The sequence below is a fragment of the Thalia democratica genome, chromosome 6 (assembly GCF_965202585.1).
Source record: "Thalia democratica chromosome 6, ktThaDemo2.hap1.1, whole genome shotgun sequence".
Lineage (NCBI taxonomy): Eukaryota > Metazoa > Chordata > Thaliacea > Salpida > Salpidae > Thalia > Thalia democratica.
Window position 1 is genome coordinate 66,276,036 of NC_139170.1, and position 144,179 is coordinate 66,420,214.

Here is a 144,179-nt window from a genome sequence, read left to right on the forward strand (position 1 = left end):
CTTTGTAAAATAAAAAAAATCAAAGCTGGAAAGATTAAAAACAATATATATTTAAAAGAATGTGATAAGCTAAAAGATGTGCTAGAATTTGTTTTATTAGAACTCAATTTTTAATTATCAAATAATAACGTTTGTTGTAGAAGAAGTTTTTTATTTTAATTTATAATTATTGAATAACGCTTTTAACTCAGTTATAAGAATTATAGCAACTATGTATAGTTCAGGTAAAAATCATATTTTCCTTAAAAGTTTCCTTTTACAAACGGGCTATTAATAGTTATAAACTTTAAATGCCATCAAAAACAAATTTAAAATTTAGTAACGACTGCACTAGAGAATCTATTAAATTTATTGGAAATATCTGATTAAAAATCGTTTTTGTTAAAAAAAAATTTCTTTATATTTTTTAGGGACACTAGAAACAAGCCTAAACACGTCTGAACACGCCTCTGTCTTCGATATAAACGTTTATTTCCTAAACGATCAATTTTCTGCAAAACTATTATTCGACTTTCAACATTCCGTTTGAACAATCTGTTGCTCTATTACAACTGAAAAATACTTAAAAAAGTCCCTAACTAGATAAATAATAACAAAAACCATTGTTTTACTATATCTTATTCCAAAATTAATAATGGCTTTTTAACATATATTAAATATACAACTTAGCAACTAACACATATGAGGGTTACTCTTTACTAGTTTGTTATAGTTTTAAAATAGTTCGGTTATAAGTGTTATGACGATATACAATTATGACGATATATTTCAGCTTTATTTTGAACAATTATATTTTTTTAAGAATAAAGTTTTTGTAAAACTTTTAGACTTATTAACTAAAGTATTCAATTTATTTAGCTTTAATCTAGGATGTTTTAAAAACTTAGATGAATATTTCCATAATACGCGTTTTTTTTTTATTAAACGGTTTAAAAATTAAAAGTTATTATTAATCAATCATTTTTTTTAAACTTCGTTAAATACATCAATCTCTATTATTTTTTAACAAACTATTGAACATAATTTTGGCACTAATGTTTGAATTATGAGTGATTCTGGTCAAATCAAAAGTAATATGATTGTTAAAAGTATTACTTGTGAGATTTGCAAGAATACTTTTAAAAGTAAATCCTATTTGAATTTTCACATAAGAATACATACAGGAGAAAAACTATACAAATGTGATGTTTGTGACAAAAAATTTATCATCAAAGGTAGTTTAAGAAAACACTTGTTGATACATAGTGGTAAGAAAGAGTTTCAATGTTTTGTTTGTCATAAATATTTTGCTCGAAAAGGTGATATGAAACGTCACTTAGTTACTCATACCAAAGATAAACTTTTCAAATGTGATATATGTGACAAAACTTTTGCTCGAAAAAGTCATATAAAGACACATATGTTAGTTCATACTGGTGTAAAAGAACATCAGTGTGTAGTTTGTGAGAAGAATTTTTCTCAAAAAAGTCATTTAAAACAACACATGTTGACTCACACTGAAATACAAGCTCATGAATGTGATATTTGCAATAAGAAGTTTTCACAGAAAAGTGTGTTTAGTTAGACATTTTAGAATTCATTTAGGAGAAAAACCTTATGGATGTGCAGAATGTGGAAAATGGTTTAATCAAAGTTCTGCTTGAACTAGACATATACAAACTCATCATAAGGAACTAAGTAAAGAGCAACAATCTAAGCTAAAGTGTAAAATACAAAAAACCATTGTTCATGATTACCTTGCGACAATAGCTGAATACAATGCTAAGGAGACCTATTAAATGCAGTTAGTTTGTTTTAAAACTAAATTTAAAACATTATGAATATCTCAATTTATAATCTTACACTGAAATATGACAATCTAGTACAATTTTTTTATATATGATTGAGTTGTTTAAATTTATAAATATCATTTAAAATATATATATATATAAACATAGTCAATTTTATAATTTCAAGCCTGTTCATCGTTTTTTTTTATAAATAAAGGTACGTGAACTACAAAATTTAATAGTGATATATCTTATGAAAAACTTAAATAAAAAGTTATAAATATCGAAGTTGTCTAATTAATACATTTTTTTTATATAGCTTTAAAATATTAAGTGTAATCTGAAGGATAGTAAGTAATTATATAAAAAAAATTCTGAATTGATTTAAATGCTTATTTTAACATTCTATTCAAAATTTTATAATTATTAAGGTTGATGACTTAATGTTGACTTACGAAACGATTTTAGTTTAATAAAACTAAATAATTTAAATTGATTTTTTTATATATATTTGATTTTTATAGCTTTTTGTCTCTAAGATAAACAAATAAGTATTTGCTTGTTTAATGGTTTGATTTGATTTTTTATATACCCAATCAGTATTAAAAAAGAAGTTATGTGAAATTTAAATATTTCCTCAAATTTTAATGCCTACCAGTGTTAATTCTTTCACATATTTTCGGTTGCATTGGTTTAAAAAAGAATAAGAACTATGTTTCAAATAAAATTAAAAATAAAAATTTATATGACCGGTTTAGAAAAACAAAAACTAAAAAACGTTTTTGAAACAATATTCTCGAATAGTTACATTATTTGAACTACGTTAGCAAAAGTTCATATAATCATTTTTTTACTGAACAGAAGTATAATTGAAAAAAGCATTATAAAAGTAAGTTTAATGACCACTAAACAAACACGTTAACAGTTTTTTATAAAAGTACGTGGTGTAACGATTATTTTGTCTTAAACTAGTCAGTCTTTTTGTTAAAATAAGATTTATCTTTGATACAAAACTATACCTTTATTCGGGAATTTCTCAGACAAATCCCAGTCGATAAAATCTGAGAACTGCTTACCAACCAAGGGTAAGGGTTAGAAATGACGGTTAGATTAAAAACATATAAGTCGAAAATAAATAAAAACATTTTGGTTAGGATTTCACTAGATGATAATTATTAGTCAACCCGAATATTTATAATATAAGAATTTTCAGAGGTAGTGACTTACTGTTTTGTATCATATTTGGTTAGCAAGAAACTTTCATTCAGCGTCATATAAGGTTTATAGTTGTTTGACAAATTTATTTTATTTCTAAATAGTTTGATAATGTATTTATTTAAATTTAACGATTGTTACTTAGCTGACACTGTTTCTCACAAAGAATCTTCAGAGCTTTTTAAGCAACAATAAGACAACACAAAGCACATAAATATATATAGTAAGATCAAGTAATGAGTAAGCAGTTAATCAGTAATTAGTTAGTTATTGTAATTATGTATTTTCGTAAATATAAGGGAAGTTAATTAATTGAAAGAAAAACAAAGTAAAAATGATCTGCAAAATAATACTTATAAATAAAATGAAAATAACAATTTATAACAATATTAGCCTAATTTAAAAACGAGAACGCAACAAAAACATAAACGCTTAAAATATCGATTTTAAACTATATTATCGTAAATATGATTTACCAGATGTAAAAAAAATCTTTTAAAATCTTTTTAATTAAAGATAATAGTTGTAAAACTTTTAAATTCATAAAAAATAGTAACAGTTAAATGTTAAGTCATCGTTTTAGAAAATCTTTCATAATTAGATTTTAAAAAATCAGTATTTCTTAGTGACCATTCTCAAACTTAATATATTTTTAGATACTTTTAATTTTTTACATTAGTTTTTATGATTTTTCACACTTTATAAGGTTTTAAGATCTGCCTTGTTTTAGGTTTGTATAACATTAAAAAGAAAACATTTACTTAGCAAAAACTAACAAAATATTTTTAAATTTTTTAATGTTTTAAATTTTGAACCATAATAACATTTTAACTTTTATCTAGTTATTTGTTTAGATTTTTTATTGTTTACACTTATGATTGAAAACTAGAGACTTTTTTTTTTGATTATAAAAATAAAACTATTTTAGAGAGTTTTAAATTTAAATTAACAATAAAATTAACTAATAATAATAAGTTGAAACATATGATTTTTCAAACCATTTTAATTGGTTCTATAGAAAAACTTAGTACTACATAATAGTCTAAGTAAAATTGTTAATAATATTAGAGCTAAATAACAAATTTTAAACATAAAATAATGTTGAGTTTAGTTTTATTCTTTGCATTATTTATCATCGATACCAGTCTTAACGATTTTTAAAGAATTAACTAAACTTGTTTAAAGCTTAGTATTGTTTCTACTTTATCTAACAGGTATAAAAGTAAGTTTAATGACCACTAAACAAACACGCTAACAGTTTTTTATAAGTATCTGGTGTACAAAAAAGACCTCATGATCATTTAATCGTACAACACATGTTTATATCAACTATCTAAAGCTACATAACAATTTTCAACAGTAAAAATTTAATTTTCTCAAGCTTATAAAAATAACTGTATAGTTTATAGTAAGTAATCATCGTATACTATAACGCTGCTATTTTTAACATAAACTATACATAAACTTTATTTTTTTATCTTTTATCTTTAAGTAAGCGACAAACTGATTTGCTTTCCTGAAAAATACATTAAAGTAAAAAAGTTCATTCATAAAAGAACTTTAGCCATATTTTTAACGTTGCATAAATTTGAAAACTCAAATTAAAGTGCTCCATACATAAACTCAAATATTAAAGTTTTGTTAAAGGATTTTTACTTTAGCATGTTACTTAAAAAGTCTTTTTAGTAGAAAAAGTAATAACTAAAGTAACAATCATTGACTAATAAAAATGAAGTAAAATTAAGATTTGTTTGCTTTCTAACCTACTTGGTACTTTTATTTACACTTAAATTGTAATAAAAAAAATGTTGGCAATAAATAAGTGCTTTCTGTCTAGTTTATTATCTCATACATTAGCAAATTTGTACAAATATTAGTTTGACTGTGTCAGATATAAAAAAAAAATCTGAACACAAAAACAAAATAGTTTACAAAAACAAAAGTTTACTCTAGATTAAAATCAAAAATTTATATATTGCTTATTTAAGAATTTTTAAACTTAAAATTTTTGAATATATGTATCTTAGTACACTATTAAATAGAAAGTAGATAAATGATAAACTATTTTAAGAACAAAAGTTTAATTGTTAAAACAGCTTTGATCTTGTAAAATAAAATGTTTTCCAGTAAGTTTGAGAGTTATAACTGTTTCTCAGCAACTTTATATAAGTTTTGAGTTTAAAAGTACTATAAAAATTAAAAATGTAAGTTTTGTTAATAGTAATTTCATCTGATTAAAATTTGATGTGAACTACTTTGGTTATAAATTATTGTTTATTGTATAATATAGTTTTTTTTTAATTTTTAAATTTTTCAAATGATTTTTACTAAGTAGAGTAACTTTTAGTCATAAAGAAATCTAATAAATAATATTACAAAAAAAGTTGTTACTTAAAACCAGTGTTTTAAAGTTGTAAACCAAGTTTTTATTTTATAAATAAATAAAATATTTATTTAGACCATCTTATAATAAAATACAATGTTTCGGTTTGTTTTTGGCTTCAATTTGTGAAGTTTAACAAACTGTTTTAAAAATTTTTAAATTAAGCATTTTTTTTTATTAAACAGTTTTTACTATTTAAAAGCTATTATTAAACGATATTTCTTTCGTAATTTAAATTAAGTAAATCAATTTAAGTTTTTACACACTATTGAACATACTTTTTAGCACTTAAGTTTATACTATGAGTGATTTTGGTCAAAACAAAAGTGATATGGTTGTTAAAAGTGTTTCTTGTAATGTCTGCAATAAGACTTTCAAAACTAAATCTTACCTAAAACTTCACAAAAGAATACATACAGGAGAAACACCATACAAATGTAATTTTTGTGACATCTTAACAAATCATATGCTGGTACATAGTGGTAAGAAAGAGTTTCAATGTTTTGTTTGTTTAAAAGAATTTGCTAATAAACAGATTTTGAAACGGCACATGGTTACTCACACTAAAGAAAAGAACTTCACGTGTGAAGTTTGTGACAAAAGCTTTACCCGAAAAAGAGCATGTAAAGACACATATGTTAGTTCATACGGGTAGAAAAGAATTTCAGTGTGAAGTTTGTGAGAAGAAGTGTGCACAAAAAGGCAGTTTAAAACAACACATGTTGACTCACACTAAAGTAAAAGATCATGAATGTGATATTTGCATGAAGAAGTTTTCAATGAAATGTAGTTTAATCGATCACTTTAGAATTCACTTAGGAGAAAAACATTACGGTTGTGCAGATTGTGGAAAGTGGTTTACTGCTCGTTCAAGTCGTAGTTATCATATACGAACTTATCATAAGGAGCTAAGTAAAGAACAACAATCAGAACTGAAATGTAAAATGCGAAGAACCATTGTTCATGACTACCTTAAGACAATTTCTGAATATAATTCTAAGGTGATCAATTGTTAGCACTTAAATTACTTTTAAATTCAGTTAATCTAAACACTTAAAACATCATAATATATAAATTCACACTGATCTATGACACTCTAGCATAGTTTTATTAAATGCTGTTTAGTTAATTGAATTTTAACAAAACTGCTTTAAAAGCTATATAAATCAGCCTTTTTATACTTTCAACTTAGTTTATCGATATTTTTATTAATAAAAATACGTAAGCTATGGAATTAATTTGTAATATACAGTGTATTAAACTTAAATAAACAGTTAAAATAACTTAAATAATTTAGTAACTTAATATGTTTTTATATAATTAAAAAATGAGTTTTATATAAAGGATAATAAGTACTTTAAAATCAGATTATTTTCAAAGTATATTTAGTGCTCAGGTTGATGATTTAATGTTGACTTAGGAAACGATTACAGTTAGCAAAATGTAAAGATAATAAACTTGTCTTCTAATATAATGTTATATTTTTATAAAGTTTATTGGTCTCTTTAAAATTAACAAATAAGTAGAAGCTAGTTTAATGGTTAGATAGCTTTTATATACCCAATCAATAGCTAAATAAAATTATCTATTCGAAAAAAGATCAAAAGTAAAATTAAGAATCACGGTTTACTTACAAAAATAAAGAGCTACATTTTTAAAAAGAGATTAGTAATAGTAGGCGATAGAATATTATAAAAAAAAACTGATTTGTTAAAGAAATAAGATAAAAAATTTTGGTGTTACTACAAATGAAGTGGAGATGGCAAAAATTTTTAAATAAAAGTGTATTGTAAGCGTAGTAGAAAGACTTTAATATTATTTAATTAAATTAACGATGTGAAACTACTGCTACAAAAAAAAGGTAACAGTCTTATTAAAACAATTCTTTTTGTTTACTGTAACTAAAAAACGTTTTTTTTTCGTAGTTATCTAAATCATTTATTTTTTGTAAAATGACTTAAAGTACACATTTAAGTTAGTAACTAAAATAAACTAGTTATCTTAAAGGTAATGGTTGTTTATGTTTTTTATCAATGATTACAGTGATTTTTTACTTATATAACAAGTATTAAATGGTCTAATAAACAATAAAAAAATATTTTCTAAATTAATTTATTTTTGAATTATTTATGAAAGTTAATGTACTTATTTTTTATATTTTCATATAATTTTTAAAGAAAGTATAAATTACCTTTTTAGCACCAAATACTGATAAACTTTTTACCAAAAATTTTTCAGTGTATAAAATTTAACTTTTTTAAAAAAGTTATAACCTACAGTTTAAGTAATCACATGTTTGTTTTTAGTGTTGCTTATCTTCTTTAAAAAGTTAATTTAAAGTTATGTAAACTATTTTAGTTCTTATGTTACTAAACAAGATTCATATCACATCATTGAATACAAAATTCAGTTAATTTTCGTTTAGTTTTTTTTTTCTTTTCGTTTAACTGATTGTTTAATACTAAAGATTAAATATTTAAGTGATTAAAAATCTGTTTGTAGTAGCTGGTATGAATATCTGCCAGCTAGTAGGAAAATCTACCAGCATGTAGTGTGTGACTCAATAACCGAAAGGTTCCTTTGTACTCGAAGTCTATAGACCAAACTTTTTGAGCGCTGTTTTTTATCGTTCAATAAACAATATTGATTTATCTTTAACTTAGAGGTTTCAACTTATTCTAACTCAAAGTTTTTTTCTGTATATATTTCTGTTCATTTTTTTGAGTTCTTTACGTGATTTATGTCATTCTAGCTGAATATTAAAGTATATGTTTTAGTTTTCAGTTAAATAAATTAAAGAGGCTAAAGTATTTCAAAAAACATTGTATTTCCTGAGGCTCATGTATCTTAACCTTAAGTATGTTAAGTAATTATAATACTTTAAACAATTAAAACAGCAAAACTTATATTTTCAAACAAAAGTTTGTTCTTTAATTTTTTTTCACATGTTTAGTTTTTCTATAGTATATGTCATATTTTTTTTGTTCATTAATGTCGGCTGAATTTGTAAAAGTATTAGTGCTAAATGTTTAAAGTTATGTTGTTTTCTTATTTTATATGTAAAAATATTAAAAGTAAAGAAATGGAGTAAATAAAATAATTTTATTTCTAATTTTAAGTTTGTTTTTAAGATATCCTTGACTAAAAAGCTTATACATTAATTGTATTACAAAATACTGACATAGATTAATATAAAAAGTATAAATTATAAACACACTTTTAAAATTAAAAAAAAAAAAAGAAGATTTCAAAAATACAAGAATTTAATTTATAAAATTACTTTGTAACATTATCGAAAAAAAAATTTCAATTTATGAATAGATCTTAACTACATTCTCAAATGTTATGTTTTCTTTGTAAATTAATTAATACTTAGTGTTAGTATTTAAATTGATATAAATGTTTTATAAGCCAGATTAGGATTCATTATATTAAAAACAAGATGTATAACTGAATTTTATCTTTTAGCTTATACTAGCTAAATAATGAGCATTTTAGGAAGTAATAAAAAAATTCATAATAACAAATATCATAATACCTAAACTATCACTAAGAAAACAACTTCAAAATTAATTACATGTTTTTTAAGTACAAAAAACAAATGGTTATCAAAACACTTTATTTTATTTTGAAAACAGTTATATTAGTAAATATTGTATAATAATCAATTTATAAAATATATTTTTTTACTTGATATTTAATAAAAATTTATCTAATAAAACAAACTAAAGTAAAAGCCATTTTCGATTAACTTTACAGTGTACTTTTAACATAACATATTAAAAAAAAACCTCTAAACATATAAAGCATAAACATATTGGCAGAAAATATAACATTTTTTTTAGTTTTAATATTACTAATTAAAGTTTTATAACAATTTAAGTTTGTATCATCAAAAAATTGATAAACACATTCTAACGAAGACATAAAAAGTTCTAAATCATTTGATTGCGGTGTTTGTAACAAAATCTTTAAGTATAGGTTGCAACTGACTATTCACAAAAGAACTCATACAGGAGAAAAGCCGTACAAATGTGAAGATTGTGATAAAAGTTTGACTCGGAAAAGTAGTTTAACAAGACACATGATGTTGCATAGCGGAATAAAGAATTTAAAATGTCATGTCTGTTTTAAAACATTGTTCAAAAAACGCTTTAAACAGACACATGCTAACTCACACTAAAGAGAAATCATTCAAATGTAATCAGTGTGACATATGTTTTACTCAAAAAGATAGTGTTTGTTCATAAAGGTAAGAAAGATTTTAAATGTGAAGTTTGTGAAAAAGATTATTTAAAAACTCATATGTTTACTCATACAAAAATAAAAGTTCGTGAATGTAATATTTGCAAGAAGAAGTTTTTACAGAAAAGTCAGTTAATTAATCACTTAAGAATTTACTTAAGAGAAAAACCTTATGGTTGTGCAGAATGTGGAAAATAGTTTACGAAATCTTCAGGTCGAAATCAGCATATAAGTAATTGTCATAAAAAATTAAGTAAGGAACAGCAATCAAAGCTATAGTGTAAAATACAAAGAAGTATTGTTCATAACTATCTTAAGTCAATATCTGAGTACAATTCAAATTACAACTAATGGTTTCTTGCAGCTAGTTTGCGGTATATAAAATCTTTAAATACAGTTTATAGTGGATTGTTTTGTATATTACTGTTTACAGGTTTGCATCAGCCTACTCTGCACTAGCTTTGTTTATTTTTTAAGTGTTTAATGAACTAGTTGTATCTAAACAATTCCATGTATAAATATAAAAACTTTAAAATTTTGTTATATATACTTTTTTGATAACATATTTTGTTAAATAGAAGTACTTAAAGTTACAAAGTCTCCTATATAGAACATTTTTATGTATTGTATTTTTTTTTGGTGTTAAAGTTTGTTCCTGTAAGTTATTAATACTATTTTGTAAATTATGATAATTTTGTTTGGTGTGATTTATACGAACTCATCATAAGGAGTTAATAAAAAACAGCAATCGATACTTAAGTGCAAAATTGGAAAAAGAAATCTTTATGACTATTTTAAGACAATATCTGAACACAAATCTAAAGATCTTTGTTGTAAGAGGTTTGTTTTTCGTCTAATATTAGATGTTATAAAATATTAGAAAACTTTTAATTTTTTTTAAGTGATGTATAAATGAGTATCAAAATATATATATACTACACTGATCTACAATGCTATACTTTTGTGTGTAAATTTATATGTTCCGTGTAGTAGTTTCACATTCTAAAAACGATCTTTAAAATCGATAAAAATAATAAATTTATATACTTGTTGTTTTTTCTTTTATTATTTAATTTAAAAGGTACGTAAGCACTAGTGACGGTATCGATATCGTTTATAGAACATTTAATTCTTATTAATTACTTTCGTTTAGTTATTTGAATTTATATACTTGTGATATTAACAAAAATTACAAGAATTTAATTTAATTTTTAGTAATAAATAAAACTCAAAGTTCGGAATTTTTAAAACACTAGTTAAAATTTAATTCAAAAAAGTAAAACTTAATTAGTGTTTTAGTTTGTTAGGTTTGTATAACTATAAGAACTTATAAAACTAATAAAGTAAAACAAAAAATAAGTAGAGATGTTATAGTTAAATATATAAAGGAAACTTATTTGCTTAAATTGAAATGTTTAAACACTTTAAACTTTTCTTTTTTAATATTTTTTTTCTTAGTTTAAGAGAAAAGTAAGTTATTAGTGTAGATCAATTTTGTTTGTTTTTGGTTATTCTGCACAAAATTTTCCAATGAAGATAATTTCTAACAAATTATACTTAATGTTTTCATATCTTGAATCAAACGTTTTAAAATGGTAGAGCACTAGTCTTTAATGCTTATCTAATAAAATACTTATTAAATGATGTAAATATTTCATTAATGCTTGATTATTATAAGTAAATTTAGTGTTTATGAAAATGTTATAATTTACCAATTTGATAAAAAAAAAACATTAAGCTCTTATAGCTAAGAAATATCGTTAGTGTTTATTAGTTTTTAACAAAACCTAATAGACAAAACATACAAGTTTGAAAAAAGAACAAAAAACAAATTAAGTTATCGTTTGTAAATAGATACTAAGTAAATAGAAACTTTAACTTTGTTTACCTTAAGTGATGTACAAATAGGTAACAATTCATAAATTTTTTGTGACAATTTAATATTTTTTATTACTTGTCGTCAGTAATTTATACTGTGAGGTAACCGAAATTAAATAAAAATTTTTCTTCAAAAACAAAAGAGTAAATAAACTTATTAAGTGATTAATGAGAATACGAATAAATATAAAGTAATCAAAAAAAAATTAAATTTAATTTAAAGGAAACAAAATGTTTAGTTTAACTAAATAGAGTATATAAAATATAATTTTTCTTTAATTTTGATATAGTTTCTAACTTGACAAGGTCAAAAAAAATATATAGCAAGAAATAATTGTTTTAAATCTAAATACTATTAATTTTTTGCTTAATGTTTATTATTTATTTATTTTTAGAATTTTTAACTATTGTTTGTCTTCACTTGAGTTTTTACTTTAAAAAAATTCAACACTATTTAGGTAAAAATAATCGATCCTAATTTAAAATTATTTAGAAGTTTGTCTGATATATATTCTTTTATAGAAGCAGCTTATTTTGTAAATTATACAAAATTTAATTAATTCTTGTATTAGGCCTTTTAGCTGCACTTCTAATACAAATTTCGAAAAAATATAATTCTCAGAACTCTTCATTGTACGATGACTTCGAAAAGATTTTTATTTTGTTCTCAAAAACACGTGATATGTCTGCAATATATGGTAGTTTCAAAACTATCGTGAACTTTTCAGGTCTATATGTCTTAGTCTTGTTTAGATTATTATCATGTAAAGTTTAATTTGATCATCAAGTTTGAAATTATTCTATAAAAAACTCATTAGTTTTAGTATTAATACTTACAAGTTATCTTTGAAAACTAGTAATAATAACTAGTCTAATATGCTCATAAGTATAAATTTGTTTAAAAAATGTTTAGTTCATATTATTTAGAAAATTTGTAAACTTGAATATACGACTGAAGTTATTTTAAGTTTAAAGATCTAAACAATACAGTTTTTGTTATTACTATAAAATTAATAAAAAACTATAAATGAAAACTGAAAAAACATCGAATTTTTTATGGGTACAAAGTAGTAACAATTTTTAATTTTTTAGTGAAAAAATATATATTTGACTAGTTTTCGTCAGTTATTTATATTAGAAGCTAAACATTAAATTATAAACAGTTTTAAGTAAAAAAGAAAAAATAAACTAATTAAGTCATCAATGAGAGTAATAACCAATGTAAATTAACCATTTAATAAAATTTTAATACAGTTAAAAAAACAGAAGCAATTTAATTGTACACTACAGAAGTTTTGTTTTAATTTTTTATTCGACGTTCAACTGAAATTTAACTACTGATTTCGAAACAAATATAATTTTCAGAATTCTTCATTGTATGTTTATTTCGTTAATAATTTTATTTTTTTATCAAATACACGTGATATACCTGCAATATATGGTAGTTTTAAAACTAATAGGAATTTCTTAGGTCTGTATACCTTAGTCTTGTTAAGGTTATTGCCTTGTATAATTCAATTTTATTGTCAAGTTTGAAATATTTCATTGATAAAATCATTAGTTTTAAAATTAATTACTAACAAATTAGATTTTAACCCTACAATAACATGAAATTATTTAGTTTTAATACCAATTTTTAGAAAATGTTTAAGTATAATTATTTTTTTAAATCCGTTATGAGTAGCTAAACTGATATGGTCAGTCTTTGTAAAATTAAAAAATCAAAGCCAAAAAGTTTAAACACAACAAATATCTAAAATATTTGCTAGAATCTGTTTTAATAGAGTTCAACTTTTAATTATCAAAAAATAATGTTTGTTATAGATGAAGTTTTTTCTTTTAATTAAAAAAGATAATGATTTTAACTAAGTAATAACAAATAAAGCAACTATGTATAATCCAGATATGAAGCATAGATTTTTTTAATAGTTTCTTATTAAAAACAGGCTATTAATAGTTATAAAATTTTATGCCATCAAAATAAAATTTAAATTTTTTTGAATATTTCATAAGCAAATTTTAGCGAAAAAAGTGATAATATCTTACTAATCATCGTTTTTTGTTGAAACTAATTTTCTTAATATTTTACAAGGGTTGCTCGAGTCTAAACAGTTTCTTGTCTTACATATAAATGTATTTTTTTCCTTAACAAACAATTTTCTGCAAAAATTATACTCGGTTATCAACGTTCTATTTAAACAGTTTGTTGCTTTGCTTTTAGCCAAAAAACTTAAAAATGTCATCCCTAGATTAATCAACCCTAGATTAATAGTAATAAAAAGAAGTGTCTATGTTTTTTTCCAAAATTAAACCACAAAATTAATAAAGTTTTTGAAACATCTTTATACAATTTAATAACTAAAACACATGAGGGTTACTATTTACTAGTTTGTAGTGATTTTAAAATAATTTGGTTATCTTTAGTTTTATGATGATATACATAATTTTTTAGCTTGATTTTAAACAATAAATAACTTTAATTCGAGAATAAAATTTTAGCAAAGCTTCACACTGCTAACAGATTGGCTACTAAACCTGAATCTTTGAATTTGAGAAATCTAAAAGAAAGTTTAAAACCTGGAATTATGAGAAATATTACTAAAATACCTAAAATTTTATACTATTTTAGATCTTAAGTAATAGAATTTCAATTTAACACGATATATGTCTATAATATCGACAAAAACTTTTTATCTTTATCAAAACTTTTTATATCTAAAAGCATATTTAAAGTAGCTTTACAGTATCTTTTAAATGTTGCGTTACCAATTAACACGGTCTTTTACTTTGAATTTAAAATTACACTAAAAGTAGACCTAATAACGTGTACTTTAAAAAACTTTAAATAAATTCTGAAATAAATTTATCAAAAACCGGTGGCCACCTTGGTTATATCAATGTATATTAAGTTTTAAAAAAATATATAAAGTTTATAATAAACCTTACTAAAATTAAACTTAAATTAGAATACTAAAAAAAACTTAGCCTATAGTTGACAAACAAATGATAGACAAAACTATATCCAGGTTTTTTATTTTTATTAAAATTCTTTGATTAAATAATGTTTTTGTTTAATTCATAACTATAATTAGTATTGAAAGGCACTTATAAAAATTTAACATAATTATTAACTTTTTGTGTAAAAAAATATTATTACATCTATGTTAGTTTAATTGTTTAAAAAATTTTATAAAGATTTTTATTAAGTCATTTTTGAAAAATAAGAGAACAAATTTTATTTTAATTACTTAACTTGTTATGTTTAGAAGCTATAAAATAAATTCATCATATAAAAAACAAGCATACAGCAATATCTATAAAATATTTTCCATTAGCCTGTTGCTTCTAAAAAAACAACAGATATTAATTTATTACAAACTTTATATTTCACAATTTAAGTTTTAAGGTTAATTAATTTAACAAAAGTTCAGCTAGATTACTTAAATCTATGGACAATTTTGGTCAACTGAATAGTAAAGGGTGGCTAAAAGTATTAGTTATGGTATTTTCAAATGAATTTCCAAAGTAAATACTTTTTGAATAGTCACAAAAGAATTCATAGTGAAGATATTCAATACAACTGTGATGTTTGTAATAAAACTTTAATTACAAAAGTAATTTAATAAGATACATGTTGGTACATAGTGATAAGAAAGAATTTAAATGTATGGTTTGTTAGAAAGAATTTGCATATAAGCAAGTATTGAAACAGCACATTGTCACTCATACTAAAAATAAAAACTTTAAATGTGACATTTTTGACAGAAGTTTTACTCAAAAAGGATATGTTAATACACATATGTTAGTTCATACTGGTAAAAAATATTTTCAAAGTGGAGTTTGTATGAAGTGAATATAGTTACAGAATTATTGATTTTAAAATTAGATAAATGACATGTTTATAAATCATCAACAGATATTCATAGATCATAATTAGAGCAAAAAATATAAAATAGTTATATAAAAAATAAAACATCAAACATAAAACAATGCTCAATTCTAAAAGGTTACAAAGTTAAAATGTAATTAGATTAATCTTTATGTTGACATTATCATATGATATCAACTAAAAGTAAATATCAATAAATAAATAAAAATATTTACCTTTAGTTCTTATAAGGATTTGATTACCAACTATGATTAATAATGGATCGTCTGGAAGTAACTTTAATGCTAAATGTTTCAATTGTGATGTTTGCAAGAAAAATTTTAAATGTAAGTCAAACTTTACAGTTCACCAAAGAGTTCATACGGGAGAAAAGCCCTATAAGTGTGAAAAATGTGAGAAAAGTTTTGCTCAGAAAGGCAGTTTAACAAGACATATGCTGGTACATAGTGGTAGTAAAGAATTTCAATGTCATGTTTGTTTAAAAGAATTTGCATATAAACATCATTTGAAAAAGCACATGGTTACTCATACTAAAGAAAAAGCATTCAAATGTGATTTGTGTGACAAAAGTTTTACACTAAGAAGTAATGTAAAGACACACATGTTACTTCATACTGGAATAAAAGAACATTAGTGTGAAGTCTGTCAGAAGAAATTTTCAAAAAAATGTAATTTGAATCGTCATATGTTGACCCATACTAAAGTAAAAGCTTATGAATGTGACATTTGCAAGAAAAAGTTCAGTCAGAAAAGTGATTTAGTCAAACACTTTAGAATTCACTTAGGAGAAAAACCTTATGGTTGTGCAGAATGTGGAAAATGGTTTACTTATCCTGCTAGTCGTAATCATCACGTACGTACTCATCATAAAGAGTTAAGTAAAGAACAACAATCAGAACTGAAGTGTAAAATACAAAGAACCATTTTTAATGACTATCTTAAAACAATATCCGAATACAATTCTAAATACTATTGTTATTAGCATTTTGTACTCTAATAATGACTCATTGTTCCTAAAAGCTAGATTGCGGTTTATAAAATCTTTAAATACAGTCTATAGTGTTATGTACTGTTTACAGATTTGCATCAGCCTACGTTGCACTAGCTTTTTGTATTCCTTTTTAATGTTTAAAGAGTCAGTTATATAAAAAGAAATCCATGTAAAAGTATAAAAACTTAAAACTTTGTCTATATATACTTTTTTATAACCTTTTTTGTTAAATAGAAGTATTTAAGTTAATACAAGCCATGAAGTCTCATAAATAGAAACTTTTTTTTTAGATGTTTATATATTGTATATGTTTTAGTGTTGAAGTTTGTTCCTTTTAGGTTAATAATAACTTTTATGGTTTAACATATACGAACTAATCGTAAGGAGTTAAATAAAGAAACAGCAATCAAAACTCAAGCTCAAAATTCAAAGAACAATTGTTTATAAGTATCTTACAACAATATCTGAACACAATTCTAAATATTTTTTGAAAGCGGTTTTTTTCATCTAAAAATTAAATATAAGAAAACTTAAAATTTTTGTTAAGTGATGTATAAATAAGTATCAAAATATATATATCATACTGATCTACAATGCTATACTTTTGTGTGTAAATTTATATGTTCCATGTTGTAGGTTCATATTCTAAAAAGAATCTTGGGAATCGATAAAAATCATTAATTTATGTATTTGTTGTTTTTTTTTAATTAAATTCAAAATGTACGTAAGCACTAATGACAGTAACTTTGACACGTTTGTAAAATTTTTAGTTCTCGTTAGTTATTGTTTGTTTAGTTATTTGAATTTATATACTTATAATGTTTATAAAAAATTGATGAAACTAAAAATAAGGTAATTTTAAAACACTTGTTACAAAATTTACGAGAGTAATTCATAACTAGTTTTTTATTTGACTATTGTAAATATAAGAACTTATATATCTAATAAATTAATAATAAAAAGTACATCGAGATTTTATAATTGAATATAGCAAGGATGTTTTTTGCTTAAATTAAAATGTTTAAATAATTTATAGTTTGATATTTTATTTTCTTGGTTTTAGAAAATAAGTTAGTTATTAGTGTAGATCAATTATTTTTCTTTCGGTAATTTTGCACAAAATTTTGCGAATAAAATAATTCTTAACTAAGTTTAGTGATGTACCGGACCCGGATCCGGACTTTTTTTTCAAATTAGAATCCGGCCGGAACCGGATCCGGACTTTTTTTTCAAATTAAAGTCCGGCCGGAACCGGATCCGGACTTTTTTTTTCAAATTAGAATCCGGCCGGATCCGGACATTAGACAAAAATGGCAATATCCGGCCGGACCCGGACCCGGATAGTGAGTCCGGTACATCACTAGTATAAACTAGCCTGAGTTAGAATGAGGTTTTTAAAAACTAAAAAAAAAGAACTTAAATCTAATAATAAGTAGAACAGCTAGCCACAAGGTTTACAAATTTAGGTGTTATTGAAAATATAATTTTAATGAAAATTGAAAATCTGAAATCAAGTTCTTGAACAAAATACAGTACAAAATTACAAAATATTGAAAACTGGATCAGCTCAAACCCATTCAAAATTTGAAAGAAAACTAGCCTGAGTTTTTATAAAAAACTAAACTAGCCTGAGGTAGTCCAAGATTTTCTAAAATTCCTAAAAATTTTCAAACTAGCAGGGTTGCCACTGTTTACGTCATTAAAACTATCTAGAGTGAGTATAAACAAGCCTGAGTCAGAATGAGGTTTTTAGAAACTGGAAAAATTACTTTAATCTAATAATCAGTTAAACAGCTAGCAAAGTTTGACAATTTGGTAGTAAAGTTGTGAACTGATTGTGGTACACTTAACTTATTAGTACTACCCTTCATATTCAAATCCTACCTTATTTAATTAATATCTAACAAATACTAAATTCTAACTGAGACTACTTTCTATAATCAGACACGACAGTTTTGAGTGATGAATCTTTTATATAAAACACAACAAGAAATACTAGCATATACAAAATTATTAATACTTTGGTAACACTTTAAAAACTGGAAGCTCTTTAAATCTATATCAAAAGACTTAAAACAATAAACTAAAAATTAAATAAAACTTTCAGTAACAGAAAACTGTAAAATTTTTAAAAAACTATTAAACTATAAACCTGGCTTAAATATTTCAACAATTAAACACCAGTTGAAATATTCACTTTTAAAACAAAACACTACTTACAATAACCATTCACAAAAAAGTTCAAGATATTTTGTTGCATCAAGCTGCACACCAAACTAACTAACTGCTTACATATAAACTGCCTGTCATGCTCTGATGTTTTGTTGCATCAGTATTTAGTTTGAAACATTTCGTCATATGACTCTCATTGGCTCGTACATTCAACCGTATTAACTCTAAATATTCTCTGAGCTCAACTTTAAACAATAAATAATGCAAGTGTTCATTTCAAAGTTTCCAATTTTACAACATATGTAAAAAGTTGCATTTCTGAAATGTTTATTTCATAGTTTAAATCTAAACAAATGCAAATTAGTCACGTGTACAAAATGAGCCAATCACGGTAGGTGTTTAGTTTTAACTGACGAAAATGACTCTTATTAATTTACACAGGGTTTGATTTTGAAAGATACTTTTCAGTATGCTCTTTTTTACTAAAAAGATCCGGGTCCGGCCGGATCTCTGTTAGGATCCGGCCGGAACCGGATCCGGACTTTTTTTTTTCAAATTAGAATCCGGCCGGAACCGGATCCGGACTTTTTTTTCAAATTAAAGTCCGGCCGGAACCGGATCCAGACTTTTTTTTCAAATTAGAATCCGGCCGGATCCGGATATCAGACAAAAATGGCAATATCCGGCCGGACCCGGACCCGGATAGTGAGTCCGGTACATCACTAACTAAGTTATACTAAATGTTTTCATATCTTTAATCAAACGTTTTAAAACGAAGGAGCACTACTTTTTATAATTATTTATTAAAATATTTATTAAATAAAGTAAGTATCTACGATAATGCTTGATTTTTGTAAGTATAAGTAGGCTTATATTAAAATAATAATTAACAAATTTGTATAAATGTAAAAAAAAAAAACATTCAGCTATTTTAACTAGGAAATATTAAATATATAAAACGTTAGTTTCAATTATTTTTTAGCCAAAACGTATAGACAAAACATACAAGTTTGAAACAGGAACAAAAAACAATTCAAGTTATCGTTAATAAATAGATACTAAATTAAGAAAATAGAAACTAAACAATATTGACTTTAAGTGATGTACAAATAAGTAACAATTCATAAATTTGTTTGTGAAATATTAATATATTATATTACTTGGTGTCAATAATTTATACTAGAAGCTAAACAAAACATTATAAATATTTATCTTCCAAAACAAAAAAAAATAAATAAACTAATTAAGTGATAAATGAGAATAATAAAAAATAAAAAGTAAACAATAAATAAAATTGAAATAAAATTAAAGAAAACAAAATGGTTAGTTTAACTAAATAAAGAACTATGATATATATTTATAATTTTGATAAAGCTTTTAACTTGACAAGGTCAAAAAAATATTGTAAGAAGTATTAATTTCAAATCTAAATATTACTAATTATTTGCTTAATGTTTATTATATATTTATTTTAAAGCAATAAGAAGCGTTTGTCTTAATTTGAGGTTTCACTTTTAATAATTTCAACACTTAGGTAAAGAAAATTCGATCCCAGTTTTAAATTATTTGAAAGTTTGTCTGACATAGCTTCTTTTATAGGACCAGTTTAATTTGTATACTATACAACTTTTATTTAATTCTAGTTTTAGGCCTTTTTAATGCACTTTTAATACTGATTTCAAAACATATATAATTTTTTGAATTCTTCATTGTACGTTTATTTTGTTAAGACTTTTATTTTTTCCTAAAACACACGTGATATGTCTGCAATATATATTAGTTTCAAAACTACCGTGAACTTATCAGGTCTATATACCTTAGTATTGTTTAGGTTATTTCCATGCAGGAGTAAACTTGATTATCAAAATTGAAATAATTATTTTCAAAAATTGTTAGTTTTATAATTATTACTAACAATTTAGATTTAAAACCAAGTATAAAATAAATTAATTTAAGTTTAATACCAGTTTTAAATTATTTTTTAAATATAACTGTTTTTATTAATGTCTTTATAAGTAGATGGACTGAGCTAGTCAGTCTTTTTAAATAAAATTAAGATCACAAAAACTAAGAACATTATATATTTAAAAGAATGTTAATAATTTAACCTTTTTTTTCAAATTTCAATACTTTGACCTATTTATGACATCATATCATAATCAAGTTGAAAGTTTTGTATAGACTATAGAAGCGAATTTTCTAATAAAAGTGACAATACCTGATTAAACATCGTTTTCGTTAAAATTTTTTTTATCATATTTTTACAGGGTTCGCACTAGAAATTAGTCTAAACACGCCCTTCTTCAATATAAATATAGATTTTTCTTAAATGATTTTCTGCAAAACTTATATTCGCTTCCGAACACTCAGTTTAATTATTTTTTTGGTTTGCTGTCAGCAAAACATCTTTTTAAAGTCCCTAACTAGAACATTAATACTAATAAAAGCAAGTGTCTTTATTTTATTCTAAAATTGTATTATTAGTCATAGTTTTGAATCATCTGTTATACTAGCTAACAACTAAGACACATGAAGGTTATGCCCGTTCATATTTTACCTTTTTGTTTGAACTACGTGAGCACAATTTCATATTATCATTTTACACAAAACAGAAGTATAAGTTAAAAAAAGCGTTATAAAAGTAAATTCAATGACCACTAAAGAAAAACCCTAACAGTTTTTTATAAGTATCTGGTTTACAAAAAGTATCTTGATCATCTAAACATACAACTAGTGATGTACCGGACTCACAATTTCGGGTCCGGCCGGACCCGGATCTGAACTTTTTTCTCAAATTAGAATCCGGTCGGTACCGAACTCGGACTTTTTTTACAAATCAGAATCCGGCCGGAACCGGATCAAGACTTTTTTTTTCAAATTAGAATCCGGCCGGATCCGGGTATCAGGCAAAAATGGCAATATCCGGCCGGACCGGGACCCGGATAGTGAGTCCGGTACATCACTAATATAAACTAGCCTGAGTCAGAATGAGGTTTTAAAAAACTGAAAAAAAAAAGAACTTTAATCTAATAATAAGTAGAACAGCTAGCCAAAAGGTTTATAATTATAGGTGTTACTTACAATTATAAATATGTAATCAAGTTCTTGAACAAAATACACTAGAAAATTACAAAATATTAAAAACTGGATCAGCTCAAACTCAGTCAAAATCTAGAAGAAAACTAGCCTGAGTTTTTATAAAAAACTAAAATAGCCTGAGGCAGTCCAAGATTTTCTAAAATTCCCTAAAAATTTTAAACTAGCAGGGTTGCCACTGTTTATGTCAACAAAACTAGCTAGAGTGAGTATAAACTAGCCTGAGTCAGAATGAGGTTTTTAAAAACTGAAAAAATTACTTAATCTAACAATCAGTAGAACAGCTAGCAAAGGTTGACAATTTGGTAGTAAAGTTGTAGACTGATTGTTGTACACTTAACTTATTAGTACTACCCATCATAATTTAATTCTACCTCATTTAATTAATATCTAACAAATACTAAATTTCAACTGAGACTACTTTCTATAATCAGACACGACAGTTTTGAGTGATGAATCTTTTATATAAAACACAACAAGAAATACTAGCATATACAAAATTATTAATTACTTTGGTAACACTTTAAAAACTTGAAGCTATTTAAATCTAAATCAAAAGACTTAAAACAATAAACTAAAAATTAAATAAAACTTTCAGTAAAGAAGAAACTGTGAAATTTTTAATAAACTATAAACCTGGCTTAAATATTTAAACATTTAAACACCTGTTGAAATATTCACTTTTAAAACAAAACACTACTTACAATAAGCATTCACAAAAAAGTTCAAGATATTTTGTTGCTTCAAGCTTCACACCAAACTAACTAACTGCTTACATATAAACTGCCTGTCATGTTCTGATGTTTTGTTGCATCCGTATTTAGTTTGAAACATTTCGTCATGTGATTCTCATTGGCTCGTACATTTAACCGTTTTAATTCTTAATATTCTCTGAGCTCAACTTTAAAAAATAAATAATGCAAGTATTCATTCCAAAGTTTTCAATTTTACAACATATGTAAAGAGTTGCATTTCTGAAATGTTTATTTTATAGTTTAAATGTAAACAAATGTAAACTAGTCACGTGTACAAAATGAGCCAATCACGGTAGGTGCTTAATTTTAAGTGACGAAAATGACTCTCATTAATTTACACTGGGTTGGTTTTTGAAAAAATATTTTTCAGTATGCTTTTTTTTACTAACTAGATCCGGGTCCAACCGGATCTCTGTTAGGATCCGGCCGGAACCGAATCTGGACTTTTATTTTAAAATTAGAATTCGGCCGGAACCGGATCCGGACTTTTTTTTCAAATTAGTATCCGGCCGGAACCGGATCCGGACTTTTTTCTCAAATTAGAATCCGGCCAGATCCGGATATCAGACAAAAATGGCAATATCCGGCCGGACCCGGACCCGGATAGTGAGTCCGGTACATCACTACATACAACACATGCTTATATCAACAGCTGAAACTTTTGAAGCTTATTGAAAACAACTGTTTCTTATTATCTGGTGTGCAAAAAGTATCTTGATCATCTAAAGATGCAACTCATACTTGTAACAGCAGCTTAAAATTCTAAAGCTTATTTAAAATATTTTTTTATAGTAAGTAATCTTTATATAAATATAACTTAACTACTTTTAACCTAAACTATACATGAAATTTATTATTAAAAACAAATTTATTTTTAATTTCAAGTACAATACAAACTGATTAGTCCTCACTAAAACTTTTATTTTACATAAAAAAAAACAAATCGATTATATAAGAAATTTAGTCATACTTTTAACATTGCTAAAAGCAGACTAGGCTATCTTTAAATTCAGGATAAGTACTGAAAGATACATTACAACTTACAACAATTTCATTTCATTTCAAATAATAACAAAACTATTGAAATTTAATCTGATATTAAATTATTTTTAAATCATTCATCTACATTTTAACTTGTTTTCCTAGTAAAAGTTTTTAAGTAAATGGCTAAAATATCAGTTTATTTAGATGTTTTATTTTTATGTTTTATTTAAAACTTTAATTTAAAGTATTACTTAATGTCTTGAAATAAACGTTAACAATCTCTCAAGTTAAACAAATTTAAATTTCAAACAATTTTTTAATTAGGATAAAAATGTTTGCTTTATAAGATACTTGTCTTTTTTAATCACACTTAAGGTGTAACAAAAAAAAGCCAGCAATTAAAAAGTACTTTTTGTCTATTTTATTATATCATACCAATATTCAAATATTAGTTGGCCTACGTAATATATACTAAATACTTTATAAATAAAAAAAATAAATAAAAAGGTATGAAAAAAAGTATTTTTAAAATTATTATACATATAAAAATGAAATTATAAATATCGATTGTTTTAAGATATTTATATATATGAATCTTAGTATAACCATTAAATAGAAGGTAATTAAGTGGTAAACTTTTTTGAGAACAAAACAGTTTTACTCTTGTAAAATAATTTTTTTAAACAAGTTAGAGATTTACAACTGTTTAACTTAACAAACTTAAATGTAAACTTTAACATTTAGCAATACTTTTTTACTAAGTAGTTTTTATTAATTGAAAGTTATCATTAAAAACTTAACTATTTTAAATTAAGTACATCAATCTTTGATTTAATACACACAATTAAACATAAGTTTTAGCATTTAATTTTAAACTATGGGTGATTTTGGTCAAAACAAAAGTAATATGGTTGTTAAACGTGTTTCTTGTGATGTTTGCACTAGGACTTTCAAAACTAAATCCTACTTGAAAGTTCACAAAAGAATACATACAGGAGAAAAACCATATGAATGTAATATTTGTGAAAAAAAATTCACATTTAAAGTTAGCTTAACAAGTCATATGGTGGTACATAGTGGTATAAAAGAGTTTCAATGTCATGTTTGTCATAGATCTTTTGTTCGCTTAAGTGATATGAAACGTCACTTAGTTACTCACACTAAAGAGAAACTTTTCAAATGTGATGTTTGTGACAAAAGTTTCACTCGACAAAGTAGTGTTAAAACACATATCCTGGTTCATACTGGTTTAAAAGAACATCAATGTGAAGTTTGTAAGAACAAGTTTTCTCGAAAAACTGATTTGAAATCACATATGCTGACTCACACAAAATTGAAATCTTATGAATGTGATATTTGCAAGAAGAAGTTTTCTCAGAAAAGTCATTTAATTGATCACTTTAGAATTCACTTAGGAGAGAAGCCTTATGATGTGCAGAATGTGGGAAATGGTTTACTCAGTCTTCCAATCGAAATTATCATATACGTACTTGTCATAAAGAACTATGTAAAGAAAAGCAATCAGAACTGAAGTGTAAAATTCAAAGAACCCTAGTTCATGACTATCTTAAAACAATTTCTGAATACAATTCTATTTATGGCTAGCAGTTTACCGGTACACTTTAAATAACTCCTTTTTTTCTATTTATAATTTAAATTAATATTATTTGTAAACACACTAATTTTTGATGCTCTATTTTTGATTGTTATTTTATATGATGGAGCTACTTGAATATTAGAAAAAAAAAATATTTTAAAGCTATGAGTATATAAATTTTTGATTTTATATCTCTGATCAAAAATTTATATTATAAAAATGATTTTTTAAATAAGCGCTAACTATATAGAATGTAACTTTGTATATATTGTACATTTATGATATTTTTTACTGATATAAATTTAATAAATTAGAAATTTGTTAAAAAGATTTTTTGCAATACCGAAATATAATTTAAATTAAAATTAGTCATTTTTTTATAATATTTTAAAACACAAAAGTACTATCTAAATTTATTTAAAATATTTTTTTTGTGAATATTTAATGACCAACATTATGTAAATTTAAGAACCAAGTATTTTTTATGATTAATTTATAACATAATCATCTTTTTCAAATAGTTATGTTTGCTCCATTTAATTTTAGAAATCAAATATAAAAGTTTTTGTTATATTTATATATATATATATATATATATAACGCAAGCAAAAGAAAAACATTAATAATGATATTGATAAAAATGGTATTTATCAATATTTCAAAAATGGTTTGATGTTAATTTGGAAAAAAAAGTGTTAATAGTTTTTTTTTATTTCTAATAGCTAACAGCTCTGCTTAAAAAGTTTAATTGTCAAAAAAAAAGTTATTTGCAGCTCTTAAAATCTTTTTATTAGAACATAATACAGTTAACCTCTTAAAAGTATTGTTTAAAACACAATTTTAATAAAAGCAAGATATAAAACCAATATGTGAAAGCAATTAAAATTCCCACTTTGGCGAAGTTAATAGTTTTAATCTCCATGCATAATTCAACATAGTCAATTTATATTTTTTCTTAAATCGCAAATATTTTCATGTTTTCCGTAAATATTTGCTACTAATTAAATCTAATACCTGAGGTTAAAAAACGTGATTAGCCAACTGTAAAACTTTTACGTCGCCCCAGTTCGCTAAGCAACGAATCAATTAGCTTAAAAGTTATTTTTAATGCAACACTTAACGAAACAATTTAGAGCAAGTTCGTAGCAACCAAATTTGAATTTGTTTTAAATTATTTTAAGTTTTATAGGTCAAAAAGGTATTCGTTAAAGAGTACAGACTAACTTAGTGTTTAAAATAAATCTACACAGGATTTTTGTTAAAAGTTTTAAAAATTGCCCTAAAAAATTAAAATGTCAAAGTTTATTTAAGTTGAATATGTATTTTTTAAAGAAAAACTCACTATTGAACTTAATTTGATTCTTAAAATAGCTTAAAAAAGGCTTTTATCTATGTTCGTAAAGTTTGACCTAAACTACACTTTAAAACAAATTTTCACAAGCCGTATTACTGTTAAAACCAGGGTTTCCCAAAGTGGGCGATTTCGCCCCCCTGGGGGCAATTTAAGTATGTCAGGGGGCGAATGGGGGGCGATTTTAGAATTTTTGACAATCATAAAGTTTTTAATTTCTATCTTGTTATTTTACTATTTTTAGCTTGCGATTCAATATTAGACCCTGAGGTAAAACTTAAAGAAAAAAGTTCAATTTCATTATGTAAAATATAGATTTTATTCAGAACATGTAGATAAGAATGTAGAGTTTTTCAGAAAACATCGAGATGAGAAAACAAAACAGTGAAAATCACAAACATGTTCAAAAATCTACACAAAGTTTTGAAGATGGAAAATTAGCTTCTTATTATCTGTCTCTCATAGTTGCTAGACAAGGACTGCCTCACACCATTTTGGAAAACAACACGTTTATTTCTGTCTTAAAATCAGTTCTGGAAAAAAGTCAATATTATAAAAATACCAGTAATGTTTTATGTTCGATTCCTTTAATTTAAGCAACAACACTGTGAAAAGACGTATATATGAAATATCAGAATGTGTTAAACAAAATTTAGTTCGAATGATGTGCAATAATTTTTTTTCGATGCAGGTTGACGAATCTTTCTTTGCCGGAGGATAAATGTCTTTTTCTTGTTTGCGTGCGTTTAATAGTTGATGATACAACATACGAAGAACTAGCGTTCTCCCAACTAATGGAAACGCATGTCACATGAAGGCTTGTGTTGGAATAATTAAAATATATTTTTAAGTAAACAAAGTACCTTTAAAACATCTTATAGGAGTTGCAACAGATAGTTCTCCGTCTATGTTAGGAAAGTATCGTGGATTGGTCACATATTACGTAGAATTAAACCCTGATATACTTACTGTTCATTTCGTTATATATCGCCAACATTTAGTTGCAAAAAATATGAGCGTCCGTTTAAATGACTCATTGAACTTAGTGGTAAAAGCTGTCAACAAAATAAAAGGGTCTACAAAGTCTTCTGTTTAAACAGCTGTGCAATGACAATGATGAGGTTTTTGATAAGTTGATAATGCATACAAAATTGAAATAGTTATCAAAGAAAACTGTCTAGAAAGTTTTTGGCTATTTTTAGTTTAGTTATTGATTTTTTTTGAAAAGGATAAGGCATTGGCAGACAATCTTGTCAAAAAAAAAAACATTGCTTACATGTTACACTTTAAGGTAAGATCAAAAATCTGAACAAAACTTTACAAGGAAAAAACTTTAATCTTGCAAAAGTCAAAAGTAGATAACCAGTTTTAGAAACCAACTTGAACTGTTTAGAAAAAAAAATTAAAATAATCATGTTTTACAATTTGCAAGTTTGGAAAGCTTAAAATTTCAAATAATCGAAGGTGAAGTAGAAGTATTTTCATCTCAACAGGAACAGCTTAAATGTGATATTGATAAACGGTTTACTAAAGTTTTTCAATTAAACGTCCCGAAGTGGATTACGGATCCCTTCTAAGCAGATATTTTTTAAGTAAACGTAGACTTACAAACTGATCTCGAATATAAAGTAAATTTTTCTAAAAAACAATATAAAAGTTTTTGGACTCAAAAAAAACAAGGTAAAATTATTCAATCATTTGGGAGGAAGTTAGACTGTTGTTTATAGCTTTCCCTACCAGCTATGTTGTTGAGAAAGCTTTCAATTCAGTTATCAACATCTTGAGCAAAAGATCTAATTTTGATACTTGTAAAGGAGGTGACTTGAAGCTTTATTTGAGTGATTTAGAACCGATATAGAAAAACTTTCAGGCAGTTATGAAGCTTATCCTTAAATCAGACTAGACTTCAATAGCAGAAATTTTCTTATGTAATTTTTTTTTTTGGTTAATTTTTTAAATATTTCATATTCAACCTGGTTTGTATTGTATTTAAGTACTTTTATCATAAGAACAATTTTATTAAGTTATTTATTCCACAAAAGGTTTGCTTAAAGCCTCATGAATATTAATAACGGTAGACTTCCACTTGAGTTCGCACTTTTTACCCAAAAGAAAAGTGCAACTTATATCTTCTAAACTTAACTTAAACAAAGTGTATAACTAACTAAGTATTTATAAAAATAAATATACTACCAGCTTATGTAGATCTACGTTTTTTAAAGACTGTTTATTTTTTGTTTTAGTAGATTTTACGTTTATTTATAACATTATTGTATTATAACATATCTTAATTTGACGTTTTAAAAAAAATTATAATACATTTTTGAGTTTGCAGTTTTCGATTTTGTTCAAAGTGCAAAGTCAAGCGGAACTCAAGCGTATTTTTTGAGTGATTTATGTTTTGAAGTTATTGGTAATTATGTTTTGACTTGGTTAATTTTGTAGTTTATTCTTGTCGTTTTACATTGCACTAAATGGTTTTATAGCATAGGGAACAAAATATTTGTATAAAAGATATTTATCTGACAGATTTTTATTATTACTTGTTTAATCTGTAAAAATAAAAAAGTCGTGATAACCATTAAAGTTTTTGTTTCAAAAAATATTTTTTGACTTAGAAAGAGTAGAGATTTGAGGTCTCTATTTGATATGACTATATTTTTTAAATATGTATATACTAACGAACTTTAAACTATTAGTACAACTGTTTTTTATTTTATCTTAATTTAAAATATTTTGACAATTAAAGTGTGTTGTCTATTTTAATAGTTCAACCCTAGCTTTTAATTTTTCACTATTTTCCTTTGTTAAATTATTATAGATTGATAGCTAGAAAACAAGTTCATTTTTGAACAGAATTACATAAGCCATCGAAAAGACTGCTATAGTTACAAAACAAAATAATGATCTAATGTTTACTTTCTGTTCACAAATTAACTGTAAGACCTTTAATGTTTATTTTTTTAACTTAAATGAAGAAAAAAATTATCGTAGGATTAAGGTTTAGTTTTTTATTGGTAATCCAAGTCAAATACTATTTTATGGTATTCTACTACGAAACATATAGTTTAAAAAGTATGCCTATTTATAAAAAAAAATTCAAGTATGTTGTGCGGCTTAAATACTTTACTTAGTATTAACTTCTAAATGTCCTAAAATCGTTATATGAGAGATTATTATAATGTCAGATTTCAGTTAAGGTTTCAGATGGGTAACGTACGGTTAAGATCCAGTCAAACTTCGACCCGCTAAGTAGCTTGAAAACTACTTATGCAAAATAAATAAAATTTAGTTTTTTGATACTCAATATTTTGAAATACACTTTCAATATTGTTTTCAGTTCACAATAGTTTTCCCTAAATCACAATAATACTAGATCATTTTATTACAATTGTGCTGGAGTTTTTTAATTTTCATATTTTTTATTTTTTAAGTTACGCAGCCTGCAATTACATTTTTTACGAGTTGAAACTAGAAAAGATTATTTAGTAAATATGAATTGCTGACAACAAAAGTTGTCCACCACTACCCTAAAAGTTTCAATAATTTCAAAACAATTCATATCTAAACAGGATTTATTACAGATTACTAAAGGCTTTTCAATGATTAAGTATTTTAATAAGTGATGTACCGGACTCACTATCCGGGTCCGGGTCCGGCCGGATATTGCCATTTTTGTCTGATATCCGGATCCGGCCGGACTCTAATTTGAAAAAAAGTCCGGATCCGGTTCCGGCCGGATTCGAATTTGTAAGAAAAGTCCGGATCCGGGTCCGGCCGGATCCTAACAGAGATCCGGCCGGACCCGGATCTAGTTAGTAAAAAAGAGCATACTGAAAAGTATTTTTTCACAAACAAACCCTGTGTAAATTAATAAGAGTCATTTTCGTCACTTAAAATTAAGCACCTACCGTGATTGACTCATTTTGTACACGTGACTAATTTACATTTGTTTACATTTAAACTATGAAATAAACATTTCAGAAATGCAACTCTTTACATATGTTGTAAAATTGAAAAGTTTGAAAAGAATACTTGCATTATTTATTGTTTAAAGTTGAGCTCAGAGAATATTTATTGTTAATACGGTTGAATGTACGAGCCAATGAGAATCACATGACGAAATGTTTCAAACTAAATACTGATGCAACAAAACATCAGAACATGACAGGCAGTTTATATGTAAGCAGTCAGTTAGTTTGGTGTGCAGCTTGAAGCAACAAAATATCTTGAACTTTTTTGTGAATGCTTATTGTAAGTAGTGTTTTGTTTTAAAAGTGAATATTTCAACTGGTGTTTAATTGTTTAAATATTCAATTCAGGTTTATATTTTAATAGTTTATTAAAAATTTTACAGTTTCTTCTTTACTAAAAGTTTTATTTAATTTTTAGTTTATTGTTTTAAGTCTTTTGATATAGATTTAAATAGCTTCCAGTTTTTAAAGTGTTACCAAAGTAATTAATAATTTTTTATATACAAGTATTTCTTGTTTTGTTTATATAAAAGATTCATCACTCAAAACTGTCGTGTCTGATTATTGAAAGTAGTCTCAGCTAGAATTTATTATTTGTTAGATATTAATTAAATAAGGTAGGATTTAATTATGATGGGTAGTACTAATAATTTAAGTGTACCACAATCAGTTCACAACTTTACTACCAAATTGTCAACCTTTGCTAGCTGTTCTACTGATTATTACATTAAAGTTTTTTTTTTCAGTTTTTAAAAACCTCATTCTGACTCAGGCTTGTTTATACTCACTTTAGCTAGTTTTATTGACTTAAACAGTGGCAACCCTGCTAGATTGAAAATTTTTGGGAATTTTAGAAAATCTTGGACTGCCTAAAGCTAGTTTAGTTTTTTATAAAAACTCAGGCTAGTTTTCTTTTAGATTTTGACTGAGTTTGAGCTGATCCAGTTTTCAATATTTGGTAATTTTCTAGTGTATTTTGTTCAAAAACTTTTTAATTGTAAATAACACCTAAACTTGTAAACCTTGTGGCTAGCTGTTCTACTTATTATTAGATTAAAGTTCTTTTTTTTTTCAGTTTTTAAAAACCTCATTCTGACTCAGGCTAGTTTATACTAGTGATGTACCGGACTCACTATCCGGGTCCGGCCGGATATTGCCATTTTTGTCTGATATCCGGATCCGGCCGGATTCTAAATTGAAAAAAAAGTCCGGATTCGGTTCCGGCCGGATTCTGATTTGAAAAAAAAAGGTCCGGGTCCGGTTCCGGCCGGATTCTAATTTGAAAAATAAGTCCGGATCCGGGTCCGGTACATCACTAATTTTAATACACTTTACTGGGCTTATAAGAAAGCAAATGTAACTTATTTTCTCAAGCCCTGTAAACTACTTTGGACACAGCCCAAAAGTGCGTGCATAAGAAGTACCAGACTAAGTTACATTTCGAACACAACTTTTTCGGCTCAAAAGTTTGTACTCAAGAGAAAAACTACTTTGTAAAATCTCGGGGGGCTATTATTTTTTAAATTGCTGAAAAGGGGACGATTTAGAAAATGAGTTTGGGAAACCCTGATCTAGAACGTGTTAAGGCTTTTTAAAGTGAAGTAGCACATGACTTTTTTCCCGATAAAAGGAATAATTTTTGTAAGTGTCTAGAAATAAAATAGTGTTTTAAATGTTGTAAGTGTCTCAAAAATGTTAATTTTTTTTTAATTATAAGAAAAGGTAGTGGTATAAAAATAACACGTTACTATAATACTTTTTTTATTAATTTCATAAACAGTGTCCTACTTAAAAATTTCGTTAGAATTACAAAAAAAATCGTTTAGTGAGAAAATGTTAGAACTCCTCAGCTATTGACTTAAAGTTGAATATTTTAAGAATCGATTATAAGTTTGAAAAATACAGCTTAAACTTGTTATTTGAAACTCAAAAAAGATACCCAAAACACTGTGAACTTTAAAAAAAATAATTTTATTATTAAATTTGAAACACTATTATTTAAAAATCATTAATTAAAGTATCAACAAAATAACATGAAATAAGTTTTAGGTTAGTGGCAATTTAGAAATATTTAAAATGTTTATGTCTGTCGTAATAAAGTAGTTGAATACATCAGGTTTTGCAAAATATGATAATCAAAACCGCAATAAATAAGAGAAAATATAATTAAAAGAAAGTTTTATGCAATATGATGTGCTAGAATCTATTCAATAAAACTCAGTTTTTTATTATCTAAAATTATATAAGTGTTAGTGTTAGATGAACTTTGTTTTCCTCCAAAAGAAAGAAATAATTTAGTAGTTATAGTTAAAGCTGTATTATAAAGCTCAAATATAAAGTACAGTTTCCTTAAAGGTTTTCTTTGTCAGTTAGGCTCTCAATGCTTATAACATTTTATAATGATATCATAATAAAGTTTAGTATCTTTTAAAAATTGCAAATAATTTGCTACATAAGTGAGAATATCTTATCAAACAACGTTTTCGTTGAATAGTTTAAACTTATTTATTTGTTCTTCATATTTTACAGGAATTGCTTTAGAAACCAGTCTAAAAACACCCTTCTCTTTTGCTTAAACGTTTACTTGAAAACGTTCGATTTTCCTTAAAACTTTCAACGATTATCAACATTCCGTTCAAAAAATTTGTTGCTCTGCTTGAAAAGAAACATATTCATACTATTTTCTAACTAGAATAGTAACAAAAACTAGCTCTTCATCAAATTTACAATTTATTACATAATGTAAACAATTTTTTAGAATTACGATATATATAAAATAATAATTAAAAGTTACTTTACATAAAACAATTAAACAATGTCGAATTTAGAACTACATATTAGCTTTATCTTGTGGCTAGAATATTTTGCTGCTGACTATAGTTAATTTTGTAAATTTAACTTAAATAACAATAAATGGGCTAATGAAAAATTTTATTTATCAACGGCTTCGATGAGATAAGAGTTCTGATCTTAAGTATATAACATATTACATAATATATGTATTATAATAATATATGCTATTATAACTATAATATAAATAAATTACATAATATAAATAATATAAATTAATATTTTTTTATGCGTGAAAACAAAAAAACTAAGGTGTAGCTGTTCAAACATTTTCAAATTCATAAATACGTTTTTTGCTACCTTGAAAAGTCCAAATGTGGGCTGAACCATAAGTTAATATAACAAAAATAATCTTATTTTGTTTTTACGAAATACTTATATTGTTTATTTGTAAGTAAATTTATAAGCACTTTTACAAACTTCAAATTTTAAAGTTTAACTTTTACCTAAATGCTTTTATCAATATAACTATGTAATTGCTTATTAACTGTTAACATTAGCTGATATAATACTTATAATATGAAATTGTATACGTTCATGTTGGTTAATTGAAAGCTTATACTTTAGACAAAACTTTATTTATTTTAATGTATAATTTTAATTTACGTAGAAAATGTACTAAAAGAGCAATTTTCTAAGAAGAAAAATATCAAATTTATTGTTATAATATGTAAAATAAACTTATAAATTGTAGTTATTGAAATAAACTCTGTAAAAATGGTAGTATATGTTTAACTTTAAAAGGCAAATTAAATGATAATTTTTCCAAAATATACTTTAAACCATAAAGTTAAAATAAAAAGTATTACAAACTATGTAACAATTTCTTTTGCACATATGTAAATATTTTTTTTTTATAAAATATATTGTCTATGAAAATTTAAAGCTTTGAAGTAAAAAAGATTAAGACGCATAGAAACATTTCGAATACTTAAAAAAAATTGAAAGCTGCAAATATATTAGTAAAAAAAAATGTATTGAATTTTATTCAGGTACTAAAAACATAGAACTGGTATTCTTTTCGTATATTCATTAAATAAACTTTAATTTCAACACTAGTTTATAAAATTTGTTTAAATTTGAATATTAAAAAATACCTAGCTGTAAAATAATGAAAATAAACTAACAAATATGATGTTTGTCAATAAAAGACTCTACACACTTTAATTTTTTCTAAGAATGTTGTATAGATGTTTTCACATAAATATATTTTACTTATTAAAGCAATAAAGGTACTTATAAAAAGATAAGGTTACAGGGAACTATACATCGTAAATGGAGTAATGATTTTAGAACAAGCTGAAAAAAAGTTTTAATTTAAAGGCAACTTATGGGTTAATAAATAAATTCGAAACTAAACTTGAATAAAACTGAAAATAGTGTTTGATATAAAACACTTAGTAATAAATTAAAAATATGTTATTTATTTGCTTGCATTTTTTATTAATATTAGTTTGCTTGTCTGTAGTTTGTGTAAACTAAGTGTTTTTGTGGCAATGTTTGATTGTTTTTTTTTATCAGTTAAAAATATTTTACAAACTTTTTCGATGGAGAAAAAAAATATTTCTCAAATTTCTTTATTTTTATCAACTTGAATTTCTTTATTTAAAGTTGTAGCAATAATTTTAATATTTTTTTAATTTACAGCTTTTTTCATTTAAAATGTATTAAATAAATTAAAAGTAAGTAAAAATAAAGGAAATTGAAGGTTTATTTAAAAGTTATCTTGGAAGTTAGTTGTGTGCCTAATTTCTCTTATACAGTATGTTATAACTTATCTCTAACTAATATATTAATTAGTTCAAGATAACTTTATGCACTATGATTATAACTTTATTTATAACTTTGTTTATCACAAAACAAGTAGGTATGGAGCTAATAACACAAGAATATAGTCAAATAAAGTATGATATAGTATGAGAAAAAAAAACTTAAAGATTTACTTTTGCATTCACATAGTTATTTTCAGATAGTTGTATTAGATATGGTAAATGATAAGAGAAACATATCTAATTCGATAATAAAAAGTTTCCAATGCAAAGTGTGTGAAAAGAGTTTCAAAACAAAGCATAGTCTGAATGTTCATCTAAGAATTCATACAGGAGCAAAACCATACAAATGTGGTGTTTGTGACAAAAAATTTAAGATTAAAGGTAATTTAACAACTCACATGTTGGTACATAGTGGTAAAAAAGATTTTCAATGTCATGTTTGTCATAAGAATTTTGCACTTAAACACAACTTAAAACAACATAGAGTTACTCACACCAAAGAAAAACTTTTCAAATGTGGTATTTGTGACAAAAGTTTTGCTCTAAAACACTATGTAAAAGCACATATGTTAGTTCATAATCAAATAAAAGGACATCAGTGTGAAGTTTGTGAAAAGAAGTTTTCTCTAAAAGGTAATTTAAAACAACATATGTTGACTCATAGAAAAGTAAAAGCTCATGAATGTGATATTTGCAAAAAGAAATTTTCTCGGAAAAGCCATTTAGTTGAACATTTCAGAATTCACTTAGGAGAAAAACCTTATGGATGTGCAGAATGTGGAAATTGGTTTACTCAAGCTTCTACTCGAAATAATCATATACGTAATCATCATAAAAAATTAAGTAAAGAAGAACAATCAGAACTGAAATGTCAAATACAGAGAAGCATTGTTCATGATTATCTTGAGACAATTTCTGAATACAATTCTAAATATCTTTAGTGTTAGCAGATTTTATTTTTTATCAAATTAGTTAATGTTAGAAAACTTTGAATATTTGTTGAGTTATGTATTACTTAAGTGATTTACTTTTGTATATAACTTTTTATGTACTTCTTTTATAAATGATTATTTAAACAAAAATAACAAGTATCAGATTTATTCAAATTTGATATAAGATATATTTTATGATTAAACTTACAAGGTACGTAAGCTCTAGAGTCAGTAATTATGTCGTTTATAAGACTTATTTTGTTTTATTTTTTCATTGTAAGTCTAATTATTTGAATTTATATATTTTTGAATAATAAAACAAATTTTGACAACAAGTTTTGTTTATTTTTAATCGGAAAACTCCTTACAGCTTGAATTTAAGAACATTTTATAAGTAGAATCTTAGTTTCTTAGATAATTGTAACTATAACAACTGACAAAATTATTTAAAGATAATAACGAATTATTCTAAATATTATAATCAAATAGAGAAAAGAAACTTTCTAATTTTAAAAACTTTTCTTCTATAATGAATCATGTTCTTTAATTTTAGAAAAAAGTAAGTTAATAATATAGATCAACTATTTTTTCGGAAATTACGCACAAACATTTCTCCAACACTTTTCGATAAAACTATACAACAATCTTCTTCATAACTTTAATCAGGCGTTTAAAAATGGTGTAGCACTACTTTTTAAAGTGTTATTAATAAGATATTTTTTAAATGACGTAAATATCGACAATAATGTTTACTTGTTACAATGGGAGTAATAAATATAGAGAAATTATTAAACAATTTTAGAACAACCTGAATTAAAAAACTTAGACTACAAAAAAGTTTATGGACAAAGAGTTTAAATGCAATAATTAACTTCAATAAAACAATTTATGAAGATTTAATATTTAAGAACTTGGTATTTTAGGTCTTTTAGGAAAAGAGGATTTTTGTACATTGTGTTTTGGCTTGTTTACTTGTATGCATATATGAGTTGTTAGTTAGTAGAATCTTAGTTTTAAAAATGATAATTAATTGTTTGATAGAATGAATTGTTTATAAATTCATATATCCTAAAAGTTTAAGTTTAAATATTTATCTAATTTTGTTTGCTTTAAAAATTAGTTACTATTAAGTGTGTTTTTATAATTTCAGCCGTTTATCGCTTGAAAATGTTTTAATAAACTAAAGTACTAGTGAATCGAAAGCATGTTATATGTTTATATTTAAGACAGTATAAGCAATATTGTATTTTTTACAATAATTTAGTTATACTTATTAATTATAATTTACTGTCTGAATAAAAAAAAGTTCTCATTGTCTTGGACACTGAAAAAAACGGTTTAAAATATCTGGTTAAACAAGATTTTAATATAATGGTTTAAACTTTTTTTTTCTTTTTTGTTTTTCAGCGTTCGCACTAGTAATTAGTCATAAACACTTCCCTGTCTTTAGCATAAACTTATACTTTTTTCTAAATGATCTGTTTTTTTTTTTGCAAAACTAACATTCATTACACTGTTTAAAAATTTTGTTGCTCTCCTATAAACCAAACATATCTTAAAAAGTCCCTAACTAGAATAAGAAAAACTAACTCTTCATCTTATTTGAAATTTATAACAGAAGTTTATATTTTTGAAAACTTGTTTCATGATAGACAATAACTAAAAACATGTTGGTTTAAAATTACTATTTTAATGTAGTTGGAAATAGTTCAAAGATTAATTAAATGATGAAGTCTAATTTAATTATTAAGGTCATTTGAAAAATATTTATATATGCTTTGCAAAGGGTAGGGTTTAGAATGTTTTTATAACCTTAAGAAATCTTTAACATGGCAGGACTTCTCAAAGTGTAATAATTTCAAAATTTTATGTTTTCTCCTAAGGGGCAATTTTTGTTATCAGTTGGAGTTTATTATTGAAGCTTGGTAATAATAATTAATTAGTGTTGTATGGAAAGTAGAGGTCCTAATTGAGATCTTAATTGGCTAAGATTTTTTCTGGCTAAGATTCATTAAAAGACTGAAAACGTTCTGCTTGAATAACTTCATCGCGGCTAATGTTGGCTAAAGTAAAAATTATCTAAAGTAAAAACTTGGCTAAGATTTTTTTCTGGCTAAGATTCAAAAAAATTAATAAAAAGCTAAAGTAACAATAAAAAGGCTTACAAACTGATGAAAAATAAAAGCAAAAAACATAAATAAAAAAAATCAGTTTTAACTAATTTAAAACTCGAACTAAAAAAATTAAATCATAACAATTTAAAAAAAATCTAAACAAAAAAACTTAAGTTTTTAAACCTTTTTAAATATAAATACTGTTGATGGTTATTATTTATTAAACTAAAAAAATCTTTGAGAAAAGTCATATCACTATTGACGATTTTAAAAATAGTAATAATAAAAGTAAAGTATTTTACGAAGTACCTTTTATACATTAAATATCTTTTATTAAAACTTCGCGAGTAATTGTTTTAAGAACCTTGTATATTAGGCAATCGAGTCATACACTATTGATGAATTTGAAAATAGTATTAAAAAAAGTAAAGTACTTTACAAAGTACCTCTTATACAGGAAAAATCTAATATTAAAACTTCGCGATATCTGTAAAAGTATATGTTTTAGAGCATAAAACTGTTCTTGCATGTAGAGTTTAAAAAGTAAGAACTTTATACAAATTACTATTTTAAGATAATAGAGTTTTTTTTTCTAAATTTTAAGAGGTTAATTATATCAAAGTAAAAATAATAAAAATAATTTGTTTCCATACGCCATTTTTTATAAATTAAGCTACATATACTTGTATCCTTTGTTTGATATAAACGTTTATTACCTAACTTTTATAAATTTAGGTTTTAAATCTCTTTATATCTTGTATAAGTGAACACATAATTTAGTTTCTAAACAACTTAACAACTATTTTAAGTAAACATTAAAACTTTTGAAAAAATATATATAACTGTTACATAAATTTAAATTACATTATTTAATCAGTACAGCCGTTGACATCCTTAAATTTAAATTCGACGAATTTAATTAAAATTTTATCGCAAGCATATTTTATTTAAAGTATTTTAAAACATTTATAAAGCGATTTTGTAAAATATGTTATTAAAACTACTTTTGTTACATAAATAATCTGCGTTTAAAACTTAGTGCTGTATTAAAAAGAATTTGTTCAAGAACTAAACACTGTCCTTGCCATTATCATAACTTCCACAGTTATACTTGAAATCTTGTTAAACTATGTAAAATCATTCTTAAGTGTTACCTAACTTTACCAAAAAAACAAAATGTTTTCATATGTTGTACTTAAATATAGTTATAGTCTTTTTAAAATTACCTTTTTTACGTGAATGATCTACTATTAAACTTAGCGCTGTAACAAAAAGCATATATTTGAGAACTTAACACTTTGTTTCTAGGGCTCATAACTTCTATGTTTTTATTTGAAATCTTGTCAAACTTTGTAAAATTGTGTTTAAATGTTAACAAAACGACCCATTTAAACAAAATTTGTATATATATTGTACTTAAAAAGTTATAGTCTTTTTAAAATTAACCTTCTTACATGAATGATCTGCTATTAAACTTAGCGCTGTAACAAAAAGCATATATTTAAGAACTTAACACTTTGTTTCTAGGGCTCATAACTTCTATGTTTTTACTTGAAATTTTGTCAAACTTTGTAAAATTGTTTTTAAATGTTAACACAACGACCCATTTAAACAAAATTTGTATATATATGGTACTTAAAAAGTTATAGTCTTTTTAAAATTACCTTTTTTACATGAATGATCTGCTATTAAACTTAGCGCTGTAACAAAAAGCATATATTTAAGAACTTAACACTTTGTTTCTAGGGCTCATAACTTCTATGTTTTTACTTGAAATCTTGTCAAACTTTGTAAAATTAATTTTAAATGTTAACAAAACGACCCATTTAAACAAAATTTGTATATATATGGTACTTAAAAAGTTATAGTCTTTTTAAAATTACCTTTTTTACGTGAATGATCTGCTATTAAACTTAGCGCTGTAACAAAAAGCATATATTTAAGAACTTAACACTTTGTTTCTAGGGTTCAACTCCCTCTCTACAACGATAAATTTTAAAATCACATAACTTTTTAAAAAGCAAATAAAATTTACAAACTTAAGTGCTAAGAATCTCAATTAATAATGAAACATATATTGTAACCTATTTTCTGCCACGAATCCAAGCACTTTCATAGCATTTTTAAATTGGGTCGTTTTGTTAACATTTAAAAACAATTTTACAAAGTTTGACAAAATTTCAAGTAAAAACATAGAAGTTATGAGCCCTAGAAAAAAGTGTTTAGTTCTTAAATATATGCTTTTTGTTACAGCGCTAAGTTTAATAGCAGATCATTCATGTAAGAAGGTTAATTTTAAAAAGACTATAACTTTTTAAGTACAACATATATACAAATTTTGTTTAAATGGGTCGTTTTGTTAACATTTAAAAACAATTTTACAAAGTTTGACAAGATTTCAAGTAAAAACATAGAAGTTATGAGCCCTAGAAACAAAGTGTTAAGTTCTTAAATATATGCTTTTTGTTACAGGGCTAAGTTTAATAGTAGATCATTCACGTAAAAAAGGTAATTTTAAAAAGACTATAACTTTTTAAGTACAATATATATACAAATTTTTTTTAAATGGGTCGTTTTGTTAACATCTAAACACAATTTTACAAAGTTTGACAAGATTTCAAGTAAAAACATAGAAGTTATGAGCCCTAGAAACAAAGTGTTAAGTTCTTAAATATATGCTTTTTGTTACAGCGCTAAGTTTAATAGCAGATCATTCATGTAAAAAAGGTAATTTTAAAAAGACTATAACTTTTTAAGTACAATATATATACAAATTTTGTTTAAATGGGTCGTTTTGTTAACATTTAAACACAATTTTACAAAGTTTGACAAGATTTCAAGTAAAAACATAGAAGTTATGAGCCCTAGAAACAAAGTGTTAAGTTCTTAAATATATGCTTTTTGTTACAGCGCTAAGTTTAATAGTAGATCATTCATGTAAAAAAGGTAATTTTAAAAAGACTATAACTTTTTAAGTACAATATATATACAAATTATGTTTAAATGGGTCGTTTTGTTAACATTTAAAAACAATTTTACAAAGTTTAACAAAATTTCAAGTAAAAACATAAAAGTTATGAGCCCTAGAAACAAAGTGTTAAGTTCTTAAATATATGCTTTTTGTTACAGCGCTAAGTTTAATAGCAGATCATTCATGTAAGAAGGTTAATTTTAAAAAGACTATAACTTTTTAAGTACAACATATATACAAATTTTGTTTAAATGGGATGTTTTGTTAACATTTAAAAACAATTTTACAAAGTTTGACAAGATTTCAAGTAAAAACATAGAAGTTATGAGCCCTAGAAACAAAGTGTTAAGTTCTTAAATATATGCTTTTTGTTACAGGGCTAAGTTTAATAGTAGATCATTCACGTAAAAAAGGTAATTTTAAAAAGACTATAACTTTTTAAGTACAATATATATACAAATTTTTTTTAAATGGGTCGTTTTGTTAACATCTAAACACAATTTTACAAAGTTTGACAAGATTTCAAGTAAAAACATAGAAGTTATGAGCCCTAGAAACAAAGTGTTAAGTTCTTAAATATATGCTTTTTGTTACAGCGCTAAGTTTAATAGCAGATCATTCATGTAAAAAAGGTAATTTTAAAAAGACTATAACTTTTTAAGTACAATAAATATACAAATTTTGTTTAAATGGGTCGTTTTGTTAACATTTAAACACAATTTTACAAAGTTTGACAAGATTTCAAGTAAAAACATAGAAGTTATGAGCCCTAGAAACAAAGTGTTAAGTTCTTAAATATATGCTTTTTGTTACAGCGCTAAGTTTAATAGTAGATCATTCATGTAAAAAAGGTAATTTTAAAAAGACTATAACTTTTTAAGTACAATATATATACAAATTTTGTTTAAATGGGTCGTTTTGTTAACATTTAAAAACAATTTTACAAAGTTTAACAAAATTTCAAGTAAAAACATAAAAGTTATGAGCCCTAGAAAAAAAGTGTTAAGTTCTTAAATATATGCTTTTTGTTACAGCGCTAAGTTTAATAGCAGATCATTCATGTAAGAAGGTTAATTTTAAAAAGACTATAACTTTTTAAGTACAACATATATACAAATTTTGTTTAAATGGGATGTTTTGTTAACATTTAAAAACAATTTTACAAAGTTTGACAAGATTTCAAGTAAAAATATAGAAGTTATGAACCCTAGAAAAAAAGTGTTAAGTTCTTAAATATATGCTTTTTGTTACAGCGCTAAGTTTAATAGCAGATCATGCACGTAAAAAAGGTAATTTTAAAAAGACTATAACTATATTTAAGTACAACATATGAAAACATTTTGTTTTTTTGGTAAAGTTAGGTAACACTTAAGAATGATTTTACATAGTTTAACAAGATTTCAAGTATAACTGTGGAAGTTATGATAATGGCAAGGACAGTGTTTAGTTCTTGAACAAATTCTTTTTAATACAGCACTAAGTTTTAAACGCAGATTATTCATGTAACAAAAGTAATTTTAATAACATATTTTACAAAATCGCTTTATAAATGTTTTAAAATACTTTAAATAAAATATGCTTGCGATAAAATTTTAATTAAATTCGTCGAATTTAAATTTAAGGATGTCAACGGCTGTACTGATTAAATAATGTAATTTAAATTTATGTAACAGTTATATATATTTTTTCAAAAGTTTTAATGTTTACTTAAAATAGTTGTTAAGTTGTTTAGAAACTAAATTATGTGTTCACTTATACAAGATATAAAGAGATTTAAAACCTAAACTTATAAAAGTTAGGTAATAAACGTTTATATCAAACAAAGGATACAAGTATATGTAGCTTAATTTATAAAAAATGGCGTATGGAAACAAATTATTTTTATTATTTTTACTTTGATATAATTAACCTCTTAAAATTTAGAAAAAAAAACTCTATTATCTTAAAATAGTAATTTGTATAAAGTTCTTACTTTTTAAACTCTACATGCAAGAACAGTTTTATGCTCTAAAACATATACTTTTACAGATATCGCGAAGTTTTAATATTAGATTTTTCCTGTATAAGAGGTACTTTGTAAAGTACTTTACTTTTTTTAATACTATTTTCAAATTCATCAATAGTGTATGACTCGATTGCCTAATATACAAGGTTCTTAAAACAATTACTCGCGAAGTTTTAATAATAGATATTTAATGTATAAAAGGTACTTCGTAAAATACTTTACTTTTATTATTACTATTTTTAAAATCGTCAATAGTGATATGACTTTTCTCAAAGCTTTTTTTAGTTTAATAAATAATAACCATCAACAGTATTTATATTTAATAAGGTTTAAAAACTTAAGTTTTTTTGTTTAGATTTTTTTTAAATTGTTATGATTTAATTTTTTTAGTTCGAGTTTTAAATTAGTTAAAACTGATTTTTTTTATTTATGTTTTTTGCTTTTATTTTTTCATCAGTTTGTAAGCCTTTTTATTGTTACTTTAGCTTTTTATTAATTTTTTTGAATCTTAGCCAGAAAAAAATCTTAGCCAAGTTTTTACTTTAGATAATTTTTACTTTAGCCAACATTAGCCGCGATGAAGTTATTCAAGCAGAACGTTTTCAGTCTTTTTTTGAATCTTAGCCAGAAAAAATCTTAGCCAATTAAGATCTCAATCACTTTACCTGGAAACATGGAAAAACCTTGAATTTGACATTTTAGGCAAAAAAAAACCTCGAATTTTACATTTTAGGCAAAAAAAACCTGGAATTTGAGAAATTATGAAAAAAACTTGAAATTTTAAACAAATTTTACCTGTTAAGTAAAAAATTTTTGATTTGACTCAAAAAAGCTACCATATAGATAAAAAAATATGTTATTATCAAAAATTTTTCTGGTAAAAAAACTTATTTGAAGTAGCTTTACAGTATTTTTTTGATGTTTTTAATACTATATAACACAGTTTTTTACTTTTAACTAGAGTTAGACCTAAAAACATGTACTTTTAAAAACCTGGAACAAATACAGGAAACCTGTAAGAAGTTTATCAAAAACCAGTGGCAGCGCTGAATAGAGTAAGACATAGATAAAATAATAGTAATAATGTATTGTTTAAGTCTATCAAAAAACAATTTTTTAAAATAAAGATTATTTTACTACTAGAAATGGTCAAAAAAAGATGTACTTTGAATGACCTGGAAGAAATTATAAATAACCTGGAAGAAAGTTGGAAAACTTTAAAGACACTATGGAGAAAATCTGCCATAAACCAGTGGCTACCCTGTAGTAATAGGATACTTCATTATTTATGGCCTTTATTTCAATATGCCATAGAGTGGTCAGACAATTTTTTAGAAAAATAAAGACATAACAAATAAAACATTTTTTTAGTTTTGAAACTTAAAAAAAAAATCCGGTATTGAATCTTCTCAAGTATTAGTAATATTTTTTGAAATTTTGAAAAAGGCTGCTTAAAAAGTAAAGGAGAAGAAAGATTTTTAGTGAAATAGTTTTTTCTTTGTTTTTTGTCTATTGAGGTAACCAATATTGATTGCTTGTAACTTAAAAGCTGAATTTTATTAAGCATTTAAAACTATCTCATAGCTCAGTTAAAACTCAAGAAAATAAGACCAACTTGTAAAAATCAACGTTGACCCCTCCCTCCCCCTATAGCCTTAACTCATAAATAGAATTATTTTGTTTAAAATTCAACTTATTGATTGGTTGTTATAATTTTACTGTTTGATTAGATTAACGCTATTTTTATTTCAGTGTCGTATTCAAGCCCCTTTATTTTCAATAAACAATCAGTGTCTTATTTAGCCTTTTAAAATAAATATTGTTAGTGCAAAAGTACATGTTAAAGTTTTCAAATAATTTAACAAGTGTTCAATGAAATAATAATTTAAGTAATTGATAAATTCAAAAGTAATGTTAAGAAAGTGTTTTGTTATGTTTTTCAGATAAATAGCCTGTAAAGTTTAATTCAACCAGCTCATTGAAGTCTGATGATTGGGAGGGTTTTGCTAACCTTAATTTTCTAGATGTTTACACATGAAATGTAAGTCTTGTATACTTGTATAGAGGTATTTAACTTTAATGAAAGTTAATTTATTAAATTATAATAATAGTAGGAAATACAAATCTTAAATTAAATAAAGCAAAAGCTACTTTGTAAAAACAAAATACAAAAGTTGAATTTTAGTTAAAAAAAGTATGAGTAAAAATTAGTGAGATATATATGAAAGTATAACTTGATATTTAAAAATAAACCATTTACATTAAAATTGAAGTAGTCATAAATTATTGAAACAAATTTAAACAAGAGGTTATTGAACACAATTTTTATAAACTTTAAGAGTTGCCACACACTAAAACTAGTTTAAGGTTTTTTTTTAAAGACACCAGTATTTCTTTTATTTTAAATGATTTTGATTTAATTTTAAAAAATTAATATTATTTAGTTAACTTATCATGCTATACTATTGCTTTTTCGCTTATTTTACAGTTTAGATTTCATATAAGTATAATTTTTGCATTGCATCTAGTTCTACTTGAGTTATTTTTCATAATCTTTTGTGAGCATAATATATGTACAGTAGACTACCGCTTAAGTACGCACTTTTTTTGGTACACACCCCGCCTTAAATACGCACTTATCCAGAAAGACAAATCGAGAATCAATTCTCATTTCAGCATTGAAAATCTTAAGAAGTTCCCTCATATTATCACAATGTTGGCTTTGGTGGTGCAACTTTACCTTTATCCTTAGACTTCTTCCATAGAGTCCTTTTCTGACGCTTTCCATCCATTTTTCTAAATTTTTCTACAGTTTCTAATTTTTTTTTTATTCAAAAACTTTCAGAATATCTGCAAAAAAAAAGGCTAATCTTGATGTGACATAATATAAAACTAGTTAACCACAAAAACTAGTTACAAATTTTATAAAGTCAAAATAAACATATAAAAAGAAACAACAACAAAAAACTAAAGTTAAGAAAAATTAATGAGCATCTTGTCATTGTGCACTTATACTATAAATGTTTCTACTTATAAAAACTTTCTTACAAAAACAGTCCTGAAACGTTTTTATTTCAATAAAAAAAATCAAAAACTTTTTAGCTAATGGAAAATTATAATAAATGTATTACTTTCTAAATTAAATGTTTAATAAAAATCTCAGCAATTAAAAACAAAACTACTTTTATTCTAAACTGAAACAATTTAGCAAATAACAGAAAAATGGTTTTACGTAATAAATAAAACTAAACTTAGCTGGACTAGCAATCTAATCAGAATATAAAAAAATCTTGGCTCTATTTCATCATGTCAGAAAGTATGAGCTGCTTGGTTTTCTTTTCTGCAACTAAATTTCATATTATACTATGTCATCAAAAAGTACGCACTACCCGTGCTAAGTACGCACTTTTTTGTCGGGTTCAATTGTAGTCTACTGTAATCAAAAGTTTACAGTCCTACTTTTATGGATTTAAAAACAAGCATAAAGCAGTAGCTCTCAACATTTCCACAGTATATTAAAATTTAATTTTTATTAAACCTAAATTAAAAGTTTTAGGTGTTATTTACAATCTTTACATATTTAAATATTATTAACAATTATAAATGAAAAAGGAATAAGACTTATTTGCATACAATTTAGCAAATGCTTTTTGAACTGAAAGATTTTCTGTGCAAGCTAATATGTACTGTTTAGACTTAATTTAAAACAATTGCATCAAATGCTTAAAACTTTTTGAGATTTTAAAACTAATTCAGGCTAGTTCTTATATGTTGGGCTATTTTTAGACTTATAGAGTAGTAACCCTGAGCTTTGTAATTAGAAAAAACTTAATAAAATAAAAAAAACAAACTTAATTCTGTTAGATAAGTATAAAAAAATTAAGTTTCAAAATTAAGATAATATTTATTTAAAAATTGTTTTATCATCAAGATGGCCATTTAACCTAAAATTGTCAGGAACTTAAAAAATTAAATTCTTATTTGAAATTCAGCCAAAAAATACGTAGAAAAATCTGGCATTTAGTAATTATTGAAAAAATAAAACTGAAAAAACCTGAAATTGATAACTAAAGTCATAAAAAATCATGGAATTTTCAACAATTCTACATGTAGAATATGAAATTTTAGATAAGATCAGGGTTGCCACACACTCAGGGAACTCAGGGAATCTCAGGGAATTTTCAAACTGTGGAAAATCTCAGGGAAACTCAGGGAATTTTGGCATTTTTCTTTTAACTCAGGGAAACTCAGGGAAGTTTTGATTTTTTCTCTAAATTTCAGGGAAGTTTTTGAAAATCTCAGGGAAATTTTTTTCTAGATCTAGAATGAGGTTTAGTTAATCCAGTTTCAATATTTTGTTCAAAAGTAGTAATTTTTATTATTTAAGTGGTCATTTAGAATTTTTTTAGCCTTGTGGCTATTCTTCAATATTCTTAGTATTAACATTGTAGTTTTTTTAAGTTTTAAATTTATATTTACTTAAGTAAAATCAAACAGTTTAGAGAAATGAAAGTTGTTGTTAACTATTCATTGAAAAATTCTAATAAACTTTTTATTTTTAGTTACTTATGTAGTTTAAAAACACTATGTTGTACTATTAGTTCTTATTTTTTAAATAATAAGTTTATTTGTTATTTGTTTACAACTACTTGTTTTCAGTAAAAAAATTAAAATGAATACAGATTAGTGTTGTATTACTTTTGTTAAAAAAATAGAGGTTAAATTTTTGTTTGTAAATAATAATTTCAAAAGTAGTAGCAGTAAAGGTAATTAATTTTTTAGTGTGAATGTTTTAATATACTTTACAACTTTTTTGCAGATTTAATTTAAAAGCTTTTTTAAGTATTATGAGTAAAGTACAGTTTAAAACCTTGTTTAAAAAAAGTTGGCTTAACCATGAAGACTTCAAAGATTGGTTACTTGAGAATGTAGAAAAAGAGAAGTTTAAATGTAAGTGGTGTGGTGATGATACACCAATGGCCTTATCCAACATGGGTATAAGGGCATTGAAATCGCACAGTATGTCGAAAAAACATCTTAAATTGAAAGCCTCTAACAGTAAAAATAATGCAATTACTTCTTATTTTGGTGGGGCTAATAGTTCAACTAGTATATCAGCTGCAACTTCTTCAACAGCTGCTGAAATTTATTGGGCTCTCAAGTGTACCAAAGAAAACTGGTCAGGAAACTCTTGCGATAATAATAACACTTTATTCACTACCATGTTTCCTGATAGTGAAATTGCAAAAAAGTTCTGCATGAATAAAACCAAATATTCATATATAACAAACTTTGGTATAGCCCCTTTTTTTAAAGATGTCTTAAAAAAAACAGTTTTGTGCTCGTCTTTTTGTTCCATTTCATTTGATGAGTGTTTCAATAAAGTCTTGCAAAAAACTCAACTAGATTTGGTGGTGAGATGCATGAAGAAAAAAAACTGTCAATTAAAATGTCAAACAAATTAAACTTTATTCTTTTATGTAGAAAGTTAACTAACAAGTTTACACAAAGTTTTGCAAAAATTTAGTTTTAAATTTTTAATTGGTTTAAACCTTTTAAGATTGAGTTTTTGAAAACAGTTTTTTTTTCATAAATTTAATGCAGAAGCATACACATACAACCTTCCTTTTATTATTAAAGAAGAAAAATGAGAATGAGGTATTAATAATTTGTGTTAGAAGAGAATTTTTTTTTTTTAAGATTTGAAAAATACTCAGGGAAATTTAAGGTTACTCAGGGAAATTTTTGGTCACTCAGGGAAGATTTTTTGGCTCAAAGAGTGGCAACCCTGTAAGATATAAAAAAAAGTAAACAATTACTAGTTTATTGAAAAAATGCGCTCGAAATGTTTGGTCTTAGGACCTAGTGCACAATTATCGAGTCGCACTTTTCTTAAATACCTTTCAACGTCTTTTTAAGGAGATTAATTTATTTTGAATTTATTTTATAAGTTGTAAGGAGCATTACCATATCTTATTGGTAATTGTAAACATTTTTTTAAATTCAAATTTAATTTTCTACTGAAATGAAACAATAAAACTTGTACTTTTAAAAAACCAGAAGAAAATCAGAAAAGACCAGTTACAAGACAAAACCAGTTACTTTCCACCTTGACTATTTTTGTTTGGTTTTTTGTTTACTTAGTGATTGAAAATTATATAAACATCTTAATTATTATGATAGCTTCCTATGTATGGAAATTTTAATACATCTGTCTGTAAAGGTTATGTAATATAGATTTACATTTTAAAAGTAGCTTTTAATAAGTTGAAAAATTTAAATTTTAAGCACAATGGAGTTTTAAAATGAGGATTTGGTGACACAAAATGCTTTATTCAAATCTTTCTTCACTTTAAATGAAGATCTACACAATTGATCTAAATTGCACTAAAACAATGGCCAGTTAAATAAAGGTAAAGTTTGTTTTTATTTTGTAATTTTAAAGTTGAAATTTATTTACATATGTCTTTAAACATTTATTCAAATTAAAGTAAGTGTTTTATTGTTGTGAACAACTTAAAAAACTATTGATACATTGTAGTATCATAACATTTTTATACATATTTAGCATCTGATAACTTATTTTTGTAAATATACAATAGTTTGGACTTTATCTAATTATATACTCATACAGGGACCTTATCAACAAAATGAATTGATTCAATTTGTTCAACACTCTATAAAAGGTGAGAATGTATTCTTTAATCACATTTTTCTAACCTAAGAGTTTAAAACTAAAAATTGTTTTGTATATATTTGTTCTTTGAAACAAAAATATTACTATGTTTTGAATTTTTGAAAAACTAATAATTTAAAATTTTTGTGTAAACTTCTATCTGTATAAGTTTCATAATTTGATGGTTTTTATTTTTTTGTTTATTCACAATAGTTTTTCTAAACAATAATGTATTACACTTTTAATCTTGTATTTTTATAATTTTAAGGTAGTATTTATTTTAATAAAACTTTAATAGTGGCAAATTTAATTCTTTAGTAATTTTTATTTGTTTTTACTGTTTTACCATTAGTTTTTTTCAAAAAATATTAATTTTACAAACAGAAATCTGCAAATGAAGTTCAATGAAAATGAATGTTTATTTCTTTTTTTATTTTTCAAAAATTTGAGTTATTAAGAATGATCTTTTTTTTTAAACATATTACAAGTAAAAATTCTTCATAAAAAACTACAATAATATTTTAAAATCTATTTAAGTATAATTTTTTTTTTTACTTTTCATAAAGATTTTTTAATTGATTTATATATGAATAGTTATAATGGTCATGTAATTCTTTGTTATCCGTTATTTTTTTGTATTTTTTTGCTTACAAGTTTTAAAGATTTGTTTATTAAAATTAAAATGAATTTTTAGTTTCATAGAAATACGTTAAAAAATTTGTGGTGTTCTAACCTTAAAAGTTATATATATCAAAATTTAAGTTTGAATGTTTATACTTGTTATTAGATTTTATATTGTTAACCTAATAGCTATTGTTACTAGCTTCAGATTTATAATGTTTATTTCATTAATAGCGTTTTTGTATAATAATTACTTGATATAAGAAACTTGAAAAAACTTTTTTTTGTTTTAAAGCATCATTACTGCATTTTACAAAAAAACTTTTTGATTTTTTTAATTATCAATCAAAATGACGACTATTTAACCCCTTATAGACCTATAGTTGTAAAGGTTGCAATTCAAATTCTATCAATTCAACTTTTAATAACATAAGTTATAGTGAATTATCTCTTTTTATATTTTTTTTTCGAAGTTTTACTTATTAGACCTCCTTGAACAACTAATTAGTTATATTTTAATGATTCATATAACTATTTTTATAACAATGCTTTACTCAATTGTTAATATTAATGAAAAACTCACAAAACTTATTACTCAAGTAGAACAATAATGAGTATAAGTAGTAGAAAATTTTTAGTTACTATTGTTTCTTTCTTTAAGTTTGTTTATTTTTTACTGATATATCAATCTTGACACTAAGGCCTGCATGAACTTTTGTTTAATACTAAACTGTTTTTTAAGATACCTTAAGTTTTTTTTAATAAGAGTTTGAACTGTCATATACAAGTTTAAATATATAAACAATTATTTCTTTAAATTCGGGCTGTTATATTTTGAACCAGGTTTTCCCAAGTGGGTATGAGCAGTAAATGGGCCATGAGGTCATAGTTTGAAAATTAAACTAGTTTTTAGGAGTTTATGATGAAAAGCAAAAAAAAAATCTTGGGCGTTTTTAACAATAGTTTTCTTAAAAATGTTGTTGGAGAGGGCCATAGCGTTTTTTTTTTTTAAGGGCAACTTTTCAAAATAAAAGTTGGGAAACCCTGCCCTAAAATATATTGCAGTCAAAACTTATAAAAATGTTATTATAACAAACGTTGCGAAAAAACCTGAAATTTGACAATTTAGGCTAAAAAAACCTGGAATTTTTAATATGTTCAGTATTTAATTTTGATTAGACTCAAAAAATCTATCATATAAATGAAATTTTTTTGTCATCATCAAAGAATTTTTTTATTAAAATAACACGTTTAATGTAGCTTTACAATATAGTTTCAATTTTTTTTATACTATTTAGCACAGTTTCTTAACTTAACTTTTTACTAAAATTAGATCCAAAATTGTGTGCTTTTGAAAACCTGGAGAAACCCTGTATAACTCAAAATGCTATCTAATTTTAAATTTAATAATAGTAGTAGGTACATTTATAAGGTACGCACCCGAGTAAAATAAAAATCACAAAATTATAGGAAAAAAATTAAACTAGCTAAGACATGGTCTTGTAATAATTAACGCCAATATAACAAAACATTTTTTCTTGAAATTATATAGAAACTCTAAAATAAACCAAAGTTGATACTTTGTTCATAAAATAACTTTTTATGATACTAACGGTTTTTTGTTTCTAAAAACTTTAAGGTACGCACTGGCTTCGAAGTGCATACCTAATGTGTGCAACTTTAACATTTTTACACGGATTTTTCTTGTACACATTTTCTTAGAAAAAACCTCTGTAGAAAGAGTTTGTAGTTAATAATCATTGATATCAAAACATTTTGGTTTTTAAAAGTTTACTCTAAAATGTTTTTAAAACTAACGATATTAAAATTGAAAAAAAAAGTTAATTTGTATTCTGAAAGTTTTTATTGTATATGCAAAATAGTTTTCCATAATAGTCATACAATACTTTAAAGTTAATTTTTTTTTTATCATATCTTGTTTATCAAAAAAAAATTATAAAAGTTATCATTTTCAAAAGTTTTTTTTGTTCTAAAGTTTATTGTTCAAAAAGATAAGTCTAAATTTTTTACAGCAATTGTGTTTTGAAAAATATTTTGTTATAAGCTCCATTGTAAACAGGTTTTCTTCAATAGAAGTTTTATTAAGTTTATTTTTGACACAATACTATTTTTAAATCAATAGCTTTCTTGTAGAAATCTTTAGTTGCTTAAAAATTTTTATGAACACATTTTGCTTTACAGATTTTTTTTTCAATTTTCTTGTAGAAACGTTTTCTTCTGTTGAAGAAATATTGTATAATTTTTTTTTTGTGGAAATCTCTGTTTAAAGAAAAAGACAGCTTTCAAGTTTTTTTTTCTTTTAATCACTTGTTTTAAAAAAATTTTGTTTTAAATAGGTTTATCTTAAAAGCTTTTTTTTATAAAAATTTTTAGATCTACAAAAGATTTTTTATTTTAGCTTAGTTGAACAAATAACATTTTTACTTATTTAAGTACTTTTTACTTTTGTACTAATGTTTTGTTCTCTATACAGATTTAATACAACAAATTAATATTCCAATAAGTTTTCTTGTTGAATTTTTATTTAGTTTAAGTTTCTTGTTCATTAAACATCGTATAAAAGTTATTTTCTACAAAAGTTTCTCTTACAACAGAGCTATATTTTGAAAAAAAGCTCTGCTGTAAAGATTTATATGCAAAATTTTTCTATACAAAAACTATCTACTAAACATTTTTTTACAAAAGTTTTTTTTCGTAAACAAAATTGAATAAACTTTAAGTTCTGTAAAAACTCTTATTGTTGAAAGTTTTTTATTCGAAAGATTCTTGTTTAAAAATATTCATACACAAGTTTTGTTCTACTTTTTTATTGAAAGCACTAATAAAGTCATGTTTTTTCATTTAAAACCTGGACTTAAAATCTTAAAAAAAACTTATATAATAAAGCAATACTTCTTAGGACTTCTGGTATCTAACAGTCTAACTTAAAAGTCCTCAAACATAACTTCTTGTTCAACTTGCAAAGTATTTTGTATTATAAACGTTTTCTCTAACAAAAGTTTTTTTATATAAGTTATTTCTCTACAACGTTTTCTTCAATAAAAGTTTGTTCTTTAACTGATATAAAATTAAGTCAAAAAGTTTTATGTTATAAAACTTAAGCTTCTACTGCTAGTACAATTTAGAAAATACACTGTTATTAAGCTATCTTGCATAAATATCTATAAAAGTTTTTTTTATAGTTTATTATCCTAACAACTTTATTTTTAAAGGTTTTCCTGTGTAAAAGTCTTGTTCGTAAGGATTCATAGTTTTTTTCTTATGTTATTTTTTATTTCTAATTCAAAAAGTAGTTTTTTCAAATGTTTTTTTGTTCTCTTGCAAAATACTTTTTCCACGATATATTCAAGAACAAAATACTTTTTATCACAAAAGTTATGTTCTACAAAATGTGTTTTTTGCATAGAAATTTTACTGTATATTGAAAAGTTTTATTGTTGAAAAAGACTTGTATAAACTTTTTTTCTACAAAAGTTTCTTTTGCAACAGTTGTAATCTAAAAAGTGTCCTATCTAAAATTTGTTCAGTAAAATTATTTTTTCAACCTTGATTTTGCCTTATAAAAACATTTTCGACAAAAAGAAAAAGCTTTCTACGAAAATTTCTCTTAAGTAAGTCTTTTTGTACATGAAAATTCTTTTACAAAAAAAATTTTTCAACAATTTTTTTTTACATAAGTTGAAGTTCAAAATGTATTTTGTTGTAAAGTTATCTCATACAAAAATTTACTCAACAAAATTTTTATTCTAAAAGTTTTCATTTACAAAATTTTTTGCATAAACATTTTTTTGTAGAAAAGATTTGTCAGTAAAAGTTTTACTATACCAGTGTATTATTTAATACATTAATTTTTTGAAAATTTTCAGTTATATACATTTCTAGTAGAAAAGTTTTCTTGCGTGTAAAATTTTATTGAGAAGTTTAATTTTAGAATAATTAATTTGTTAAAAGTTTTCTTGTTTAAAAAGATTCGAACAAACATTTTGTTCTACAAAATATTTTTATACAGTAGTTGTATTTTAAACAGTGTTATAAAAAAATTGATCTTGTATTAAAGAATAGTTCTACAAAATATGTTTTCAACCAAAGTCATTATGTCTAAGTTTTTCTTATTAAAAAGTATATTTTTTAGTTAAAACTGTATTCAAAAAAATTCCCAAAAACATTACATTAAATTATCTTCCAAAGTGTTTACTGTATAAGTATTCTTAAAAAGATATTTCTTCTTTAAATTTTTTTTTCTATATAAAGTTTCATTCTTTAAACTTTTATTATATAAAAGTTATTTTACGTTAAAATGTATTTATGGTGTTCGACTTAATAACCATAAGGTGCTTCGTGCAGCAGGTCTTAGGATCAAATATATTAAGCATCTTTTTACTCATTCAATAAACTATGAGAATTAAAAAAATTATGTAAAACATTGGTATTATATAAGTGTGAATAATAAAAGTTTTCGAACAAAAGCGTAGTGCAAAGTTTTTTATAAAAATAGGTACTTATTTATTTAATAGGTATCAAAAGGTAAAGCTAACTAGAGTAATTAAATTAAGAATAGCTTACAATTTCAATAAACAAAAATTCATATCCCCAAATCTCGTAATATATTTTAGATTATCAAGAAAGATAAAAAAAACTTAGTTTTAAGCTTTTTAAAAGAGAACAATTCTTTCAAATTTAGCAAAAACTTAAATGTTCTTAGAGAAAGTTTGAGCTAAAAAGTAAAGAAAAATCAATTTTGTAAAAAATATAATATTTAGCTTGAAAATAAAATAGTCTTTATAATTATGGATATGAAAATTTATTCCTATCAGTAAGTGCAAAAAAATGTTTTTATTTTGATAAGGGGGTTTTTTTTTAACTTTTGGTTTACGACAACCCTATAATACTTAATTTTTACAATGTTTGTGTTTTAAGAGTTTTTTCTACCATGACAGATTGAAGTACACATTAAACTTATATGTATAAGCTTTTCTATTAATGATTATATGTAAACGTTTAAAATTAAATAGTTGTTTTATAGAGGCTAAGCGAGGTTTTTTATTGTTAAAATAGTTTTAGATATCATAGTATAAATATGAATTTACTTAGTTTTGAAGTGTTTAAACTTTGTAAAGAAAGGTTTTCAGTCAACACTAACATTATAGGTTTTGTAAGTCAAAAACAAGTTTTAGGTTTAAAAAACCTAAACAGGTTAATTTTGTTTTTAGTTTTACCTAGTAACTTTGTTATAGTATCAAGTTTTGTTATGTACTTAGAATTTAACAGATACTAAAGTAAGAAAATTTTAACTTGATAATAGATTAATGTTTTTTGAACAAAAACGAAAAAATTCTAAAAATATTTTGGTACAAAGACCTGGGTACGAAAAAATACCTCTCGGTAATCGAGTCTTATACCGAAATTTGATCAAAATTATAATGTGCTAAAAAATGAAAAAAATCTTAACAATAAAACTTAAACTTTAAAACAAAAAACTCTATGAAAAATGAGACTTTCTAAACAAAAATTTTCAATAAAAAAATATATATTATAGTATCTAACATTAAACACACAAATTGAAAGTTTTTATAACATGAAATAGAGTAAAAAGCTTGACAGCTTATATAACTTAAAAATAATGTATACTTATGAAGATAGAATTTAATATTTATTAAAACACAAAAGCTTCAATTAAAGGTTGGAACATGTATCTGTAATCTGTATCTTACTTAGCAGACAATATTTAATTTATATGTAGGAAGGGCAACAAATTTTGGATAAGCTTATGAAACTTAACTAAGATAATTCATTTAGTTTTAACTGTAAGATTGCTAATGCTTACGGGCATTTTACTCAATTCATGTTCTTGTAATTTTTGTTGGTCCAAAACTGAGATCAGCATACTGCGACCCTTAAAACAAAAGATTGCGATATACTTTTCAGCTAAATAAATAAGTTGATCAAACATAAAAACAAAAATTTTCAAAATAATACCTTAGTAACTTATGTACAAAAGACCTCTTAGTCATCGAGTCATACACAAATAAAAGTAAATTTTTATTAACAATTAAAATATATGGTAAAAATTACCAACTAAGCTTTTAAACCAATTTGTATAAATCTATTATGCTTTTTTCATTGCTTATTGTAGCACATTTTTAAAGGTCTTTTACAAATAACTAAAACTTTTTTACAACTCCAACCTACAGGCAGCTTTCTCTACTAAAATTTTTACACGTTACTTAAAAAAAAAATGTTTACCCCTAGTACAAAAAATACTTAATCAATATTTCCATGTGCTGTATGACCCGATAACTGAAGTTCTTTTTCCTACACCAGGTTTTAATAATAAATTGTTTTGAGCGTTTTTCTGTCGTTCAACAAATAGTATACTATATAATCAAAAGATAACTGCTTAGAGATGATTTTGGAAAAATCTTTACTCCATAATTTATAGATATTTAAAAGTAGCGTTGACCTATTTTTTTTCTTTTGTAGATAACGCTTTGTAAAAGACACTTTGTAGATAAGTTTAGAAAAGCAGAAACAGAAAATAAGCTTTATCAGTTGTTACAAAAAAAATATCAGATGAGAAGGGCAGCTAAAAACATTAAATATTTTTCTTACATTTTAAATGAAGTTTTTATAGTGGGTGGCAGTCTTATATTACTTATTTTACGATAAAAAAAAGCGCTCAGAAAAGTTTGGCTCAAGGACCTGTTGTGCAATAAAACCTTTCAGTTATCGAGTCGTACACCACATGCTAAAAAAATTTTTTAGGAGCTAAAAACAATAAAAAAATTAATATAAAATTAAACCTAAAAGAGATACAGCAACTAATAAAATGAAAGAATGGAAATAAAAATTAAATGAAAATTAACTAAGTTATGTGTTTACTTAAAACAATTTTATTCATAATGAACTTAAAACTTGTGAAACAAGATAAAAAATTAAAAACAGTCTAAGCCTAAAACTAAAAAAAATAAACCTAGATGTAAACAACATTTTTAATCTTAAAAAACTAACTAATACTTTATTTATGAAACGAGCAAATGATACATAAAGCAGACATGAAAATACTTGAAAATCAGGTCACAACTTTCTTAAACAATGTAAAATTAATAAAAGCTAAACTATTTTTACGTTATTTTTATTAGATTGCTGTTTTTATTAAGTTTTGTTTCATGTATACCTATGACATCTGGAAAATAATACATGAATAATAATAGCTCCTCAAGAAGTGGTTTATTTTTGCTAAGACTTCTTATATTTATATGGAGAAAAGTTAAGCTTTTGTAACTATAATTTCTTATTTCCTGAGGTCCAAAATTCTCAGTGTAGATGTATTGGAACTAAAAACAGTTGGTTCAATGTTTAAATTAAATTCTCTACTTAGGATGTTATTGTTCATCAAGAAAAGTTCAGTATTATTAACTTTACTAAATGAAAAATATCTTTATTTAAAAAAATTATACCAGGGAAAATATATTAAAAATATAAGCTAAACTGTTTTTTAAACTTTAATTAACAGACATAAGAATGTGTTTGGTTTTCATATGTACTTTTACTTGAAAAATAATTGATTTTAATTTCTATAGTTACAATATATTCTTTCTTTTTTATTGTATTTTAGACTTTTAATTTTTTCTCAATTGAATAACTTTCTTTTTGGTCCAAATGAATTACCAGTTTTTTTTTTCTTTTTTGAACTGGTTTGCTAGACTAAATTCTTTCATGTTTGTTTGTGTAGTGGTTTATTGAACTAAAACAAAAAATTACCCAAAATGTTTTGGTTCAAAGACCTGGATACACAAAAAGATCTCTCGGTCATCGAGTTGCGTACCCAACTTAATCGAAATTATAATGAGCTAATAAAAACAAGGTTTGTTTGAGGTTTTCATAAATGTAAATATTTTTTGGTTCCCATTGTAGGTTTTAATTCTACACTTTCCAACTTTTTTTTATTTTTATAGATTTCATTTCTATTTTTACTAGATACAAACTTAACTACTATTGGAAAATTAGTACTTCCATTCCTGTCATTATTTTTTATTTTTCAATCTAGAAACAGACATTTTTATTTCATCTTTTTTAGTTTCTAGATCTACTTTTTTGAGTACTTCCAAAGCTACTTCAGTAGTTTTTCCACTATCTTTCTCTTCAACCCTACTTAAAATTATTCTGCTGGCTTTCTGGTCTCTTTCAATAAAATCAAGGTGTAGAGTATTCTTCATTGACTCCTCATTAACTTGTTTTCAAAATTTTGTTCAACTCTTTTTTTCATTTTCCTATAAAGATATTTTCTTTTTTACTCAGTACTTTCTATCAACATTTCTTAAAAATTAATGCTCATGAACCAAAGTGACTCTTCCACTGAGCTCTTTATATTCTTTATGGTGTCATTAAGGTTTTTTTTTTTCCATATTTCTGGTTTCTTCCCTAGATAAAGATAACATCTCTGTTATCTCCCTTATCTAATCCCTCAAATCATTTTTTTACCCTGCTTGTTCGTGCGAGTTGCCATCTAAATTTAGATTGATTTTTATATTTAAACAGCTGTCTTATTCAAATATAAATCATCAAAGGCTTTGTGAAAAGTTTAAAAAAGTACAAATTGCAAATTAAGGAATTGTAATGGTCATTTGATGTGCTCAAACTAGCAGATTTTTTCATACATATCAAAAAATTAGTAGGTTTTCTAATTGAAAGATAAAAAGTCCTTTGTTTAGTTTTTTTCATAGAAAATACTAACCCTAACTTAAAATGAAATTAAATAACAACAACCAAAATCGTCAGTATAAATCTTACTGATAAGGATCGGATCTTAGCATGTGAAACTGTATAATAAGTTCCAAAAGGAAGTATCACTAACAACCATTAAATCTACAAATTTAAATTTTTAGTAACAGGGTTGCCACTGGTTTTTGGTAATTTATCCAAAGGTTTTAAAACTTTTTTCCAGGTTTTTGAAAGTACGCGTTTTTGGGTCTACTTATAGTTTAAAGTTAAGTTCATGAATAAAAACTGTGTAAAACATTGAAAGTAAAATAACATTGAAAATTTATTGTAAAGCTACTTTGAATTCGATTAAAAAAATTTGATGATGATAGAACAGAAATATCCATATGATAGATTTTTGTGTCAAACTGAAATAATCATTACATAGCATGTAAAAAAAATGCTTAAAATTTGAGGTTTTCTTCTTTAATTTTTCAAATATTTAGTTTTTCAGCCTAAATAGTCAAATCCTAGGATTCAGGTTTTGTGTCAACCTCATAGTAGAGTTTTTTTTTTATTTTTTCGTTGTTGTGAAATGTACAAACTTTTAAATTGATATTGAGGGTGATCTTAAATAAGAAAGAGTTCTAATTTAAAGTCAAACTTCACTTTTACAAGAATTTAAGAAAGAGGTGGTATTTTTAGGTAACCGAAAGAAATATTGGCAGAGGTAAATTTTTGGGGTGGGTCAAAAAATCCCTGAAACAAAAAACAATAATTTCTGATAGCAACGTCATTAAACTAGGTATCTTAAAAATTCAAGTTAACTTACACAACAATTATTTCTGTAAGAAATGTTTTACAGTTGTTTGTGTTAAACAAGAAAATCAATAAAATAACAATAATTGTTGCCACGTTCAACAGTCATAGAGTTTATGAAACACAAGAGTCTCTTTTGAGATTTCAGTTTAAAAACGTACAAGAACTGAATAGTGGTTCAAATAACTTATATAATTTATATTAGCATAAAAATTAAGCTTTAGAACGGCTAAATTTGAATAATATCTTCGATAGATATAAACGTTCAAATATCATAAAACGTAGTTTTAATATTTATGAGCTTATTTTGATAAAGAGTAACATTTTTAAAGTTTTTATTTTATGTGAAGTAGAAAATATTAAACTAAATACTACTGGTTTTTACAGTAAAACGTTCAATAAGCTTGCTTACTTTTAAACAAATCTTGTAAAGTTTATGGATTAAATATATTTCGGATGTTATTAATTGGTAAACGTTTTTTTATACACGAGAATAACTTTTGCAGTGTTGTAACAGTTAGCTTTATTTTATTTTTTCCAAACCTATAAAAGATAATGTTATGAAATATTCAAACTATTTTGTTTAAAATGTGGCCAAAGAAGTATATAGGTTTTGGGAGCAAATAATGTAAATGGCGAAACTTTTATTTTTATTAGGAGATGTGGTCATTTAGTAAGCATGGTAACAATTTGAGATTAAAAAAATATAATTATGTGTTTAAAAAAAATATCTGACTTGTTAAAAATATTATTCTTTTATAGTTATAAACATAGTTAGATTATAGACACAGTTACATTAACTTTTAACTTTTTGAGGTTCTGTTGGTAAAAAAATTAATATGAGTTAAATATATTTCCTTTCAAATGAAGATCTAATTTTGATAAACCAATTATTATTTTTTTTAACAGTTTAGAGATATTGTTTTAGCTGTTTATCATTTTAAACTAGCCTGTTATTTAATACGAGTTTAGACAGTGTCTAAATTCTCAATTTTTTACTATTATTTACTTTTATAGTTAATATTTTATTTGTATATAGCAAAATTTTAATTTTATTTATAAAATCAACATGTCTTATTTATACTTTAGTTAAAAATAAATATAAAATATTTAAATATAAAATAATCCTCAAGTTAATATTAAAACTTTAAAATTGTAAATAAATAGAGTGAAAATTTATTAAAATTAAAACAATTAAAAAATTGCAAGTATAACTCCTAAAACTTCGTTTGGATGCGGCTCAGTTTGTGACGTAATAATTCAAAACACGTCACTGTTCGCAACAATATTGATGACGCAACAGGTTGATGACGTAACAATTATTCGGGGAACTTGTATTTTGAGAGGTCGAAAGATGAGTGGACTTCCTCTCTGTCTTGTGCATACATTGGGCTGAATTGTGTGAAGCTGAAAAATAATAAAATATATTAAAATATAAAAAAATTGAAAATTTGAAATAATAAAAATTTAATATCACTTTTTTTTGAAAGGTTGAGCTAATAAAAATAAACTAATATAAAAATACAAATCTTAATGTTAAATAGTGCTAAAATAAAAATAGCTCGTAAGCCTTCGTTTAACATTCCAACTTGATCAAAGTAAATTAAGAGATGTTATTGCTTAAATTTTTTTTACAACTTAGTTAGTTATACTACTGCAATTTTTTTAAAAATATGCCAAAAACCAACAATTTGAAACCCTCCACAATCTTATCTTCCTCAGACATGTCTTCCCTGGATTCAGGATCCAGGAATAGATTACTGGGCTCGAATACGGCTAACGCTTCCTCCAATGACATCTCCTCGTTTGCTGCCTTCTTGCCTTTCTTCTTCTTACTACTGCTAATTAAGTTACATTAAATTTAAAAAAATGTAGTTATTTTATGTTTTTTTTGTAATTTATGGTGCTTAATACTTCTTACTACTACTAAAATGTGATATTAGATTAATGAAAATGTTTTGACTTTGTGTTGCTACTTATCAGTAAATAGAGCTTAATAATAATAGTTTAAGGTTATGATATTTCTTAATTTAATACTAATGACATATTTTAAATAAAAAATGTATTGATTCTATGCTGATTTTTTCGAACTTATGGTGCTTAATGCTGATTTTTTTTGAGTATTATCTTAAAAATAACAAATATTTGTTGAAAACCAAAAGGTTAATAAAAATATCTAATAGCTGTTAAATTAAGTAGTGCAAAATATTATTTTTTAATTTTAGACCTTATACTTAATTACCATTCTAACATTTTAGCTGTAGTTTGAAATTAATTAACATTTTTAACTCTTTTAAACTATCAAAAATAAATTAACGTTTACACATAACACTACAAATTATTTAAAATTAGTCAATCCTATACATTTCAACTAATTTCGACTGTAAATTAAGTTTTAAATACCCCTTAAACTACTAATCAACAAACAAAAACCTTGGACTGTCATTTACAGAATCTTTTTGAGCAACACCTTCGTCAATTTTCAAGTCTTGAATTTTTTCTGTCAACAAATCATCAACCTTGGAAGATCCATCTGTGTTTTTGTTTACAGATTTCTTTTGATCTTTTTTGTTGGTTGATGATATGTTGCTTGATGAAGACTTATTGGAGACTTTGCTAGATGATGGCTTGTTGTCAGTATTCATATTGATATCCTTCAAGCTGTTTTAAACAATAACTAGTTTATTATCAAGAAAAAATATACTATTTTTAGTTAAATAACTAGCAAATGAAATTTTATTAACTATACTAAAGCTTTACATTACTGCAAAATAAAAATTGAAAAAATAATTGTGTTATAAAACCAATACAAAACAACTATAAAACAGTATTTTTCAAAATTTGAAATAATAAATAAATATAACAAACACTTTCTAAATATTCGAAACAAATTTCGTTAAATAATAGCTTTTCTACAACAAAAATGAAGTTTTGATGCTTAATACTTATCATAACTTATAAAAATTAGTAGCCTTAAGAATATACGCTGCTTTTATACTAGATATTTAGTTAATTATGTAGTTTTGTACCACTATCAGAAAGTTAATTTAAGTAATTATTTGTCTAAAACTAAAGCTTTAAGTTTATTGCTTAATTTTGTATTAAATCGTACACAAAAAAATTAACTCAAAAGTTAATTAAGTATTAAAAATAAAATTATGTTAAACCTTTTTTAAGAAGTAACCTTCAAAATGATACCAAAAGTCAAGTATACACAAAAAGAGCAAAATAGTGGAATAATGTTTAGCGAAAATGAACTTGTTTATATACGAATTTAACAATAAAACTTAATTTGTTATTTTGAAAAGATTAGTGTATTTCTATAATCTTTTATACTGTTTTAAAATAACAAAAACTAACTTTAAGCACTTTATTTGTGTAGTTCATTGCAAATTAAATGAACAAAACTTAACAAAAATTAAAGTAGATTAAAAACTTTTGTTTTAAAATACTTGTTCATTGTATACAAAGATTAAAAACAAATTTTCTTTATTCTATGCATTGCTTAACTTAAAACAAGTATAAGTTTACTCTAGATTATGTAATGTAACTAAAGTTCAACCAAAAACTTTTTTAATAAAACAAGTACAGAAAAAATAAAACTATCTAATATATTATAACTTTAATTAGTTTAAGTGTTGTTATAATATAAACTTATTGACTATGTTGTATAAAATGTGCTACATTATTTTCAACGTATTTTTTCTTAATCAATGTCATATGATTTAATAATTTTATTATAACACATAAAGTATAAACACTTAAATTACAAAAATATTCTATTAAAGAAAAATAAATTAAACTTATTCATGTTGTTTTCAATATATATTTTTTTTGTTCTTTTTTTTACTGAATAAAAAATATAGCTAACTTTTATGGTTTTTATTATGTTAATAAAAACTTGTTTAAAGTTTGGTTTAATACAAATCTCTCATATATATTTTTAAAAATGTTGCAAACTCTATATCTATTGAAGTTTATAAGTTGAACTTTTTAACATGTTTATGGGTATATTAAATTATAAAAACAATTATTTTGACCAACTATGTAGTTCTAAATTTTGTATAAATAATATTAAATATTCCACCATCCTATTTAATGTTTTACTATATCTAAAAATTTAAATTAATAAACTTTTAAAATTTATAAAACAATTAATTAACTACACTAACTAGGCTTTCAACCATTCGATATTCAATTTTTACATGATTATTATAATAAATATTTACTTTTTATTCAATTAATCCACCATCCTATCTTTTATTTTATTATTACAATTAAAAACAAATATTTACTTTTTATTAAGCTTTTCCACCATTCTTTTCTGTCCTGCCTCCATTCTTCGAAGCTTCTCCGCTTTGATCTTCGCTTCGGCTCTGTCGCGAGCTGCTTTCTTCTCCGCCTCTAATTCCGCCTTAAAGTTGTTAAAATATTTAATAAACTATTTTGTGAAGAAATATTTAAGTTTGAAAAACACAAAAAAATAATGCTGATTGCATGTATTTGTTTAACTTGTATTTATATTTAAAAGTATAAATTTGTATATGTATTAATATAAAAATATTCTTTGAAGCTATAAAATCAAACTCATAAGTGTTTATTATTTAAAAACTTTTAAAAACTAAAATGTAATATTTTAAATCTTTTAATAGTTTTTTATTTTCTTAAGTCTATAGTCAATATTAATCGTTTAAATAAAATGAAACACTAGACTATGCTATATATCAAGCAAGCTATAATAAGTTTATTTAGTTTGTTTATTAATATTTAAATTTATATTTTGTTATAACGTAACATTTAGTATAAGTATTATAACGTATTGGTTGGGAATTAAGTAAAAAATTGTAATTAAAAATAAGGTTTTAAATTGAAAAAACAGAAAAACACAAAACGGTATCGCAAATATTTAAACTATTAAACGAAACATTAAAGTTTAATTAGTTTACAAGTATTATTATTTTAGGAAATTGTAGCTGATTTATAAGTTATTTTACAGTTTTTTCAAACTGCTTTAAAATTTATTCTATTTTGAATAACAAAAATTATTGAAGCATTTTCAAAAATGCAACAAAAAAATTGTCATAATGCAATTTCTACCGAGAACAACTTTAGCAATGAGTTGTGGAGTTGAGAAAAAAATGTGCTTTTTCGGTTGTTACGTCACAATACGTTTCAGGCTACCTCCCTAAAATGAGAGAAGTTGTAGAAGATAAGTGATTCTCTCATTTTTTATCTTTTACAGTATTGGTCTTAAAAAAAATCTGATTTCAAAATTGCAGTTTTTTTGTAGTTGACTAATTCAAAAAAACAAACAATCTATAAATGATTGAAAATATTAGAATCTGTTTATAATTTCTACCCTTAATTTCAGTAACACTCCAATAGTTAATAGTACTAAAATTATCTGGACAAAAAGGTTACTTTATGAAATTTCTACACAAGTTCTATGCCTTTTTATATATAGTTATACTTTGCTAAATTTCAAAAAAAGTTCAAGGTTCAAGTTTGAAAAACTCAAGAGCTATAAAACCTTTTTCTTTGAAAAAATTAGCGATCATTATATATTGTGGAATTCTACTTTAATTAGCAAAAACAATTATATTTGTAAAAAAATGTATAAACATTTCTAAAAAGTGGTAGCTCATGAAATTGTTTCAATATATTCAAATTTCTTAAAACATTTGGTTTCGATTAGCTAAGATCGGCAGCCTTTCGTAAGCCTTTTCGAGCCATTTTTTTTTCAACAAGTGATAGCGGGCCTTAGTTATTTAAAATAATTAAATAAAACCATTGTAAATTTGAATCATTTGAAAAATTTGCTAAAAAAATTTGATTTGCGGACCTCTGTAATAAAATATCTTTAAATACTTAAATAATCCAGTGAATTGTTATTTGTTAAAAATATCAAGTAATGCAGATGAAGCAAGTTTAATCTTTTTTATGTTAAAGTTTACAAAATGCTTATTTTTTGCTTGTAAGTAAAGTGTACTTTGTATATTATAATAATCTTATTGCATGTTCGTTCTCAATCTACGTTATTAAATAAAAATCAGAATAATTTCAACCCGCAAAGAACTTATATCGGTGAACGTTGCTAATTGGTGGTTTTATATAGTTTTGTATACAGACGAAATTTTCGACCATGTTATTCAATTAGGTAGTATATGACTGTGTAAGTCATGTTAAAATTTATATCTACTATATTCCTATCATAAACATAACTGTACATAAGTATGAAGCGAATTCGTACTTATGCAGTGAAGCGATTTTCACAGAGAAATTTTGTCGTGACGTCAGTAAAGCTGCCAGAGTCGTTACAACTTGAGAGAAAAAAATATGTGAGAGATATATTTTTTTCTTTCACAATAATTGAAAAAAATGGGGAAACTGTTCAAATGAGAGAAGATATTTTTTTTTCTTAAAAATGCATATTGAACAGAGGCGTTTATATTTTTTTCTTACTCGGCTAAGTGCTTCAAGAAAATCTTGTCAATTTATCATTCTTATAATGTTTCTTAAAACTTTTATATAACTGCAATGTACTCTTTAAAATTTTATAAAGGAGTTATTGTTATGATAAAAGTAATAATATTTCATCAATAACTTGCAAAATTAATTTCCTTTTTCAGTTGCTCAGTAGATACAACTACACATATTTCTAAATTTTTAAATAATATTAAAATACTAACAGCTTCAATTTCCTTCTTCAGTTGCTCTTAAATTAGACAAATATAAATACATATAATAAATACCCTCTCTCTAATATACTTATATATACTAATTTACTAACAGCTTCGATTTCCTTCTTCAGTTGCTCAGTAGATACAACTACACGTATTTCTAAATTTTTAAATAATATAAAATACTAACAGCTTCAATTTCCTTCTTCAGTTGCTCTTAAATTACACAAAATATAAATATAAATCATAAATACCCTCTCTCTCTAATACACTTAGATATACTAATTTACTAACAGCTTCAATTTCCTTCTTCAGTTGCTCCTGTTTCTGCTTCTCCTGCTCAAACTTCTTCTTCTTCATCTGCTGCTCCTTGAGAGCGCTCCTTGAGATCATCTTGTCTTTGTACTCTTTCATCTCCTGCTGGATTTTCTGCTCTTTTTTCTGTTTAGTTATTATGTTGCTTATTAAATTTTAACTAGTGAGTTTGCTAATATGTAACATGTATTTTGATAACAGAATAAAATTCTTTTATGATAATCTCATGTGCTATAACCTCAAAAGATTATAAAATCTCAAACTGAGATAATTTTGTTTTACAAAAATATGTTGATAACAATTTTTAATGTGGTCACTTGCTTATACAATTGTAATAAATAAAAATATTAAGCAGACTGATAAGCTTTATAGATGTTATTGAATTAAATCAAAAACTAACGAGTTCCGATTTAATTCTTTGGTTTTCAGCCAAGATCTGCTTATTTTCCGCCTCCTATAAATAAACAAATTTCTAAACATATTCTAAAAATAATAAACACAAAACTACTTACAAGGAGAACTTTTTCCTGTTTCAATTTTAGCTCTTCGTTCTTCAACTGTTCTACAGTCGCCTGATTATTTCTCCTGTTCGACTTCAAGGCCTCCAAGTTCTGAATTCTGTTGTTGGCTTGCCTCTGAGCGTTTCTGTTTCCCTTGTTGGCCCTGGCTCTTTGCCTGTTGATTAAAAATATTAAGTCAATTATCAAATATAAATCCAGTAAAAATTCTTTTTTGAAAATTTCATCAAAATAAATGGGGTAACATCTCATGGCAAGACCACCATTTGATAAAAACACATTTTGCTTTTTTTTTTGAAAATTTTAATTTTTTATGTTTTTCTTTTCAATTTGGTCCCTTCAAGTGGACAAACCCATTATTAATTTTTATTTTTAAAATAGAACGGTTTTTTATCTTGCCTTTGATTTTTCTTCTTTCCCTGAGGTTTTGTTGCAGTAGTCGAAGCGTTGTCGCTAAATAATATTAATTAATTATAAAAATTTCAATTATTTTTGTAATTTTGAAACAAAAGTAATATTTTTTTTTGTAAATGTAATAAAAGTAATATTTTTTTTTGTAAATATAATAAAAAATTAATCATTAAAAAAAGAAGCTTATTTTTAATCTTAAGAACAGTATAATAAATTAAAATATTAATTTTTTTTCGTTCTTTATTCCACCTAGCGGTTAAAAAAATAAAAAAAAACTTTTTTGTTAGTTCGATCTGTATAAAGCCTGGACAACTAATTAGTAGATTTAAACAATTTTAAAGACAAACCTCAAATTTTTACTTTGTTGAGCCGACATTTTGTTGTAAGTTTGGCTTTTATTATTGCTATCAACTTTTTTCTCGGCTGGCCTGTACTTTACCATTCCCTTAGTGTTCTTGCATTCAGGATTTATTTCTCCCAGGTAGTCGTCATATAAATCCTTCTCAAGCAAAGGTGGATGCTGTTTTTTTATTTACTTCTAAAAAATATGTTAATTCACTCTAACTCTATCATTACAAAAGCCTTTAAAAGTAAAAAAAAAACTTTATACCTAATTTAATAACTTTTCGTAAAAATAAACTTCTAATAAACTAAATTGAGGTGTGAAAACAAGCAATCTAATTGTTTTTACTTTTATCTTTACAAACTTATACCTCATTTTGAGTGTTGTTGTTCTTTTTCTTCTTGTTTTTCTTTTTCTTTTCACTGGTACTAGGTCCTTCAATGAAATTGCAGAGCGCGTCCAAGTCATCCATGTTCTTTATGTCCCTGTTTTGCTCCGAAGAGTTTCCCCTTGAAGACTGCGGTTCTGTTAGAATATTTCAAGTTGAAACAAAAATTCAGAAAATCCAATGGAAAAATCATCATAAATCATTTAAGCAGTAAATTATTGGAACTCAATGGAACTAATAGCGACGCGCGATGACATCATAGGGTGTAATGACGTCATACAGGGGTAGAATGCAACTTCAAAGCACAACAAAGAATTCAATGGAACTAAACTACCCCAAATAAAATCTTCGATATTTTTTTTTCTACTTAAAATGTTTGTGAAAAGTTACACAGATAAAAATAAACTTTTAAGGTGGTAATTGAACCGTACCTTATATGACGTCATTACTTTAACGACGGTGTCGTAGTTTAACTAAAAGCAATTATAAAAACTTAATCAAAACTAGTCTTAATTTATAATGAATCTCAAATGTATTTTGTCTAACAAGCTACTTTTTACAAAAAAAAAACTAAACAAAACTTCTACTTACTGAGAAAATTAGGCAAATACGCAGTAAACATATTATTTAAATGCTGATATAAAATATATTTATATTCGAACAAAATTATTAGTTTTTAATCAACTACTGATATGTGATTTACAACTTTATACATAATTTATAAGGAAATTATCTTTTTTTTGTATTCTCTACTCGTTTATACGAACAATAAAACATTTTCTTTTGTTTTATATCGCGACGTGTATTTGTAAAAAATTACTAAATTAGGTTCTAACTTTTTCTTAGCGTATAATTTGAACAGCTCATAATTAAATAAATTTAACAAATATTGTTAGATATTTAACTTAATTTATGTTTCAAAAACATTTTATGATTTTCCATTTAGAGCCTTTTTTAGTTTTACAGTAACTAGAAACTAAATTTTGAATAAAAAACTATGACAATTGCTTTTAAAAATGTTTCACTAAACTTAAACTACAACTTACAAATTAAATTATAGTTTTACATAGAATTTAAATAGACTAAATCAATTTTTCTTATTTGATGTTCAAGTTATAGTAAATAATAAAACATATTTGATTAATTAATACTGCTCAACTTTTAAAATGTTAAACTCCAACTAATTTTTTTTATATAAATGTAAACCAACCATTAGTTTGTTTTTTGTTCAGTTTTTTTCTTAACCGGTCTCTATTTTCTATGTAATTTTTGGGGAGGGGAGCTTGAACAGGGGCGCCGTTACCAAAAAACTCGCAATAACAACAAGAACAGTAAGATTTGTCCCCTTTCTGTATTTCGCCATTTTCTGTTTAATTAATAGTTGTTGAGATTCTTGTTATTTTATTTGCGATTTGATTTGCACTTATCTTATTCAACTTATTTATTTAAATAAACAAACTAACGATACTTACACTCTGAATATTTATTTTATTTAATTTATAATAAACAACCTAAAGATATTAACACTCTGAAGGAATTTATTTAATTATAATAAACAAACTAACGATATTTACACTCTGAAGGAATCTGCCTTCCGCCATTATTTTGCTGCTGGTAATTAGCACATGGTGGTTGGTTGTTCGGACCATTATCCTGGTTGATTTGGTTGACTGGTCTCGGTTGGTTCGGGTCAACAGGTTGCATTTGTTGCTGGTGAACTGGCATCTAGAAAGTTTTTTATCATTAGTATGTTTTGTTACTTGTATGTTCATAAATAATACTTTTTTTTTTTCTAAATGTGAATGACGCAATATTATATAAATTAAAATTAAAATAGTAGGTGATTAGAAAAATACTAAAAACAGAAAAATCATTTTTTTTTAATAGTTGAATTAAAAATAATAATCCCTTAAAATACTGATATATCTTGTTGTTTAACCTGCTGGTTCATATGGCCATTAGGGGGCACCATCTGCTTATTTTGCACCATATTCTGTTGAAATGGTTGATTTTGAACCATTTGTTGCTGGTTGCGCACCATTTGCGGGTTGTTCTGGTTGTAATTGTTCATTATCTGGTTGGCGACCATCTGTGAATGCTGCAGCATGTTTTGGTTGTGTGGACCTGAAAATAAAACATTTATATATGATTTATTCATTACATATTAGTCAAACTAAATAGGTAGTTATTTTTATGTGTTTAAGTTTTTTTGATTAGGCTCGATTAAATTCATTAATTAATGTTTACTGAACAGGCCTGAAGTTATTTGTAATTATTTATAAAATTAAACAAACTAATCTTACCAGCAGTACACTGGACTGGGTATGAGAAGATAAATAATAATATTTTATAATTATTATACTTTATAATATAAATTATTAATTCTTACCAGCAGTAAGATTAGCAGATGGGCTTGGTGTAAGAAGAGCTTTGTGTTGTGGATGAACCATTTGTTGCTGGTTGCAACCATTTGTCATCATCTGCCCGTGGACCATTTGACCGTTGAACGGTTGGTTGAATGGCTGGGGTGGCATTTGCTGGTGCGGAAACTGAATGTTTTGTTGGTTCTGAAAATAGTTAGATTTAAACTATATAAATTTAATTGATGTTATTCAGGTCAGTTCATACAGAAAATTAATTATTGATTTTAATAATAATAATAATATAATAAATAAGCTAATGAACTTTTATACAATAAACATTTTAACAAATTATTAACTTTATATGTACTGAATTATGTATTTATGTGCTTTTAATGTTTTAATGAGTATTTAAATTAAGTCGAACGTCGTTTAGAACTTTGTCAGTTTTTGTTGATATTACTAAAAGGCAAATGTTTGAAATAATATAATGACATGTTAAATAATTGGAATTTTGTTCATAATACTTTGTACATAAATAATTGTTTAGTATTAGTTCGATTGCTTTATAAAACTTAACTGTTTTTAAAACAAATTAAAAATCAAAATTAATATAGATACTATGTAAAAACTAAAATGGTTAATTACTTTTCTGTATTAGCCACAAGTATCAAAGAGTATAATTTGTTTCTGACAAAAATTTAAATAAATTAAGTTTACAAATACCATTTTTTTTATTTACTTTGAATAAAAGTTGAAAATTTTGTAACAATTTATATACAGAAACTGCTTAAGTTGATGTGATTATAAAATGTGTGCTAAAAAGCTTTAAAAGGCTACACGTTGCATTTTTGAATAATTAGTTACATAATTCATATGCATATTTAATAAGTTTCACAGACTGCATAATTGACTTAAAACCTTTTTAAAGTTATTTTTGAAGACTTATTTTTTAGAATGAAATAATGATCGTTTTTGAAAAAAAAAATGTGGAAAATAAATTTAAGGAAGAACCTTAATTGTGTAGTTAAAATGATTTTTTTTGTAAGCAATAATTTAATAAGAAATTTTTTAGTAAGTTCGATTTTTTCTATTAAAAAAACTTAAATTTTAATTAAAACTTAAACTTTTCATTAATGCTTTGAAAGTTAATTTTTCGAAGCAAGCTTAATTTTAAAAAGTATAATACTTTTCATTTCTTTTTTGTTTCTTTTTTGTAAAACTTTAAGCTTTTTTAAACCTTTTTGTATTTGTTCTTAGAACAAAAAAAACAAGGTAATACAAATAAAAATACAAGGAAGTCTTATATTTAACATAAAGAGACAAATATAACTTTCAGTTTTATTAAGTTTTTCACAATATCATAATCTTTTGTGTTTAACTTTTTACTTCATATAATACAAAAACACGGAAATATTAAACCCAAAGTTTTATGTAACTGTAAGTTTACAATAAATTATACATATCCTGTAGTTTTTATTACGAATGTTTAACTTTAACTTATTATGTGACTCATTGTTAATTCATAAAAAACTAATCGAAAATAAAAGGGTCAAAACTATACAAAATAATTTAACATTAAAAATGGATAGTAAACTAACTGAAAAGTTTTCAAATGTATATAAATTAAAGTGTTCATTTCAAATCTTTACTATAATTTTTGCAACTATTTGTTATAAGTGTTTTAAAATGTTTTTCGAAGCCTATCGTATACTTTATTCTTATACATACTAAGTTTGTACAAATAGTTATTTACTTAACTATTTTATTAACTTTATGATAATTTAAAGGACATGTGAATAACTTGTAATGATTAATAACTATTTATTCTACTAATCTGTTGACTGTTTTTAAGTACATGCATGAAAATTATAAAAACTTTTAGTATTAACAGTTTTAAATTACGTATTTATTTATTTTATTTACATGCTGGTTGTTTTTAAGTACATGCATAAAAATTCCAATAATTCATAAGTTAAAAATATAAATTTATTTATTATTATTCTATTAGCCTGTTGAATATTTTAAAGTAAATTATGTATTATGAATAACTCTAAAAAACTTAATTTATCATTTTTTACCTGTTGATTATTTTTAAGTAAACTAAGTATTATGACTAATTGTAATAATTTTTATTTTTTACCTGTTGGTTATTTTTAAGTACATGCATATTAATCTTAACAATTTTAATTTATTAGTTTTTTACCTGTTGATTATTTAGTAAACTAAGTATTACGACTAATTGTAATAATTTTTAATTTTTTACCTGTTGGTTATTTTCAAGTAAACTAAGTATTATGACTAATTGTAATAATTTTAATTTTTTTTTTTTACCTGTTGGTTATTCTTAAGTACATGCATGGCGGCTTGTGCTTGCTGGGGATTATTTATTTTGTTCGTCACCCCCTTCGTCTTCTTCGCCTTCAACTTCCTCCTGTTGTTTATCTTGCTCGGACTGTTCTCCATTGCTACAATTTGTTTATTATTTTGTGTTTTATCTACACGCTGGCGTTTATAAACTTTTTGTTGTTTTTCTGTGGATGGAGTAGAAGTGGAAAGAATCAAGTATTTGTTATTCTTTAAAGAATATAATAAATTTGTAAGGTTTTAAAATAACCATTTTGTTTAAGTATTTTTATATGTTTCAGTATTTTTTTAGAATAAGTTAAAGTAGGAATTAAGAAAAAAAACCTTCAACTTATGTTAGTTAAACTTTATTTATATTTCAGAAACCAATTTTGTTTTATTTATTTTTATTTAATAAAAAAAACTCATTTGAATTAATATTGGGGTAAGAATTTTAGAGTTTTTATTTCTATTACATTTTTTTATTAATTTAAACAAACTCACTTGAATTAATATTGGGGTAAGAATTTTGAATAATTTGTTGTTCTCCTAATATTTGCTGGTCCGGTACAAAACCTATTTAAAAATTAATTTTTAAAATGATCTAAACATAATAATGCATTTTATGATTATTTGAACACATAATGATTGTATTTTTATCAAGGTTATATTTCTTATACTTATTTAATTAAATGAAACGCTTTATTTTTCAAAAATTGTTCAAAATATTCATGTATAAAAATTAAATTACTAATTAACAACTATCAAATGTTAATCATAAGCTTTTACTAGAAGAAAATAATAAGAAACAACTGAAAAATTGTGAAAAATTTAAGTGTTTATATAAATCATTAGAGCACGTTATTTGAAGTACTGCTTAAAAATATAGTTGTGGTTTAGTAATAAACAATAGTGAGAGTAAATTTCTTTATTAAATAAATGTTAAATATCAAACTATTAGTGGTAATACAACCTTAAGTTCTTTAAGAAAATTCAATAGCTCATAAAAAGTTAATACTTGACTTAAAGGATGGAACTTTTTGAATACTAATTTAAATTTTACAGAATTAAATTAAATATATATGAAAAATAGTAATTGTATTTTTATTTACTTGTGCAGTTATTCCAATGTCCATTTTCGATGACCGGTTGAGGAAAAGCAACTGTATTTCCGGGGTGAAATAATTTACCTAAACAAATATAATAATTCAATAAATCTGTGAAAAAAACAAGAAAAAAAATATATTGAAAAAAAAAAAAACATCATTATATTGGTATATTATATATGTTAAAACTTACGATTATAAATAAAAAACTGTTAGAATTTTAAAGTAACAAAATTATATCGATACCTTAATTCTTTTTTATAGTCAATTTTGTTTGTACAATTATTTATGGTTTTTACCTTAAATAACAATTCGTATAAATAAAATATTTTAACTTATACACTACATGACTAGTTAGGGTATTTAAATAATTTTGTAAGTTTTAAATTATTATTTGATGTATTACCTTTTGTTATTGTTTTCTTTAGACTAAACAACGGCCTGATACAACAATTTAAAACCTTATTTACAAGAAAAATATCGTTAATAAAAAAATTTAAGTAATACACGTTGATATACGTTTGTGAAAAACTGAGTATTATTTTTAAACATTTTAAGAATTTTATTCATTGAAAAAGTGTATTTATAAATACAACTAAACGTTATGAAAACATAATTTATTACAAGTGTAATCAAGCCTTAAACTTTTTCACATTATAAACAATAGTTCATAGAACCGCAAAATATGTAGAAAACTAGTATTCAATTTTTCGAGTAAATATAAACAATTATTTAGAATTATTTCGTAATACTGCTTGAGAGCTAAAAACCACAAAACTTATGCTAAAAAACTCAACTATCGAAATAACATTGTCACATACAAAATATTCGAATAAATATTGTAAACAATACATACTAGTTTATAAACAGGTGCCGTAACTTCGTGAACTTTTAGTTGATGAGTATAAGACAAATTCAAACAATAGAACTTGTAACCGCGAAAGTTTAAGAAAGTTTTTAGGTTAATGTAAACAATAATTTCACATAATTATGTTTCACATATTCGATGCTTGTTTTACTTGAAAAACTTTTGTTTTGGTGAGAATTTTTTATTTTATACCACATAACATACGTGTATTCTTATTCGTATTTTTAGAACAAAAGAAAACTATTGATGAACATTAATTGTTCTATATGCAGACATGTACTTTTAATACTGCGTTATATAAATTTATGTTTTTGTACAAAAAAATCATTATTAGAAACTGTTCGTTATGTGAAAATTTATGAATTTTATTTTATTTATATAGAATAATTTCATATAACGTAACTCGAAATATATCAAATACAAAATAATTAAACTTCATCAAAAAACTTAATTAGTGTTTAAATATAGATTAAAAATACAAAAACAGATGTTTTGTACCCAGAAGTTAATTATCGACTTTTGTCACTAAATACAACGAAATATATAAACATTTTTAAATTCTAAGTTAAAAATTGGATAAAAAATTATTTTTTATTTACAGTTTTTGTGCGAAAACTACAAATGCCACAAAATTCAATGAACTTATCACAACAAAATAGTATTGCATTGTTATCTGCAACTGTAAATAGCTGTGGTTTATTTGTGCATAAGGAAGTTTAAATTATTTTGTTTATTATATCCGTTATATGGCGCTAAGCAGCTTATTTTTCCAATGTTGTTATTATAGAAGTTATTCAAGCAAATATTACAAAGTATGCTATATAATGTTTAGTTTAATAAATATACAGAACTCTGACTAGGTTTTAAAATTATCAAGTGCTTAAAAACTTTATTTAATTATTTAATATTTGTCAGCAAAAATTACAATTTTCAATATTACTATAACTTTATGTAACCAATTTCTAAGTATACTATAATATTATCAATTTAAATAGTTTAATTTATATAACTTTATGCTTTGAAACATTGAGTAATTGAAAATACTTTTTTAGAGATTCACAATATGTAAAAAGTATGTTTAAGCCGTTTAAAAGTCAAAAATTTTTTGCAAGCTTCTGTTTTAAAGTATAAAAACGTGTCCATTCTCAAGGGTTTAAATTATTTACTATTTAAAGAAATTTTGAAAATAAACTTGGTAAAGCTATAGAGTAAGTACAAATTATAGGTCTATTTGATTTAAATAAAATATATTAAATTGATTGGTAATAAGTAAACCTTCTTTAAAAAAAAATTATGAATATTTTATGGAGTTTTATTACTTAAGTATACATATATACAGAGCATATAAAAAAATTGATGAAAAATAATTACTTAAAAATGATCATTTTGTATTATAAATATTATATAACTTTATAACTACCACTATATATAAATAAAATACTTCTTTTTAAGAAAATATTTAATGTGTAACTTTTTTGTAGCCACAATATTATTCTTAAAAATTTTCAAAGCATTTTGCTTCGAAGTTTCGTAATACTTTAAAGATTTTTGTAAACAGGAAAAAGTCTAAAAAAAGTATTTTACAATGAAAGTTTTTGGTTTTACATCATAAAGTATAAATTACTTGTTTTTTTTTGTAACTAAAGACAAGGAAATAAAACTGAAAGATTTACTTTTATATTAAGTTTTTCAAGCTTATTTGTTTCAATTCAAGTACTTTTCTTTGTGGTTAATTTTTTGTTTTGTTTTTAAATACAAGGAAATAAAAGTTAAAGGAAATGAGTTTTTGTGTTAAACCACAAAATGAATTAAATTATAAGGCTAAACATATTTTAGTGTATATGTGCCAAATACATATATTATTTCAAATACACTTAATTTTTGAATACTGAAATACTGTTTTGCAACTAGTTTTCTTTTAAAACAAAAAACTATGTTAATAAGTGCAATACGTTTTATAACTTAAGTACAATAAATTAAACTTCCAAGTGCTATTTAAAATTATAATTTTTTATACTTCGTTTAATTATGAACACTTTTAACTAAAATGAGTTTAATTTTAAAAGATTAAATAAGTTTTTAAATGGATAAGTTGTTTAGTTTTAAACAACTAAATAAATTTCAAATAAACTTATCCAAATTATTTTAAAAAACAATATTTTTCAATAGAAACTTTTTGATCCTTAATTGTAGAAAAACTAAACTAAATTTTAATAGTACAAAATAAATAAGTTAATTTATACTTAAAATAGTAATGTATGTAATCATGTGTGTTTTAAAAATCTATATTACATGCATATTACACTGTAGTTTAAAACTTTTTTTATTGAATAACATTCGAAACTTAATGTAATTTAAACAAAATTAAACATATTTTGTAAGCAGTATTACATATTTTACAGTAGTTTTTAAATCTTACAGATTAAGTATGCTTTAATGTTAATATGCAAATTAATTAAAAATATATCTGTTTTTAGTTAATTATCAAGATTTTATAAACAAACTAAAAGCATAGTTATTAGTTGTTGTAGGATGGCTACTTACATCAGAACTTTTTTACAAATATGACTAAAATTAAATTATATATTGATACTATACATAAACATAAGAAGATAATTTAAAATAAAACTAACTATTGGGAGTTGTTGCAATCCTTCCATTTGCCATTTTGTTGTCATCTCTGAATAAAGAATTAAAAATTATAATTAATAGAACAAAAAGATAATTAAATAGAAATATTATAAAAAAAATTAAAGAAAACTTATAGACTTACAGTATTATCTTTTTAAAAACATGTGTACGCCATTACTTTAATAAATAAAAACATAACTTTTTAAATTTTCATCTGTATTAATATCAACAAAATAAACTTACAAGCAATGTTGGAATTTAGAAGCGAATTGCTGATGAATTTTGTGAGGAGTATTTGGAAGTAGATTGTTTTCATAAGCTTCTTGGGCAGTTTCTGACCACTGTAATTATTAGTATTTATTAATATATTATTTATTATTTTTTCGCATTCAAAACTAGACTTTTTCTTTAAATTCTTAACTACACATTTGTTTGTGACAGCTTACATATAGATAAATTTAAATTCAGTTTTATGCAAATGAGAATCCAATGTGAGTAATGAGTCAGCAGACGAGTTCTTTATGACGTAATAAAAGACTGCTAAATACATGTGCCAATGAGCACACTTGTTTTCTCTTGAGATTTTGAAATACTAGAGTCTGATAGTAAAATGATGTACAAGTAAAAAATATTGCAATATATAAACGCTGTACCAAGTGTTAGAAAAAAAACTAACTACTAAGATTTATTTGTATTTAATCTAAAATGGCTATTATAAAAAACAAACTTATTAAGTATGTTTCAACTATTCAACATTTCAGTTTCATACTATTTAATATATTGTTAAAACTTTCAACTTTTAGAACAAAAATAAAGTTCTATGAAACAGAACTTAATTTGTTTTTTAAATTGACAGAAGGGTATATTTTTAAAAGGGTACGAAAAGGACATAATAAACATAAAACGTAATTTACATTATCAATTCAGACGTACTGAGATTAACGTACTTCTGTGTTTTGTACGAATTAGTTGTGTAAATATTGTTATTATGACGTAATAATATGACTAGGGTGCTCGAATTATCCCATAAAACTAGACAAATCTGAATTTATGTTTAATAAATTGAATTGAAGTAAAGTCTAACTTATTTTTTCTATATATAACCTAAAAAGGTATTGATACATAAATAATATAAATAAACTAAATTAGCACAAAAAACTGTATTGAGTTTTATTTAAATATTTATACTAACCAGGAATATACAAACAATAATATAATATTTAATATTGTTATCATAAAATTAATTTACGTTTAAAATTATTTGAAAATAAAAGTGTTAGCATTTATGTAACGTGTTGTTTTTGTGAATTTAATGCAAATATTGTCGTTATTGCGTCATAATAAGATTTCCTGATAAAACTTTAAACTTGCTTCTTATTACCATTCGCTTCTGGTTGAAGTTTAAAAACATGAAATTTTAATTTTTTATAAAAATACTTTTCAATAATATAAACTGATTATAAATATTATTTTGTGTTAATTGGATTAAAAGATAGAAAAAGTTATGTGATTTTGCAAGGTTTTCTTACTGACTGAGGTAAATACTTTTCTAAAAAGTTTGTTTATACAAGCAATTAAGTGTTGATGTATTTAATTACAAAATTTTACTGCTGACATCAAAAATTGACTATTAAGCGATGTCTAGTTAAGTTGCAAATTAATTCAATTTTTAAACTGGTGTAAAAAGTTTTTTTTTTTTAATTTAAAAAATAAGTTAAATAAGCAAAAGTATTTAAATGTTTATTTTATTATTTTACTGCAAACTTAATATTAATAAGTAGACAATAATTAAAATTATAAAATCTTTTAAATTATTTTAATGTGTTTTTTTTAGTTTGTCTATCTTAATTGAGTAACAACTCAAGTACATGTTTAAGCGGTGTAAAAAAGAGAAAAATTTGGATTTGTCTTTATTTTGAAACTAGCAAACCATGAATTTTGCATCAATAAAAGTTGGAATGTTTCCAATTTTTTAACCGGTTCATACGTAAACAAGTAATTGATATTTTAAAGTGGACAAAATTTGAAATTCTTTATTTTAAAAACACGTAAACTCAGTTAGAAGATTTAACCTTATAATTTCTTGATTTTAAACTTTGTTTAGTGAAATTTATTGGAACAAAAAAGTTCAAAAACTAGCACAACTTTACAATGAAGTTAGTTTTTTTATTTATAGTTTTTGACCATGTAGTCCTACAGATTTTAGTAAATTTTAATTTAGCAATGTAATTGGAATAAAGTTTTGGAACAATTTCAAATTTTATTTGAAACGCTTGTACTTATCGTTTTAATAATGATAAAATCAATTTTTTACCTACAAGTTTGTCTAAAACTCAAATAAACCCTTAGTTGGTTTTATAACAAACTGATTAGTGAGTTTAATTATTATAAGCAAAAAAAGGTCAGACGTATATAAAATGTATTTAATAGACTTCAAACTATTTAGAAGTTTTTGTTTGTGTTTTATTGAAATCCGTAATTTAAACTTTCAGGAAGCTAGTTAAAGAATACAACCAACAAACAAAAAATTGGAACATATACGTTTTAAGCACATATAAAACTTTTAAATGTTGCCATAAAAACTGTTTTGAAATTTAAAGTTTTTTTATTAGAGTTCATCTAAAAGAATGTATTTCCAAGCACTCACAATGTTTTCACCAAAATAAACCAAAAATCAAAATTACCCATATTTACAAATAAACTTCAATGCAATAAGTTTTTTGCTGTAAAATTTGCAATCAACCAAAACTATTTACATTTAAACTTAATTAAGGTTTACACAAAGCTTTATTTAACAAATTTATACCTTTTTAAAAAAATGTCATACATTTTAACCCAGCTAGGCAGACAAATTAGCTCAAAAGTTCGGTAAAGTTGTTCAAACTTTTTTTTTTCATGTCATCAGCAAAATACCACACCTACCACTTGAAAGCGCCAGAGAGAAAATTTGAATGAAAATTTAATTCGGAAAAACTTGCTCTTGTAGTTAAATAGCCGGTGGATTTTATGTAAGCTTGTTTTATTTACTTGTAGAAATTATATAAAGTATTGATTTTAACATGATTGTTTTAAGTTGGTGTTTATTGTTTGTAAGATTTTCTTTTTGTTTTTCTTTTAATTTGTGTTGATAATTATGTGATAAAGTGTTTCCTTTTTAAATAATTGTTTTAAGTTTGATTTAAGATTTTTTTTTGTATTTAAAATAATAAAATGTACTGATGTCTCAAGTGTATATTTTAGATGATAGTTGTAAATAATGTTTATTAACATTAAGTAGTTTTTATTTTTGCATTTATCTAGGAAATTTGATGTTAGTTTTACTAAATTAATACATAACTGTCTAGAAATAGAACGTTTATTCTTAAATTTTTGAAAAAAAGTTGATTTTACATATTTTATATATAATTGTTGTTACAAAAACTTTAATGAAATAAACTTTTAAGACTTTGAGGTAAATTAGCTAAAATAGTCAAAGCTTATTTGTATTTGTTCTAGAAATGTACCCAATCGAATTTATATCAGTCACTTTTTATTAAAAACTAAACAAAACCATTTTAGTTAGACCATTTCCTTAGTACATAAAATACATAATCAACTGTATAATTTAGCTAAAGTTTAAAAATTTAAAAGAATCTTTTAACTAAACAACATAGCTATTTTGGTTTAGACTTTCTCTTTTTTTAGTTTGTTTTAACTCAGAATTCTATTTTTAGATGAACTTAAGAGTTTTGACCTCAGTAAACTAACACAATTTAATCGATACTTGTATAACTATTTTCGTAGTAGAAGGTAAGCATGTAGACAAATAATTTCAATAAATAACTTAAACCTTTTTGGTTATTTCGAATTAATAAATAAATATAAAACCGAATTAATCAATTAGTAATATGCCAGCGGACCTAGTACGTATAGTTAATTAACTAAATCAAGTTTCTTAATTTAATTGAAACTAAAAAATGAGCTTCTACTAAACAACTTTGAAATTTATAGTCATTAAAAGGTGGTTATTAATATGTTATAACAATTTAATATTATTAATACCAATTTTTTAATTTTAAACTAAAACTTAAAACTATTGAAACAATTATTAAAGTAAACCCTAATCAAACCGAGAATTTATACAAATAAACAATTAGTTTTATAATAGATTAGGTAAAATAAACAGACAGTAGTAACTTAGTTGTTGTTGTTGTGATGAGTAATTTAAATTTGCTTTATTACGTCATAAAGACGCAAAAACGGCTGGAAAAAATAAGTTCGGAAGCTTTCAGCTGCCTTAATTAAAATTAACAGGTTTATCAATATAGTGACTTCAGTTTATGTACTTTTACAAAAATATACGTCTTACTTACATTTGTTAGTTAAAAAAAAGTTAAAATTAATTTTCAAATCATTTTCTTTTTGTCAAAATTAAACAATGTATTTCCTATTTAAATATTATTTAATATTTAATAACGAAGCTATATATGTAAAAAAGTAAACAATCTTACAACTTAAATTTTATTTAATTGTTTAAAACAAACCTGAATATTTCCCACAGTTTTTCCATTCTGGCCACTTGGTGGAGTGATGAGTTCTGGTTTGACTGAAGGTGCTGTAAAAAATAATAAAGTTATATATATATATAAAGATGTATTAATTATACTTTTTATGAGAAACTATTAAAATTCTATTTATAGTTTCAACTGTGCGTTTAACGTGTTTATAATAAGTTATATTGTGTTGTAATAGTTATTAATAAAGTTTAGCAACAATTCTCGTCTAAATGCTGCTATATAAGTTTAAACACACTTTTTGGAATTTAAAATGTACAAAGTATTCTACAAGAACAAAAACTAGTTTTATAAAAAACTATATTAGGTTGAAAGTGTTTTTCGTTGTTAAAATGATTAATGGCAGAACTTTACTTATATTTTAACTTTTAACAAAACGTAAAAAAGTTATATACATTAAACGTACTGGAACTTAACTTATTTATATACTTTTTTATGATGTTAAACTTAATATTACAACATTTTTAAATTAATCTAAGAATAAATAAATGCATTGTATAAGTAAAAGAAACAGTATGAATTCAAACTAAGATTAAAATAAAGAATTATAAAAATATTTTAATACCTGAAAATAACTTTATTCTGGTGATATATAACTGTTTTTATTAACAAAATCATAAAATATTATCAACTACCAAGAAACTAAACTAAATATAAAACAAAACTTAAAAGGAGCTTTATATGATGAACATATCTATATGTTTTAAACAATTTTAAACCTAAATGAAATTTCAAGTAGTATTTTATTTTCTCTTGAGACAGATCTTTGTTTACATAAAAATTTAAAGTTTGTTCTTGAAAAACTTCATGCTATAAATATCACATATGCGGTTTCATTATTTATCGACTTATTATTACTATGGTAAGTTATTAAAGTAAACAAATAAAATTAATTTTTTATAGTAGTTTTATTGCTAATATACTTTTGTTGGTAACTGTTTAAATAAATACTCCAAAATATGTTTACAACTTTTTCATTTTTAAAAACTAATTCAAAAAACTATATAAAAATTGTTTATTTTATTTATTAAAGTTCACAAGTATTAATGATTTACTTTTACATAAATTCTGTATTAAGATAAAATGGAAATTTATCAAACTATAATCATAATATTTTATCATGTTATACTATATCTATATAAGTGGAAGTAAACTATCTTGTTTAAATAGAGCTTTTATGACTAATCTTTTTTTTTAGTAAAACTTTTTTTTTCCAACTTTATCAGTAAGTCATTTTAGAATACAACAAAATATATATTCAAAAAACTATGTTTGCTTTATACTTAAAAATGTTTATCAGATAAAACAGAAAACTTTTTATGTAGTTTTTATTTTTTTACTGTATTTTGTATTAGAAAGGAAACCAAAAAGTGACAAAGTATTAAATAACTTGGTAAATAATTTCGGTATAATAGTTTGTTAAAAAGACGTAAATAAATTATCAGAACATGTTTAAAATATTTCTATATACATTCTAAATATTTTCTTCAAATTAAGCATTCGTTTTTAATAAATCTGGAATCTTCATTTAAAGCTTTACTAACTGCAAAGATATAACCATAATATAATAATGTTTTCATATTTTAAACCATTTTTTTTTCTAAACCCCTATAAGTGTTACCCAGAATTATAGTATAATAAAATACAATTTCTATATATAACTTAAGCTTAGTTAAAACATTATGAAATAAAAAACCATAGCTTAAAGGCTACAATTTAGCACAAAACTTTTCTAAGTTTGTGGCATTTTTTATATATTTGTGGTCAAGTTTCGGTTAACCTCACTAAGATAGTTTAATGCAACAATTTTCAACAAAATAAGTCTTGAACTGAACATTGCAAAATTTTTGCTACAAACTACTTAGTTATTCACTTTTTTATACTTACATATACCTAATTCTACAATATTTTTCACAAATATTATAATTCATAGTTTGTAAATATTTAAAGCTTACCCTTATAGTACAAATTTTAATTCAAAAATAGGCAATATGTGAAAACCATTCGTTCTAAGAGCATGTAAAATTTGCTTAACACAAACTTAGGCTATTTTAATTTTTAAAAACAAAATTTCACAGCAACAAACCTTGAAAAGCAGCAGGGTTGTTGCTAGGCTGCTGCTGGTTAGCAACCTGATTTTGGGGCTTGGGGCAGCAGGTGCAAGGGGGAAGACCTGTGGAAATACTGGCGTGTTGCTTAGCAACCTGCTGTGGTGGTTGGTTACCAACTTGGTTGCTGGTTTTGTTTTGTTGGTTAGCAACCTGGCATGGTTGTTGGGGCGGGATTCTGTTGAATTGTGGGTTTTGAAGGTCTTTCCTCGCAAACTGATTCTGTAGAAAAAATAAACTTAATTTTTAAAACATTTAAATAAAATATCAAAATAGCTGTTATGTATATAAAAACTAAAAAATCTACTTTAACTTAAACATTAATTGATTATTTTTACATTTTATTAAATATTAATCCTTACCACTGTCGTAATTAATCGACAAAATTCAAAACTTATTTTAAGCCTGCCTAATGCTTTACTGGTAACATACTTGTAAATAGAAATTAATAACATACCTGGTTGTTTTGTTGGTTGTTGTGTACGTACATGGTTTGAACGTAATTTATCTGGTAATCAATTTGATCCTGCACAATAGCCTTATTGCAAAGTTGCTTGTCATTTTGCATCACGTTTGATTGGACCAGGTTCTCCCTGGACATTTTGGCTTGCGGGATGTCCGGGTCTAATCCGTCGGAATCCTGGTTTAAATTTGGGTTAAAAAGATATAACACTGTTTAATGTATTTTAATCTAGATTTGTTTTAACTTTTCAATCAACTTTAGCTGGCGAAACGGGTCAGCTTTAAAAAAGTTTCACAAATAAACTTTATCTATGGTGTTAAAATATTTAGCTCCCAAGAAATTTTTTTGGGTATAAACTATTTTAAAAAATTATTCTAAACTGTTAACAAAACATCGTTTTTTCATTTTTAACAAATTTTCATTTGTATAAAAATTATTTCAAAATTAAACTAACATCTTCGCTAGATCTCTCTTCAGAGTGGCAAGTTTCAACGAAATCCGAATTCGTGTTCATCCAATGCGAATATTGACCTGTGCCGTTTGTTCTCTGAACATTTGGTGCGTCACTAGCATACATTCCTGTTTTAGTTATTATTTTTTAATTAATTATTTTAATTTTTATTTGCACATTAGGTGCATCACTAGCATACATTCCTGTTATAATTATTATTTTTTTATCAATTATTTTGTTTCTTATTTGCACATTAGGTGCATCACTTGCGTACATTCCTGTTTTAGTTATTATTTTTTTATCAATTATTTTGTTTCTTATTTGCACATTAGGTGCATCACTTGCGTACATTCCTGTTTTAGTTATTATTTTTAATTAATAACTTTATATTTTATTTGCACATTTGGTGCATCACTTGCGTACATTCCTGTTTAATTATTATTATTTTTTTATTATTTATTTTATTTCTTATTTGCACATTTGGTACATTTTTATTTATTTTAATGGAACTTTTTCTCAATTATGTCAACTAAAGCCTTTTGTCAATAATCGCATATTTTTACCCTTTAAAAGTGCAACCATTGGTACAGGAATTTAGTTACATAAATAACAAAATAATTCAAAATATTTACCAATATTTGTGGCGATTGCTGTGTTGTTGGCAGTGAAATTCATGGAAGGTCGGAAAGATTGCTTCTTTGAACTGAACCTGGCCTTATGCTGCCTTTTCGCTCTGTTAAATAATTGTTTGATATTTATTCACCCTAAAAATTTTACAATACAAACATTTGAAGAAGAAATTAATTTTAACAACATACAAAATATACACGGTGCAAAAATCCACATACATTTCTCGCTATTTCCATCAGTGTAAACACATCAATAAACAAAAGATAAATTTAAACTATATAGTATTAGTAGTAATCATCATAAACAAATATTTATTACACACAAAATTAGATAAACAAAGATATTTTTTATTAACTTACTGTTGTACCATTTCTTCGGCCATCTTTTTAGTTTTAATTGTATCTTTATTATATAAGTCTTTAAATATTTTTTACCTTTGAAAATATTCAAGTTTTGTTATAATTGTACCTTTTTTATATATTTGTTTTAACATTTGAAATACTTTTTCTTTCTTGCGGCTTTACTTTTTTATTTTAGGAGTTTTTTAAATTACAGGTATGAATATTGTATTATAAAGTTTAATTAACAATTATACAGCATAGCATATTCATTCAAATTTAGGTGTTATTCATAACTACTAAAATTAAAGTTTGAATCTAGTTTTTTAATTAAGTTAGAAATCTTACTTTATTCATAAGACTTTAATATTTTGACTAAAACACTACAAAAAATTAACACAATTTTAAAACAACAATAAAACAATAAACAAACTAAAGTGTAATACGTTGATTACATAAGTTACAAACAATATATTTAAACTTTTAATAAAACTTTTAGCATGTTTTTTTTTTAAACTAGTACTTAAAATTGTACTTTTGTTTTTTTTTCTTTTATATCTAGATTTTTGCTGTTTTAAGTCATTTGTTCTAATTTCATTTGATATAATCTATTTTATAGTCTTCTTTTTTTTTAATTTAATCTCCAAATATTTGCTTGTTTCTACACGTTTTTGCTTGAGTAAGAGTTCTTTTCATAAAATATAATTTAATGTGATTGTTTATAAATTTAATTATTAAATCTTCTCTCTCGTGGGTCAACTTTCATCATTTTGAAATCCTTTTAATTTAAATCTTTAGTCTTAGCAAACTTTTTTATAAATAGTGATTTCTTCTATTTGTTGAATTCATCTTCTAACTGGATCCAAATATAACAATACAAAATACATTTGTTAGTAAATCATTGAAACAAATATAACAAAATTATAATATATTTTCAAATCTATGACCCTTTTAAAAATGCGACTATTATAATTAAGTTGTGTCTCACTTTATTTTTCTTATAAATACCTAATGTAAGGCCACAGGTTGACTACTATAACAACACAAAATACATTTGTTAGTACATTATTGAATCAAATACAACATATTAAATACATGCAAATAAACTAAACACTTATCAAATATTTCTTCAAATCTCACCTCAATCCGCCCCTAGCAAGGGGTTTGAGATTATCTTCCTTGTTGACGAACAGTTTCGTTTTGAACAGGGACTTTTGATCTCCCAAATTATTCTGACAAATTTGTCCGCCAGACGGCGCCGGTGAGCACTCCTCAGATGAGGGGTTCGTAGAAGTCTGTAAACAAAATTAATTATTTGATTTTATGTCTTGAAGTTTTATGATAAAAAAACTCTGGTAATAATTATTAATAAATTAATTATTAATAATAAAAATTTTCTGGTAATAAAATGTTGCTTATGATATTTTTGCAGATTTACAAGTCGTATTGTTTCTATTAAAATATTTTTTTGTTATTAAAATTTAATAGAGAGTACAAACTTTGACTTACAAAATATATTTCTCGCTTTTAATTATGTGAATTCATTCTTAGTATTAAAAAATGTACAAACTAACAGAAGCTTTGAAAATATGCGGGTGCGTTTTATTTTCGAATAATTTTGAAAAAGGTTGATTTTTCTTCAAAGGGCTGCAATTTGGTACCATTGGGGGCTTCAAGCTGAAATCATAATAATAACTTTGTATATTTATTTGAAAATATTATAAAGATACATAGCAAGCTGTGTAAACTAACTATTAAGTTTCAAATATATGTATATTAAATATTTTCATCTTTTGTAGTTTTTACTTTATTCTAAAAGTGCTTAGTTTTGTTATTATTCATTTATCATAATTCCTAACATTTTTATTTAACTTTCTATTGTGAATTTTTAATAACAAATAATTAAAAGCTTGAAAAGCGAAGGCAAAACTACCTATATAAAATGTGTTATCTAATTAACTAAAACAAACTTGTTAATGGCGACGTCTTCTGCAGTTTTTTGAGAGTCGGTATCACTGTCCTGTGTAATAAATAATGTTTTAAAAAAAAATTGAAGTATCTCAAAGCACAACTTCTAAATTTTTCTTAGCCAAGTTGACAATTTTTAAGCTGAATTAAATACAAAAGGTTAAATTCTGTTTTCTTATTTATGCGTTGAAACTTGTCATACATGATCCAAAACAAACTAAACAAATTGCATGACTTAAATTAGATTGCATTAGGTTGTTAACAGTACTTATACTTTCTACATTCTTTATTTGAAAACCTTATTTATCAAGCCTATTACATAGGTTCCCTGTTAACACTTATTGTGCTTCAGTTGTTTTAAATATAAAACTATTATTAATAAGAACTTACAAATTCAATTCCCAAATCCCTTAAAACGTCTGCTTCGGTTTTCTTATGCTTTATATTAATACAAAATTTAAGATTAATATGATATACAAAAACTATTTTAAAAGAATTTAAATTAATTTCAACTCACAAAAGTAATATTGAGATCTCTGTAGACATCGGCCTCGGTTTTCCGGTATTGAGGCATATTTTTCAAAACCTCTCTGATCTGTTCCTCGTGAGATTTCTTCTTTGAATCAGAAGTTTCTCCTTCATTTAAAATAAAAACATTTATTTAGCTGTATTTTTACTACAACTTTAATGTACTTCTATAATATACTTGTATATTGTTATGACTTGTAAAAATTCACATATTTTCTAAAAGATTAAAACGCTTTTTAAATTGGAATCTAGCTAAAAAACGTATCAAATTTGGAACTTAAATTGAATTTTATTTTACGCATTTTCAACGTTAAAAAATTAAAATATTTCAAATAATTCTCACCAGTATTGTCTTCGGAGAGTTTTTTATCTGGGGAACTTTTATCCGGGGATTTTTTTTCGGAGGATTTTTTGAAGTTATTCTGCCACTCCTCATACTGCGGCATTAAACGATACTGATTTTCCTTAAAAAAAAACAAGTTTATAATTTTAAAGATTAAGAAAACACAGTTAAAAAAACAGAAATTAAAATAAACTCTGAACTAAAAACTTACCTGTTATTAAATTAACTAAAATCAACGTTTTAAGTTATTGGTTTTCTATATTTTTAGGTAGTATTAATAGAATTATTTCCTTTTTTAAGGTATTACAGAAAGTTTTTGATAAAATTACAATGTTGAAACAAAGTTTAGAGTTTATTTTACTTATAATTTTTTGTTAATTTAAAATATGTAGCTATTCACTACTGACGGAGAAACTAACGTTTTATTATTTTTTAATTTACATTTGAACACCTAATAATGGGAATTTATAAAACCTATATAAAAATGTACATTGCTGTTTATAAAAGTTAAGAGTTTATTTGACTATTTTTACACCTTTTTTGTGACTTTAAAATATATGTTATTCAAAATTGACGGAGAAACTTAAAACTTTTATATTAAGTTCAATTTATATTTTAAAAACCTAAAGTTTTATTTCAATAATTTGTACCTAAAAAACAATAGAAATAAATATATCACTATGAGTAAAAGATCTGTTTTATTTATTTCTTTTGCTAATTTAAAAACCGCTTCAATTAAAATTTGATGGAGAAATGTCACGTTTTTTTTATGTTTTGAAAACTAACCGATTGGCATTTATACTTTTCGCTTTTTTCTTTTGCAAAGCTCGATTCGACCAGCTGAAATTCGAAAGCAGCTTTTCGGACCTGTCTTTCCAAGTTGAAAAACCTGATAAAAAGTATTTTCATTTGTAACACCAGTTTAATACATCTCATTAATACATTAACAATTTGTACTAACTTTTCTTTGTAACATTTGATGAATCTGTGTTCCCAATTCAAATTGGGTCGTGTTTTTGTGTGAACTTCATTGTGCCACAAACATCTGTTCATCATCAACCAACTACCGCACCTCTCCTTCAGAAAAGTTGTCTCCTGCAAATAATAAAAACATTTGATACAATTAAGATACCACATCAAAATACTAATACTTTAGAGCAGTGATTCTTTTGGAGCAATATATCATAGGAGCATTAATTTGTATAATTTAAATGTATACGAAATATACAAAACAGTAATAGTTCTTCGATTCAAATTTTAGACAATTATAAGTTACAAGTTAATTTTTGTGAAATATTCATTATTTTATGATTAATTTTCATTTTGAAAGAAAAACTCAAACATTTAAGTATCTATATAGGCACAAAGCATATATATGCTTTAGATAAACACTTTAAACTTAAATAGTCCTAATTTTTGTGATTTATTATTATACTACTTTTTAAAGACTTTAAGTAAAATATTTTGACTCTATACAACCAACATTGGGGAAGATATATCAAATTCATCAACTGAAAATTGTTTTTTCTTATATTTTAAGTAGTTCATTTGCTTAGAAAATATGACTTTATCTGTTTTGGTATGTCCTGTTCTAATTATTTTATTGTGTAAATAAACAAATATAGTATTCTTTTTACTATTTTAATGGAAGAGTAATACCAGTTATACTGAATTCTGAATACTGAATAATGTAAAAATTACAGTTAGGAGAAAACGACTCTGATGAAATATTTCTTATTCAATGTTCAGTTATATGTATACTGAGTTTGAGCAGGAAATATTCATTCTAAACCATCTTGCTACTGCTAACATGTACACATTTGTATAATTTGTTGTAAAGTTCTTTTTAACAATGTTTTTTTTATAAGCAGTTTTTTTATTTAAATTCAAAGTAGTTAAGTTTAGTATTGTTTTATACATTTTTAAAGTATAATCTTGTTAGATTTAAATCTTGTGTAAAAGTTTTGACCAAATTTAATGTATTTTCTAAAGTATGGTGTTTTTATATATTTTTTAGTGTTTTTCATTGTTTTATTAATATAATATGTTTATTCATTATCATGCCTAGTTTTATACAGAGTAGCGATATGTATTATAAATCATCAGAATTGAGTATAAGTTATGTATAAATTTAATTGTGGGTTTTATTGTGGTTGTACACTACACTTTAGCCCTACAGAAGTGTTTAATTTTGTTTACAAAATTGGTAACTTTTAAATTATTTTTAGTGTTTTATAAAACATTATTTGTCATAAAATTTCCATTGCTAGTTATGATATGTTAAAATTACAGCAGTATCATTAGATAATTTGTAAAAAGTTTTACACAAAAATAAATTAATTACCTTCTAATAAAACAAAATTAAAACATTTTATACCAAATTAAAGGATTACACTAGCCATTTTTTGCATTTTATTACAACTAATTAAGTATATAAGAATGGAAGCTAATTAAAAATAAAAAACATAGATTAAAGCAAATTAGAAACACTAAACACATAATTAGTATTTTAAAACAGTGTTGTTTTATATGAATTAATAAAACTTTCTTGATAGCTAATTAGAAACTTTTGTTGTTTATTTCATAACTAATTAAGCTTAGATTAAGATATCAGATAATTTTAACATTCCAATAAAAATAACTTTTAATACACTACTTAACCTTATTTCATCCACTTTATAATAAAGTTTTATTAATTTTTACTTAAAACAGATTAAGTAAAAATACTTTATTATAAAAAAAATACAACGTCTAAATTGTAATTTTAATATTAAATATTTTTAATAAAAAAATTATTATTTATTACCAAGTTAAAACAATTGTTTTTTGAACTAGCTTGAAATATATATAAAACAAAAAGTTAACTTATCATGAAATATAAGTCTAATTTATAATACAAACAGAGATTAACCAGGTATAAACTACAGATTACATAAATATACATTTTGAAAACAATCAAATTGATCATTTTTACTAGATAGATAGAAGTATTGATTAAGCATAACATTTATATCAAAAAATTACAAATACCCTAAACCATAGTGCAAAATAAAGACCTATTTTATCAGATTTAATATTATATAAAACAGTACCCGAGACAAACTAAATTTAATTGTGTGTTTAGTATTTAATATAAAAGGTACAAACAAACAAAAATATCACAGTACTAAAATATTACTTTATGTATAGTACTTTATTATAAAATATTTAAATATCTCAAACTAACCAATGAGGGTATCATCTGGCATGTTACAAAGTATATTTTCTCCAGCTCACTATAGTACACAAACACGCATTTTAAATAGTCAGTGTGTGAGTTGGCATTTGTGTCGCAGGTTGGCGTGTGTGATTTGTACGTGGCTCTCAGTTCCCTCTGTGATTGAAACAATATATCAACAATTTTGTTTATTTACTATAAAACTTGATTATAAACTTTTAACTGCATTTTTTTATGATAAATATTTTATTTTAACTTTTAAACACCTTATAGCCACTGTAATCTAGTTTTAATTCTAGGGATAAGCTTTTAAGAAATTCCTACTCAACAATCTTTCATAAATTTATGTATTAAAAACAGTACAAACCTTAACACCACTCAGCCAGTCTTTAACAACAACTTCCAATCCCTCATAAAGATGTAGAGTTTCTTCTTTGCTGGCTTGTGATAAGCTGTAATATAAAAGTTCATATTCAAACTTTAATAAAGTAATAAAATAAGTAACATAATACTTTGTATCAAGTTAAAGGTTGAAAATTTAAAGCTGTAATATAAAAACATTTTGGTAAAAGTAAAAATTCATTCTATTTAAGATATAAGTATTATATTATAAGTTATATACAGTATAAACTAGCAACAAAACATTTAGGTTTTAAATTTTGTTTTTTTTTTTTTTTTGAAATGGTATCTACTGTTAAATGAAATGCACTATGAAATGAAAATGATAAAAATAAAAGAATGTGAGATAAAAAGGTAGAAAATACTACCTTAAAATAAAAGACTTGTAAATACTTTCTTATTTGGGTAAAATACTGTCTTTGTCTTATTTAATATTAACCTAAAATACTGTTATTATTTACCTGAAGGACGCCAGTTGTAACCCATGGATGTAAATTACTTGAATGTTAAACAGTGTGATTATCATAAATTAACAAAACAAATTAAAGACCATAGTAAAAAAAAATAACAAAATTAACCAAACTAATATTGGTACTAAATATTACTTAGGGCTGCTCTATAAAACTAGGCATGACAATTAATGGAAACGTTTTATATTACAGACTAGATGTAAACACTAATAAATATTTAAAGAACATCACATTGTAGAAAACACTTTAAATGTGGTCAAAATTTACAAAAGAATTAAATCTAACATAAGTATACTATGAGAATATATAGTTAAGTTAAGATCTAACTACTTGGAATTCAAATCAATAAACCATATTAGCAATAAAAATTATTTAAAAGAACTTAACAATAAGCAATATAATAATTTTTAAGTTTGGTTCTGGTACTACATCTAGAAGGTCTTGACTAAAATCTCTACACACTCTCTAGACCTGGTTTATGTAGCTGCAATTTAAAAATGAAAAATTTTACAGGATATAATTTCATGGGATCAACTTGCTTTCCGGATTACTAACTTTATATTATTCAACATTCTAAAATTAATGAAAGCAAGTGAAACATGGACCCGTTACAATTATTTGGAATTTGAAATTTTCAAAATATTTTATCAGTATAAAAATTTTAAACCATATTTTTTTACACTACCCTTCTATTTTTCAAGAAATATAATTTTAAATAATTAGAAACCCCAATTGTTTAAGATGCCAACCTTACTTAAAGTTGGTCACAGCTTTTATTAAATATCAATTTCTAAGAGTCAAACAACAAACCAAGGTAATATTCTTTTGACAGCTTCGCCATTGGGTCCATCAAAATTATCAGGATTTTTGTAACAGTTCTTAACAACTGAAACAACTGTGTTGAGTCTCATTTGAACTTGGGTATTTTCTACTTGGGCACTGTGAAATTATTTATATTGAAATTATTATAAAACTATAAACATTATGCATTTTATTGTAATAAATATAAAAGTTGAATTAGTACAATTTAGTTCAAAATACATGAATTTTTCATTAAAAACTTTAATCCTGTGTTTAAATTAATAAAAAATCTTTAAAACTAAGGTTAAAAGGGGTCCAAGCATATATTTTACTAAAATTAATACTGGTGACAATATTGAGTAGGAAATTTAATTTTTATGCAATTTTTTTGAACCCCTTAAGTTAAGATACACTGCATTTTTTTAAGAAATAAACAATAACAAACTTTTCATTTATGTAGCCATCTATTAGTTCGTCCCTCAGATCTGCTTGGTTGTCTTGTGGCATGTTTCTCGGGGAAAACTGTGAGAGTAATTTTGATAATTAACATAAAAAAAATATGAGAAAGTACATATCTGGTGGAAAAATTAAAAATAAAAAGTTTTGCAAAATGACCACACCCATATAAAAGGCTTCATCAAAATATGTAACAAAACATTGGAATAAGCTTCATTCAAATATAGAAAACACCTGAAACCTTGATGTATATACAGGAAGCATATTAAGGCCATAAAAGGGGTCCTTAATTCTAAAAAAAGTATTCCTAAATTTAATACAATTTATATCAGATTTACCTTTAAATATGAAACTTTTTTAATTTTACTCTTTTAAAAACTCAAAACAGTTTGACCCATTTAACAAACTGTGGCCCCTGGCTGCAGCAAAAACTTTACTTCAATCAACTAAAAATATTTTGTAATAAAAGATTTATTTAAAATACTTCTGTGTCATCTTTATAACTAGTTTATAAACTTTTTTAAGCTTGCTAAATAAAGATTTTTTAGTTATTTAAAAATATTTATTTCTGTCAACTACTGCACACATAATCTTAAAATAACTTATTTTATCAAATTTAAAACTTTTTATCAAAAATATGAGTATACAAAATGTATTTTTAAATGTGGTAAAACTTGCTTACACACTAAAAAAATGACATACCTGTTAATGCTTTTTTATAAAAGAGTTAATAAATTAAATAGTTATAAAAGTATAGTATTTAATTCATCGAAATCTAGTAGTATAAATTCATTACTTAATGACTTATAAATATATTTATAATTTGGTACAGTTTCAATTCAACTAACTTGATGATTATTTGTGAAACCATTTGTCATTTGCTCTTGGCTCGAGGACGACTCGCAACACTGTGATGTCATAATTGTTGATATATGCTGCTCTCTCAGTTATGTGTGTGGGGATGCTTGTATGAAAAAGATAATTAAACTTTTTTCATACCAATAAAAAACAATGAATAAATATAACAAATGTCTGTTGGAAATATAGAGTTTACTACCTTTCATATACTGAAATAAATTTATTTATTTATTACATTATATATCATTCTATTTTAATATTATACTATATTAAAAACATATAGCAGTTGACTTTAATAAACATACATATATACATTAATCAATTATGTATATACTTTTACTTTGGTTCTGATAAACTACATTATACTATATTACATTACAAATGTATGTACTTAATCTGAAAGTACTTTGACTTGTAACTGTGTCAGATGCTAGTCTTGTCTACGTGTCAGATATGAATACACATCACTATATGAACACTGCTCTATAAAAAAGAGAGATTATCTTTTGTTTTCTCTAAAACAATAGACTCTCTCAAAAAACAATGAGTGACAAAGGACAACAAAGAAAAACAAAAGAATAGACAACACAGTGTTTCCATATATGGAAAGTCTTGCAAAATAACCACACCCGTACAAATTGCCACGTCACCAATTTTAGTATACGTGGCAATAAGCACAAAATATTCACAATGAAAATGTTTGCACATATAGTATTTCAATATCAAAATTTTAATATTATATTATGCAATTCAAGGACCCCCATAGGCTACATTCAAACTTTGTTTTAGTTGATTAGTGAAAAATTCTCTTATTATCACTACTTTTTTTAGAATCTGTAAAAAAAAATCTGACAACAAAATAACTTTTCTTAAATTCCAAATATATCTTTTAAAGTCATTTTGGAACATTTTGAAAGATGATGACCTCTGTGATTCATAGGGGGGCAAAAAGTCACTGATTAAAATAAGAAAATCAAAGTTTCACAACTTTTTTGCATAACTTAATACTTTACAACATTATAACATGTAAATCACAAGCAGCTTCTCTTTTAATTATTCATAGTTTTACTTTCAATTAAATTTAAAAAACATATCTTTGAAACAAAAACCCTTAGTGGCATCTAATTTAGAAAATAACCTTAGTTTAAATTTTAGCAAAAAATATTAAAAACCCTGAAACTTATATCTTTGAGCAACATTCAAGTGAAGTATCACTTAAAAATAAAAAGATAAATCCAAAAGAATCACTGCAAATCTTTTTGTTTTGAGTTCTTCAAAACATTTATATACAAAGTTTAAACAAATTCTACTAATGAAACTTTAAATAAAATAAAATTAGAAAGTTATAAATTAATCAAATTAAAAAAAAAAACAACCGCTAGTTATACAATATACAAATGACCATTCAAGCTTGATATAATCTTAACAAAGTAACATTATTTAGAATAACTAATTTTAGACAGATCTGTTTAACTTAATTAAATACCTGTTAAAGATTCTGCTTTTTGACCACACCCAAAGCAAATCTTATATTGAAATTTAAAAAAATGACACTATAATAATAACATAGTTTTTAGAACACATAGAAAATTTTTATAAATAAAGTCCTAGTTTAGCTTACCAAAATTAAGCAAATGTTCATTATAAAACCATTAAGACATCTATAAAAGTTAGTTTAAAAATTTACCCACAACAAAATTAAATACACAGCAGTGAAATTATGGGTGACATGTAAAAAAGTTAATTTTTTCATACCAACCACCTACTTAAACTTTTAAAATTTAAGCAATCAGAAACTACAGATAAACTAAATTCCACAGAAAAATAGATAAACTTAATTAGAGACAATTTATAAGTTTGTTTTTAATTTAAGGTTAGACTCAATTAGCATTTTAATTGTAACTTCAAAAAACAAAGATTCCCCACAGGATTCTTATAATAGAAACACCAAAAAACAAAATATGTCCGGATTCTAATTTGATTCACATTAGGTAACCAAAAAGTTAAACAACATGACATTAGTAACACTACAAGTTTAAAAAAACATCATGGTGAACTTATTAAAATCAAAAGAAGTTGAAACTTTGTAAGTTACCCTGTTTCAATTTGTTTTGATTTCTATATTAGGTTGGCATTATACACATAACACTTCACACATCAGTAACTTTCACACATCAAAACAAACATTGCTTGCCAACAATAGCAACGAAATCACTTATTCAAAATTATTTCCAACATAAGAATCATTTTATATTTTCTTTGAAGACATCTTCAAATAAAAGCATTCTTAATTTTTTTGAGAGATCCTCATTGTAAGAAGAACATTTCAGTTTGAACTAAATTCGGTTACTGCTCGTTATTTTATGTGTCCTTTCCTTGTTTCTTTATTACGTGTTCTCATTATTATATCATGGCACAACTAGCGGTAGTGTAAAAATAATGAATATAAATGTTAAATTTTTGAAGTAAGTAAGTAAATTTTTTCATAAGTAGCTATATAAGGTTAAGCGACTAATATAATTATAAGATAATGATTTTAAATTTAATAATTTTTTCCAAATAATTATAATGTATATATATCTTTTTAGTTAGTCAAATACTAAGTATTATTAAAAGTTACAAAAAAAAAGATTTTAATTTATTTATTTATTTAAAAACTTTTTATATTTAAATTTTAGCTAGTTATTAAAATTACTAAAATAAATTGAAAATATATTAGAATTATATTTTTTAATATATAATATTATACTTAAGCATAGATTTCGAACAAAAAAAAAATTTATATAAAATGACAACAGAGCGTTTCTACAAGTTTATTAAAAAAAAATTAAACTTATTTAAATCTTTGTAAAATTAAATTTTTTTTTATATATAATGTGAGAGAAAATGTACGCCATTTCGTTATAAAAAATATTTCGGTTTTAAAATGAAATAATAAATAGGATATCATAAAAGAATTAAAAGTTGGTTGACCAGCTATAATAAACCAAAATAAAAACAAATTTGTAATGTTAAAAGTTTTTTTCTTTTTTTTTTCTATGGTAATAACAGTATTTATTAAAATATAAGGAAATGTATGTACATTACGTACAAATTTTATTACATAAACACTTTTTTTCGATAAGTTAAAATTAAAAAGTAAACTATAGCAAAAAGATATAATAAAAAAAAATTTTTTTTGTTTACTTGTATAAATATTGTACAAAAATAAAGTAAGTTAATTAAAACAAAATAAATATTACGCTTTGTGTAGTGTATGAAACCAGTAAGAGTTATTTCTATATATTACAATTTTATTACTTATTTATAGCTTTAATTACAAAACAACAATGTTTTTTACTAATTGAATATTTAGACTTGTTTTCTAAATCAACCAAACTATCAATCTTAATTTAAAATCTTTAAAATTAACAAAATTCATTATGAAACACTTGAAAAATGTTTAATTGTTACACATCAGCGTTTAACAAAAGTGTGAAGTGTATAAATTACTTTAATTTTTTTTATTATATATAGTAAGAAACGGTAGCTAATCGTAATTTTAACTAAAATGTGTTAGAATATAAATTTAAACTTTAACCTGAGATTACAAAATATATTAAAAAGTTATTTTCAAAAGATTAAAATTTTTACTAGTGATCTTCTGAAAATAACCATTAATTGAAAACCAGTCTGTCTGAACCAATTTGAACTTAAAACTAATTGGGTCTCAACAAAGAATGCTACGGTCAAAAACTGTTTGATGTATAAAATATAATCATTAAAAAAATCTATTTAAGATATTTGCAATTTGAAATTTTTAAATAAAAGTTCAGGCGAACACTTTTAGAGGGGTTTGATAGAGGGATCCCATTTTCACTTAAAACACTATTACAATTAATGTTCAAACTTTACGTATATTAAGTAGTATTAGTAAAAAACTTTAACTAGTTTTAGAAAGCTTGGTATTTTTTATATAGTTTTCAAAATGTTTCAAGTTTTATATTATTTTTAGTGTTTAACATTGTATCAAGTTTTTTATAATAAAACTCTCTAATTTACCTCATATAATTAATGTAAATAGTTTGAATAAAAAATATAGAATACTTTTAATCACTAACTAATTGTTAAACGTATTTTTTTACTTTTAGAATAATTCAAACTTCTGGTTTTTGACTCATATTATATTTTTGGACTTACTCACATTATGTTTATACAAATAACCGCTTAGTTTTAGAAAACTTCTTATGAAAACTTTTTACATTAACAAGCACAGTGCTTATTCACTTATCCGGACTTCACTTATCTGGACGCTCACTTATCCGGAAAGTTTTGATCAGAAGAAAATTCAAAAAATTTTCAACATTAAACACTAAAACTTTTGTATGATACAAATATTTGATTTTTCATGCTGTAAGAAAATGTTAAACGAAACTATAAATTCTAAAAAACGTGATAAAAATTAATAAAAAACGTCGATTTTTTCTTATCAAAAAAAAACTTCCAACAAAAACTAGTTTTTTAGGAGTGATATGTTTCCATTAAATTGACTTAAAACTTAGTCAAAGTTTTTCGCTTTTCTTTATGTCTGTTTTTTTTTTCTTTGTTTAAAAAGTTTTTACAATTACTATGTATTTGTTTTTACCATAACACTTTTTTTTTCTGCATTGCATTATATGCAGCATTTATATTACAATATGAAAAAAATGATTTTTTGTACTTTTTTTTTGTTATCAGAACATGTTTACAGAAAAATCTCGCGCAAGGTGCCTGATAAGTGAATAAGCACTATACCAATTGAATAGTAAGTAAAAACTTAAAGCAAATAAGACTTAAAAAGAAACTAGGTATTCTACTTTTTTTTTTTATACTGTTTTAGAGTATGGACTTTGAATTGAAATGTAAGGTTAGAAAACAATAAGTTATGTTTTTTATTTCCTTGTAAACTGTTAAAGAAAACTGATTTTACTATTTTTATTACATAAAGGAATTAAACTGTTGTTCATGACCATTAAATTATTTTACTAGTTTTGTGTTCTTAAATTAATGACAATTTTAAATATTTGAATAGAATAATATTATTAGAATTATGCAAATAAATGTTTCAAAATAATGTTTTGTTTTTATATAGCATTAAAAAATTGTTTCAAAAAATTTAAGCATGTTTTATATGGTAGGTGTCAAAAATACATAAAGGGAAACTTTTCCACGAACGTTTATTTTTGCACGAAGGGTCATTTTTCCACGAAGACACTTTTGAACGGTTGAATTTTTTTTTTAATTAACTTACCATGGTTTATTCATATTTCATTTTGATCTACTATCACTTTTACCATTAACCCTTACCCTAGTGAATAATTTATTTTCAAAACATTTTGTTTGTTTTTACTTTTTACTCCTAACCCTTTCCCTTGGTCAGTATTCTATTATTATAATATTATTTTTACTCTCATAAAAAACAGTCACTTGTGCATTGACCTTTGGAGCAAAAGTGTCTTTTAGCAAAAATATTTCTTGGTTCAAGAGTACTTCGTGCATATTTGGCCCGTCCCCACTTTATACACATGGAAATCATATATTAAGAAAAATTAATAAATAGATACAATATAACAAATAGATATTTTTCTGTTAACTTTTCATCAAAAACGTTTAAAAATTTTATTACAGAATTATTTATAAAAACTAAGTTTAAATTAGGAAAAAACCATTACCGTTATATATTTTAAAGAATTAAAGTAACAAATTATTTTAAATAAAGTTTATACAAATATTACAAAACCATCTAGGTAACAAAAATTAGTTTAGAAAAATATTTAGCATTTCAATTTTACCATAAAAGATAACAGTGGTTTGAATAAATAAAATTTATAACTGAAACTAAATGATGCTAGATAAAATTTTGTTTTATGTAAACCTTTGTGTCCTGAGGGTTAACTTTATATTTGTTTAAAGACACGTCACAGTTAGATTAAATTGATTTTCAATACTTAAAAAATCTATTACAATATATTGACATAGTGTAAATTAAGTCTAAATAAAGGTAGTGAAAAACGGATAAAATTCTAGTTACTTTCAGCAAATTGCTATGACAATCAATATAATCTATACAGGGTTGCCACTCGTTTTTTCCAAATTTTTTCCAGGTTTTACAAATTTCTTCCCGGTTTCAAAAGTACACATTTTTGGGTCTATATTTTAGTATTTTAAGTTAAAGGTAAAAAAATGTGTTAAATAGTATAATAACATTTAAAGACACTTTAAAGCTACTTCAAATATATTTTTTGTTAAAAATGTTTTTTGATGATGACCAAAAATTTTTCTTTATGATAGATATTTTAAGTCAAACAAAAATTTTATTACTGAACATGTGAAAACTGTTAAAGTTCCAACTTTCTTAGTGATTTTTGTTCAAAATTCCAGGTTATTATCAAAATTTCTCAAACTCCAGGTTTTTTTGCCTAAACTGTCAAATTCTGGGTTTTTCCGAGTTTCCAGGTAAAGTGGCAACCCTGTCTATATAATAATTTTATTTGGTTATGTAGAATATATAAAATGTTCATAACTATGAATAATATTAGTTTGTATTGAGACAAAATCCAAATAATTTAAAACAAAAGTAGTTAAAATGTTTTAAAACTTAACGAATGACTTGTATATCCAATATCTAAAAAAGACTTAGTTTTGTTTTAGTAGCTGAAAATAATCTAGAATTTAAGGCCTTTTGAATTAAATTTTTAGTAAGAAAACAATGCAAAAGTTTGGTAATTTGTTATCAATTGTAGCTGAGCTATAAAAAATTATAAAGAAAATTTTGTCAACATTTTGTTTACACAAGTCTACTCACAACATTGTTATTATAGTTAGTTTGATTGTATTTTTAAATCAATTATGTTTTTGATATACAATTCTATTACACTTTTAGCATTCATTTTTATAGAAAAGAAAACTTGTACCCTATAACTAAAATACAAATTCCACTTAAAATGTGTGCTTTTGTTATATACAGGGTTGCCACTGATTTTTGACAAATTTCTTCCAGGTTTTCTGAATTTCTTCTAGGTTTCTGAAAGTACACATTTTTGGATCTATGTTTAGTTAAATTTCAAGTTTAAGGTTTAAAAAAATGTTAAGTTCCATAAAAACATTGAAAATAAGCTGCAAAGCTGCTTAAAATCTATAAAAAAAAATTTGATGATGACAAAGAGTTTTTTCTATATAATAGAATTTTCATGCCAAATCAAAATTTAACTACTAAACATGTAAAATATTGTTTAAAATTCCAATTTTTTTAGTGATTTTTGTTCAATATTTCAGGTTGTTTAATGATTTTATTCAAAGTTCTAGGTTTCATAAGTATAAATTGTCAAATTTTAGGTATTGTAGCAACCTAAAAGATGAAATAAAATTGTAATGTTAATGTTAGAACCAAATTTTACAGTACAAAAATTATTGTTTTTTAAAGCTAATTGGTCAGAAAACAAATATATACATATGGATTAATAAGGCATTAAATAAGTAAATTCTTTAACTTGTAATATTTTGTTTTTATATAATTTAAAGATTATTATAATTTCTATGTATACATTAACATTCAATTAACTATCATAATTAACTATAACAGCTAATTAACATAATTTATCTTAAGTGTTTTTTATATTTTTCAATGCATAACTAATTTATTTTAGTATGACATGTCCAAATATTTACATATAAAGAGAAAAAGTAACAAGTTTGTTTGAATGAAATTTTCTTAACTCAATAAACCATCAAAAATTAATTAACTATCAAAATAAGTTTATGATCTTTTACCAAAATAATTCTGTTTATGCAAATGTATAAAAAGATACATAATATAAAGTAGATTTTATTTTACTGAAGTGAACAGATAATTTTTTTTGTGTTAATAAGGTTTTTAAAATAACAACAAAGTTTGTAAAAAACAATGTGCCTAAAATACTTTATTGCTTTGCAAGGGTAAAAAAAATGTTTAATAAAATATAATAAAAATTTATTATTTATTACTTAAGTTAAAAATCATATTGATATTCATTTTGAAAATTAGTAATAACTATGAAATACTTTAAGTATGATATTTCAATTATCTTAAAAATCAGTTTTTATATTGTGATAAAAAAAAAACATGATCAAACAAGTGACTTCTGTGAATTAGTTTTTAATTTAAGAGTTTTATTACAAATTAACTTTATGAGGTATGATATAAAATAGTACTAACAGTATGTGACTAGTGTGGACCCTTAAAAAAGTTTTGATATCAGCATAGAAAATTAAAATTCAATTTTTATAATAATAATGCTTTAATTTTGGATATTTTACGGTAAAAGAAGTAATATATTAGAAAATGTTACATATTTATATTAAGAAGATAAGTAAATATTAAATTACTTATACGTACAAGAATATCTAGAACAAAAGTTTTAAATTTAAGCAGGGTTGCCACTCTTTTTTTTTAATTTTTTCCAAGTTTTCTAAATTTCTTTCAGGTTTCTAGAATCAAAATTTTTTGGTTCTACTTTTATTTTAAAGTTAAGTTTAAAGTGGAAACTGTGTTAAATAGTATAAAAAAATCTAAAGATACTAATATTTTATTGATACCAAAAAATTTTCTATGATGATAAAGTACTTTATTTTTATGATAGATATTATGAGTTTAATCGAAATTTTACTACTGAACACTTGAAAATTGTTAAAATTCCAGTTATTATTTTATATTTTTTTAGTGGTTTTTATTCAAAATTCTAGGCTTTTCCAGTTTCTTTTATAATTTCACAATTTCCATGTTTTTTCTGTGTTTTTTTTTGCCTAAATTGTCAAATTCCAGATTTTTCCAGGCTTCCAGGTAAAGTGGCAACCAAGTGTTTCTAAATGACAATGATAGCTACAATAATACCATAGATCAAATGTGCTACAAATATAAGGAAAAAATGCAAGCATAATTAGTATAATAGTATATACAAAATATATTAACAGGTTTACAAACATAGTTAAACATGTGACTAAAAATAAGATTGTTTTGCAAATTAAACTGAAACTTCACATCACTAATAAATAGTTTGGATATTAATTGATAAGTTTGTAATTCAGAGGGTTATGGTTACCAAGACTGAATATTCAATCCAGTGTTACCACAGCTCAAATTAAAAAAACATAAACCATTAAGATTAAAATAAGCATCAAGAATTATTAAATAAAGTTTTTTTCAATGGGAATAAGCACATAAGCATACCATAAAATTTCAAATTTTCTTAAGAGTACTTGTTTCATAAATGATTTTGTCATTTTATAAAAGTCAAGGCTAAATTTTGATATATCAGGGCAGTATTGGTTGATAATACTAAATTTTAATTATTATTTTTTCTTTACATGCCTGTTTTACGTTTAGTGTCAATTATTGACGTGTAATTGTGTTTTTATTATGAATTGTAACACATTTTAATATCTTATAATTTAAGTTCTATAAATCGGGTTCCTCACAATTTAAGTTTAGTAAACGACTAAAAATAACAAAATTTAGTTTTTTGGGAAAAAAACTTTAAGGTGACTCTAATCTGAAACAATTTGAGTCAAAAAAATTTTTAGAAGCTTTTTTTAATTTGTTATTTAAACCCTTACCCCTAACCCACCTTACTAAAGCATATTTAAAGTTAAGCAAAACAATAAATCCATATAATTAAAAAATGCATGAAAAAAGCATCCTTTTATCTGATTCTGCTTTTATTTCAGCCTTTATCTAGTTCAGACTGACATTTTTAAGTATAACAGTCAATTTTCTGCTAGTTTAAATGAGAAAAAATTTATGTAAACTTTTCAGTTTTATTGTTTGTTTATGTACTAACATATGTGAATAACATAATTTTGATTTTTTTCCAGTGTGTTCGTTTAATTATGTTATATCATTAATTACTAAAAATAAAAAACCATTGTTTTATAAGGTATAAGATTTTAAAAACGAAGTAAATTTGTTTTATGTATGAAATTCATAAATTAGCATAAATAATAAAACTTATTTCTGATGATCACTTAAATCTTTAAAAAAAAATTATTTGGATTATATTTTTATTTTATGAAGGTTAAATTTACCGAAGGAGATATTACAACTAGTATACTTTATGTTATTATATTCTATATCAATTATTTTTATCAACATCGTTAACATGTTTCACTTGTAATAATAAAATAAAATAACTTAAAACTTTTTCTGTAACTGAAATTACCAAACCAAGACCTGATAAGTATACAAACGTTTTTAGCAATTTATAGCAGAACAATTAGTTTTTTTGTTTGGCAGCATTTGAAATTTTTGCTTTGATTAATTGTTAGTTATTAATAAAATTTTCAACAAACTGAAATACAGCTTAGATTATATGAATTTTATCAATCTAAATATTATAAACGTAAATTGAGTATATATAATCAATTTTGTAAAAATGGTTGATAAAAACGGATTTTCTGAAAATTAATGAAGTATACAATAATTTATCATGTGTATTTGTATCAGTATAAAGATAAACATTTAGAGCTTCCAAAAAATGTAAAAAGTGATAAGTACTAAAGGTTAAGTACTAATTTAGTAAATTAAACCTAGCATCTTTGGATAATCCAAGTTTTAGTAAAATATAGTTATGGAATAAATTAGTTAAAAGTAAAATAAGTAGGTAACTTATTAAAAATTATATTGGAGCTAAAAGGATTTAGTACAAAATGTTTTCACAAAATTTCTATTAATAACAAAAACCCTATAATTTTTTACAAAATATCTAAAAGATTGTTTGCTAGAAAAATATTTGTATCCCTTCTAATCTATTTCACCAAAACACTTGAAACTTTGTACCCTTTTCTGTAAAATGTAAAATAAAAAGTAGGTTAAAATTATTATTATTTGAAATAATCATTATAAATACTAGTTCAAATTTTTACTAAAACCAGTGGTAATAAGTTTTTCATGAGCTTGATTAAAATTTAATAAAATTAAAATTTTTAAAAATTGATACCAAATTTTTGGTATGGTGGGTCAGGAACAAAATACTTGTGATAAATATTTATAAGAAAACAAAGTAGGTAGTCTGCAAAGCATAATAATATTTAGTTTAAGATAATTGGTATTCAAAAATGCAAAACTTTTATGGTTGCCACTCGTTTTTTCAAATTTTTTTCTAGGTTTTCCAAATTTCTTCTAGGTTTTTTAAAGTACACATTTTTGGGTCTATTTTTAGTTTTATATTAATTTCTATTTAATAAATTGTGCTAAATAGTTTAAAATTTTGAAAGATACTGTTAAGTTACTTTAAATGTGTTTTTTAATAAAAAACATTTTTGATGATGTAAATTCAAAATTTTACAACTGAAAATGTAAAAATTGTTAAAAGTTCCATGTTTTTTCAAGTTTTTTTTTTTCAAAATTTCTCGAATTCCAGGTTTTTCCAGGTTATTTAACCTAAATTGTCAAACTCCAGGTTTTTAAGGTTTTTCCAGGTTTCCAGGTAAAGTTGCAACCCTGAACTTTAGATTAATTGGTTTAAAAATAAGTTGTAACAAATTTTATTAATGGTTTAATTATTCCTAAAAATCCACTAAAGTTTTGCAATGAAATTATCAGGATAAGTTTTTGTAAAAATGTGAAATTAATATCTAGTCATTTTCTATACATAAGTTATATAAAAAGCTTTTAATAAAATTTAATAATTCACTCCTCAGTGTTAATTAAAAGTTATAAATATAAATTACATCTGTAATAAATATAATCAATGCAATGCCAGCAGTGAACATCTTAAAAAAAAAATCAAATGCCAAAAAATGTTTAGGGGATAGATAACAATATAGTTTTAATGATTTTGGAAAAATAAATTATTACAGTAAACTTTAGAAGTGACATCAGGTCTCAGTTTGTAGATCCTGATTCATATGTAAGTTTTTAATTTTTAAGTAGGTTTACATTTACTTATTTTAAATAAAAGCTTAGAAATTATTGTACTTTTGTAGAGGTTGCCACTTTTTTAATAAAACAAAAAGCAACCTAATGACCATTTTCTTTATATCACAGTAGTAGTTTCTGATTTGAAGTTAAAATAAAATAAAACAATATTTTATCTTAGCTAAATATTATAAATGGTGAAATTTAAATTGGTGCAACTTTAAAATTAAGAATATTGTAATAGTTTACTAAGAAAACAAGACTTTAGTCTAGAAATAAAATTTTTAAGTTTTGAATATAAGTTAAATTAGCTTTCAGTTTTTTATAGATATTAAACTGATATCACTGTATTTAGAAGAAATTAATATATTAATTAAAAAAAAAGGTCTTTTTTTACAAATTAAATAAAAATATTAGCGATTACATTATGAGATAATCAGCTGAAACCTCAACAAAGAGTAAATCAGTTTGAAAAAAAAAAAATTACTATATATTATTTATGTACATTATAAAAACAAAAATTTTAATACCACCTAAAAATTAGACAAATAACAAAAATATAAATTATCCACCATATTGGTTTTTTTTTTACTTACAAAGTTGATTGTTATGAAACATTAAACTTTAAAAATTAAATACTATTTAGTGTCATTTTTAACATATTAGAACAAAAGAATATAATTATAATCATTAATTGCTTGTTTTAAACTTTGGAATTTGTTATTTGATTAAACTATGTTAAACTAGTTTTTAATAAAAATTAAGTAGAGTTTAGTGTGATAGTGGCTTTTAAACAATAAAAATTCAGATAAAACTGAAATAAATACAACTTTATTTAATTAAAATTATCTAAATAAGACAATCTTTGATAATTTTAATTGTTACTATGTATTGTTTATGTTTAAATACTTTGAATTGTATGGTTTTTATTTAGAAAATTTTAGATATGGGGAAATTCATTGCTATAGTGGAAAAACAAGTACTAGGTTTTGACTGTTTGTTATATATTTTTTTAATTAAGTTAGAAAAATCTATAATGTTTTAGACACAAGACTTTGTTATTTATCATAAAACTTTTTAAAGTAAATAAAAACAAAAGTTTTATCAAAATTTATACAGTTTTTGAAAAACAAATTTGATAAATGAAAATCTGTTTTTAATTTTTATGAAAAAAACAATACAATATAAGTTTTTGAATTGCCTGAACAACAAGTTATAAATGTTCTCAAAATTCAGTACAACAGTTTACAGGTACAACAGCAATTATTCAACACAAAATTTTTCGAAACACTTATATTTATACTTACTGACATTATACTAGCCTGATTTTGTGATTAATTTAAAAAAATAATATGTGACACTCATAGAAAATTTTTAAACATTTTTCTGAATTTCATACATAAACAGATATATAATAAGGATGACTATATTTCATTTCTATAAGTGTTATATGTTTTAAACTATTATAGTTTGTCATTTTTTCTGTAATATAACTATTAATGTCTAATTATTATAAATGTCTATATTCTTAGTAAACAGTATAATAATAATAATAATAATAATAATAATAATAATAATAATAGTATATATATAAAAAAATATTAAGTTATCTGTCTCAAACATTTAAATATAATACTACAGGGTAGTAAATGGTTTTTGGAAAAATTTTTCCAGGTTTTAAAAAGTACTTGTTTTTTGGGTCTAATTGTAATTATTTTGTTTCATATCAGAGTATCACTAATTAACATGTAAAATTTGTTTGAAATTCAAGGTTTTCAGTAATTTTTGTTCAAAATTCCAGGTATTTCCATTTTCTTAGCTTAAATTTTAAATTCTAGGTTTTTTAGGTTGAGTGGCGTCCCTATTAGTATTTTGCGTGAAAAAATATTTAAATATTTAAATCACATACAGTTTAACTGCTTAAATTAATACTTAACATTTTATTTTTAACCAGTTTTACCCAAAATAAATTAAATTTTGGTATTATGGATTTATGTTATTCATTTCTATATGACCCGCTACTGTTTTATGGATTTTAAGCTTAGATGATGTGTTTGGTTTAATTTTGTTACATTAAAGGGATTGAATACTAATTCAGTTGCCATTTAAACTGTCAATAAAATTTTTAATGTTATAAAATTAAAAAACATTTTTTTTAGTTTATGCTCAATTATAGGAATAAAGGTTTGAATAGGGTTTGGTGTGAGAGTCAAATACGTTTATGTTTTTTAGGACAGATAAATGAATAGATTAATAGTAAATGATTTTATGAAAAAAATTGCCCACAAAAATAGTGTTATTTTTGTATTTTATACAAAAAAAACATTAGATAGTCTATTGGGAGTGTTATCTTATAAATAAGATAATATGCAAATTTTTAAAAAATGTTATAGATTATTAAACTTAGAAAAAAAAGGTTATAAGAGTATAAAAGAACAGTATGAAAGTAAAAATAACAATGCAAGATTGATAAACATAAAATTGTTTAAAAATAGATTCCCATTCGGCCATTTGAAAATAATTTTTATTAAAACTCTTTGAGTGTTTCCAAAAAGAATTTAAAACTTTAATCATTTAACCAAAATGTTAGCAATTTACTAAGCTTACAAACAAGTTTGGAACGTTTTATACATTGATTTATCAGAAAAAGTCTTTCATGTTTAAAAATGTTTTTTAGGAAAGTCTTAGGTTTAAATTTGCATTAAAACAAAATTAAAAGCAAAACCGTAATGAAACAATCTCTCAACAAAACCGTTTTGTGTTCAAAGTAAATTGAAAGCAAAGTTTAAAACGTTTTTATCACAAAATCTTATTTCTTTTTGTTTTGCTTAAATGTTTCAAAAAATTGTACTTCATACTCAAAGTTTTCGATCCGTAATAAGACGTAGTTTTTACGGAAGTAATAGATAAAATCCAAACATTAAAAATAGACGCAAGAAAAAAAATAAAGAAAAGTGAACTATCAAAACGTGTGATCCTTATTTAACTAACTTTTGTACTTTGTACTGCAAATATAATAAAATTTAAAATGTTTTCTTCTGGATTTTAAATATTCAGGTTGAAATGACTGTATTGTAGTTTATCACTAGGACATTAGTAGGTAATTAGAGTTGAAAAGTACATAAAATATATTAATATTCTTAAATTTAAACAAAATTAGCATCGCCTAGTCTAATAAGCCTTGTTATTAGAATATTCATAAAGGATTACTGAATGAAAATAAAGCCATACTGATCACTTTCTCAAATTAGTTCAAGGCGTTGAAAGGTATGTTTGATGTACAACTTGTGACCAACAAAAGGTGCTTAGTGAACCAGGTACAAGGATTAAATATTTTTCGTGTTTTTTTTTTGTTGTTCAATAAATAATAACATAAAAGTGATAATAATATACATAATGATAATAATAATAATGATGTTAATAGTAAGAATAATAATAGTAATACAATAATATTATTAATAAAATAATAATAATAATAAGAATGTTAGTAATAACAATAATAGTAATAATAAAATTAATAATGATAACAATAATAATAATAGTAAGAATAATAGTAATAATAATAATAACATTATTAATAAAAAAAAATAATAATAATGTTAATAATAATAACAATATTAATAATAATAATAATAATAATAATAATAATAATAAAAATAAAAATAATAATAATAAAAATAAAAATAATAATAATAATAATAATAATAATAATAATAATAATAATAATAAAAATAATAATAATAACAATAATAATAATAATAATAATAATAATAATAATAATAATAATAATAATAATAATAATAATAATAATTAATAATAATAATAATAATAATAATAATAATAATAATAATAATAATAATAATAATAATAATAATAATACTATTAATAATAATAGTGACAATTATTGGACAAAAAAATTAATAAGAGAAATTTTTAATGTTAAACCAAAGATTTTGAACACCCTGAAATAAATAAAAAAACTGTAACGTTTTATTCGAAATCTTTTGTACTTTGTTTTACTTGAAAGATATAACATATGGAACTTTTATTAATTTAGAAGGCAGATATTTGCTTAAAAAACTGTTAGTACCTTAGTACACAATGTCAACGTATATTAAACGTTACAAATGAAAACGTATTTTTCAGTATTTTTACGCAGTCCTGACACTCAAAATAACTTTAGGAATTTAAGAAAATAACTATAGAAAATTAATTTTCCTTTCTCTAGAGCTCCGAGGTATAAAACAAAAAAGTATAATCAAGTATTAAATGCCAGATAATAAATAAAGACAAATACGAAAATAATAAATACGTCATAAGGTAATAAAAAGATCAGTTTAGATTTATAGTATGATTTTATTTATTAAAAGAGCACAAATCTAAAGTTTTGTTTGGAAAAAATAAGTAATAAAGTATAAATTAAAAATAATTTTTGAACCTACGTGTTAACAGAAAAAATAACTTCCTTTCTTGGACAATATATTTGAATTTGTTTTTTGAATGTTGAAATTTTAATAAATTTTTTTAGAATTTTGCAACATAAACACTTGGTATTTTTTTATGACTTGAAATTTCTGGACGCCTTGAATGACCGTAAAAAGTTTTAAATAACTATTTAATGGAAATTTTTATACTTGAAATAATACAACAACTATCCTATGAAAAATAAAGCAAATTAGTTATTAAAAAAATGTTGAGAAGGGAAATTTTAATGAGCTTTGTTTACATAATTAGTATCTTTACAACAATTTTTTTCAAGTTATTTTAAAAGTTAATTGCAACTGATGACCACTGGTAGTAATACAACTGTGAAACTTTTGTTTTGCAATAAACTTAAATATCAAGAAAGTATTTGAAGCTCTTTAAATGTATAGATTAAGAAAAGTTCTATTACCTTAACAATGATTTTAAATATAATTAGTAACTAAACCTTTATCAGTCTATTAATTTGAACTTAATCAATTTATCCTAAAATAGTTAATATACCTATAATCTGACAAATGGTTTTTAAAATGAGTTTATACCAATACTTCTAATGGACGATAGTTTTTTGTGCTTTAATTAATTTAAAAAACCTTTGAATTTTTTTAATAAAAATCTTTTCTGATTTTTGCTTGCTTTGAAATTACTTGGTATAAGAAGATTATTGCAAAAGTTTAAAGTAGTCTGGTTTTTATAAGAAATAAAATACACTTTGTGATTTTATATTTTTATTTTAAAAGGAATTAAAATGAGTTTATTGTATAACACTACCTCTAAAAGATCCTAATTTGTTATGCTTAAGATTATTTCAAAGCCCTTTAGAATTATCTTATAAAAAACTAGTCTGAATTTTGCAAAATGCTTTTAAATTACCTAATATGAAAAGATCATTAAAAAAAGAACCTGCTTTTTAAATGAATTCAAATAAACTCTGTGATTTTAACTGGGACTTGCATGTATAAATAGGCACCTAGTATATATACTGTTACAAATTATAAAAAAAATCTTATTTGTTCTTTTTAAGTTCAGTACAATTACTAAATACCTACAAAAATTATTTTTTTTTCTCTTGCTGAAAGTTTAGTTTATAGAAATATTATTTTCAAAATACTACATCCCTATTTGAGGGAAGCTAAAAGATAGACTGAATTATTGGTTTTAGAAAGTAAAATATTTACTATTTTAAACATCTAATTAATGAATAATATGAGAAACCGTATTTAAAATTGTTGCATAGTTACTAAGTTTTCTAATAAAGCTTTAGGGCAGATAAGCTTTTTTTTATTCTGAGGAGCATCTGTATATTTCATAAGCCGCTCAGTTCAAACCCGCCAACAATTTTCATCCAATAAAGTCTGAGAACCGCTTATCGGCCAAGGGTAAAGGCTTGGGGTAACAGTGATAGAAAATAAATAACAGAAATAAAAAAATAAAAATCTGGCGTTGGTGAGAATTGTGAGTGTAGCATATTTTACAATGAATATGAATAACCAATATCAAATAAAGTAGTTTAAAATAATTAAATTAAATATTCATTCTTTGTGTTCATAAGAACTATTTGTAAAAATGAAACTTAATACAATATGATCTTAAATGAAAAAAACATGAAAAGATTTAGTCTTATCCATTAAAAATCGGTATTTTTATCAATTAACCAAAATATAATATATAATTGAATATTAAATGGTCTAATCTTCACTTTAAGATCGCAGCTTGAATTTATGTTGAAATTAATAACGGCAAATTTATGTTTTATTACTATTCTTTTACTAAAAGAGCAGGCCACAAGCACAATAGCAATAACTTTCCCACATAAATACATGATAAGGATAAGAGCCGATTCTTGCATGAATTTAAATATTTGCTTCAATATAAGCAATATTAGGTTATAGTTTGAAAATAACCAGTGTTATTTCAAAAGTAATAAGATTAAGGATTTCATGTATTCAATATTGATGTGTGAAATATCATAAAATAAAACCTAAAAATGTTGGTTTGTTAACAGTATACTGTAGTAGACAAACACAAAATATGTCTTAAGAGCAAATTATTAATGCCATTTCGAGTTATTAATACCATTTATTAGTAACATTGGATTTTGTATTCAACTAGAAATGGATCATACTTACAGCATATAAATTTACCATAATACTTCCTATGAAGAACATTTTATTTATACTTGGACAAATTTAAGGCTAAGAGCCGTAGTTTGCATGGAATATGCTTAAATAATAACTCTATGAATTATTATGTGATAACAATAAGTGTTTGAAATAAAAACAATGGTTTTTACATCTTTAAGTCTCTAGATTAATGTGTAAGGTATAATAAAAGTGTTGGTCTGCTAAGCTGCCTACCTATCATTAATAAAGTGAGCAAGTCTTAAAGTTATCCTTGGAGCAGACTGTTGATATTATTATTTTTGGGTGTTTGATTTACTATCAGTTTACAAAAGTTTGTATGAGTTAAAATAAGAGCAGAATATACAAAGTGTAGATAATGTGTGGTTCTTAAAGTACTTTTGTCTGACAAGTAAAGTATTTTGTTGATATAGTGCAATTTAAGGTAAATAGATTATTTATGCAATAAATAAGATTACTAAATAACTATGAATAGTATAAGGTGGTTAATTACTGCATTAAATACTTACAGTTATTATAAATAAAATATATATGACCTTAAAATACATATATTATATTGTTGAAGGATATGAGGAATTATGAATCTTAGTAATTAGTTGTGAATTTTTAACAAAGTTGTTTAAAAAAACAACATAAAATTTGAAAAATACATAAGTATATATAGATATACTAAAAAGTATGTGAATGTTATGCTAATTATATAGGAGGTTGTGGTTCTTATGTTAATTAGCCAAAGTTTAAAAAAAAACATACAAAAATACATCTCTGGACTACAAAATACAAACAAAATACACTTAAATATACACATAATACAGTTTAAGTAAGTTTATTTAGTTGTTAGTGTGTAATAGATGGGTGGTTAGTAAAGTAATTAATAAAAACTCACAAAATACATCAAATTGGAACAGATTCAAAACAAAGCTCAGATATTTTCAACGTTTGTTGGTTGATGTCTTGGGGCATCTTTTGAAACGACCATTTTCGTTAGTTTGTTGATATTTTCTCACCACGTACCGGTCTTGTGGCGCTAAAGAGAATCGACTCCTGTTTATTAGAATCATTTATTAATATATTATTAACTAACATTCTTAAACTGTTAATTTTTTAGTTTTTTTTAGAAAATAGTTAAAACAGAACTTTATATTTATACTGATATAGTTTTTATGGCAATTCCTTCATTAAATTCTAGTTAGAAAATGATGAAAACATTTTTTGTAAGAGACGTTTTATGTGTTAGGTTATACAGATAAAAATAATAAGAATTTGTTAGAATAATTTAGAGAAAAAAAAATCTTATTGCATCAAACTAATTAGTAAATTATTGCATTGTATAGATGTTTTGTTGTAATTAGAAGTAATTTCAGACTAATTATTTATTGTTTATATAAAATTATACTGGAGACATTTTATATAAAACGAACATAGACAATTAGTCAGAATTTCAAGTGCTTATTAACTATAAAAGTTATTTTACAAAACATGGTATGATCGAAAGAAAAAGTATTTTTAATTGAAATAATTCAGTTTAAATTATTTTAATAAACGTATTAAATTTGAACGGCATAAATTGTATAATTTTATAAAGTATAAGATAAGTTGAATTAATTTTGTTGAAAAAATTTTTTAAAAGATTCTATTCTTTTGAAACATTAATTAGCACCAGTTCTATTGTTTTAAAATCAAAATTTCAAAAACACAAAGTTATAAAAACATCGGAAAATAATTCATCTTAGTATGCGTTTTCTACCTATTGTTTGAATTCTTTTGTTTACAAATTTGTAAAACTTTACCTTTTTACAACTTTTAAAACGAGTTTTGGTAAATACTTTTTGCTACTGATAATGGTTACTATCAAATTATTATCATGAAAAAGTAAGTAAAATGTTTAATATTTAAAAATAACTTACGTAGAATAAAAAATAAACATCACTGTTAGTTTCTTCATGATATAAAATATAACATAAATGTTTAAATTTTTAAGTCAGAACTATGACGAGTTTATCACAGAATTTTCTTCTTAAATTTTAATTACTAAGATGATTTACAAAAAAAAAAAACGTTTTACAAAAGTATAAGAGAAAATAGCGTTATTTTGAGAAAAATACTAAATTAAATTTATATTTTATTACTATTTAACTACTTTTTATTATATAATTACCTTATAAACTATAAGTGGCTGATAAATTCAAAAGTAATTAAGTTTTATAAATCATCGTAGTGTTTATATAAAGTATTTAAGAAAAATGATTAAGGTAAAACCATACGAATTATTCAGTAAACTTCTAACTTTAAACTAGTTGGACTAGGATAAGAAGTTTAATATAAGTTATTTTCCATTCTAAAAGATCGTATTGTTTTCAAAAACATAAAAAAGAAAGTGTAAACCGTTGTACCAATGCTAGTTTTTTAATGAAAACCTAAGTTATTTAAATGATGTATGTTCTTTTTAAAATATATTTCTTGAGTAACAAATATTTAACTAGAAAGATTCTTAAAACTTGCATTTTGTAATGATTATTATGATATTTTAGCTCAATTAAGTGAAGAAATAAACTTCTAACAAAGAATTCAAATTATTTTATAGAGCATTGTATTTATTTTAAAGCTACGTAAGAACTGCTTAACTTTAAAGCACCAATAAATAGAAATTATTAAAGAAAGAAACAAAATATATGCTTTACCACAAAAGTTCGATTTAAATGTTTAAAAAAAGCGTTTTTAGCAAATAACTACAAAGCAAGCTGCATGTTTTTGCTTTTTAGTTGGACGACGCAGCCTCAGAGCATGACAGTTGAAAATTTAATTTAGAAATAATACTCATTCAGAACTAATCTTTGAAATTTTTGTTATAATATTTAGATTTAATCTTTGATAAGTTTTTAGATAAGTTTATCAGTTTTATTATATCAATTATTGTTTTTTAAAAACGTTCAATATTTTCAGTTTATAAACTAAATTATGATATAACAAAATGAATGCTATTAAATTTTTAAAATTTTTAACTATTTTAATTTAGAATAAATGCAAACTACTGGTCGATATATTTATTTTTTTATCCGTATTATTTTATTTTTATAAGTCTTTTTTTTCCAAATTTAGCTGTAAATCAATAAACTTTATTATTCAAAATGTAAAGTCGAATATTTTAAAACAAGCTTTTTGCAGGCTTTAACCAACTTAAAATTTTTACTAAACAAACAATTAAACAATTTACAACTAAATTTTTTTTTTGTAATTTTTTCAAATAAAATATCACAGGAAATTGAAAAGTACTAAACTATTTAAAACTTAAACAGTTTCTATGTGCTAAAACTAGTAAAGTATTTACATCTCATTTGTAGAAGTTCCGTAGAACTAGTTGAAGTAGAACTTGCTTATTTTTTTATTGGACGACAAAAAAGACGCTCAAAATATTTGGCTTGAGGACCTGGTCCTAGAATTATTGAAATATTTTACATGTTGTTGAAAATGAACTGATATAAAGTTAGTTTAAATTTTTATGAACAGTTTTAAAGTGTTTTAAAAAATGTCACTAGATAAGTTTAAGAAGAACGGGTCAAAATTGCACAAAGACAAAACTACACGAGGGAACAAAGTTGCACGAAAACAATTTTGCACGAGTTAAAATTTTGCACTGAGGGTCATTTTTGCACCAGAGCAGAAAAATAAGAAAAGTGTATTAGAGAAAAAAAAAAACTAAATAAACAATTTAATAAAAAGACAAAGCGAAAAAAAACTACCGACTGAAGATAAGGTTTAGAGGTAACATTGATAATCAAAAAGAAATTAACTAATAAAAAAAAAGTTACCGACCGAGAGTAAGGGTTAGGGGTAGCAGTAATAAAAAGAAAAAAAGAAAATTCAACCCGTGCAAAAATGTCTCCGTGCAAAATTTTCTGCTTGTGCAAAAGTGTCTTCGTGCAATTTTGTTCCCTTGTGCATATTTGTGCCTTGGTGCAACTTTGTACGCTCGTTCAAATTTGACAGCTACCCAAGTTTAAGCTTTTGTTATAAATGCTTAGTAATACCGTTTATAAAAAATTTTTGTTTCTTGTTTTTATATACTGGTAGACAAACCATTTAGTTGAGCTGGAAAGTATATTGATTACTTAATAGCAAATTAATAAGTTTTTTTTTTCAACTTTCACAATTTTGTTGTTTGCGTTTCAATCGTGAAATAAGAGAAAAGTTGGACATTATTAATTCATCAATATTTTTTTGCTTGCTTTTCAACTATGTAAGTTTTTTTTTGATGTAAAAAGTTCGTTTTGATTTTTTGATTTTTTGTGATTGCAAAAGAAAAAAATTAATTTTATACAAGCTTTATATTGATTAAAAACTCTAATTTTTTTTTGATTTTGCACAATTATTTGTGAACTTTGCTTTATTATTTAAAATACAATTTATCTAAAAGAAACTTTAAAGACGTTCACGAATAAAATAAGTGCTTTAAAAGTTTTTCGTGACCCGGCTATTATATAGTAGAATTGAATTGTTTTAAATTTCTAATTTTGTAAATGTTAATTCACATATTTTTAACTAAGTTATTTGGATTTAAAAGCGTTGAAAGCTTAACGTTTTTCAAGATTTTATTGATTTTTCGTTTTGTTAGAAATTTGAATTGTAAATTAACTCTTAGCTTTTACTTTACTATTAAAGTAGTATAAGTTTATCCAAAAACATTTTTAGCGTTAACTTTGGCAAAATAATTTGGTTGAATAAATAATTTCCTTTAAAACAACTTCATTAATAACGTTTAATTTAGTTGAATTATGAGTTACTTACATACTTTTATACCAGGTGCGTAGCGTGAGGAGGGACGCTGGCGCATGCGTGCCACCAAAAAAAAAAGAAGTAAAAAAAATTCAATATCTTTATTCTTTATTGTTTATTTTTTCTGCTTAATTTGCCTTTTTTCAACTATGTTTTTCTATTATTCGAAAAGTAAACGAGATTTTGAATACAAATTAGTGACAAGTTAGAGAAAATACCCAGTATACTTATTCGGTGCGTAATTGCAAATGCGCACCGATGTTGATGAAAAACTCCATAAGGAAAAAATTTATAACTTCATTAACTTCATAAGAATTTAGACTTAAACAGTACGCAACTAGTTAGTGCACCGCAGTAGTATAACTTTATGACAGATTTTTTAAGGACAAATGCTAACATTTTGTTAACAAACCATGAAGCTAAACCTGTTTTATAGTGATAATGATTCAAGAATAAATAAATTGTAGTAAAAATAGCAATAGACAACTGCTAATAAAATGAAAATAAATTGATAACAAGTATAAAAAATATTAACAACATAATTTAAAAGATAAATAACAAAAATCAGAAAAAAGTAAAGAAAAATAAATTAAAACAAATGTTAAACAAACAGTTCATACTGTGATTACAGTTTTAATCTCACTATACAAAAAGTATTGTTTAATATATCTAAACTTAAAACTTTTATTAAGAGTAGTTTTTTTTTTTTTTATCAAACAAATCAAACTTTGTTTTTCTATCAGCGATAAAGTTTAAAAATTAATCAACTTTTGTAGCAAGTTATTTTAAAATTTCTTTAGTCACATCGTGAATAAATTTATAGCAACTTGTAAAACAGAACTGTTACAATCAAGTTTTAGTCAAAAAGACATAATTGATTAATTTAAAATTTAAATTCATTTAGTTTTAAATCAAATTTTAAATGGTGTTTAAAAAAATTTTCTTTCTACCAACTGTTTTTAGTATTTTAAAAATGCTATTCCCTAAAGACTTTAGAATAACTGATTTTAAGATAAATGAAAAGTTATATTTCTTGTGAATTTTTAAAAGCATTGAAAAAGTTGACCTTAAAAAAACTATCTTTTAAACATTTTGTTTTGTATGAAAAACATTTAGTAAATATTTCTACACACTCAGGATAACTCAGGATTTTATGAAATTTTGGAAAACTTTAGTATGACTCAGTAAAAATCAGGATAACTAAGAATGTTTTAAGTATTTTTAGCTCAGGCTGACTAAGGATGGATTTGTTTTTTTTTTAACTCAGGGTAGATTTAGTGGTTTTAAAAGCTTTGTTATAAAGCCTAGTTTCTATTAGTTTAAAAACAACAAAAAAATCTTTGAAAGAATTTAATGCTTATGATCACACATGACATTTTTAAACTAACTCAGGACAGTTATTTTGACTCAAAGAGTGGCAAGGCAATCCTGATATCTCTAAAGTTAATTGTTTTTTATTTGTAAAATATGTTTTATGATACTAAAGAAAAAGTAAACATTTGTTTCCATTATTTTTTAGATTATTATTTTAAAAATATGCAAAGTAATATTGTATGGAATGTTGCTAGTCTAAAAATACGTCAGATAGGAAAATTATCTGAAGTTCAAAAGCTTGAATTGAAAAATAGCAGACCAACACCAGATATTGCTATTACTCAAGACTGCACTTCAAGTGGTATGAAATTTTTATTTTTAATTTCTTTTATATTTCAGATTTTCTTCATTTGTTAAGATTTATCTTTACAGTTTTATATTGTAATATAAGTAAAAATAAAGAAGTTAAAAAAAAACTAGCTCTTTAGATTTCTTCTACAAAAAATTTAAAACCTTCAACTTTAATACTGAAGATTTAACATTTTTATATACAAGATAAATATAATATATTAAAAGCTGCAACGAACTAAAAGTATGAGTTATTTTAAGTTTAATACAATTCTTTGTTGTTGATATAAAATAGATATTGAACATTATTTAGAAATTGCACAGAGAAAAATGTTTTGAGGTATTAATTGTTATACTTAGTTGACTATTTATTTGTAGTTAAAGACCATAGAGGGGGTAAGCCATGTTTTTTAGAAATTGATATTATTTTAAAGATTTTTTTATGCATTAAGATGCTTTTTATTGTTTTAAAAAATTCGAATATTTGTTTGAGATATGACCAGTCAAAGTCGGGCCACATAATAAGTTACCTATGGGAAGGGAAAACTAAAACAGCGAAAAAAGGCTAGTTTGTTTAAAATCTATCTCCTCCTACATTTTTCAAGCAATCTTCTTCGAACTTTAACAGTTTAATCTTTATACAATAACAAAAAAACATTACTTGTGAATTTAAAAACTTGTAGCAAAAATATATTTTTTTTGAAAAAAAGAACTTTTTTTTAAATTTATTTTATAAAAATTTTATTTATTTTAATTATCTAAATTCATAAGTAACGTTTTTTTCCTGTGATGTAAGGAACATTTTCTAAAATTTGAAGAATATTGCTTGAAAAATGAAGTAGGAGATATATTTTTAGTATTTTTTTAAATTTCCGAGAAAATTAAACCAGAAAATTTTGCGGTCCAAAAGTTTTAATTTAGGGGATTTTTGGAAGAAAAAATAAGCGCATCCCCTGACCAAAATACCACGCTGCGCCACTGTTTTATACTCAATGTTTTTAAGTCAGATATGCTTGGAAACATATTTATCAACACAATCAGCTTTAATATATAGTTTCGTTTTATCAGGTGTTGGCTTTAAACATTTTTATTCGCTTGAATTTTCACTCTGCGGGACGGTACCCATTAAAATTCGAATAATGCTCGTAGGCCAGTCATTTTCAATTTGCGGGCCGGGACCCATAAAAATTCAAAAAATGCTCATGTGCCGGTCATTTTCATTCTGCAGGCCGCAAACCATAAAAATTCAAAAAACGCTTGTGGTCCGGTTATTTTCACTTTGCGGGCCAGAACCCATAAAAATTTCAAAAAAAACATTTGTGGTCCGGTTATTTTCACTTTGCGGGCCGAAACCCATAAAAATTTCAAAAAAAACATTTATGGTCCGGTTATTTTCACTTTGCGGGCCGGAACCCATAAAAATTTCAAAAAAAGTATTTGTGGGCCGGTTATTTTCACTTTGCGGGCCGGAACCCATAAAAATTTCAAAAAAAACATTTGTGGTCCGGTTATTTTCACTTTGCGGGCCGGAACCCATAAAAATTTCAAAAAAAACATTTGTGGGCCGGTAATTTATACTCTGCTGGGCGGAAAATATAAAAAATTGAAAAACACTTGTTGTTATGTCATTTTAATCTGCGGGCCGGGACCCATAAAAATTTGAAAATCGTTCGTGGGCCGGTCATTTTCACTCTGCAGGCCTGTACCCATAAAATTTCAAAAAACGCTCGTAGGCCGGTCTTTTCACTCTGCGGGTCGGAACCCTTGAAAATTCAAAAAACTTTTGTGGGCCGGTCATTTTTACTCTGCAGGCCGGAACCAATAAAAATTTGACAAACGTTTGTGGGCCAGTCATTTTCACTCTGCGGGCCGGTACCCATAAAAATTTAAAAAACGTTCATGGGCCGGTCATTTTCACGTTGCGGGCCGGGACCCATAAAAATTAAAAAAAACATTCCCGGGCCGGTCATTTTCACTTTACGGACCGGAACCCATAAAAAATCAAAAAACGTTTGTAGGTCCGGTAGTTTTCACTCTGCGGGCCGGACCCATGAAAATTTGAAAAACGATCGTGGGCCGGTCAGTTTCACTCTGCGGGCAGGAACCCAAAAAAATTTGAAAAACGATCGTGGTCCGGTCATTTTTACTCTGCGGGCCGATACCCATAAAAATTCAAAAAACATTTGTGGGCCGGTCATTTTCACTCTGCGGGCTGGAACCCATAAAAATTCAAAAAATGCCTGTGGTCCGGTCATTTTCATTCTTGGGCCGGAACCCATAAAAATTTCATAAAACGCTCGTGTTCCAATCATTTTCACTCTGCGGGCCGGAACCCATAAAAATTCGAAAAACGCTTGTGGTCCGGTAATTTTCACTTTGCGGGCCGGAACCCATAAAAATTCGAAAAACGCTCGTGTTCCAATCATTAAAACTCTGCGGACCGGAACCCATAAAAATTCGAAAAACGCTTGTGGTCCAGTCATTTTCACTCTGCGGGCCGGAACCCTTAAAAATTCGAAAAACGCTCGTGTTTCAATCATTTAAACTCTGCGGGCCGGAACCCATAAAAATTCGAAAAACGCTTGTGGTCCGGTCATTTTCACTTTGCGGGCCGGAACCCATATAAATTTAAAAAACGCTTGTTCTCCGGTCATTTTCACTTTGCGGGTCGGAAACCATCAAAATTTAAAAAACGCTTGTGCTCCGGTCATTTTCATTCTGCGGGCCGGAACCCATGAAAATTCGAAAAACGCTTGTTGTTCCTGTAATTTTCACTCTGCGGGCCTGAACCCATAAAAATTTCAATAAAAGCTTGTGGTCCAGTCATTTTCACTCTGCGGGCCGGAACCCATAAAAATTAAAAAAACATTTGTGGTCCGGTCATTTTCACTCTGCGGGCCGAAACCCATAAAAATTTGAAAAACGCTCGTGTTCCGGTAATTTTCACTCTGCGAGCCGGAACTCATAAAAATTAAAAAAACATTAGTGGTCCGGTAATTTTCACTCTGCTGGCCGGAACCAATAAAAATTTGAAAAACGCTTGTGGTCCGGTAATTTTCACTCTGCGGGCCGAAACTCATAAAAATTAAAAAAACATTAGTGGGCCGGTAATTTTCACAGTGCGGACCGGAACCCATAAAAAATTGAAAAACGCTCTTGGTCCGAAAATTTTCATAGTGCGATCCGGAACTAATAAAAATTTGAAAAACACTCGTGGTCAGGTAATTTTCATACTGCGTCCCGGAACTAATAAAAATTTGAAAAACACTCGTGGTCAGGTAATTTTCATACTGCGTCCCGGAACTAATAAAAATTTGAAAAACACTCGTGGTCAGGTAATTTTCATAGTGCGATCCGGAACTAATAAAAATTTGAAAAACACTCGTGGTCAGGTAATTTTCATAGTGCGTCCCGGAACTAATAAAAATTTGAAAAACACTCATGGTCAGGTAATTTTCATACTGCGTCCCGGAACTAATAAAAATTTGAAAAACGTTCGTGGTCCGGTCATTTTCACTCTGCGGGCAGGAACGCATAAAGATTTGAAAATCGCTCGTTGGTCCGGTCATTTTCACTCTGCGGGCCGTAACCCATAAAAATTTGAAAAACGCTCGTGGTCCGGTAATTTTCACAGTGCGGACCGGAACGCATATAATTTTGAAAAACGTTCGTGGTCCGGTAATTTTCATAGTGCGGACCGGAACACATAAAAATTTGAAAAACGTTCGTGGTCCGGTAATTTTCACAGTGAAGACCGGAACGCATAAAGATTTGAAAAACGCTTGTGGTCCGGTAATTTTCACAGTGCGGGCCGGAACCCATAAAAATTTGAAAAACGCTCGTTGGTCCGGTCATTTTCACATTGCGAGCTGAAACCATAAAAATGTTAAAAACGCTCGTTGGTCCGGTAATTTTCACATTGCAGGCCAGAACACATAAAAATTTGAAAAACACTCGTGGTCCGGTAATTTTCACAATGCGTCCCGGAACCTATAAAAATTTGAAAAACACTCGTGGTCCGGTAATTTTCACAATGCGTCCCGGAACCTATAAAAATTTGAAAAACGTTCGTGGTCCGGTAATTTTCACACTGCGTCCCGGAACCTATAAAAATTTGAAAAACGTTCGTGGTCCGGTAATTTTCATCTGCAGGCCGGACACCCATAAAAATTTGAAAAACGCTCGTTGGTCCGGTAATTTTCACAGTGCTAACCGGAACCCATAAAAATTTGAAAAACGCTCGTTGGTCCGGTAATTTTAACAGTGCGTCCCGGAACATATAAAAATTTGAAAAACACTCGTGGTCAGGTAATTTTCACACTGCGTCCCGGAACCTATAAAAAGTTTGAAAAATGCTCGTTGGTCAGGTAATTTTCACACTGCGTCTCGGAACACATAAAAATTTGAAAAACGCTCGTTGGTCAGGTAATTTTCACAGTGCGTGCCGGAACCTATAAAAATTTGAAAAACGTTCGTGGTCAGGTAATTTTCACATTGCGTCCTTGAACCTATAAAAATTTGAAAAACGTTCGTGGTCCTGTAATTTTCACATTGCGTCCTGGAACCTATAAAAATTTGAAAAACGTTCGTTGGTCCGGTAATTTTCACAGTACGGGCCGGAACAAATAAAAATTTGAAAAACGCTCGTGGTCCGGTATTTTTCACAGTGCGGGCCGGAACAAATAAAAATTTGAAAAACGCTCGTGGTCCGGTATTTTTCACAGTGCGGGCTGGAACCAATAAAAATTTGATAAACGTTCGTGGTCCGGTAATTTTCACACTGCCTCCCGGAACCTATAAAAATTTGAAAAACACTCGTGGTCCGGTAATTTTCACATTGCGGGCCGGAACCAATAAAAATTTGAAAAACACTCGTTGGTCGGGTAATTTTCACACTGCCTCCCGGAACCTATAAAAATTTGAAAAACACTCGTGGTCCGGTAATTTTCACATTGCGGGCCGGAACCAATAAAAATTTGAAAAACACTCGTGGTCCGGTAATTTTCACAGTGCGGGCCGGAACCAATAAAAATTTGAAAAACGCTCGTTGGTCGGGTAATTTTCACAGTGCCTCCCGGAACCTATAAAAATTTGAAAAACGCTCGTGGTCCGGTAATTTTCACACTGCGTCCCGGAACATATAAAAATTTGAAAAACGTTCGTGGTCCTGTAATTTTCACATTGCGTCCTGGAACCTATAAAAATTTGAAAAACGTTCGTTGGTCCGGTAATTTTCACAGTACGGGCCGGAACAAATAAAAATTTGAAAAACGCTCGTGGTCCGGTATTTTTCACAGTGCGGGCCGGAACAAATAAAAATTTGAAAAACGCTCGTGGTCCGGTATTTTTCACAGTGCGGGCCGGAACCAATAAAAATTTGATAAACGTTCGTGGTCCGGTAATTTTCACAGTGCGAACCGGAACCTATAAAAATTTGATAAACGCTCGTGGTCCGGTAATTTTCACTCTGCGAGCCAAAACCCATAAAAATTTGAAAAATGCTCGTGGTCCGGTAATTTTCACATTGCGGGCCGGAACCAATAAAAATTTGAAAAACGCTCGTGGTCCGGTAATTTTCACATTGCGGGCCGGAACCAATAAAAATTTGAAAAACACTCGTGGTCCGGTAATTTTCACAGTGCGGGCCGGAACCAATAAAAATTTGATAAACGCTCGTTGGTCCGGTAATTTTCACTGTGCGTCCCGGAACCCATTAAAATTTGAAAAACACTCGTGGTCAGGTAATTTTCACAATGCGTCCCGGAACCTATAAAAATTTGAAAAAAGCTCGTGGTCCGGTAATTTTCACACTGCGTGCCGGAAACCATAAAAATTTTAAAAACGCTCGTTGGTCCGGTAATTTTCACAATGCGGATTGGAACCCATAAAAATTTGAAAAACACTCGTGGTCAGGTAATTTTCACAGTGCGTGCCGGAACCCATTAAAATTTGAAAAACACTCGTGGTCCGGTAATTTTCACATTGCGGGCCGGAACCAATAAAAATTTGAAAAACACTCGTGGTCCGGTAATTTTCACATTGCGTGCCGGAACCTATAAAAATTTGAAAAACGTTCGTGGTCAGGTAATTTTCACTCTGCGGGCCGGAACCCATTAAAATTTGAAAAACGCTCGTGGTCCGGTAATTTTCACATTGCGGGCCGGAACCAATAAAAATTTGAAAAACACTCGTGGTCCGGTAATTTTCACAGTGCGGGCCGGAACCAATAAAAATTTGAAAAACGCTCGTGGTCAGGTAATTTTCACAGTGCGTGCCGGAACCAATAAAAATTTGATAAACGTTCGTGGTCAGGTAATTTTCACATTGCGTCCTTGAACCTATAAAAATTTGAAAAACGTTCGTGGTCCTGTAATTTTCACATTGCGTCCTGGAACCTATAAAAATTTGAAAAACGTTCGTTGGTCCGGTAATTTTCACAGTACGGGCCGGAACAAATAAAAATTTGAAAAACGCTCGTGGTCCGGTATTTTTCACAGTGCGGGCCGGAACAAATAAAAATTTAAAAAACGCTCGTGGTCCGGTATTTTTCACAGTGCGGGCCGGAACCAATAAAAATTTGATAAACGTTCGTGGTCCGGTAATTTTCACAGTGCGAACCGGAACCTATAAAAATTTGATAAACGCTCGTGGTCCGGTAATTTTCACTCTGCGAGCCAAAACCCATAAAAATTTGAAAAATGCTCGTGGTCCGGTAATTTTCACATTGCGGGCCGGAACCAATAAAAATTTGAAAAACACTCGTGGTCCGGTAATTTTCACATTGCGGGCCGGAACCAATAAAAATTTGAAAAACACTCGTGGTCCGGTAATTTTCACAGTGCGGGCCGGAACCAATAAAAATTTGATAAACGCTCGTTGGTCCGGTAATTTTCACTGTGCGTCCCGGAACATATAAAAATTTGAAAAACGTTCGTGGTCCGGTAATTTTCACAGTGCGGGCCGGAACGCATAAAAATTTGAAAGTCGCTCGTTGGTCCGGTAATTTTCACTCTGCGGGCCGGAACCCATAAAATTTTGAAAAACGTTCGTTGGTCCGGTAATTTTCACAATGCGTCCCGGAACCTATAAAAATTTGAAAAAAGCTCGTGGTCCGGTAATTTTCACACTGCGGTCCGGAACATATAAAAATTTGAAAACTTTTGTAGTCCGGTAATTTTCACAGTGCGGGCCGGAACCAATAAAAATTTGAAAAAAGCTCGTAATCCGGTAATTTTCACAGTGCGGATCGGAACCCATAAAAATTTGAAAAAAGCTCGTAATCCGGTAATTTTCACACTGCGGACCGGAACCAATAAAAATTTGAAAAAAGCTCGTAATCCGGTAATTTTCACACTGCGGACCGGAACCAATAAAAATTTGAAAAAAGCTCGTAATCCGGTAATTTTTACACTGCGGACCGGAACCCATAAAAATTTGAAAAACGTTCGTGGTCCGGTAATTTTCACAGTGCAGGCCGAAACACATAAAAATTTGAAAACACTCGTGGTCCGGTAATTTTCACAGTGCAGACCAGAACCCATAAAAATTTACAAAACACTCGTGGTCCGGTATTTTTCACAGTGCTGACCGGAAACCATAAAAATTTGAAAAACGATCGTGGTTCGGTATTTTTCACAGTGCTGACCGGAACACATAAAAATTTGAAAACGTTCGTGGTCCGGTAATTTTCACATTGCTGACCGGAACGCATATAAACTTGAAAAACGCTCGTGGTCCGGTAAATTTCACAGTGCGGGCCGGATCGCATAAAAATTTGAAAAACGTTCGTGGTCCGGTAATTTTCATAGTGCGGATCGGAACCAATAAAAATTTGAAAAACGTTCGTGGTCCAGTAATTTTCACAGTGCTGACCGGAAACCATAAAAACTTGAAAAACGATCGTGGTCCGGTAATTTTTCACAGTGCTGACCGGAACACATAAAAATTTGAAAAACGATCGTGGTCCGGTAATTTTCACAGTACGTCCCGGAACCTATAAAAATTTGAAAAACGATCGTGGTCCGGTAATTTTCACATTGCGATGTGGAACCATAAAAATTTGAAAATCGCTCGTGGTCCGGTAATATTCACAGTGCGGACCGGAACCTATAAAAATTTGAAAATCGCTCGTTGGTCCGGTAATTTTCACAGTGCAGGCCGGAACACATAAAAATTTGAAAATCGCTCGTTGGTCCGGTCATTTTCACACTGCAGGCCGGAACACATTAAAAACTTGAAAAACACTCGTGGTCAGGTAATTTTCACACTGCGTCCCGGAACCTATAAAAATTTGAAAAACGATCGTGGTCCGGTAATTTTCACAATGCGGACCGGAACACATAAAAATTTGAAAAACACTCGTGGTCAGGTAATTTTCACACTGCGTCCCGGAACCTATAAAAATTTGAAAAACGCTCGTAGTCCGGTAATTTTCACAGTGCGGACCGGAACATATAAAAATTTGAAAAACACTCGTTGGTCCGGTAATTTTCACATTGCGATGTGGAACCATAAAAATTTGAAAATCGCTCGTGGTCCGGTAATATTCACAGTGCGGACCGGAACCTATAAAAATTTGAAAATCGCTCGTTGGTCCGGTAATTTTCACAGTGCAGGCCGGAACACATAAAAATTTGAAAATCGCTCGTTGGTCCGGTCATTTTCACACTGCAGGCCGGAACACATTAAAAACTTGAAAAACGCTCGTTGGTCCGGTAATATTCACAGTGCGGACCGGAACACATAAAAATTTGAAAATCGCTCGTGGTCAGGTAATTTTCACACTGCGTAACGGAACCTATAAAAATTTGAAAAACACTCGTTGGTCAGGTAATTTTCACAATGCGTCCCGGAACCTATAAAAATTTGAAAAACACTCGTGGTCCGGTATTTTTCACAGTGCGGATCGGAACCTATAAAAATTTGAAAAACACTCGTGGTCCGGTAATTTTCATAGTGCCTCCCGGAACCTATAAAAATTTGAAAAACACTCGTGGTCCGGTAATTTTCACAGTGCGGACCTGAACCTATAAAAATTTGAAAAACACTCGTGGTCCGGTAATTTTCACAGTGCTTTCCGGAACATATAAAAATTTGAAAAACACTCGTGGTCAGGTAATTTTCACATTGCGGACCGGAACGCATAAAGATTTGAAAAACGTTCGTTGGTCCTGTCATTTTCACAGTGCAGACCGGAACAAATAAAAATTTGAAAAACGCTCGTTGGTCCGGTAATTTTCACAGTGCAGGCCGGAACACATAAAAACTCGATAATCGCTCGTTGGTCCGGTAATTTTCACAGTGCGGGCCGGAACACATAAAAATTTGAAAATCGCTCGTTGGTCCGGTAATTTTCACATTGTGGGCCGGAACCCATAAAAATTGAAAATCGCTCGTTGGTCCGGTAATTTTCACATTGTGGGCCGGAACACATAAAAATTGAAAATCGCTCGTTGCTCCGGTAATTTTCACAGTGTGGGCCGGAGCACATAAAAACTTGAAAATCGCTCGTTGGTCCGGTAATTTTCACATTGTGGGCCGGAACACATAAAATTTGAAAATCGCTCGTTGGTCCGGTAATTTTCACAGTGCAGACCGAAACACATAAAAATTTGAAAATCGCTCGTTGGTCCGGTAATTTTCACAGTGCAGGCCGGAACACATTAAAATTTGAAAATCGCTCGTTGTTCCGGTAATTTTCACAGTGCAGGCCGGAACACATAAAAATTTGAAAATCGCTCGTTGGTCCGGTAATTTTCACATTGTGGGCCGGAACACATAAAAATTTGAAAATCGCTCGTTGGTCCGGTAATTTTCACATTGTGGGCCGAAACACATAAAAATTTGAAAAACGTTCGTTGGTCCGGTAATTTTCACAGTGCAGACCGAAACACATAAAAATTTAAAAATCGCTCGTTGTTCCGGTAATTTTCACAGTGCAGGCCGGAACACATAAAAATTTGAAAATCGCTCGTTGGTCCGGTAATTTTCACATTGTGGGCCGGAACACATAAAAGTTGTAAAACGCTCGTTGGTCCGGTAATTTTCACAGTGCGGGCCGAAACACATAAAAATTTAAAAACGCTCGTGGTCCGGTAATTTTCACAGTGCAGGCCAGAACCAATAAAAATTTGAAAATCGCTCGTTGGTCCGGTAATTTTCACAGTGTGGGCCGGAACACATAAAAATTGAAAATTGCTCGTTGGTCCGGTCATTTTCACTTTGCGGGCCGGAACCCATAAAAATTTGAAAAACGCTCGTTGGTCCGGTAATTTTCACAGTGCGGGCCGGAACACATAAAAATTTGAATATCGCTCGTTGGTCCGGTAATTTACACAGTGCGGGCCAAAACACATAAAAATTTGAAAATCGCTCGTTGGTCCGCTAATTTTCACAGTGTGGGCCGGAACACATAAAAATTTGAAAATTGCTCGTTGGTCCGGTAATTTTCACAGTGCAGGCCGGAACACATAAAAATTTGAAAATAGCTCGTTGGTCCGGTAATTTTCACAGTGCGGGCCGAAACACATAAAAATTTGAAAATCGCTCGTGGTCCGGTAATTTTCACAATGCAGGCCGGAACACATAAAAATTTGAAAATCGCTCGTTGGTCCGGTAATTTTCACAGTGCAGGCCGGAACACATAAAAATTTGAAAATCGCTTGTTGGTCCGGTAATTTTTACAGTGTTGGCCGGAACTCATAAAAATTTGAAAATCACTCGTTGGTCCGGTAATTTTCACAGTGCAGGCCGGAACACATAAAAATTTGAAAATCGCTCGTTGGTCCGGTAATTTTCACAGTGCAGGCCGGAACACATAAAAATTTGAAAATCGCTCGTTGGTCCGGTAATTTTCACAGTGCAGGCTGAAACACATAAAAATTTGAAAATCGTTCGTTGGTCCGGTAATTTTCACAGTGCAGGCCGGAACACATAAAAATTTGAAAATCGCTCGTTGGTCCGGTAATTTTCACAGTGCAGGCCGGAACACATAAAAATTTGAAAATCGCTCGTTGGTCCGGTAATTTTCACTCTGCGTCCCGGAACCTATAAAAATTTGAAAAAAACTCGTTGTCTGGTAATTTTCACACTGCGTCCCGGAACATATAAAAATTTGAAAAACACTCGTGGTCGGGTAATTTTCACACTGCGTGCCGGAACATATAAAAATTTGAAAAACACTCGTGGTCGGGTAATTTTCACACTGCGTGCCGGAACCTATAAAAATTTGAAAAACACTCGTGGTCCGGTAATTTTCACATTGCGTCCCGGAACCTATAAAAATTTGAAAAACACTCGTGGTCAGGTAATTTTCACACTGCTGGCCGGAACTCATTAAAATTTGAAAAACATTCGTGGTCCGGTAATTTTCACAGTGCGGATCGGAACACATAAAAATTTGAAAAACGCTCGTGGTCAGGTAATTTTCACAGTGCGGATCGGAACATATAAAAATTTGAAAAACACTCGTGGTCAGGTAATTTTCACAGTGCGAGCTGGAACCTATAAAAATTTGAAAAACACTCGTGGTCAGGTAATTTTCACAGTGCGGATCGGAACATATAAAATATTGAAAAACACTCGTGGTCCGGTAATTTTCACAGTGCGGATCGGAACATATAAAATATTGAAAAACACTCGTGGTCAGGTAATTTTCACAGTGCGGATCGGAACATATAAAAATTTGAAAAACACTCGTGGTCAGGTAATTTTCACAGTGCGGATCGGAACATATAAAATATTGAAAAACACTCGTGGTCCGGTAATTTTCACAGTGCAGATCGGAACCAATAAAAATTTGAAAAACGCTCGTGGTCAGGTAATTTTCACAGTGCGTCCCGGAACATATAAAAATTTGAAAAACACTCGTGGTCAGGTAATTTTCATAGTGCGTCCCGGAACAAATAAAAATTTGAAAAACGCTGGTGGTCCGGTAATTTTCACAGTGCGTCCCGGAACATATAAAAATTTGAAAAACGCTCGTGGTCAGGTAATTTTCACAGTGCGTCCCGGAAACTATAAAATTTGAAAAACACTCGTGGTCAGGTAATTTTCACAGTGCGTCCCGGAACATATAAAAATTTGAAAAACACTCGTGGTCAGGTAATTTTCACAGTGCGTCCCGGAACATATAAAAATTTGAAAAACGCTCGTGGTCAGGTAATTTCCACAGTGCGGCGGGAACACATAAAAATTTGAAAAACGTTCGTGGTCAGGTAATTTACACAGTGCGGCGGGAACACATAAAAATTTGAAAAACGCTCGTGGTCAGGTAATTTCCACAGTGCGGCGGGAACACATATAAATTTGAAAAACGTTCGTGGTCAGGTAATTTCCACAGTGCGGCGGGAACCCATAAAAAATTTGAAAAACGTTCGTGGTCAGGTAATTTACACAGTGCGGCGGGAACACATAAAAATTTGAAAAACGTTCGTGGTCCGGTAATTTACACAGTGCGGCGGGAACCAATAAAAATTTGAAAAACGTTCGTGGTCAGGTAATTTACACAGTGCGGCGGGAACACATAAAAATTTGAAAAATGTTCGTGGTCAGGTAATTTACACAGTGCGGCGGGAACACATAAAAATTTGAAAAACGTTCGTGGTCAGGTAATTTACACAGTGCGGCGGGAACACATAAAAATTTGAAAAATGTTCGTGGTCAGGTAATTTACACAGTGCGGCGGGAACACATAAAAATTTGAAAAACGTTCGTGGTCATGTAATTTCCACAGTGCGGCGGGAACCCATATAAATTTGAAAAACGTTCGTGGTCAGGTAATTTCCATAGTGCGGCGGGAACACATAAAAAATTTGAAAAACGTTCGTGGTCAGGTAATTTACACAGTGCGGCGGGAACACTTAAAAATTTGAAAAACGTTCGTGGTCAGGTAATTTTCACAGTGCGGCGGGAACCTATAAAAATTTGAAAAACGTTCGTGGTCCGGTAATTTACACAGTGCGGCGGGAACCAATAAAAATTTGAAAAACACTCGTGGTCAGGTAATTTACACAGTGCGGCGGGAACACATAAAAATTTGAAAAACGTTCGTGTTCCGGTAATTTACACAGTGCGGCGGGAACACATAAAAATTTGAAAAACGTTCGTGTTCCGGTAATTTACACAGTGCGGCGGGAACACATAAAAATTTGAAAAACGTTCGTGGTCAGGTAATTTACACAGTGCGGCGGGAACACATAAAAATTTGAAAAACGTTCGTGGTCATGTAATTTCCACAGTGCGGCGGGAACCCATATAAATTTGAAAAACGTTCGTGGTCAGGTAATTTCCATAGTGCGGCGGGAACACATAAAAAATTTGAAAAACGTTCGTGGTCAGGTAATTTACACAGTGCGGCGGGAACACTTAAAAATTTGAAAAACGTTCGTGGTCAGGTAATTTTCACAGTGCGGCGGGAACCTATAAAAATTTGAAAAACGTTCGTGTTCCGGTAATTTACACAGTGCGGCGGGAACACATAAAAATTTGAAAAACGTTCGTGTTCCGGTAATTTACACAGTGCGGCGGGAACACATAAAAATTTGAAAAACGTTCGTGGTCCGGTAATTTTCACAGTGCGGGCCGAAACACATAAAAATTTGAAAATCGCTCGTGGTCCGGTAATTTTCACAATGCAGGCCGGAACACATAAAAATTTGAAAATCGCTCGTTGGTCCGGTAATTTTCACAGTGCAGGCCGGAACACATAAAAATTTGAAAATCGCTTGTTGGTCCGGTAATTTTTACAGTGTTGGCCGGAACTCATAAAAATTTGAAAATCACTCGTTGGTCCGGTAATTTTCACAGTGCAGGCCGGAACACATAAAAATTTGAAAATCGCTCGTTGGTCCGGTAATTTTCACAGTGCAGGCCGGAACACATAAAAATTTGAAAATCGCTCGTTGGTCCGGTAATTTTCACAGTGCAGGCTGAAACACATAAAAATTTGAAAATCGTTCGTTGGTCCGGTAATTTTCACAGTGCAGGCCGGAACACATAAAAATTTGAAAATCGCTCGTTGGTCCGGTAATTTTCACAGTGCAGGCCGGAACACATAAAAATTTGAAAATCGCTCGTTGGTCCGGTAATTTTCACTCTGCGTCCCGGAACCTATAAAAATTTGAAAAAAACTCGTTGTCTGGTAATTTTCACACTGCGTCCCGGAACATATAAAAATTTGAAAAACACTCGTGGTCGGGTAATTTTCACACTGCGTGCCGGAACATATAAAAATTTGAAAAACACTCGTGGTCGGGTAATTTTCACACTGCGTGCCGGAACCTATAAAAATTTGAAAAACACTCGTGGTCCGGTAATTTTCACATTGCGTCCCGGAACCTATAAAAATTTGAAAAACACTCGTGGTCAGGTAATTTTCACACTGCTGGCCGGAACTCATTAAAATTTGAAAAACATTCGTGGTCCGGTAATTTTCACAGTGCGGATCGGAACACATAAAAATTTGAAAAACGCTCGTGGTCAGGTAATTTTCACAGTGCGGATCGGAACATATAAAAATTTGAAAAACACTCGTGGTCAGGTAATTTTCACAGTGCGAGCTGGAACCTATAAAAATTTGAAAAACACTCGTGGTCAGGTAATTTTCACAGTGCGGATCGGAACATATAAAATATTGAAAAACACTCGTGGTCCGGTAATTTTCACAGTGCGGATCGGAACATATAAAATATTGAAAAACACTCGTGGTCAGGTAATTTTCACAGTGCGGATCGGAACATATAAAAATTTGAAAAACACTCGTGGTCAGGTAATTTTCACAGTGCGGATCGGAACATATAAAATATTGAAAAACACTCGTGGTCCGGTAATTTTCACAGTGCAGATCGGAACCAATAAAAATTTGAAAAACGCTCGTGGTCAGGTAATTTTCACAGTGCGTCCCGGAACATATAAAAATTTGAAAAACACTCGTGGTCAGGTAATTTTCATAGTGCGTCCCGGAACAAATAAAAATTTGAAAAACGCTGGTGGTCCGGTAATTTTCACAGTGCGTCCCGGAACATATAAAAATTTGAAAAACGCTCGTGGTCAGGTAATTTTCACAGTGCGTCCCGGAAACTATAAAATTTGAAAAACACTCGTGGTCAGGTAATTTTCACAGTGCGTCCCGGAACATATAAAAATTTGAAAAACACTCGTGGTCAGGTAATTTTCACAGTGCGTCCCGGAACATATAAAAATTTGAAAAACGCTCGTGGTCAGGTAATTTCCACAGTGCGGCGGGAACACATAAAAATTTGAAAAACGTTCGTGGTCAGGTAATTTACACAGTGCGGCGGGAACACATAAAAATTTGAAAAACGCTCGTGGTCAGGTAATTTCCACAGTGCGGCGGGAACACATATAAATTTGAAAAACGTTCGTGGTCAGGTAATTTCCACAGTGCGGCGGGAACCCATAAAAAATTTGAAAAACGTTCGTGGTCAGGTAATTTACACAGTGCGGCGGGAACACATAAAAATTTGAAAAACGTTCGTGGTCCGGTAATTTACACAGTGCGGCGGGAACCAATAAAAATTTGAAAAACGTTCGTGGTCAGGTAATTTACACAGTGCGGCGGGAACACATAAAAATTTGAAAAATGTTCGTGGTCAGGTAATTTACACAGTGCGGCGGGAACACATAAAAATTTGAAAAACGTTCGTGGTCAGGTAATTTACACAGTGCGGCGGGAACACATAAAAATTTGAAAAATGTTCGTGGTCAGGTAATTTACACAGTGCGGCGGGAACACATAAAAATTTGAAAAACGTTCGTGGTCATGTAATTTCCACAGTGCGGCGGGAACCCATATAAATTTGAAAAACGTTCGTGGTCAGGTAATTTCCATAGTGCGGCGGGAACACATAAAAAATTTGAAAAACGTTCGTGGTCAGGTAATTTACACAGTGCGGCGGGAACACTTAAAAATTTGAAAAACGTTCGTGGTCAGGTAATTTTCACAGTGCGGCGGGAACCTATAAAAATTTGAAAAACGTTCGTGGTCCGGTAATTTACACAGTGCGGCGGGAACCAATAAAAATTTGAAAAACACTCGTGGTCAGGTAATTTACACAGTGCGGCGGGAACACATAAAAATTTGAAAAACGTTCGTGTTCCGGTAATTTACACAGTGCGGCGGGAACACATAAAAATTTGAAAAACGTTCGTGTTCCGGTAATTTACACAGTGCGGCGGGAACACATAAAAATTTGAAAAACGTTCGTGGTCAGGTAATTTACACAGTGCGGCGGGAACACATAAAAATTTGAAAAACGTTCGTGGTCAGGTAATTTACACAGTGCGGCGGGAACACATAAAAATTTGAAAAATGTTCGTGGTCAGGTAATTTACACAGTGCGGCGGGAACACATAAAAATTTGAAAAACGTTCGTGGTCAGGTAATTTACACAGTGCGGCGGGAACACATAAAAATTTGAAAAACGTTCGTGGTCAGGTAATTTACACAGTGCGGCGGGAACACATAAAAATTTGAAAAATGTTCGTGGTCAGGTAATTTACACAGTGCGGCGGGAACACATAAAAAATTTGAAAAATGTTCGTGGTCAGGTAATTTACACAGTGCGGCGGGAACACTTAAAAATTTGAAAAACGTTCGTGGTCAGGTAATTTTCACAGTGCGGCGGGAACCTATAAAAATTTGAAAAACGTTCGTGGTCCGGTAATTTACACAGTGCGGCGGGAACACATAAAAATTTGAAAAACACTCGTGGTCAGGTAATTTCCACAGTGCGGCGGGAACACATAAAAATTTAAAAAACGTTCGTGGTCGGGTAATTTCCACAGTGCGGCGGGAACACATAAAAATTTGAAAAACGTTCGTGGTCGGGTAATTTCCACAGTGCGGCGGGAACACATATAAATTTGAAAAACGTTCGTGGTCAGGTAATTTACACAGTGCGGCGGGAACACATAAAAATTTGAAAAATGTTCGTGTTCCGGTAATTTACACAGTGCGGCGGGAACCTATAAAAATTTGAAAAACACTCGTGGTCCGGTAATTTACACAGTGCGGCGGGAACACATAAAAATTTGAAAAATGTTCGTGGTCAGGTAATTTACACAGTGCGGCGGGAACACATATAAATTTGAAAAACGTTCGTGGTCAGGTAATTTACACAGTGCGGCGGGAACACATATAAATTTGAAAAACGTTCGTGGTCAGGTAATTTACACAGTGCGGCGGGAACACATAAAAATTTGAAAAACGTTCGTGGTCAGGTAATTTACACAGTGCGGCGGGAACACATAAAAATTTAAAAAACGTTCGTGGTCAGGTAATTTACACAGTGCGGCGGGAACACATAAAAATTTGAAAAACGTTCGTGGTCAGGTAATTTACACAGTGCGGCGGGAACACATAAAAATTTGAAAAACGTTCGTGGTCAGGTAATTTACACAGTGCGGCGGGAACCCATAAAAATTTGAAAAACGTTCGTGGTCAGGTAATTTACACAGTGCGGCGGGAACACTTAAAAATTTGAAAAACGTTCGTGGTCAGGTAATTTACACAGTGCGGCGGGAACACATAAAAAATTTGAAAAACGTTCGTGTTCCGGTAATTTACACAGTGCGGCGGGAACACATATAAATTTGAAAAACGTTCGTGGTCAGGTAATTTACACAGTGCGGCGGGAACCCATATAAATTTGAAAAACGCTCGTGGTCAGGTAATTTACACAGTGCAGCGGGAACACATATAAATTTGAAAAACGTTCGTGGTCCGGTAATTTCCACAGTGCAGCGGGAACACATATAAATTTTAAAAACGTTCGTGGTCAGGTAATTTACACAGTGCGGCGGGAACACATAAAAATTTGAAAAACGTTCGTGGTCAGGTAATTTACACAGTGCGGCGGGAACCCATAAAAAATTTGAAAAACGTTCGTGGTCAGGTAATTTACACAGTGCGGCGGGAACACATAAAAATTTGAAAAACGTTCGTGGTCCGGTAATTTTCACAGTGCGGCGGGAACACATAAAAATTTGAAAAACGTTCGTGGTCAGGTAATTTACACAGTGCGGCGGGAACACATAAAAATTTGAAAAACGTTCGTGGTCCGGTAATTTATTCAGTGCAGCGGGAACACATATAAATTTAAAAAACGTTCGTGGTCAGGTAATTTCCACAGTGCGGCGGGAACCAATAAAAATTTGAAAAACGTTCGTGGTCCGGTAATTTACACAGTGCGGCGGGAACACATATAAATTTGAAAAACGTTCGTGGTCCGGTAATTTACACAGTGCGGCGGAAACACATAAAAATTTGAAAAACGTTCGTGGTCGGGTAATTTCCACAGTGCGGCGGGAACACATATAAATTTGAAAAACGTTCGTGGTCGGGTAATTTCCACAGTGCGGCGGGAACACATAAAAAATTTGAAAAATGTTCGTGGTCAGGTAATTTACACAGTGCGGCGGGAACCCATAAAAAATTGAAAAACGTTCGTGGTCAGGTAATTTCCACAGTGCGGCGGGAACACATATAATTTTGAAAAACGTTCGTGGTCAGGTAATTTCCACAGTGCGGCGGGAACACATATAAATTTGAAAAACGTTCGTGGTCAGGTATTTTACACAGTGCGGCGGGAACCTATAAAAATTTGAAAAACGTTCGTGGTCAGTTAATTTACACAGTGCGGCGGGAACGCATAAAAATTTAAAAAACGTTCGTGGTCGGGTAATTTCCACAGTGCGGCGGGAACACATATAAATTTGAAAAACGTTCGTGGTCAGGTAATTTCCACAGTGCGGCGGGAACACATAAAAAATTTGAAAAATGTTCGTGGTCAGGTAATTTACACAGTGCGGCGGGAACACATATAAATTTGAAAAACGTTCGTGGTCAGGTAATTTACACAGTGCGGCGGGAACACATATAAATTTGAAAAACGTTCGTGGTCCGGTAATTTCCACAGTGCGGCGGGAACACATAAAAATTTGAAAAACGTTCGTGGTCAGGTAATTTACACAGTGCGGCGGGAACACATAAAAATTTGAAAAACGTTCGTGGTCAGGTAATTTACACAGTGCGGCGGGAACACATATAAATTTAAAAAACGTTCGTGGTCAGGTAATTTCCACAGTGCGGCGGGAACCAATAAAAATTTGAAAAACGTTCGTGGTCCGGTAATTTACACAGTGCGGCGGGAACACATATAAATTTGAAAAACGTTCGTGGTCAGGTAATTTACACAGTGCGGCGGGAACACATATAAATTTGAAAAACGTTCGTGGTCCGGTAATTTCCACAGTGCGGCGGGAACACATAAAAAATTTGAAAAATGTTCGTGGTCAGGTAATTTACACAGTGCGGCGGGAACACATATAAATTTGAAAAACGTTCGTGGTCAGGTAATTTACACAGTGCGGCGGGAACACATATAAATTTGAAAAACGTTCGTGGTCCGGTAATTTCCACAGTGCGGCGGGAACACATAAAAATTTGAAAAACGTTCGTGGTCAGGTAATTTACACAGTGCGGCGGGAACACATAAAAATTTGAAAAACGTTCGTGGTCAGGTAATTTACACAGTGCGGCGGGAACACATAAAAAATTTGAAAAACGTTCGTGGTCAGGTAATTTCCACAGTGCGGCGGGAACACATATAAATTTGAAAAACGTTCGTGGTCAGGTAATTTACACAGTGCGGCGGGAACCTATAAAAATTTGAAAAACGTTCGTGGTCAGTTAATTTACACAGTGCGGCGGGAACGCATAAAAATTTAAAAAACGTTCGTGGTCGGGTAATTTCCACAGTGCGGCGGGAACACATATAAATTTGAAAAACGTTCGTGGTCCGGTAATTTCCACAGTGCGGCGGGAACACATATAAATTTGAAAAACGTTCGTGGTCAGGTAATTTACACAGTGCGGCGGGAACACATAAAAATTTGAAAAACGTTCGTGGTCAGGTAATTTCCACAGTGCGGCGGGAACACATATAAATTTGAAAAACGTTCGTGGTCCGGTAATTTCCACAGTGCGGCGGGAACACATAAAAAATTTGAAAAACGTTCGTGGTCAGGTAATTTACACAGTGCGGCGGGAACACATAAAAATTTGAAAAACGTTCGTGGTCCGGTAATTTACACAGTGCGGCGGGAACACATAAAAATTTGAAAAACGTTCGTGGTCGGGTAATTTCCACAGTGCGGCGGGAACACATATAAATTTGAAAAACGTTCGTGGTCCGGTAATTTCCACAGTGCGGCGGGAACACATAAAAAATTTGAAAAACGTTCGTGGTCAGGTAATTTACACAGTGCGGCGGGAACACATAAAAATTTGAAAAACGTTCGTGGTCCGGTAATTTTCACAGTGCGGGCCGTAACCTATAAAAATTTAAAAAACACTCGTGGTCCGGTATTTTTCACAGTGCGGGCCGGAACCAATAAAAATTAGAAAAACGCTCGTGGTTCCGGTAATTTTCACAGTGCGGGCCGGAACACATAAAAATTTGAAAAACGCTCGTGGTCCGGTAATTTTCACAGTGCAGGCAAGTTTTTATAAAAATTTGAAAATCGCTTATGATCCGGTAATTTTCACAGTGCAGGCCGGAACTTATAAAAATTTGAAAAACGCTCGTCGTCCGGTAATTTTAACAGTGCGGGCCGGAACTTATAAAAATTTGAAAAACGCTCGTGGTCCGGTAATTTTCACAGTGCAGGCCGGAACTTTTAAAATTTTGAAAAACGTTCGTGGTCCGGTAATTTAAAAGTGCAGGCCGGAACTTATGAAAATTTGAAAAACGCTCGTGGTCCGGTAATTTTCACAGTGCAGGCCGGAACACATAAAAATTTGAAAAACGCTCGTTGGTCCGGTAATTTTCTCAGTGCAGGCCGGAACCCATAAAAATTTGAAAAACGATCGTTGGTCCGGTAATTTTCTCAGTGCAGGCCGGAACACATAAAAATTTGAAAAACGATCGTTGGTCCTAATATTTTCACACTGCTGACCGGAACACATAAAAATTTGAAAAACGCTCGTTGGTCCGGTAATTTTCTCAGTGCAGGCCGGAACACATAAAAATTTGAAAAACGATCGTTGGTCCTAATATTTTCACACTGCTGACCGGAACACATAAAAATTTGAAAAACGTTCGTTGGTCCGGTCATTTTCACATTGCGATGTGGAACCATAAAAATTTGAAAAACGCTCGTTGGTCCGGTAATTTCACAGTGCGGACCGGAACCCATAAAAACTTGAAAAACGCTCGTTGGTCCGGTAATTTTCACAATGCGGACCGGAACCCATAAAAATTTGAAAAACGCTCGTGGTCCGGTAATTTTCACAGCGGAACCAGAACCCATAAAAATTTGAAAAACGCTCGTGGTCCGGTAATTTTCACACTGCGTCCCGGAACCCATAAAAATTTGAAAAACGCTCGTTGGTCCGGTAATTTTCACAGTGCGGACCGGAACCTATAAAAATTTGAAAAACACTCGTGGTCAGGTAATTTTCACACTGCGTCCCGGAACCTATAAAAATTTGAAAAACGCTCGTGGTCCGGTAATTTTCACAGTGCGTCCTAAAACCTATAAAAATTTGAAAAAGACTCGTGGTCAGGTAATTTTCACAGTGCGAGCTAGAACCTATAAAAATTTGGAAAACGTTCGTGGTCAGGTAATTTTCACCATGCGTCTCGGAACGCATAAAAATTTGAAAAACGCTCGTGGTCAGGTAATTTTCACAGCGGGACCAGAACCAATAAAAATTTGAAAAACGTTCGTGGTCAGGTAATTTTCACAGCGGGACCAGAACACATAAAAATTTGAAAAACCCTCGTTGGTCCGGTAATTTTCACAGCGGGACCAGAACACATAAAAATTTGAAAAACGCTCGTTGGTCCGGTAATTTTCACAGCGGGACCAGAACCCATAAAAATTTGAAAAACGCTCGTTGGTCCGGTAATCTTCACAGTGCGGGCCGGAACCCATAAAAATTTGAAAAACGCTCGTTGGTCCGGTAATTTTCATACTGCGGGCCGCATCCATTAAAATTTGAAAAACGCTCGTGGTCCGGTAATTTTCACAGTGCGTGCCGGAACCTATAAAAATTAGAAAAACGTTCGTTGGTCCGGTAATTTTCACAGCGGGACCAGAACACATAAAAATTTGAAAAACGCTCGTTGGTCCGGTAATCTTCACAGTGCGGGCCAGAACACATAAAAATTTGAAAAACGCTCGTTGGTCCGGTAATCTTCACAGTGCGGGTCGGAACTCATAAAAATTTGAAAAACGTTCGTGGTCTGGTAATTTTCACAGTGCGGTCCTGGAACATATAAAAATTTGAAAACACTCTTGGTCCGGTAATTTTCACAGCGGGACCAGAACACATAAAAATTTAAAAAAACGTTCGTTGGTCCGGTAATCTTCACAGTGCGGGCCGGAACGCATAAAAATTTGAAAAACGCTCGTTGGTCCGGTAATCTTCACAGTGCGGACCGGAACCCATAAAAATTTGAAAAACGCTCGTTGGTCCGGTAATTTTCACAGCGGAACCAGAACCCATAAAAATTTGAAAAACGCTCGTTGGTCCGGTAATCTTCACAGTGCGGGCCGGAACGCATAAAATTTTGAAAAACGCTCGTTGGTCCGGTAATTTTCACAGCGGGACCAGAACACATAAAAATTTGAAAAACGCTCGTTGGTCCGGTAATCTTCACAGTGCGGGCCAGAACACATAAAAATTTGAAAAACGCTCGTTGGTCCGGTAATCTTCACAGTGCGGACCGGAACCCATAAAAATTTGAAAAACGCTCGTTGGTCCGGTAATTTTCACAGCGGAACCAGAACCCATAAAAATTTGAAAAACGCTCGTTGGTCCGGTAATCTTCACAGTGCGGGCCGGAACGCATAAAATTTTGAAAAACGCTCGTTGGTCCGGTAATTTTCACAGCGGGACCAGAACACATAAAAATTTGAAAAACGCTCGTTGGTCCGGTAATTTTCATACTGCGGGCCGCATCCATTAAAATTTGAAAAACGCTTGTTGGTCCGGTAATTTTCATTCTGCGGGACCAGAACCAATAAAAATTTGAAAAACGTTCGTGGTCAGGTAATTTTCACAGCGGGACCAGAACACATAAAAAATTGAAAAACGCTCGTTGGTCCGGTAATTTTCACAGCGGGACCAGAACACATAAAAATTTGAAAAACGTTCGTTGGTCCGGTAATTTTCACAGCGGGACCAGAACACATAAAAATTTGAAAATTGCTCGTTGGTCCGGTAATTTTCACAGTGCGGACCGGAACACATAAAAATTTGAAAAACGTTCGTTGGTCCGGTAATTTTCACAGCGGGACCAGAACACATAAAAATTTGAAAAACGCTCGTTGGTCCGGTAATTTTCATACTGCGGGCCGCATCCATTAAAATTTGAAAAACGCTCGTTGGTCCGGTAATTTTCATTCTGCGGGACCAGAACCAATAAAAATTTGAAAAACGTTCGTGGTCAGGTAATTTTCACAGCGGGACCAGAACACATAAAAATTTGAAAAACGCTCGTTGGTCCGGTAATTTTCACAGCGGGACCAGAACACATAAAAATTTGAAAAACGTTCGTTGGTCCGGTAATTTTCACAGCGGGACCAGAACACATAAAAATTTGAAAATTGCTCGTTGGTCCGGTAATTTTCACAGTGCGGGCCAGAACACATAAAAATTTGAAAAACGCTCGTTGGTCCGGTAATTTTCATACTGCGGGCCGCATCCATTAAAATTTGAAAAACGCTCGTTGGTCCGGTAATTTTCATTCTGCGGGACCAGAACCAATAAAAATTTGAAAAACGTTCGTGGTCAGGTAATTTTCACAGCGGGACCAGAACACATAAAAATTTGAAAAATGCTCTTGGTCCGGTA

At 26.8% G+C, this 144,179-nt stretch overlaps 1 protein-coding gene and 2 pseudogenes across 4 annotated transcripts; 2 read left to right on the forward strand and 1 right to left on the reverse strand.

Moving 5' to 3' along the window:
• The first annotated feature begins 1,045 nt into the window (after window positions 1-1,045).
• On the forward strand, window positions 1,046-6,383 carry LOC145839370 (uncharacterized; annotated as a pseudogene).
• A 1,975-nt stretch (window positions 6,384-8,358) lies between these two features.
• On the forward strand, window positions 8,359-27,140 carry LOC145839371 (uncharacterized; annotated as a pseudogene).
• A 33,820-nt stretch (window positions 27,141-60,960) lies between these two features.
• LOC145837926 (uncharacterized) lies at window positions 60,961-114,789 on the reverse strand. 4 transcript variants are annotated; one of them, XM_082945417.1, is made up of 37 exons: window positions 114,747-114,789; window positions 95,320-95,435; window positions 94,461-94,537; window positions 94,025-94,153; window positions 92,713-92,797; window positions 92,355-92,501; window positions 90,090-90,223; window positions 89,915-90,017; window positions 89,129-89,249; window positions 88,775-88,893; window positions 88,648-88,695; window positions 88,260-88,309; window positions 87,864-87,966; window positions 87,430-87,584; window positions 85,954-86,054; window positions 85,325-85,449; window positions 84,865-85,047; window positions 84,386-84,629; window positions 82,270-82,340; window positions 77,990-78,087; window positions 77,749-77,795; window positions 74,254-74,331; window positions 73,646-73,717; window positions 73,130-73,263; window positions 70,825-70,984; window positions 70,375-70,559; window positions 70,001-70,160; window positions 69,646-69,801; window positions 68,418-68,572; window positions 68,052-68,224; window positions 67,288-67,450; window positions 67,176-67,229; window positions 66,755-66,901; window positions 64,076-64,194; window positions 62,214-62,441; window positions 61,469-61,621; window positions 60,961-61,187 (listed from the first exon to the last, which is right to left on the reverse strand). In XM_082945417.1, the coding sequence occupies exons 2-37, from the start codon at window positions 95,389-95,391 to the stop codon at window positions 61,100-61,102; spliced, it is 4,437 nt and encodes a 1,478-aa protein (XP_082801543.1). In that variant the 5' UTR covers window positions 95,392-95,435; window positions 114,747-114,789; the 3' UTR covers window positions 60,961-61,099. The 4 variants fall into 4 exon arrangements, with proteins under 4 accessions (XP_082801543.1, XP_082801541.1, XP_082801540.1 ...); XM_082945415.1 differs by having other exon boundaries at window positions 60,962-61,187; window positions 61,469-61,618; window positions 70,825-71,002; XM_082945414.1 differs by having other exon boundaries at window positions 60,962-61,187; window positions 70,825-71,002.
• Window positions 114,790-144,179: the final 29,390 nt, after the last annotated feature.

Bases quoted from the DNA above. Each gene is read 5' to 3' on its own strand.
- LOC145837926 (XM_082945414.1), bottom strand. From the start codon at position 95,391: ATGACATCACAGTGTTGCGAGTCGTCCTCGAGCCAAGAGCAAATGACA. The intron at 87,967-88,259 runs GTTTGTTTTAGT...TTATGATTTCAG, and splicing joins GAAGACGTCGCCATTAACAA to CTTGAAGCCCCCAATGGTAC. The intron at 66,902-67,175 runs GTTAGTTTTTGA...ATAACTAAACAG, and splicing joins AAAGAATTAAATCGGAACTC to AAAAAAGAGCAGAAAATCCA.